General features: G+C 42.9%; 1 protein-coding gene across 1 annotated transcript; it reads right to left on the bottom strand.

Annotated features, from left to right (window-relative positions):
- Positions 1 to 13,145: 13,145 nt before the first annotated feature.
- Positions 13,146 to 98,792, bottom strand: LOC126424621 (luciferin sulfotransferase-like). The gene is made up of 7 exons (XM_050087358.1): positions 98,764 to 98,792; positions 87,120 to 87,340; positions 73,109 to 73,208; positions 52,624 to 52,765; positions 42,450 to 42,570; positions 27,041 to 27,135; positions 13,146 to 13,457 (listed from the first exon to the last, which is right to left on the bottom strand). The coding sequence occupies exons 1-7, from the start codon at positions 98,790 to 98,792 to the stop codon at positions 13,146 to 13,148; spliced, it is 1,020 nt and encodes a 339-aa protein (XP_049943315.1).
- Between the last annotated feature and the right edge of the window lie 18,722 nt (positions 98,793 to 117,514).

Genomic DNA, 117,514 nt, shown 5'->3' with positions numbered 1-117,514 from the left:
AGCCAACGGTGGCCACATTGAACATTTATATCATTTACCACATTTCTAATTATAAAAACTAATTAATAAAAAATTATTACAAATTATTAAATTTATTTAATTGATATCAAACATTATGAAAAAAAACTCTGAAATTTCCTCTTTTCATTGGTATAAAGCTTGTTCATTTTGGATTTGTACTTGAATAAATACAAAGTTTTGAAAATGGGTCCGTAATTTAGAATAACCCTGTATTACAGATTTAAACACACGGTGTTGTATTCTCGCTAGCCGCTTTTATGTCGTCTCGCTGCCTCTGTAGAGCTGTACCATGAGAAGCAAGGAGAGGGTGTTGGTTGGTGGCCGGTATCCTCGTTCTATAACATTAACTGCACACAGTTAATAACTAGGTTATTTATTCATAAACAAAGAGCTACTTAACTTAAGTTTCCATGTACGAGCTCTCTTCTGTATGCTCCATGTAGCCTCAATTCTGTTGAAGTAGAAGTCCGCTATGTTCACTATAAAGTTGCTATGTGCTGCCTGTCTCTGTGACACGCCAGAACTCCACGGCTTACAGACTCGAACTACTGGCGTAATAGGCTCGAACAAACTGGCTAAACGTGCTCTCCAATCCGCGGCGGCGATCCTAAACACTGGTGCCTGAGAGGGCGTTGGCGGCGTGTTTCCAGCGAGTCTTGTCGTTGACCTCTATCGATACTATCCTAACCTCTATGCTGCATGGTGTGCTGGCGCCAGCGTACGCCTGCACACGTAGGATAAATTGAATTGTCTTATATTTCTGGTCACTCACTGCAATTAATGTTTAAAAAAAAACTAAAATCTAATGATTTTGCTAAACGTATCAAAAAATCTAGTGGTTTCTGATGGTTTCGTACAAGCTTTTTGGTGGAAAATCCCGTTGCACAGTGGTAACACAGATTAAAGCATCATAAGACCAATCTAGGCTTACAGATCTGGATTTTTCTGATGGCATCGTTACTCTGACAGAAACACTGCAAAGTTTAAAACTGACGACTACCAAGCTGGATTGTGCGTCCAGTTCTGAAGGGCTACAATTGAATGGTGTTGATAAAGACACAATGTGCATTGAAAGTGGAAATGTGTCTCCTCAAACTGTAGTGCAACAGATGGAACGACAAGATGTTGGTAGATTTCCATATCTCGGCAGTGTTAACTGTAATGAGGGGGACATAGATGCAGATATTAGCAGCAGAATTGGGACAGCTTGTGCAGCCTTCCAACAAATGTGATCCAGCTTCTTCGATGTGCAGATTGAACAGTAAGGGCGAAAGACTGTGTTACACCCTTTATAACACGAGCACTTCGTTCTTGTTCTTCCACTCTTATTATTCCCTCTTGGCTCTTGTACATATTGTATATCACCCACCTCTCACTAAAACTTACTCCTATTTTTCTCAGAATTTCGAATTAAATCGAGTTGTTTATCATTGTAATCTAATTAAATTACTTGCTTTTAAATTAAATACACTGCACTGCATTACACGTAATATTGGAGTTCATTTAGTTTTTGTTTAGCCACTACATACTCTTTATGTTGTATACCTAAATATAGCTTCAGATTAGTATTCAAATAAACATTGTTTGGATTCGGGCTCAGCTCAATTACTCCGAACTGTGTTTGAAACTCGCCAGTAGCCGCTGATAAAATCATCCTTTATCTACACTGGTAACTTTTCAGAACCATAAAATTGTTTACAACAGCCTTTATGGCAGCGTAGATCAGAAGAGAGAAATCGACATTAAATAAAGATTTATTCATCGACAGGTGTTAGCGGTTGTGAAATATGACTTTTTCTCAAATACTTACGAGACGGGGGCACCATATGAACAAAACATACAGCGAAGAAGAGATGTACGTTTATGTCATTTTGATATGCGCCGAGTACAGCACACGTTGGAATTACACAAATTTCGTTTTTGTAGCTTCCGATAACTTTTTAGCCAATCTCACTTACACACTTCGTATTTAGTATTGGTTTATAGTGAGTTGTCTCCCAGGAAGCGCTATTTTATTAACACCTAATAACAATCCCACAGGCGAGGGTATTCAAATCCTAGTGATCAACTGCAGAAGCTTCCGCAATGAAGTACCAGTGGTGCAGTGGTGCTCAATTAATACTAGACACAGAAAGCTAGTGAAAACCGAAAAGTCAAAGCAATGACATTTTTTGGAAAAATTTAAGTGTATTTGGAAAGGACACAAATGGAAATGGAGGCCGTTAGTTCGTCGCAGAAAACGGGAAACTCCAGTTCACTGAGATAGTAACTGAAGCTGCATGAGAGATTGTTTGGCAAAGACTCACCCTGTATGTGCGATGTCGCAAAAGGCCACTGATGATTACGGCACTCGATGTCCCACATATTTTCTATTGAACGCTAATGGCACCAGGGTTTCGACTGGAGGTGTCCAATGGTGAACGCGGCATGAGGCTACGGAGCGTAGTTGAACTGTTAATGCCGGTCGCAGTAGCCGAGCTGTTCTAGGCGCTTCAGTCTGGAACCACGCGACTGCTACGGTCGCAGGTTCGAATCCTGCCTTGGGCATGGATGTGCCTGATGTCCTTAGGTTAGTTAGGTCTAAGTAGTTCTAGGGGACTGATGACCTCCGATGTTAAGTCCCATAGTGCTCAGAGCCATTTTTTTTAACGGCTAATCACCGAGTAACTCACAACAGTGCTACAGTGATACAAGGCAGAGGAAAGGAAACGATAAACAAAGCAAACATTGCATTGTATCTACAAGAACAATTGACGAATCTGAAATTTCGTCAGAAAGGAACTCAAGAAATTTTGTAGAGTGAGAAATAAGTGGCAGGTGCAATATTAGCGTTTCTGCAAGGTGGAACGTATGATGTCGCATATGCTCGACTGCGCGGGCAAAGCACATGAGGAGTACAGTGATGCCGATACGTGCTTAACAAGTGAAAGTGATATTGAAGTAGGTGTCGAGCCATGTAGTTCTTCATTCCTGTTGGACAGGGGGTCACAAATCCCGTCCCCAGTGAAGCACAGTAAAGCACAATCGTTGCCCAAGGAGCGGATACTAAACACAGCTACGTAGGTGACAGATCCTCCGTAGCACAGTAAAAAAAAAAAAAAAAAAACAATTATGAACAGATTTCGAATAAGTCCGCAGAAAAATGATGGTGTAAAGCGTAAGAAAGGCTACGAATATTAAAGGGACGACAAGGCGCACTTATTACAAAAACTGGTGTTTGCGCTGTTCAAGGATGCTCGATACAATTTACGGGACTTTCGTGGTAGTGACCTGCTACGCTATGCACTTCAAATTGTGCACGACGTAGATTACAGTGATTTCAAGGGAAGCAGTCGATTGGGGCATAACTTCAAACAGTGCTACAGGATTGGAAGACGTAAGGTAACGAAATTTCAAACAAAACGTCAACTTGACGATGCATAGCAAACTTCGGAATCGGCCCGAAAATGTTTAGATGAGATAAACAAACTACCGTATCGTTCAGTAAGCAATTTGTTTTCAGCTCCGACCAATTGGGATTTGAAGAGGAAATGCTTATGAAAGGAACCCTGGAAATTAGGGGTACCAAGAGAGTTGTATCGAGAGCAACTAACACCAATGCCTTAATGGGGGAAACCACATTAGGAGAGTCAAAAAGCCGATTATTATTGCATAAATCGTTAGCTTAACTATCCAAGAATATGCTGTCAAAATTTCAATGCGAAATTCGCATTCGTTTAGATTTTATGAGCGTAGACGTACAGAAGGAAATTCTTCCAACATCTGGAGATTTATCAAGGGGGAATTACTGGAGAGATGTTTAGGTGGCCACACACAAAATCTGAATGAAAGTTTTAATTCCACTATCTGGCGATTAGCTCCTAAACACTTGCATTCCGTGCTAGGAGTCGTTGAATTGCCATCGTATTTAGCAGCGGGCTTATTCAATGAGGGAAATTCATCCCTTCTGATGGTCATGAACGAGGGAGCAATCGTAGTGGGCACGCAAAGCTTCAATTATGCCGAACAAATGGATAACCAGCGCGTGAGCCGGCAGAATCGACGTACTTCACTGGAATCGAAGGAAGGTCGGAAACCTCGGGAAGCGCAAAACGAAGCTAATGAGGAAGAAGAAGGATTACTGTGTGCTGGAAATGCAGATTAATCGGTAAGCATTTTATAATATTGTTAACTTCCTTGACCGAAGATTTGTCTGATGTGATAGAAGAAGAAACAGGAGTCGATTTAGAAGAGATAGGGGATCCAGTATTAGAATCGGAATTTAAAAGAGCATTGGAGGACTTACGGTCAAATAAGGCAGAAGGGATAGATAACATTCCATCAGAATTTCTAAAATCATTGGGGGAAGTGGCAACAAAACGACTACTCACGTTGGTGTGTAGAATATGTGAGTCTGGCGACATACCATCTGACTTTCGAAAAAGCATCATGCACACAATTCCGAAGACGGCAAGAGCTGACAAGTGCGAGAATTATCGCACAATCAGCTTCACAGCTCATGCATCGAAGCTGCTTACAAGAATAATATACAGAAGAATGGAAAAGAAAATTGAGATTGCGCTAGGTGACGATCAGTTTGGATTTAGGAAAAGTAAAGGGGCGAGAGAGGCTATTTTGACGTTACGGCTAATAATGGAAGCAAGGCTAAAGAAAAATCAAGACACTTTCATAGGATTTGTCGACCTGGAAAAAGCGTTCGACAATATAAAATGGTTCAAGCTGTTCGAGATTCTGAAAAAGGTAGGGGTAAGCTATAGGGAGAGACGGATCATATACAATATGTACAACAACCAAGAGGGAATAATAAGAGTGGACGATCAAGAACGAAGTGCTCGTATTAAGATGGGTGTAAGACAACGCTGTAGCCTTTCGCCCCTACTCTTCAATCTGTACATCGAGGAAGCAATGATGGAAATAAAAGAAAGGTTCTGGAGTGGAATTAAAATACAAGGTGAAAGGATATCAATGATACGATTCGCTGATGACATTGCTATCCTGAATGAAAGTGAAGAAGAATTAAATGATCTGCTGAACGGAATGAACAGTCTAATGAGTACACAGTATGGTCTGAGAGTAAATCGGAGAGACGAAGGTAATGAGAAGTAGTAGAAATGAGAACAGCGAGAAACTTAACATCATGATTGATGGTCACGAAGTCAATGAAGGAATGCTGCTACCTGGGCAGTAAAATAACCAATGACGGACGGAGCAAGGAGGACATCAAAAGCAGACTCGCTATGGCAAAAAAGGCATTTCTGGCCAAGAGAAGTCTACTAATATCAAATACCGGCCTTAATTTGAGGAATAAATTTCTGAGGATGTACGTCTGGAGTACAGCATTGTATGTTAGTGAAACATGGACTGTGGGAAAACCGGAACAGAAGAGAATCGAAGCATTTGAGATGTGGTGCTATAGACGAATGTTGAAAATTAGGTGGACTGATAAGGTAAGGAATGAGGAGGTTCTACGCAGAATCGGAGAGGAAAGGAATATGAGGAAAACACTGATAAGGAGAAGGGACAGGATGGTAGGACATCTGCTAAGACATGAGGGAATGACTTCCATGGTACTAGAGGGAGCTGTAGAGGGCAAAAACTGTAGTGGAAGACAGAGATTGGAATGCGTCAAGCAAATAATTGAGGACGTAGGTGGCAAATGCTACTCTAAGATGAAGAGGTTAGCACAGGAAAGGAATTCGTGGCGGGTCGCATCAAACCAGTCAGTAGACTGATGACAAAAAAAAAAAAAAAAAAAAACACATTTGGTTATGTCTAATTCAGAAAGTATAGAAGCGATCATTGTGAAAATTGATAGTATGATTCTTTATAAAATTATGAATTATATGAACCAACTTGTGAGATGATATCATGATTTTAATGGTATTTTTCTTTACATGATTAGACAAAAAATATCGTGAAAATCGAAGTCAATTGTTCCAACACCTGCAAAATGTTTAATTTTCATTATTTTCACCTGCATTGAGGTCCATATTCTTAGAAAATACATTATTACTCAAAACCTTTTTTATATCAGAAGACAATCGGAATGGCGACACTGTACGCAATTGGAAAACTACACTTGCAACCTTCAGCGGACATCATAACGTAACTTTGTTATTTGGGGCTGAAATTATTCAAAACAATTCACAAAAACTGTTAGAAACATGAATGTAATGATGCCGACATTTGATTAAATTCTAATTAATTCTTCCCACCCGAAAAAAATCCCAAAAAATCAGTATCAAACAGCCTCCTAATGTGGTTTCCCCCTTAACGCATTCGTATAAAATTATGCCGACTGTTAATCCGGATGGTAAATTGGCTGGAAAGTCATTTATTGTGTTGCGAGAAGGTGAAGGTGCTCTGCCTCCTACGATTATTTATCGTGTACGTGATCTTGCAAGAGCATTAGTGACTATTTAAGTCACAGCAAGCAAGAGTGGGGAAACGGGTTTAAGAGAACTACAGCTACGGTATGAGCACTGGTTTTGGCCAGTAGCTGGTCCAAATAACGTGCGTTTGCTTGATTCCTGGTCTGCGTATAAAAATCATTCTTCAGAATCTTAAACATGGCTGCGAATCAGCAACTGTGTAAATCCAAGAAAAAAAAAATCAGCCACCCAGCTGCATAACAAAGGTTTATTAGCCCTTGATCGAGCTAATCTAATGCACCATCATGTGATGTAACAAGGCACACTCCTTCTGAAGATAATATTTTTAGAACTACCGAAACCTAGGTCAAGGGCTAATAAACCTTTGTTATGGAACGGGTTGGCTGATTTTTTACTCTTACAAATCACACTCCTTTAGAGCAAAATATCTCTCCTTAAAAGTGTGTAACATTACAATTCATACCACCTGGAACCATTGGACAAGTACAGCCTTTGGATGTTTGTTTTATACGTGCCTATTAAACATTTTATCGCACTGTCTGCACCTACGTCTTGAAGGATAGCCAGATTCACGATAAGCTCCAAGACAAAGAGTTTCGCATGCGATCACATTCCATCAGTTCTGATCACCCCGTTACACCAAAAGGATTCTATTTACATTCCTTAAGGATAGAGACCTAGCATGGTTTTTAGCTCCCAAGGAGTTTGATCGTGCGAATCTTTGTGATTGCCATAGCGTGCCATTTTTCATTCGTTGTTCATGGTGCAAGTTAATAGCTTGTTTTGAACTTTTCTTGAATGTCGACAGTGTCCATTTTGTGAAGTGTAATATGTCCATCCCACAGAAGGTCGACCTCTCAACTCCCGCAGATGCTCATTTCCTGCCTCCCTCCTGGTGCACACGGTGAGTCATCAACAGCTAATATTTTTCCTCTCATAACTGTCAACGCAACACTTTCAAATGAGCCTTACTAACGCTTGAACTTGCGACCTCGCACTCAAGGGGTTCCTTGTCAGCATCAAGCATGGGCATTAACTTGTAACTGGAGCTCTTCGTCAGCCAACAAATTTATGTGCTTCTGTTAGTCCGTTGCGTTTCCTTCTACTGACACTGGTTGTTGAAAGGCTCAACGCAACTGCTTGCGTTTGTGGTCTATTGAGAAACACATAGAATTTTTGGAAGATCATCGTGAACCTACTTACTTGAGTGAAAATAGAATTATATATCAATACCTTCAGTTGCTGACGGGGACAGGTGAAAATGTGCGCCCCGACCGGGACTCGAACCCGGGATCTCCTGCTTACATGGCAGACGCTCCATCCATCTGAGCCACCGCGGGCACAGAGGATAGAGTGACTGCAGGGACTATCTCGCGCACGCCTCCCGCGAGACCCACAACCTCACCTTATATGTCCACACACTACATTCGTAGTGTCCCTACCCAACACACTCGTTACTCGTGGAAGACATTCTTTTAAAGTGTGTTGAAATCTTATGGGACTTAACTGCTAAGGTCATCAGACTCTAAGCTTACACACTAATTAACCTAAATTATCACAGGGACAAACACACACACCCATGCCCGAGGGAGGACTCGAACCTCCGCCGGGACCAGCCTGCACAGTCCATGACTGCAGCTCCGTAGACCGCTCGGCTAATCCCGCGCGGCGAAGACATTCTTACCAAGTCCCGTAAGAGTTCGGGTAATATGTGTACATCCGCACAGAAGAGGAAGGTCATGGCCGGTATTGCCAAAACTATATACTTATATGGATATGGTGTCTGTTCTTTCGGACATGTCCAAAAGAACAGGCACCATATCCATATAAGTGTATCCTTACTTGAGGTCCGTCAATTCCATCGTTTACAAAAGCAGAATGAACCGAAATGACTGTCTACTGTTCCTCGCAAATAGGAACAACCTGGAAACACCAGGCAAGTGTTCAAATACAGGCGGCCTCTGTGGCCAAGTGGATCTAGACGCTTCAGTCCGGAACTGTGCGACTGCTACGGTCGCAGGTTCGAATCCTGCCTCGGGCATGGATGTGTGTGATGTCCTTAGGTTAGTTAGGTTTACGTAGTTCTACGTTCTATGGGACTGATGACCTCAGATGTTAAGTCCTATAGTGCTCAGAGCCATTTGAACCATTTGTTCAAATACAAACTTCACATACTGTTGCTTTCATATACACTGATGAGCCGAAACGTTACGATAACCTTCTTAATAGCGTATTGGTCCGCCTTTGGAAATCAATACAGCAGCGATTCTTGATGACATAGACTCGGCAAGTGTTTAGTAGGTTCCCAGAGATATTGTAGAAGCAGATGTATACTCACAGATCATAAAATTCCGATAAACTACGTGTTGAGCTGGAGACGTATAGCGTCGCAGAGGTGTTCCATATGCTTCAGGTCAAGAGAATTTGTTGGCCAACACGACGACGCGAATTCAGTATCGTTCTCGTCAAATCACAGCAGTGCGATCGTGGTCTTGTGACATAGACAGCTATCCTGCTGAAAGATGACATGGCCATGAGGAAAGACAAGTGTGAAGCGATTCACAGGCTCGTAGTAATGATTATGTAGCACCTGTCATGCTGCCTTTGGTTATCACCACAGGTCGCACATAAAAAGAGGTGAATGTCCCTCATAGTACAGGGTAGGTCAAAAAGGACTTTACAATTTTGGTATAATACAGCAATTTTTTGAGATAGCTTACAGAATCGGCAAATGTGTCATTTTGTAGCAAACAGTCTCAAGTTTGATTCACGTAGTGCATCAGTACTGCATTGCACCGCCAGGAGCGCCAGCGCAGTGCACGGTTAAAATGGCTACTTTCACTGGAGCGGAGTGTGCTCACTGTGTGTTTTGGTTTCATGAAACGAACTGTACAATAACTATTTGGCGTAAGTTTCGCACCGAATACACTAAAGGAACTCCAAGCAGGCCTAGAATTTACTCTTGGCACAAGAACTTTGTTGAGATGTTTTCACTGCAGCATGGTAAATCACCACATTGCCCACAAGTTGGTGATTAGGTCGAACACCTCGCTCCCTAGCCTTTCCTCTGGGGTTTCATAACAGACCGTGTATATGTTCCTGTCCTACCAAACAACGTAGTCGACTTGAAAAACTGAATCTACGCTGTCGTTGCACAAGTTACGCCAGATTTGGTGCCACGAATGTGGAAAGAAATTGACTACCAGTAGGGTGTTTGCTGCATCACAAATGATAGTCACATCGTATGAAAATGACACCTGACGCTTTATGCTTGACGTTGTTTGCTGCAAAACGACACACATACCGATTCTATAAGTTGTTCGAGTAAATTACTATATCATTTCTAAGTTGTAAGTCCTATTCAGCTCACACCATATACTACTGTCCTACCAGACTGCATCCATGGTGGGGAGGGGGGTTCATGTTTCGACTGGTCTAGATGAAGGTCATCACACACATCCATGCCTGAGGCAGGATTCGAACCTGCGACCACAGCAGCTGCGTGGTTCCTGACTGAAGTGCCTAGAACCACTCGGTCACAAAGGCCGGCCACTGCTCTTCAGCTGAGAGACATAGCAAGTAGACAGGAAGACATTTTAAACAATATAAAGAAGAAAACATGGCGGAATATGGAAACCAAAAAAGACAGAACATAAGAAAAGAAAGCATACAAAGCAGTGACTGTGACAGAGAGGTAAAAATAAAAAAAAAAGTATTTTACACAAACACAAACTGGGTTAAAAGGCACCAGGTAAAGTATGGCCAGAACATAAAAAGTTGCAGAATGATTAAGACAGCCGTGTGATTGGAACAATCATGGAAGATAAACAGGTCAAGCACACAATTAAAACCACATCACTAGCTGACACTGTATAACGGCGCTGAAACACAACACTAACACAGCAGACTTGATAATGAATAAAAACCTGGGAGGATCTGCCAAAGGTGGGGGGGACAGAGAGAAGGGAAAAGGAGGGGATAAGGAGGGGAGAGAAAGGGGGATGAGGTGGGAGCACACCAAAGGAGGGCTGGGGAGGAAAGGGACGGGCGAGGAAAACAACTGAGGATTGGGTGCAGGGACTCAGGGGGAAGGATGGAAATCCGCTCTGGGAGAAGGAGAGAGGAAAAGGAGGGGCCCTGGGGAGGGGGGAACACGGCCAGGTTACAGTTAGAAGGAAGGGTAGATGTCACAGCAAAGTTCAACATGTGGGAGGGGGAGGTGCTGGAAATTGTCCTGATGGAGGAGATGGAGGGTGTGGAGGTGGAGAGAGGGAGGGATACAGCGATAGAGGCTCGGCAACGGGCGGGGGGTGGAGAGGAAAGAGGAAACTAGGGGGTGGGGGGATCAAAACTGCGGACAGTGTAAAGGAAGTGGAGATGTCAGATAAAAAGAAGGTGGTGTGGGAAAGGGATAAGGTCATACAGGAGTTGTGTGGGGGAAGGAAGACGGATGCAGAAGGCAAGGCAGAGCACGTGGCGTATCTTCAGGTGTAGTTGGTATGTCCTTGTGGACAGCACCTTTCAGCTCTCCACAGAGAAGAAAGTCTACAGGCGTCAAATCCTGGGAATGGGCCAGGCCAAGTTCCGCAATATTTCCAGTGTAAGTTTTAGATGGTTCAACCTGTATATATACAGGGGAACATTAATAAAACCGACGATCTCCAGGGATGGATTGCTGACTGGAAGTGGAGGGAAAAAGATTCTACAAACATGTGTCTGGAAATGCATCTATGTTACGGCAGACGGCATTGACGAATGGCAGTCCCTCTGACCACGTGCCGCGTGTGTCTTGTGTGTTGCAGACTGTGTGACTGACGCAGTAGAATGGTCTGGTATTCATGTCAGGAACAAGTAGAGGTGGTGTCTGTGAACGGTCAAGCAGATGCAAACGGTCAATAGGCAGCACAACTGCACCAAAACAAGTACTGACACTGACACCGACCAAATCACACAACATTTAAAGCACTGGTTTGGCGCTTGTGCGATCATGGATTCTTTCAGACTGATGAACGTGCAGGGAGGCGGCGGACTGTGCATACACCAAATCTGGAGGACCGGGTTCCACAGGATATTGAAACGAGGCATAGTACAAGTTCCAGGCAAGTGGCCCGCCAACATGGTGTAAGCCAAAGCACGATTAAGTGTATCCTGCATGACACCCGCTACTGTCCCTATCACCTGCAATCCCATGGAGGCCACTTTGAACATCTGTTGTGACGTGGACGCGATGTAACTCAGTACTGTGGTCATAGTCGAATTGTTCGGAGCCTCGTTCTCTAAATTAACTTCCCATCTGTCAACTTTCTGCTTAAATACCTTTCTGTCCAAAATATCTGAATAATTTATCTGAGTTTTTATGCAGGTCCTATTTGACCGCTTCTACCCAGGGTATAGTTTTAAGTCCTTCTATGTATTTGAGAATTTTTTGCGTGAGCCCTGTTTTGGGAAGCCTAGAGACGTCCCCATAAAATTTTAATCGCCGTTTTCTAATGTCTGGTGCAAAGTTGGACAAGTTATATAAATACAGAGTGCAGCAATCAGTCGTCCTTTTTAGTTCTTATTACGCAAATCCAGATTTAGGCTAGTAGCTAGCTATTCTCAATGCACTATTTGCTATTGTCAATGCTTGTAAGTCCCTATTGCATGAGATGCATTGACAATAGCAAATAACACATTGAGAAGGCTAGCTACTAGCCGAAATCTGGATTTGCTTGATAAAATCTAAAAAGGACGACTGATTGTTACACTTTATATTTGTAAGTCACATAACAGTCGCTGAGTGCACCCACTTTCCGAATGGAAGGTAACCTGATGAATTTCTCAGTTGCTTGATTAGATTGTAGTCTACAACCCTCTTCTGTTTTCTTTGGACTGTCAGGGTTTCACTGGCATACAGGGCTTCAGGTTTTAATACTGTATTATAGTGCCTAATTTTAGTTTTTTTTTGGGCAAGCATTTTTATCGTACACCTTTTAGTTTCTTGCATAGGCTCTCTTTAGTTTTTTGAGGGGAATGTTGTTTGGTATTTTGTCTTGCCCCGCAGCTTCAGCCGGCCGGAGTGGCCGAGCGGTTCTAGGCGCTACAGTCTGGATGTGTGATGTCCTTAGGTTAGTTTGGTTTAAGTAGTTCTAACTTCTAGGGGACTGATGACCTCAGATGTTAAGTCCCATAGTGCTCAGAGCCATTTGAACCGTAGCTTCAAGGACTTCACGAAAGCATTTAAAATATGGGACTCTATTGATATGACCATATTTTGTAGTCAAGTTTTGGGTGTCAGTTTTTGTGGCGATGGACTCAGATTTTAGGAAAACTAGAGTTCATTAACCGTGGCAGCAGTCTAAAGAATTAATTGATTGCGTCGTAAAATGAGATAGAGCAGAAGGATGTAGCAGAAGCGCAGCTTAAACCTCAGAGAATTTTATTTGGCTCGTTGAAATACATTTTCATTTACTTCATTGTAAAATATGCAGTACTTTGATCATACTGCTTCTTTACTGATGTTTGGTTTTACTTTATTAGAAGTTTTGTGCGTATGTGCGTGGGTGCGCGCGCGCGCGCGCGCGTGTGTGTGTGTGTGTGTGTGTGTGTGTGTGTGTGTGTGTGCGTGTGTGTGTGTGTGTGTGTGTGTGTGTGTGCGTGTGTCTTTAATAGAGAGATTTCGCCAGAACAGCACTCGCGTTGAACTCGACAGCTTCTCTCTGGTAGCCAGGTGTGCACGCCTGCTCCTCCCAATCATCTGAGCCCATCGAAGTCGGACCCGGCGAGGCAGGCGTCGGTCCAGGCGTCGACCTTCAGGAGAACTTCTTCAGAGAGTCGCTGCTGGCCGTCGCCCACAGCGCCGCTACGCATGAACCTGAGGCCTTCAGAGACAGCGGGTCGGAGGCCCATGTCCTGGCGGGCGTTCTCCACCTTCTCCTCGAAGTTGACGGCCTTGTTGGAGCGCATCTTCTGGAAGCTGAGGTGCTCCAGCAGCGCCGGCAGCTGGTCCTCCGGCAAGGGTCTCCCCAGGTGGGCGGCCACTCTGTGCACCACCGAAGACAGGTCCTGCCAACAGACCACAGACGTTCTACGACAGCAGCTACTATCAGCATTGGGGGCCTCATGTGGCCACAGCAAGTGGAAGCTCCAGCTCCAGCGACACTGCGGACCTAGGGCGTCAAATCCTCTCAATAAATCACAGATTGATTGTAAGAGCAATCACACCTAGGACCAGGGTCCTCCAGTGGTCTCAGCTGCACCAGGCAATGGGGCGGCGCTCATCTCCCCTGCTGGGCATCCACTCTGGGGCCAAGAAATCATGGTATGTGAAGAAAACTCAGATGTTCCGTAGCAGCAATTATAAGTATCAACCAGCTGTTATACGAGGGCGTGCGGGAAAGTAATGCCTTCGAATCTTCAATATGAAAACTCTTGTAGCTTTTTAAATATAAAAAAGGAGTTTTTCATTTTTATTTTTCATGTCTACATGTTTATTTCTGAATACAGTCAGCCTGGCGATGAACACATTTCGCCGGCCGGAGTGGCCGAGCGGATCTAGGCGCTTCAGTCTGGAACCGCGCGACCGCTACAGTCGTAGGTTCGAATCGTGCCTCGGGCATGGATGTGTGTGATGTCCTTAGGTTAGTTAGGTTTAAGTAGTTCTAAGTTCTAGGGGACTGATGATCTCAGATGTTAAGTCCCATAGTGCTCAGAGCCATTTGAACCATTTTTGAACACATTTCTCCCAACGAGAGCAGTCACAGTCGAATGTTGACGGAGCCACGACCTCACCTCTGCTTGTACCGCGTCATCACTATCAAACTAAAATCCTCGAAGCTGTTCTTTAAGTATTGGAAACAGATGAAAATCTGACAGGGCCAAGTCGGGCCCGTATGGAGGATGATCCATAACGGTGAACTCATGGTGTTGTATTGTTGTCGGCCGGAGTGGCCGAGCGGTTCTAGGCGCTACAGTCTGGAACCGCGAGGCAGCTACGGTCGCAGGTTCAGTGTGTGATGTACTCAGGTTAGTTAGGTTTAAGTAGTTCTACGTTCTAGGGGCTGAAGACCTCAGAAGTTAAGGCCCATAGTACTCAGAGCCATTTGAACCATTTTTGTTGTATTGTTGCAGATGTTACATCGCTCGTGTATGGACTGGCATTGTCATGCTGAAGGGTGCTTCATGCGTGGACAAAGTTTTCTGCTGTTAGAAACTCTATTACAGCACGCTGTTTCTCACGCACCGCCATGGTACACACTACAATTCGGAACCCTCTAACGGCAGAAGGTTGCAACTTGCACCAGAGAAGCGGGAAAATCAACCGAGTAACGCGCGTGACGTGTAATATGAGTATCTCAACCGATATTGAGAACAGAATAAAAAATTCTGAGGCGTTACTTTCCAGCACCCTCTCGTACATGTTCTAATCTCAAAATGCACCTAAAAGTTGAAAAGAGTTTCACAATAAAATAAACTTATTTCACACATTTAGCATAATTTCATTCTAATCACCTGAAAGAATAAAGTTTAAGGAAATCATTTGTGTTTTGCTTTTCTTTGTTCTTTGAATCATAAATCCAGGCAGTAACTTTATTAAGTGAACTGATAGTTTACAATCTAGTTATTTAAAAAAATAAAAACAGCCTGTTATTTTGTAACGCAGAGAAAATTTGAGATGCGCCTCTAAAAAAAAAAAACTCTTGTATTAATTCTGAAATACCGTTTTAAACATAGATATCTCTCAGCAACCTTGCATAAGTTCAGCATAGGAGCCGGCCTAGTGGCCGTGCGGTTCTAGGCGCTACAGTCTGGAGCCGCGAGACCGTTACGGTCGCAGGTTCGAATCCTACCTCGGGCATGGATGTGTGTGATGTCCCTAGGTTAGTTAGCTTTAAGCAGTACTAAGTTCTAGGAGACTGATGACCTCAGAAGTTGAGTCCCATAGTGCTCAGAGCCATTTGAACCATTTCAGCATAGGAATCACACCGCCAACCGTTTATAAATAGCCGTTTGGTACACTGACCTAAGTTTCGACACCTCTAAGGTCTCCTTCAGAGTGAAATTTTAAGAAACCCTACGAAATAGTACATCAAGTTTGTCGCCAGAACAAACTGCCATGTTCGGAAAAGGGCTTAAATACAATGCAATACCTAAGCTGACAGACAAAAAGTTATAGAAAATATGATTGTAGATCTAAAAATTGGCCCTGTTAGGATTAAATTAGACGCTTCTAGTCAAACGAGGGTAGCTCATGATGGGTGCCGTATTTTGAGAAACATGCTGTTAAAAACTCCGTCAATAGCATTTTGATAAAAAAATTTTAAAAATATGTCGGGCTAAGAAAACAATGCCCTTATAATGCAGTCTGACAAAGGGAATGCTTTAAACGTTGCTACTCAGAATGAATGTGTGTCTGAAGCATCACAATTTTTTGAAGAGAATAATGCTTCGGAGCGACCCCCCAAGATACAAAAAGAAATTAGACTTGCCATTAATGGCGCTTTTGCTTTTTTTTTTTTTTTTCTTTGCCATCGGTCTACTGACTGGTTTGATGTGGCCCGCCACGAATTCCTTTCCTGTGCTAACCTCATCTCAGAGTAGCACTTGCAACCTACGTCCTCAATTATTTGCTTGACGTATTCCAATCTCTGTCTTCCTCTACAGTTTTTGTCCTCTACAGCTCCCTCTAGTACCATGGAAGTCATTCCCTCATGTCTTAGCAGATGTCCTATCATCCTGTCCCTTCTCCTTATCAGTGTTTTCCACACATTCCTTTCCTCTCCGATTCTGCGTAGAACCTCCTCATTCCTTACCTTATCAGTCCACCTAATTTTCAACATTCGTCTATAGCACCACATCTCAAATGCTTCGATTCTCTTCTGTTCCGGTTTTCCCACAGTCCATGTTTCACTACCACACAATGCTGTACTCCAGACGTACATCCTCAGAAATTTCTTCCTCAAATTAAGGCCGGTATTTGATATTAGTAGACTTATCTTGGCCAGAAATGCCTTTTTTGCCATAGCGAGTCTGCTTTTGATGTCCTCCTTGCTCCGTCCGTCATTGGTTATTTTACTGCCTAGGTAGCAGAATTCCTTAACTTCATTGACTTCGTGACCATCAATGCTGATGTTAAGTTTCTCGCTGTTCTCATTTCTACTACTTCTGATTACCTTCGTCTTTCTCCGATTTACTCTCAAACCATACTGTGTACTCATTAGACTGTTCATTCCGTTCAGCAAATCATTTAATTCTTCTTCACTTTCACTCAGTATAGCAATGTCATCAGCGAATCGTATCATTAATATCCTTTCACCTTGTATTTTAATTCCACTCCTGACCCTTTCCTTTATTTCCATCATTCGCTTCCTCGATGTACAGATTGAAGAGTAGGGGCGAAAGGCAACAGCCTTGTCTTACACCCTTCTTAATACGAGCACTTCGTTCTTGATCGTCCACTCTTATTATTCCCTCTTGGTTGTACATATTGTATATGACCCGTCTCTCCCTATAGCTTATCCCTACTTTTTTCAGAATCTCGAACAGCTTGCACCATTTTATATTGTCGAACGCTTTTTCCAGGTCGACAAATCCTATGGAAGTGTCTTGATTTTTCTTTAGCCTTGCTTCCATTATTAGCTGTTACGTCAGAATTGCCTCTCTCGTCCCTTTACTTTTCCTAAAGCCTAGTGCATTCTCAATTTTCTTTTCCATTCTTCTGTATATTATTCTTGTAAGCAGCTTCGATGCATGAGCTGTTAAGCTGATTGTGCGATAATTCTCGCACTTGTCAGCTCTTGCCGTCTTCGGAATTGTGTGGATGATGCTTTTCCGAAATTCAGATGGTATGTCGCCAGACTCATATATTCTACACACCAACGTGAATAGTCGTTTTGTTGCCACTTCCCCCAGTGATTTTAGAAATTCTGATGGAATGTTATCTATCCCTTCTGCCTTATTTGAGCTATTTGCTTAAACCGTTTCTTAAAAAACATCTTATTAATACGAGTCCACAGGTTCCAAAAATGCGTTCTCAGTTTAAAGCACATAAAATTCGCCATCCGACATGTCCGGTTGTAAACAGTATGAACAGTGCTTTTCATGACTTAGCAAGATTTCTTTACGAAAAAAATAAAAAAGTCCTTTGTTTTTCGAAATTATTGTTCTGTCGTCAATAGTCAAAACTGAGTCAATAAAATCAAAGATTTGCGATGTGATCAAGATACTAAATTGTTTCCAGTAGATATTAGGAACCTGCATACTAATGTACCTGTTCAAACAACTGTTGACATAGTTGAAATAAACTTACGTACTTTAAAAAAAGGTGTTTCTGATGAGCAAGTCACTGACTTAATTCGTCTGCTAAGAATGGTAGTAAAATACAACTATTTTGTTTTCAATGACGGTCTGGCAATGTGTAACCCACTGGCAAGCATCTTGGCCGATATTTCATAAATTCGCTGGAAGAAAAATTCTTCAATAATTTATCAGTTGCTGATCTGAGTATTCTGTCGTATTCTCGGTACGTAGACGACATTTTGATCATATTCAGCGGTTCCCTGGAAGAAATTGAAACCTATTTTAATAGTCTTCATTAAAAAATCAACTCACAGTAACAATCGTCAGCTTCATTACTTGGACCTTAGTGTTGCTATTGACAATGACAGACTTTCCTTCGGTATTTTTCGAGAAACCACTAACACAGATCAGATTGTGCCTGCTAGTTCAGTGCATCCTCATTCCTATAAAGATGCAATTCCCCATTCAGCCATTCATCGTGCAGCTTCTATACCTTTGTCATCTGACAAGCCTAATGAAAAGATGAATTTAATAAAAACTATTGAAATTAATAACGGCTATGATCCCTCGTAAAGACTTCAAAGTTACAACCAGCGCTAAAGTGATTACTTTAGGCATCAGCGCTGTTTCTGACAATAACGAGTACAAAAACATTTTTCCATTCCATTTTTACGTTCTATTTCCTGTAAAATTCGTCGTCTTCTAGTTAAAAAATATGGATGCAAAGTTACTTTTCCACTAACAATAACTTGAAAAAAAAATCTTGTGCATAATCTCAAGTCCACAGTTGCTGCTATACACAGTTTAAGGAGTTCATAAAACCACTTGTGATATATGTCCAGTTTATTATATAGGACACACTGGAAGATCTTTCAGTGTCAGGTACATCATCATCATCATCAATTTTCTACTATATTAGCATGTCCTTTGCCTCTCCATTATCTATGATCCATTGTTTCTTTCTTAAGGCTGCTGTATGTTGTACCGTCCATCACGTCATCCGGTAACTGAAATCTCTTCCTTCCTCGCTTCCTTTTCCCTTCTACATAACCTTCTAAAACTGTTTTTATCAGTCCTTCTTAATATACGCCCAATCTAATTTCTTTTTCTTCTTTTTATTACATCTAGTAACTGTCTTCTCTCTCCCACCCTTCACAGTACCTCTTCATTTTTTACCCTGTCCATCCAACTTATTCGTTCCATCCTCCGCCATGTCGACATCTCAAAAGCCTCCAGCCTTTCTCTGTCTTTCTTCCTCAAAGTCCATGTTTCAGCGCCATACGGAAGAACACTCCATAAAAACATTTTATGAGTATTTTCCTCAGTTATCTGTCCAGACTGCTGTAGACAATTCTCCTTTTCTTATAAAATACCTCTTTTCCCATTGCTATCCTTGTTTTAATTTCTGTGCTGCACTTCCAGTCGGTGTCTATCCTGCTTCCAAGTTACTTAAAATTTTGCACCTGTTCTAATATTTTTCCATTCAGCATAATTTTTTTCTTTATTTCCTCCTAGTGCCAATATTTTTGTTTTCTTTGTGTTAATTTTCATTCCATAATTTTTCCGTTAGCTTCAGTGGTGTCCACTAAATCTTGTAATTGTAATCATAATTTAATTCTAAATCCTGTAACCTGACACTGTAAAAGAATTACAGTGTCAGATACAAGGAACATTTATTTGGAAAAAGAGGCACCAATGTGCACTGAAGAGCCAAAGAAACTGGCACACCTGCCTAATATCATGTAGGGCCCCCGCGAGCACGCAGAACTGCAGCAGCTTGACTTGGCATGGATTCGGCTAAAGTCTGAAGTAGTGCTGGAGGGAACTGACAACATGAATCCCGCAGGGCTGTCCGTAAATCCGTAAGAATACCAAGGGTGGAGATCTCTTCTGAACATCACATTGCAAGGAATCCCAGATATGCTCAATAACGTTCATGTCTGGGGAATTTGGTGGACAGCGGAAGTGTTTAAACTATGATGAATGTTCCTGGAGCCATTCTGTAGCTATTATAGACGCGCGAGGTGTCACATTGTCCTACTGGAATTGCTCAAGTCCGTCGGAATGCACAATGGACATGAATGGAAACAGGTGATCAGACAGATGCTGACGTACGTACCACGCGTCACAGTCATATCTACACGGATCAGAGGTCCCATATAACTGCACACCTCCCCCCTCTCTCCCCCCCACACACACACTATTACAGAGCCTCCACCAGCTTGAATAGTCCCCTGCTGACATGCAGTATCCATGGATTCATGAGGTTGTCCCTATACCCGTACAAATCCATCCGCTCGATACAATTTGAAACGAGACTCATCTGACCAAGCAGCATGTTTCCAGTCATCAACAGTCCAATCTCGGTGTTGACGGGTCCAGACGAGGTGTAAAGCTTTGTGTCGTGCAGTCATCAAGGGTAGATGAGTAGGCCTTCGGGTACGAAAGCCCATATTGATGATGTTTCATTGAATTTTAGCCCCCACACATCCCTCCAATAATAAATTTACGATTCCTTGATGTCGCAGAATGTGTCCTACCAACCAATCCCTTCTTCCAGTCAGGTTGTGACACAAATTTCTTTGGTCCTCAATTCTATTCAGTATTCCCTCATTAATTACGTGAACTACGCATCTAATCTTCTGTAGCACCACATTTCAAAAATTTCTATTCTCTTCTTGTCCAAACTCTTCATCGTCCGAAGAAAAGACTTCCTGACACTTAAATTTATACTTGACGTTAACAAATTTCTCTTCTTCAGAAACGCTTTTGTTGCTATTGCACGTCTACTTTTCATATCATCTCTACTTCAGCCATCATGAGATATTTTGCTGCCCAAAAAGCAAAACTCATCTACTACTTTAAGTGTCTCATTGCCTAATCTGAGGTAATACTCATCGTAAATCAGGCTCGCAGTATTTTTCTCGGTGTCTTGAACACGTTATAAACGCTATATTTTTACAATTACAGGTACGTTTTAAAGTTGCTATAGAAAAACAAACTTGGTTTACAGTCATCAAAGTTTCTCTCACATTGCATAGTCTGCACCTAAGCAAGCGTAACGCTGATCGAAGGGCAAAAACAAAATAATAGAATACGAAGTCCCGTAGGCTTTAACTACGATCCCTTCTTGGTAAGATATTTTCAGAATCCTGTTGGATGCAACAGGTACAATCCCTTCGTGGAAATTTGTTTGCTATCCCTAAATGTCCTTTGTCTTTCTTTTTCATGCCTTTTAAGAAAATATTAAAAATACAACACATTGTGCATTTCGGTTTATTTGCAGTGTAAGTGATACGAAATTTTAAAATAAATCAGTTGCCAGCAAAGGGCCTCCCCACGACCCTCGGATTACCACTTCGCTTCTCCAACCGCTGACATACACTTCTGGCCATTAAAATTGCTACACCAAAAAGAAATGCAGATGATAAACGGGTATTCATTTGACAGATAGATTATACTAGACCTGACATGTGATTACATTTTCACGCAATTTGGGTGCATAGGTCCTGAAATCATTACCCAGAACAACCACGTCTGGCCGTAATAACGGCCTTGATGCGCCTGGACATTGAGTCAAACAGAGCTTGGATGGCGTGTACAGGTACAGCTGCCCATGCAGCTTCAACACGGTACCATAGTTCATCAAGAGTAGTGACTGGCGTATTGTGACGAGCCAGTTGCTCGGCCACCATTGACCAGACGTTTACAATTGGTGAGAGATCTGGAGAATGTGCTGGCCAGGGCAGCAGTCCAACATTTTCTGTATCCAGAAAGGCGCGTAGAGGACCTGCAACATGCGGTCATGCATTATCCTGCTCAAATGTAGGGTTTCACAGGAATCGAATGAAGGGTAGAGTCACGGGTCGTAACAAATCTGAAATGTAACATCCACTGTTCAAAGTGCCGTCAATGCGAACAAGAGACGTGACACCAATGGCACCCCATACCATCACGCAGGGTGATACGCCAGTATGGCGATGACGAATACACGCTTCCAATGTGCGTTCACCGTGATGTCGCCAAACACGGATGTGACCATCATGATGCTGTAGACGGAACATGGATTCATCCGAAAAAATGACGTTTTGCGTGAACCCAGGTTCGTCGTTGAGTACACCATCGCAGGCGCTCCTGTGTGTGATTCAGCGTCAAGAGTAACCGCAGCCATGGTCTCCGAGCTGATAGTCCATGCTGCTGCAAACGTCGTCAACTGTTCGTGCAGATGGTTGTTGTCCTACAAACGTCCCCATCTGTTGACTCAGGGATCGAGACGTGGCTGCACGATCCGTTACAGCCATGCGGATAAGATGCCTGTCATCTCGACTGCTAGTGATACGAGGGCGTTGGGATCCAGCACGGCGTTTCGTATTACCCTCCTGAACCCAGCGATTCCATATTCTGCTAACAGTCATTGGATCTCGACCATCGCGAGCATCAATGTTGCGATACGATAAACCGCAATCGCGGTAGGCTATAATCCGACCTTTATTAACCCTAGGATGCATATACAGGGCCTCCGAGGCCCTTGTATGTCTTCATTTTTTTAAAAATTCTGTAATTTTTTGTTTGATTTCAAACTGCTTTCCAGTACTCTTTCACTAACACTGTGACATTCCTCCTGTCACGTCTGAACGAGATAACTTTTTAAGTTTTTTGTATAATTCAATACGTTTACCCATACACCGTGAATGCATAAGCAGGGCTTCAGAAGCCCTCACACATTTATAAATGTTCTTTAGCCTATATTGTCTTCAACATTTGTTTGGGAGGAGTTATTAATCCAACAAAAACTATAGTGGTATTTCCAGCAACCGGAGTGCCAACAGCAGGAGTAGCTGTATAGTAATAGTATAACTAAAAAATAATACACATTACTTTCACACATCGGCAATGTCGGTGTACTATTGATCTTTTTGCTATCAAATGTTTTATTATTGCATGGTATTGTTATCCTGTGCTGCTCTTGTCAGCCTCATTGTTACTGTAGTTTGTTTGTTGCTGCAAGACCCATACTGTTACGAGTATGACTCGTTTAGTGCTGCACATGTGGTGTCACCGCCAGACACCACACTTGCTAGGTGGTAGCACTTTAAATCGGCCGCGGTCCATTAGTATACGTCGGACCCGCGTGTCGCCACTGTCAGTGATAGCAGACCGAGCGCCACCACACGGCAGGTCTAGAGAGACGTCCTGGCACTCGCCCCAGTTGTACAGCCGACGTTGCTAGCCATGGTTCACTGACAATTACTCTCTCATTTGCCGAGACTATAGTTAGCATAGCCTTCAGCTACGTCAATTGCTACGACCTAGCAAGGCGCCAATTATCTTTTGCTGGTTATCTTATAAAGTCTGTACCGTCAGACCTATGTTCTCCAATTATGAATTAAAGTTAAGTATTCCAGAAGCTATGTACTATTTTTGGCTACTATAATTCCTTGTCATTTTCCAGACCTCACGCCAGCCTGAGTGAGCTTAAACGCGTGCCTTTCGGCTACCCGTCCTAGTGGATTGGCTGTCTGGTCAGTCCACTACAGCACAAGCTACTGTTCGAGGGACACGCCTTTTGCTATGGCTTCGACACGCAAAGCAAGAGAGTCAGTACGTGCAAATGCAGCTAATTTTGAAAGTTTGGTGGCTCAGTGGTTTGAAGAAGATGATTCTTGCGAGGAAGGAAATATTTTTGAAGATGCAAGTAGTGAAGAATCAGCCAATGAACCTGCAGCTGTGAATATTGAGGCAGATGACAGTCCTTCCGATAATATTACTTCATCAGAGTCAGAAAATGAAGAACCACCGCAAAAAGGTATAGAAGACCATACATGCATTAGTCGGAATGGAACGTTTTGGACATTAGATCCTTCTGCAACTTTTCGTACGCCTGTCCATAATATCGTAAAGACGGCACCTGGTCCAGCCCGTGGTTTGAAAACCTGTAAACTTAAGGATGCCTGTGGACTATTTCATCTCCAAGGAAATACTAGAGGAAATCATCAACAGCACAAATATTGAAGGCAGAAGAGTGGCTGCTTTACGTGGTAAAACGTGGAAAAATGTTTCGCTTGCTGAAATGGAGGGTTTTCTTGGTCTATTACTGCTTTCTGGTGTTGAGAAGAGTTGGGATGTCCCTACTGGAGAATTATTCTTGGATGAAAAGGCAAATCCTACATATAAGGCCACCATGTCAGTAAACAGATTCGAGGATATAAGGAGAATGATTAGATTTGATGACAGGCGTACCCGTGAAGCTTGATCTACAGATGAGAAAACTTGCTGTTCGCTATGTATGGGAACTATTTCTTGACAAGTGTAGAAATAGAATGAATCGCAATGGCTCGTTCACAGTTGACGAACAGCTAGTCCCATTCCGTGGAAGATGCAGCTTCACCCAGTGTATGCCCTCTAAACCTGCCAAGTATGGCACAAAAATATTTTGGTTATGTGATGCTACATCTGCACATGCTTTAGACGGAATTGTTTACACTGGAAGCCCCATGAACCTATTCGGAAAAATCTTGGATTGAATGTTGTGAAAGATCTTGCTAAAAGCATTGAAGGATCATCAAAAAATATTACTGTTGACAGTTTCTTCACTAGTGTGCACCTGGCAGAAGAGATGCTTCAGAAGCAAATTACAGTGGTGGGAACTGTGTTGTCACCGCCAGACACCACACTTGCTACGTGGTAGCCTTTAAATCGGCCGCGGTCCGTTAGTATACGTCGGACCCGCGTGTCGCCACTATCAGTGATTGCAGACCGAGCGCCGCCACACGGTAGGTCTAGAGAGACTTCCTAGCACTCGCACCAGTTGTACAGCCGACTTTGCTAGCGATGGTTCACTGACAAATTACGCTCTCATTTGCCGAGACGACAGTTTAACATAGCCTTCAGCTACGTCATTTGCTACGACCTAGCAAGGCGCCATTATCATTTGCTATTAATATTGTGATGCATGTACCGTCAGACCGACGTTCACCAATTACGGATTAAAGTTAAGTATTCCACCAGCTACGTCCGTTTTTCTAAATTCTAATTTCCTTGTCCTGTTCCAGACCTCACGCCAGCCTGCGTGAGCTAAAACGCGTGCCTTTCGGCTTCCTCTATTAACACGGTGTTGGCTCTCCTGCCAACCCACAACAGGAACAATCAAACAAAATAAACCAGAAATTCCTAATAAGATGAAACCATCTTCCTCAAGAGCGATTCATTCCTCTTTGTTTGCATTTAGAGGTGACATTACAATGGTGAGTTATGTTCCCAAAAAGAAAAAAAGTCTGTAGTTCTCATTAGCAGAATGCACCACGACAGAAACATTGATGAAACTCATGCAAAAAAGAAACCAGATATAATAAAGTTCTATAACTCTACGAAGGGTGGAGTAGATCAAATGGACCAGAAAATTCGTTATTACAGTTGCAAGAGACAAACAAGAAGATGGCCATTTGCATTATGGATGAATATGATGGACGTCGCAGCAATGAACAGTGAAATTTTATTTTCCGCCCAACATCTGACATACTATAGTGGAAGAAGTGATAAAAGGCGTTTGTTCCTAAGAGATTTAGCAGAGGAAATGGTAAGACCACTAATGGAACTTCGTATTCAGATCCCTAATCTTCCAAAGAAAACCGTTGATGCCATGCAAAGATGTGGTGTTCAAAAAGATATTGCCGAACCAATTACATGTTTCAGGAAAAAGAAGAAGATGCAATTATTGTCCATATAATAAACACAGGAGAAGTGCTATGACATGCATTGAGTGTAAAACCAACATTTGTGAGGAACATAGTGGCGTTCTTTGTGCTTCTTGTTTGTCACATTTGAAAACTAAGAAAAATGCAATTTTATATGATCAATGAATAATAACTTTTTGTCGAAATATGGCCTATATACACAATATTGTGAAAAATGAGTATGTTTTGATTGAAGAAATTGGTTCTAATAAATGTTATAAAATGTAAACTGCAACTTATATGTGAATTAATAAAATTATTTGTATGTGTTGTGTGTAAATGGATGTAACTAATAAATATTCACTCTTAGAGTTTTTTAAATTAATAAAATGTTAATCAGGCCCACCAGATCCTGTTACTGTATCTTAGGAATCTTTCAATATGATAATTAATTTGTCAGAAATAAATTTAACTCAAAAGAATGATTACATGAAAAGAGGAAAATTTTTAATAAGGGCAGGGCCTTGGAGGCCCTGCATATGCATTCATGTGTGTTTTCGGCACCGTGCATCCTAGGGTTAAAGTCGGAAACGTGATGGTACGCATTTCTCCTCCACACACGAGGCATCACAACAACGTTTTACCAGGCAACGCCGGTTAACTGCTGTTTGTGTATGAGAAATCGGTTGGAAACTTTCCTTATGTCAGCACGTTTTAGGTGTCGCCACCGGCGCCAACCTTGTGTGAATGCTTTGAAAAGCTAATCATTTGCATGTCACAGCATCTTCTTCCTGTCGGGTAAATTTCGCGTCTGTAGCAATTTTAATGGCCAGTAGTGTAAATAGAACATACCTCGCACGACCCGCAGAAAAAATGCTACTTTCTTCTAATCGCTGGGTCATCTGGAGCTACGACTTCCGTCGTAGGCCGTGCCCTGCCCTTTCCTAATTAAAAATTTTCCTCTTTTCATATAATCATTCTTTTGAGTTAAATTTATTTCTGACAAATTAATTATCATATTGAAAGATTCCTAAGATACAGTAACAGGATCTGGGTGGCCTGATTAACATTTTATTAATTAAAAAAAACTCTAAGAGTGAATATTTATTAGTTACATCCATTTACATACAGCATATACAAATAATTTTATTAATTTCCGTCACCCTGTTTCTGGCCAAGCCGTGCACTTACCATTGATTCGGAGGATACCGGGTATAATGAGTAGGTGTGGTCCGCTTATTAGTGCTACGCGGAGAAGACACAAGGAAATGCGCCGAACTTTTACGTTCCTACGAGAGCACCAGCACACAGCTTGGCAGTGTGACGCAATGATGACGTATATCGACCAATCTCCCATAGACTCGTGGACTGTAAATGGTCAAACAACAGCAGCAACGACATTCATTTTTTTCCTTACGAGGGCAATGGACGGTTTTGTCGAAAACCAGACTTGGTGCGACAAATAAACCAAAGTTGTTTTATGTAAGGATGTCGTCACGAGAAACTTCGATTTTATGTTAATAATGAACTGTCAAAAAAAAGCTTTTGTCGCAGTCTTTTTAACCTGCGTCATATCTAAGAGCGACACGGGTCCCAAAAGCAGCCGACATCTGTGAAACACATTGATGCTCATGTCTTACCTTGACTAATCTTATGTTCAATATAAGAAATACTTACCGCCTTCATCTCCTCAAAGCTGCAGACGAGTACGTTCGGTTCATTCCTCAACTTCCAGAAAGCGAGGACGTGGTCCCAGAATGGGGTGTACTTTGCTGCAAATAAATAAATATATAAATAAAATAAGATTTTTCCCGTTTGGTTGTTAAAAAACAGCGTTTCTAGCATAATTAGCTGCATTGGGTTGAAACGAATTTCTTTATATCTTTCCTTGTTACTAAATTACTAACAATGCTTCTGACACTCAAAAATTAGAGCAGCTGTGACAAGTGGTGAGAGAATTATAGAATACTTATTTCAAGTTACATGACGATGACGATGAAAATGATGCTGTTGCGTGCATGACATCATGGTCTGAAGGTCTTTGAGACGAGTATGGTTATTAGACATCTGTAACATCCCTTTCCCCCTTCTCCCTCCCCCTCCGCCCTTCCCCCCCCCCCCCCCCAAACCGAGCGGGGTGGCGCGGTGGTAACACACTGGACTCGCATTCGGGAGGACGACGGTTCAATCCCGTCTCCAGCCATCCTGATTTAGGTTTTCCGTGATTTCCCTAAATCGTTTCAGGCAAATGCTGGGATGGTTCCATTGAAAGGGCACGGCCGATTTCCTTCCCAATCCTTCCCTAACCCGAGCTTGCGCTCCATCTCTAATGACCTCGTTGTCGACGGGACGTTAAACACTAACCTAACCTTCCCCCTTCTCCCCCTTCCCCCTCGCACCCCCCAACCCCTCTCTCCCCATCGCCTCTCTCCCCTCCCTCTCTCCCTTCCCCTCTCTGTCTCTTTCCCTCTCCCCCCCCTCTCTCTCTCACATACACACACACACACACATACACACACACACGCACACATACACGCTCAAATCAGTACAATCGTCAAGTCTGAAATAATGAATTAAAAGAGAAAAAAAACACAATGAAAGACATAAAAAGGCACAGAATCGTGGGTGCCTGATCGCTAGACTAATAAAGGATGAATGAGCCAGCCACTGTGGAACACTCCAATCTAAGAGCTTAGGGTGAAGGTTGGAAAATTCGCAAAACTGAGAAATACGGACCACACAGACCCCGTCAACTGTTAAAATGGATGGCAAATCCCCACCTAAATCTGCTGCTGCCCACTCGTGTGAATTCAAAACACACTGTATTGAAAGATGACTCTCCATAATGCGTACGCCACAAGTGCCATAAATAGATGGGTCTTCCGAAGCGAGCAAAAGGTGTAGGGAGACGACCGAGTATGACTTAGTCCCGCACGCACTTGAATTTATCCATCTTATATGGATGTTATTTACTAGCTGCGACTCTATTGTAAGATTTTTATGAAATAATGTATACTACAACAGTCACTTCTTACTAATATTTTATTAGCATGACGCGTTTCGGCAGCATAATGCCATCGTCAGATGAATTTGCAGTTACTTTTACAAATTAATTACAATGTGATAATAACTGTAATTGCACCTGACAATCTCAGCATGTTGCTGAAAGACCGTGTGCTAATAAAATATTTGTAAGAAGTAAGTATTGCAGACCATCATGATGCTGTAAACAGAACCTGGATTTATCCGAAAACATGTTTTGCCATTCGTGCACCTAGGTTCGTCGTTGAGTACACCATCGCAGGCGCTCCTATCTGTGATGCAGCGTCAAGGGTAACCGCAGCCATCGTCTCCGAGCTGATAGTCCATGCTGCAGCAAACGTCGTCAAACTGTTCGTGCAGATGGTTGTTGTCTTGCAAACGTCCCCATCTGTTGACTCAGGGATCGAGACGTGGCTGCACGATCCGGTACAGCCATGCGGATAAGATGCCTGTCATCTCGACTGCTAACGATACGAGGCCGTTGGGATCCAGCACGGCGTTCCGTATTACCCTCCTGAACCCACCGACTCCATATTCTGCTAACAGACATTGGATCCCGACCAACGCGAGCAGCAATGTCGCGATACGATAAACCGCAATCGCGATAGGCTATGATCTGACCTTTATCACAGTCGGAAACGTGATGGTACGCATTTCTTCTCCTTACACGGGGCATCACAACAACGTTTCACCTGGCAACGCCGGTCAACTGCTGTTTGTGTATGAGAAATCGGTTGGAAACTTTCCTCATGTCAGCACGTTGTAGGTGTCGCCATTGGAGCCAACCTTGTGTGAATCCTCTGAAAAGCTAATCATTTGCATACCACAGCATCTTCTTCCTGTCGGTTAAATTTCGCGTCTGTAGGAGGTCATCTTCGTGGTGCACCAATTTTAATGGCCTGTAGTGTACAAAACCATCATGCAAACGGAGGCTCTCCGCTACTAAAGCATGAGTGGACTGTCAAAGACTGGCTCAGACTATGGAAGACTGCGACAGACTGGGCCGTGTAGCTGCCGCCGGCCATCCTATATCGCGGCGCCACAGGCCGCTCATGGTAGGAGCTGCCGAAGGTGGGGCTCAGTGGGCATGCATCATTGGATCCACTGCGTCACCGCATGCCCACCGTTGACATCTGTCAGAATTGTGCGTTTCCATTGCCAATTGTGAGACACTGGCATGGGAGGTATCGATTTATGATACCGCATTCATTTCCAAAAGATGACTCTTTGCTCTCATCCTAAATGACCTTATTACTCATTGATGACTATTTAAAAGCTATAAGTTTGTGGCACAAGCTTGTGACCAGGCTGTTGGCCTGACTGCATGTATGGCACTGCCTTTCTTCGCCACAGCACTAGGGTAGCCACCTTTCACTCCTGGGAGAGACCCCCAGTACTCATCTGATAGCAGGCTGAATGATTTTGGAGTCGTCCAATAGGGAGTGGAACGAGGAAATGTGCCCGCGCCTATCGGAGATTAAACCAGCGACGTTCAGTTCTGGAGCCAAGTCGTCTACCCACTACATCACCATCAATTATGCAAGTGGGTTCATTGCTCTAAGACGCACAGATACTGCAATACGCTACAGCTGCACTACGTCATGGCAGCTGCTGCGTGCCACTGCCTACCTGTCAGTCACTGGCCTGCTGGTTACTGAAACCAGGGGCATTTCAGCACACGGCATACATGATATCTACGGCAGCAAGACCACAACTAACCTGTTCTGGTACGTATAAATACTTGTCATCCGCTCAGGCAGGTCAGTGAATCAGTAAATCACTGAGTCGTCGCCCGTCACAGCGTCGTCTTCTGCCACGAGGTCAGTACAGCTCCACCATCATACACTCAGGGCCACCTGGCAGTGGGGTCCAGACACGGCCTTGCTGCACCAAGCGTCGAACTGAGACCCTCCTAGACATCGAGCCACTCGCCATCCGGGAGCACCAGTCGTCACCACCCAGACGCTGAACTGCAATTTCCTCTCTGGATATCTATGGTCCCTTCACTTGCCACAGCTGTGGCCTACCTCAGAATCAGCTTTGCAATGCTACTTTGCCACGGAAGTCCTTGAAGTAGCTCGGCCACCAACCAACGATGTTTATGACGCTAGGGCGCGCCATGCCTGCACTGTGGAATTGCCGCCGAGGTTCATTGGTCAGTCCCCGCCTTCCAGCACCTGTCAGTGGAACTGAGCTACTAATTTGAACTGTCGGAAAGTAAGCTTGTACTGTCACAGAGTGGCTTTCGACTCTCGCTCAGACTCACTATTCACCACCACCCCTACAGCAGACACAAAATGTCATAAACCACAAAAAAAAAAAAAAAAAAAAAAAAAACAGTTTGCACCACCAACGTCACTTGCGTAGTTTGTTGTTTCTTTAACGTAAACGTCCTTTGGAATACTTCACTGAGCACAGGAACCCGCTAGGTACAGCCACCTATGGAACGGGAATCAAAGTGAATTTTATGGGATTGCAGTATGTCCCCAGTCGTGATTGGGACAAAGTGGCTTCTGCACACTGGTAACCCTGTCAGGATGTTTGGGTAGCCATCTCAAGTTTAGATCGCGCTCGTACTGTCACGTTATGGCAAGAATGGCTGCCATAACTGGGAGTAGCCAGCTGAATTGACCGATGCTGCCTTGCTTAATGACGCAGGTGAGTAACCGCTGTCCTTGGCCACTTATATGTGATGCGTCCATTATCACTGGCACACAGGCTGGGAATATGCAGTGTGTGCATGCGCAGTGGGCTTCCTTTACCACTATACCTTCCACTTTCTTCCTCTTTACGGTCAGCGCAATTAAGATTATTTTCTGTAACGAGTGATACTATTTCATTTGCTCGATTTATTCACGAGAGTCTACCATGTAGCTGGATTGAAGTTTTTTTGTTAGTTGTAAGCCAAGCTGACAATTATAATCAGCCGACACGTTCCTCAACTTAAATCTTTTCCATTTGTTCTGTCCAAAGTAAGTGTCAATGTCAGCGATATTTTAATTGCAGACTGAACGCGAGTGTTACTTCACTACAGTTCAATCGCTGAGTGGAACACCTTCAGTAACATTTGTTATTCGATTGTCACTTTAACTTGCGTTGTATGCAGTCATATTCAGTCAGTTTGGTAACAGTTCGTGAATCTCAGGTATATAGCATTGAAAACATGGAAAATCGACAGCCAAAACGAAATTCAATTCTGTTTGCATTCCAAAGCTTGCCGGGCCCAGTAAGTGCCACTTTGTTTTGACGAAGCTGTGTAGAGCCCATCTTTCCTTAGGCATGTGGCAGTGGCAATCATCTGTTGCCCCGCATGCAGCAAGTGTGCGCTCTCAAGAAGTAGAGGGCAAAGCGGGTGCAGAGCTCTGCTCTAAACATCCATTACGAACAACAGTACAAACGCCTCAACAATGGTGCGTGACGAAGATGGGCAAAGTAGCAACTGGAGTGGAACCTGTACTGAGCGAGGTGGTGCAGTGGTTAGCACACAGGACTGGCATTCGGGAGGACGACGGCTCAAACCCACAGTCCGGCCATCCTGATTTGTGTTTTCCGTAACTTCCCTAAATCACTCTAGGCAAATTCTGGGATGGTTCTTTTGGAAGGGCACGACTATTTCCTTCCCCATCCCTGAAACAATCAGGACCTCGACCTCGACCTCGACAGTACGTTAAGCCCTAACCCTCATTCCTTGGAATTTTTTTTTTTTTTTTTTTTTTTTTTTTTTTTTTTTTTTTTTTTTTTGGTCATCAGTCTACTGATTGGTTTGATGCGGCCCGCCACGAATTCCTTTCCTGTGCTAACCTCTTCATCTCAGAGTAGCACTTGCAACCTACGTTCTCAATTATTTGCTTGACATATTCCAATCTCTGTCTTCCTCTGCAGTTTCTGCAGTTTTTGCCCTCTACAGCTCCCTCTAGTACCATGGAAGTCATTCCCTCATGTCTTAGCAGATGTCCTATCATCCTATCCCTTCTCCTTATCAGTGATTTCCACATATTCCTTTCCTCTCCGATTCTGCGTAGCACCTCCTCATTTCTTACTTTATCAGTCCACCTAATTTTCAACATTCGTCTATAGCACCACATCTCAAATCCTTCGATTCTCTTCTGTTCCGGTTTTCCCACAGTCCATGTTTCACTACCATACAATGCTGTACTCCAGACGTACATCCCCAGAAATTTCTTCCTCAAATTAAGGCCGGTATTTGATATTAGTAGACTTCTCTTGGCCAGAAATGCCTTCTTCGCCATAGCGAGTCTGCTTTTGATGTCCTCCTTGCTCCGTCCGTCATTGGTTATTTTACTGCCTAGGTAGCAGAATTCCTTAACTTCACTCCTGATGTTATGTTTCTCGCTGCTCTCATTTCTACTACTTCTCATTACCTTCGTCTTTCTCCGATTTACTCTCAAGCCATACTGTGTACTCATTAGACTGTTCATTCCGTTCAGCAGATCATTTAATTCTTCTTCACTTTCACTCAGGATAGCAATGTCGTCAGCGAATCGTATCATTGATATCCTTTCACCTTGTATTTTAATTCCACTCCTGAACCTTTCTTTTATTTCCATCATTGCTTCCTCGATGTACAGATTGAAGAGTAGGGGCGAAAGGCTACAGCCTTGTCTTACACCCTTCTTAATACGAGCACTTCGTTCTTGATCGTCCACTCTTATTATTCCCTCTTGGTTGTTGTACATATTGTATACTGTATAGGACCTGAATGAAAGGCATCAGATTACTGGCTAATGCAGGTTCCTCGGACACTCAGTCATCAAGGTTGAAGACTATGGAGGCAGAGCACGTGTCGGGCATGCAGTCCCCACTGGTTCATCAGCGAAGGGTGAGGGACTGTTACAATGCGTGGGTGCGAGGCATCTCTAATCGCTATCTAAGGAGATTTGAAGGATGAGCAGTAGTGAGACAGAATCCTCCAACCTGTTGTCCAGCCCTGCAGTCAACATTTCGGCGATGGGTTCATCTTTTAAGATGGTAACGCACCTCCTAAACACTAAGGCGTGAACGAGATGGGGTGCCCTGTATATCGGCTGACATGAACCTGACTGAGCAAGTGTAGGACCAGATGAAGCTTGCAGAGCGTCGTCACAGAAACCCTCACACACTGGATGGCCTCATGACGGTGAATGTAGGCAACCAGTCTGTGACGCCGGCCGGTGTGGCCGTGCGGTTCTAAGCGCGTCAGTTTGGAACCGCGTGACCGCTACGGTCGCAGGTTCGAATCCTGCCTCGGGCATGGATGTGTGTGATGTCCTTAGGTTAGTTAGGTTTAAGAAGTTCTAAGTTCTAGGGTACTGATGACCTCAGTAGTTAAGTCCCATAGTGCTCAGAGCCATTTAGGTTTAAGAAGTTCTAAGTTCTAGGGGACTGATGACCTCAGTAGTTAAGTCCCATAGTGCTCAGAGCCATTTGAACCATTTTGAACCAGCCTGTGACAGAATGTCAAGCGATCCTGATATGTTGCTGCAGACGGTGTGGGGCAACACGGTTTTGTGTATTACCCTACTACAGAGTTTGATGACAAAAAATTAACAAAGATGTGCTCTTTCGAACTAACTGCCGTAATTTCAATTACTTTTCACAGCAGAGTGTCATTAAGAGGGCTATTCAAAAAATAAGGTCACTTTTCAAATTGCGCAGGCAGCGTACATTCGAATATTGGTTTTTTTGTTATGGTGGTACACATGTCCCAAACATATGTTCACAGTTTTAAGTGTGCACCATACTTGTTTTTGACAGATAGTAAGGTTAGACTTGTTTTAGTGTGCTCGGCTATTTTCGATGATTATAAAAAATGGAATAAAGAATTTGCCTCAAATTTTGTGTGAAGAATGGAATCAAGTGCTCTACAACACTTGAAATGTTGACAATGGCATACGGTGAGTCTTCACTAAGTTAAAAAAAAAAAAAGTTTGCAAGTGGTACAAGATCTTTCAAGATGGCCGAGAAGTTGCCAATGACGAACCTCACTCTGGACGTCCCAGCATATCAACAACAGAGGATAACGTCGAAGCTGTGAAGCAAACTGTTTTGGAAAGTTACTGTAAGAGAAGTTGCTGACAATGTTGGCATATCGGTCGGCTTGTGTCATGCAATTTTTTCGAATATTTTGGGCGTGAGACGTGTTTCAGCTAAGTTTGTTCCAAAACTTCTTTGATCAGAAGAACCGTCGCATGAGCATCGCTCAGGAGCTCTTGAATGACGTCAGTGATGATCTTGATTTGCTCAAAAGGGTCATAACTGGTGACGGGACATAGTTTTACGGTTCTGACGTTGAAACCAAAGCCCAATTGTCCCAAAGGAAGCATCCCGGAGAGCCAAGACCGAAAAAAGCTCGCCAAGTTTTACTTTTTTCAGTTACCGTGGCGTAGTGCATCATGAATTTTTGCCTCAAGCTTGCACGGTCAGTAGGGAGTATTACCTTGATTTTATGCTCCGCTTGCGAGAGGCAATACGCAAAAAACGTTTGGAGTTGTGCAAAAACAATTCATGGCTTTTGCATCACGAAAATGCACCTGCTCATTAATTGTCGCTTGTGAGAGAATTTTTGGCCAAAAACAACAGGACAATCATGCCTCAGCCAACGTATTCACCGGATTTGGCCCCCAGCAACTTTTTCCTGTTCCCAAAACTGAAGAGACCTATGCAAGGAGAAATATTTTCAATGACTGGGGAAATAAGAACTGCATCTCTGGAAAAACTCAAGGCTGTACCAAAAAGTGCTTATGAGAAGTGCTTCGAGGATTGGAAGAAACGTTGTATCTGAGGATTAGTGTGAATATTGATGAATAAATAAATATTTTTTTTCATAGAAATATAGAGTCGCCTTACTTTTTGAACACACTTCATATTTCATTCGACGATCCCCTTGAATCTAACAAGGAAAAATCACAAACTTGACCTCATATTTTAAGGGAAAAAAACCGAAGTAGCCAAATCTGCCAACCGGCCAGAGTGGCCGAGCGGTTCTAGGCGCTACAGTCTGGAACCGCGCTACCGCTACGGTAGCAGGTTCGAATCCTGCCTCGGGCATAGACGTGTGTGATGTCCTTAGGTTAGTTAGGTTTAAGTAGTTCTAAGTTATAGGGAACTGATGACCTCAGCAATTAAGTCCCATAGTGCTCAGAGCCATTTGAACCAATTTAAACCAAATCTCCGACCCAGTGAACAACCCTGAGTGAAAATTTGAGAGGAGGCAGCAATAACTTTCTGAATTTTCAGCTTTTGAACATTCGCGCGTACTGGTTGTTTGTCACCCGCCCCACCTCAACGCAGCCGCCAATTGTTGAAGTGCGAAGTGCTGTACCGTGGCGTGAGTAAGAGATTACTGAAATACTATTCTGACTTCGGTAAAATGCTTTCTCCATTTTGTCAAAGTGCGCGGTTTCTAACCTGCAGCTGCTGTCAGAAATTCCCTTGCTTTGAACATTTTTATACTGCGATTCACAAATGCTGTGTTGATGAAAGGAATCGACTGAGGATGCCATTAAGGAAGTAGCGTCGCGTTGTTTAATTATTAACATCGCTGTCATGCGGTGTGATTTTCAAGCTCCTACTCTTAAAGTGAAGCACATTTATAGCAGATGTGCTATTCTTCAGAGTGGTCGGCATCATTAAGTACTAAATCCAAAATCATATATTTCATTTCATAATTATTCTTCAGTTGGTTGGATATATTCATTTCGATTTTGTGGCGTATTTATAGCTGCAGAATGTCAATACGAGAATACTGTTAAAGTAATATTGAACGTATATGTGCGTAAGGTTGATATACAACCTCTGACAAAGTTCGGTGAGTAGTCTTGTAAAGTTAACGTAGATGAACTATGAACTACAGTTACCTTACTGTCCTTCGAAATAGTCACCTCTCATAACTATGCACCGCTGAGCTCTGCGGCACGTGTCCTGAAATTTGCACGAAATCTTCCTTTTGGATGGCGTCAAAAGCCGCGTCACGTTTCGTTGGATGTCAGGAATATCGTCAAATTAAACCGAGTCTAAGTCGAGGGAATATGAAGAAGTCTGGAGGATTGAGATCCGGCGAGTATGGTGGATGTTCAAGTTGCACCACAGCCTTTTTTGCCAGGAACTGTTTGACGATATTAGCTGGACGTGGGCGAGGGTTGTCGTGAAAAAAAAAAAAAAAACGGAACTTTGTTGTGCGTACTGGGGCCGTATCCTCCATAGATATTGCATGAAACAGGTCACATTTCAATGTACCGTGCGGCGTTCAACGTCGTTCCCTCAGGTAGAAATTCCTTGTGGATAATGCCTTGACTATCTAAAAAGGTGATGAGCATCGTTTTGATGCGTGATTTTTCGGCTCTGGCCTTTTTCTGACGCTGTGGTGTCGGAGATCGCCATTCCATGCTTTGCCATTTCGACTCAGGTTCGTACTGGAGACACCAGGTTTCATCTTCAGTGACAATATGGTCCAAGAAATTGGGTGTCGCATCCACTGTTTCGACAAATTCCTGTGAAGCCTATAAACGTGCCTGCTTCTGATCGTCAGTCAAGTGATATGACACAAGACGACAAAAAGTTTTCCACTTACCTAATTCCTGGGTAAGGATTTGTCGCACGGATTCACGGTTCATCTGCAGTTCATCCGCTATCATGCGCACAGTTTATCAATGGTCGTTCGTGATTAATGTCCTCACTTTCTCAATGTTTTCGTCACTGACGACGGTCGCCGGTGGTCCGCTACGGGGATTGTCAGAAACACTTTCCAGGCCTCCTCGAAAACGGGAGAACCACTAGCACACACACTTCATGGGCAGTGCTTGATCTCCATAAACACGCACCAGCATTGCGTGCGTTTCTTTCGGTGTCTTACCAAACTTAAACCAAAACTTTAAATTGATCCTTTGCTCATTCATTGTCCTGTCCACAGTTCAGAACCAATGCACTAAACAAGGTCTAACAGGTCAACACGGAACACACTCGATGCTCGACTGAACTACTGTGGGGGCAGGCTGTCAACACCGGCCGCTACGCAGGTGCAACGTTGTGAGTCGCCAGTGTTGCCTAATCGACCGTTCTGACTTGATTCACCGAACTTTATTGTCAGAGGTTGTATTATGTTCTCATATAACTTCCTGTTTTTCGCGTAGGATAACACTGGTCTCGAACAAGATTTTAAAACATTTTGGACATATGTATCCATCTTCCACCTCCTCTTTCCTGACCTTCATCACCCCACGAATAGGAAAGCTATGGTCGTTGCTCATCCGTTCAGTACTTCGTGCTTGGGCATTAGGTGGCTGCAGGGGGGCGGACCGAATGGCAAACCATCTGAGTGTCGGAACTTCCTGCCCGAAACCACTATTTTATCACTTTTTTTAACGTACCATTGCATTTAGCATGAAACCACCAATGCCACTGCAAGACAGAGACATCTGGTGGTACACTGAGGTACTTCTACAAATGTACTGCATTGCAGCAGTCACTTACAGTGTTCGCAGCAAGTCGCCGCGGCAATTGTGCTATGCAGTTGTAGAAGATTCGGACAGTTTTTTTACAGAGGCCATGTTGAGGGGATCACTGACTGTGAAACTAAGTATATCTGAAGTTACTGTAATGTGAATTTGAGTTTGTACCTCCGCTATTGTGAGTAGTATCGAAATGAAAGCACTGGGGCAGTATGTAGTTTTGATACAAAATTTATGAAATTTTAGGCCTCTTCTTGCTTGTTGTATAGGACTATACTTCATTTTAGGCATTATGAATTCACGGAATTTTCAAGATATGCGAATTTCTTTTCAAATGTATTACATGAAAAGATGGTGATTGAAAACTGTATATCCTAGTGGCTCCAAAGTGAAACCATCTCCTTAAAACAACTGATTGTTTACCGTTTACCAATTTCTTCTTCTATTCGTTGATTTATGAGAGAATGATTTTTAATTTTGTGAAATTTAGTAACATTGTACTCCAAAGTACAACCACCTTCTTAAAACAACCGACCGCTCCCTTTTTCCTGATTTCTTCTTCTATGATTGTGAAGGTCGATTTTGTGAAAAATTTTAAAATTATTTTTTTTCATATTGTTGGGATTCAAAGAAAAACATAACTGCAATTTTTTCTCCTTAACATATGAGGTCAAATTGGTGATGTTTCCTTGTAAGCCCACACGCATTGAGAGGTACAGGGTGTTTCAAAAATGACCGGTATATTTGAAACGGTAATAAAAACTAAACGAGCAGCGATAGAAATACACCGTCTGTTGCAATATGCTTGGGACAACAGTACATTTTCAGGCAGAAAAACTTTCGAAATTACAGTAGTTACAATAGTCAACAACAGATGGCGCTGCGGTCTGGGAAACTCTATAGTACGATATTTTCCACATATCCACCATGCGTAGCAATAATATGGCGTAGTCTCTGAATGAAATTACCCGAAACCTTTGACAACGTGTCTGGCGGAATGGCTTCACCTGCAGATGAGATGTACTGCTTCAGCTGTTCAATTGTTTCTGGATTCTGGCGGTACACCTGGTCTTTCAAGTGTCCCCACAGAAAGAAGTCACAGGGGTTCATGTCTGGCGAATAGAGAGGCCAATCCATGCCGCCTCCTGTATGTTTCGGATAGCCCAAGGCAATCACACGATCATCGAAATATTCATTCGGGAAATTAAAGACGTCGGCCGTGCGATGTGGCCGGGCACCATCTTGCATAAACCACGAGGTGTTCGCAGTGTCGTCTAAGACAGTTTGTACCGCCACAAATTCACGAAGAATGTCCAGATAGCGTGATGCAGTAATCGTTTCGGATCTGAAAAATGGGCCAATGATTCCTTTGGAGGAAATGGCGGCCCAGACCAGTACTTTTTGAGGATGCAGGGACGATGGGACTGCAACATGGGGCTTTCCGGTTCCCCATATGCGCCAGTTCTGTTTATCGACGAAGCCGTCCAGGTAAAAATAAGCTTCGTCAGTAAACCAAATGCTGCCCACATGCATATCGCCGTCATCAATCCTGTGCACTATATCGTTAGCGAATGTCTCTCGTGCAGCAATGGTAGCGGCACTGAGGGGTTGCCGCGTTTGAATTTTGTATGGATAGAGGTGTAAACTCTGGCGCATGAGACGATACGTGGACGTTGGCGTCATTTGGACCGCAGCTGCAACACGGCGAACGGAAACCCGAGGCCGCTGTTGAATCACCTGCTGCACTAGCTGCACGTTGCCCTCTGTGGTTGCCGTACGCATTCGCCCTACCTTTCCAGCACGTTCATCCGTCACGTTCCCAGTCCGTTGAAATTTTTCAAACAGATCCTTTATTGTATCGCTTTTCGGTCCTTTGGTTACATTAAACCTCCGTTGAAAACTTCGTCTTGTTGCAACAACACTGTGTTCTAGGCGGTGGAATTCCAACACCAGAAAAATCCTCTGTTCTAAGGAATAAACCATGTTGTCTACAGCACACTTGCACGTTGTGAACAGCACACGCTTACAGCAGAAAGACGACGTACAGAATGGCGCACCCACAGACTGCGTTGTCTTCTATATCTTTCACATCACTTGCAGCGCCATCTGTTGTTGAAATTTGTAACTACTGTAATTTCGAAAGTTTGTCCGCCTGAAAATGTACTGTTGTCCCAAGCATATTGCAACAAAACGGTTTATTTCTATCGCTGCTCGTTTAGTTTTTATTGCCGTTTCAAATATACTGGTCATTTTTGAAACACCCTGTATGTAGACGATTCATTGCTTTCAAAGCATTTCACGACTCTCCCATGGTGTTGTCACGCTCACTGCACTCTATTAATATTTTCATCTGTACACACCCACCCATGCGACATCCCTGCTAAACAGTGGTAAACAGTATTATCTTTGCCTGTGCCAACAGTTTCTTCAAGTACTGCTCACCTGTCTTACGAAATGGCAGACCCTGCTCATGGTCAATGGCGCACGGTTCCAGCTGCAAATTGCCTAACAGTTTCCAAGGGCAACAAATTTCAAATTTTTCCATATTTCATATAATTATTGACCAAATTTATAACTTTGTCATACTCTACTCATTACGAGGTATAATGGTATGTTAACAGTTTAATACAATTAGGCAATTATTAAACTTAGAAACTGTGTACGTCTCTTGAGGCAGGGTAACTAACTCATGGCGCGGAAATTACCCAGACTGTATGTTCATCCAGTGTTTCAGGATGAGCGAACTCAGCGAGTTCCAACAAACTTCAAACGTAATTTCAAACTTTTTCTTGCTTACATGCTTAACCCTTTCAGACCTAAATTTTTTCTGGAGAAAAGAAAATTTTCCTTTATGTGGTAATGGTTCTGGGTGATTTTTTAAAATGATTTTAGATTTAAGGTTAATAAAAAGATGTTTACCCGTTTTCAAAACATACTTTGTACACTAAATTTCATTTTTATGGACTAAAATAACTAATTACAAAATGTACTCTATTGTAGCAAACAGTAAAATGATCGCTCAATAATTACCATGAAAAATAACGGTAACAGTATTCAGTTATGCAGTAGAATATAGGAAACCAAGCAAGTCCGTGTAATCTGGTGGTCACGCGCCCGCTGGGCACTGCTGATATTTTCATAGTGACGTCCAACAGCTGGCAGCAATTGCGAATGATGCAAATGGTGGACATTCACAAATGTGTGCCTCAGTTTTCGAACGGGAAAAATACTCCTTTTGCTGCTAAGCCACAGTCAAAGTTAATGTACACAGCTGTAGCAATACGTTCTGAAAGGGTTAACTTTAAATATTTAACACTTCAATTCATTTGTGATTAGACATTTGAAGCTCTTTCGTGGATGGGAGTTCGACTTTTTAAATGATGAGGGATTCACTGACGTACAGCGAAAACATCACTTAGGTACAATTTATGGTCAATTGCTAATTTTCGCATCATACAGATATCTTTTCTGAATCTTTTTGCAATTTGTTTTGATCTTATGATTACTTTATTAGTCGATAAATGACAGCGTCACCTGCTAACAAACTAAGAGAGCTGCTCATATTGTCTCCCAAATTGTTTATATAGATAAGGAACAGCAAAGGGCCTGTAACACTACCTTGAGAAACGCCAGAAATCACTTCTGTTTTCGACATTGATGATATGGGCGTGTAATTTAGCGGATTACTGATACTACCTTTCTTGAATATTGGTGTGATCTGCGCAAGTTTCCATTCTTTGGGCACGGATCTTTCGTCGAGGGAACGGTTGTATATGAGTGTTAAGTATGGAGCTATTGCATCAGCATACTCCGAAAGGAACCTAATAGGTATACAGTCTGGACCAGAAGACTTATTAAGTGATTCAAGTTGCTTCACTGCTCCGAGGATATTTACTTCTACGTTACTCATGTTAGCAGCTGTTTTTGATTCGAATTCTAGAATATTTACATCGTCTTCATTTGTGAAGGCATTTTGGAAGGCCAAGTTTATAAATTTGTCATACTCTACTCATTAAGAGGTATAATATTATGTTAAAGGTTTAATATAATAACACAGTTATTAAAAATGGCTCTGAGCCCTATGGGACTTCTAAGGTCATCAGTCCCCTAGAACTTACAACTACTTAAACCTAAGTAACCTAAGGACGTCACACACATCCATGCCCGAGACAGGATTCGAACCTGATACCGTAGCGGTCGCGCGGTTCCAGACTGTAGCGCCTAGAACCGCTCGGCGACTCCGACTGGCAACACAATTATTAAAATTAGGACCTGTCTATATCTCTTGAGGCAGCGCAACTCATGGCGCGGAAATTACCCACAGTGTAGGTTCATCCAGTATTTGAGGATGAACGAAGTCAGCGACTTCCAACAAACTTTAAACGTAATTTCAAACTTTTCGTTGCTTACATGGCTAACTTCAAATATTTAACACGTTAATGTACACAGTTGTAGCCAGACGTTCTGAAAGGGTTAACCTTAAATATTTAACACTTCAATTCATTTGTGATTAGACATTTGAAGCTCTTTCATGGATGGGAGTTAGACTTTTTAAAGGATGAGGGATTCACTGACGAACAACGAAAACATTCACTTACGTATGTTTTCCATGAAGCACTCTGCAAATTCATCAGCCGTGAGAGAGCAGCCGACCCACAGCTGGTGGTGGTTGAGGTAGGACACGATCACATCCTTCACGTTTCGAGTCACGTATATGATCTGGAACATTCCAAAACACGACCGTGGCAATACATTTCTAATGGAGAAACGACTAACCTGAAATGATCAATGCTCATTTTTAACACACGATGTTCTAATAATGGTACTGTATAAACCACCAATTTTTCATCATTTGTTCTTCACTGAATACGTTAAATATTTGTTGAACCACCCACGTAACGTTCAGCGGGATACATTAGTTAACTAAGGAAGATGTACTGTTTCGAAATGGGGAGAAAATAAAAGTATGGTACAACTTGAGTAAAAGAGACGATCCGTTGATAGAACATCCTGAGGCAGCAAAGAATAGTCAGTTATATAGAGGTGTGTGTATGTGTGTGTGTGTGTGTGTGTGTGTGTGTGTGTGTGTGAGAGAGAGAGAGAGAGAGAGAGAGAGAGAGAGAGAGAGAGAGAGAGAATGTGTGCGTGGGTGTGAATGTGTGTGGGGTGGGGGGGAGGGAGAGGAGGTAAAGATTGTAGGTTGCACTAGTTATGCAGAGATTGAAGAGACTTGCACAGGACACACTAGCGTAGAGAGAGCTGCATCAAATCAATCTTCTTCTTCTTCTCAGGTCTTCGGTCCTCAGGTTCGTTAGCAGCAGTTCGTCATCATTTCTGTCTTCAGCCGTCCTGTTGAGAGCGGTATAGGTGTAGGCGGTGCATCTGGTATCCTCTATGATTCGTTTGATGTATTCTACCCTCAGCCTGCCTTTTGTGTTCTTCCTTTCTACTGTCCCTTCAATAATACTTTTAATGAAGCCATCAAGTCTCAGTGTACCTGCTGTGCCTGATGGGCTTCATGAGAGAAGGCTTCTCTTCCTCTACTCTCTGGAGCGCCTCATCGTTTCGTACCTTCCCTATCCAGGAAACCTTGAGCATTACGCGGTGGCGCCACATCTCTAAGGCTATTATTTTATGTTTTTCTGTTTCTGCGAGTGTCCACGCTTCACTTCCGTACAGCCGCAGACTCCAAACAAACGTCTTTATGTGGTCTTTCCTTAGATATTTGTCTGTACAACAAGACGTGAAAAGGTTTCTTCTCTAGTTAAAATCAGCTTTTGTCTGATGGATTCAGGTTGCAATATGCCCTTTTGATTTACCATCCGATGTAATTTTACTCCCTAGTTAGGCAAAGGATTCGACGTTTTCCAGTCGTTCATTTTTCAGTGATCATTTGTTTTACGTTTATTAATTTTCGCATTATAGGAAGTGCTGAGAGTGGTTTAGCATCTGGACAACGTCGCTTCTAATTCTTTTGCACATTAACTAAACTAATTAACATACTGTATTTTACTGTAATATTTTAAGCTATGTTGTAACATTTTACTTATTTTCATCAATTTTTACATTTCTAAATACTCTATAATCTTTCATTATCGTATTTCATACTTTATTATAACATTTATATGCCGCGCGGGATTAGCCGAGCGGTCTACGGAGCTGCGGTCATGGACTGTGCAGCTGGTCCCGGCGGAGGTTCGAGTCCTCCCTCGGGCATGGGTGTGTGTGTTTGTCCTTAGGATAATTTAGGTTAAGTGGTGAGTAAGCTTAGGGACTGATGACCTTAGCAGTTAAGTCCCATAAGATTTCACACACATTTGAACATTTGAAAATTTATATTTTTACTGTTGTAATAAAAATTATGTACTCTGATATTTCAATACCTGTAAATTTTGTTCATTATTTTCTCACCTTCTTTATATATTCTTACAAAGGCTAGATACTGCAATATAGCATAGTAATGTATTGCGTGTTACCACAATAGCTCCTACAAAGGTACTATTTGAATTTTATTTTTTCGGTTATATAATCTTGATAATTTTTACATTTGCATATGGTAGACTATAAAGGTAAAATATATGTATAATTTTCGGTAACTTATCATCAGTTTAACTACCCACTGAAGATATGATAAGAGATAATGGATAGTTTATTACATAAACTATTGAAAACAAAACCATTATGAAGATGACGAAAGATAAACTTAAGTTGGATAGACATTAGATTTCAAAATTAAAATAACTTACGACTCGAAAAATAACTACAGTATAAAGCAGGGGAAAAATCATACAAACGTTCAATAATTTCTTTAAATCAGAAATGTGGGTAATTCATAACAGAAAAATGACATTCCAGAAGTAATGTAGGATGGCGTGTATGGAGCCATTCCAGAAATGAAGAATGGAGAGGAGAATAGAGATATTGGTGTTTGAACAGAAAGAAATTAATCTCGGTGCAAAGTAGCACACGTGGAAATTCCAGAGCTGTGTACAGACAGACAACTCTACCAAAGGCGTGCCTGAAATTATGAAATGGAGTAATGAGTAAAAAGTTATCAGTCAAGTTAAATATTCTGTGAAAGCTTCTGAGTCTGTTTCAGCCAAATTTTTACGTAACGTCCTTCGAAACGTGACTTTTATTCAGCTCATGTTAATACAATGAAGGGCTGTATAGATCAATATTACAGCTCCACTTTCGGTAGATTTAACCAGTTTAGAAGGGAATTCAGAATAGAAATCACAAAAACTATTCTTAGTAAAAGAAATATATTCAGAAGAGTTGGATGCGTATTCATAATGTTGTGATCATCATTTCGGAAAAATAAAGCTGCATGATTAATTATCTATTTGTTTGCAGGTACACATCTACAGTCGTGGTGCACATCGAAACTCGGCGTCACAGTAACGCACAACGCCGCTAGAGCACCCAAAACAAATGGAACAGGCCACTGAAAGAAGTGAGTGTTCAGGGGCAATTCGTTTTCGGCAGCAGCAGATATGTTTCAACTGTCTGACTAACCGAGACCCCTAAAGAAGTCGTCCAGTCTGGCCTGAAACAGCTGCAGCACAGCACTGAATCCCAGTCGGATGACGAAAATTTTCAATGTGCCTTTAATTCCAACCTTCACCTGTCAGTGATGTAAAAAATTACCAGGAACAACGCATCGTTCGGATTCCACACTAAACCTAGGTCCTCTTTCCCTCGTTGGGTAACTGGGATAGATAAGAGACCCACAAGTAGCCGAAGTAATGTGTAATCTAAAGAGTTGCACCTGTCCGTTAACATACATGAAATTATTATTACCTAAATATTTAATTTTTTTCTTCTTCTTTCTAGTCTTTCCCGCAGTGGTGAAGCCCCGGGGAGTACGTGTAGCTATGTTTTCCCCTGTCCTTCTTTATCCTCTTCTTTATCCTCCTATGGAACAGCAACCGATTCACGCAACCCTCTCCAGCATACTTTTTTATGAGAGACCTGCTTGCTCACTTGCCTCTTCCAACATAAACTGAATGACATTGCATATAACCACACATGCCAGCTTGTGAGAATGTTCTCTGCACCTACAATGGACAAAGACTCTGACGGCGTTCTGCGTAATAATGACAGAACAACGGGAACACCCAAGGTGTACAGGTCGACAGGCGGGAACCAGCTGAGGCGCCCGCCCTCTCGGAACAGAGGGCTGGATACAAGACGAGAACGTGATACCGCGCAGTGGTCCCACGTTATTTTGCGTGAGTTCTTCGCCATTTGTTTTGGCTCCCCTAGCGGTGCACGTGCCAAGATTTCACACCTTTACTTGCAATCAACAGACAAATAAATGCATAACTTTATTTTTCTGAGATGATAATTAAAACTTTATAATTGCTCCTCATAAAAGTCGAAGTTTACATTTACTGTACATTAGCAGTATTGACTTGCGGTTGTGAGACAAGGACTGTTAATGCGAAACCTATGCAGAAAGTGATAGTTGTTCAGCAAGTAATGGAGGAAGAGAAATGACCCGGTACCAATGTGGTGATTTCTAACTGCGCAGTTATTGGTTATAAACAGCTGCTCTCCGAATCCCTGTAGTTCCCTTGCATACTGTCGCATCAGTAGTCTACACAGAAGTTTATTTGACCGTGTAACAAGTCAAGCTTACGCAGATGTAGCCTTTCACCTCTGCTGTTTAGTCTATACATCTAAGAATCAATGACGGAAAAAAAAGGAAAGTCTCCAGTTTGGGGTTAAAATTCTTCTTGAAAGCATTGAGGCGTGGCGCCATATATCGCTCCTCTCTAGAGGCCGTATGTCAGGAGAATGACTCATGCGTGCACAGTGACAGATGGTCTGAAGCCGGTTCAGTCGACTACGTAGTTCTAACTTTCATCCACCAGAGGCTAGGAGTGCACAGAGACATTCAGGAAACAGGCCAAGAAAATGTTTTTGTGAATTGTTCTGTTTATTTCTTGAAGGCTTTTTTTCTTATTTACGTTTGCACAGTTTTGTATATGTTTTTAGTAGTGTGAGTGTGGTCTGAAGTAAATATGTAGCTCATTGTTCTATTGATGAACGCTGTACGAAGTAGTGTGAGAAAGTTTTAACACAGTGCGAATGCAGACGACGGGAAATTTTGTGTCATATGTTAACTAATTTTGGCTGCCGCTGTGGCCGAGCGCTTCAGTCGGGAACCGCGCTGCTACTACGGTCTCAGGTTCGATTCCTGCCTCGGGCATGGATGTGTGTGATGTCCTTAGGTTAGTTAGGTTTACGTAGTTCTAAGTCTAGGGGACTGATGGCCTCAGATGTTAAGTCCCATAGTGGTTAGAGCCATTTGAACCATTTGAAATCATTGTTCACTTTGTTAAGCATAGTACCGTTTAGACCAATGTTACACTACTGGCCGTTAAAATTGCTACACCACGAAGATGACGTGCTACAGACGCGAAATTTAACCGACAGGAAGAACATCCTGTGATATGCAAATGATTAATTTTTCAGAGCAGTCACACGAGGTTGGCGCTGGTGGCGACACCTACAACGTGCTGACTTGGGGAAAGTTTCCAACAGATTTCTTATACACAAACAGCAGTTGACCGGCATTGCCTGGTGAAACGTTGTTGTGATGTCTCGTGTAAGGAGGAGAAATGCGTACCATCACGTTTCCGATTTTGATAAACGTCGGATTGTAGCCTATCGCGATTGCGGTTTATCGTATCGCGACATTGCTGCTCGCGTTGGTCGAGATCCAATGACTGTTAGCAGAATGTGAAATCGGTGGGTTCAGGAGCGTAATACGGAACGCCGTGCTGCATCCCAACGGCGTCGTATCACTAGCAGTCGAAATGACAGGCATCTTATCCGCATGGCTGTAACGAATCGTGCAGCCACGTGTCGATCCGTGAGTCAACAGATGGGGACGTTTGCAAGCCAACAACCATCTGTACGAAGAGTTCGAGGATGTTTGCAGTAGCATGGACTATCAGCTCGGAGACCATGGCTGCGGTTACCCTTGACGCTGCATCACAGACAAACGACGAAGCTGGGTGCACGAATGGCAAAACGTCATTTTTTCGGATGAATCCAGGTTCTGTTTACAGCATCATGATGGTCGCATCCGTCTTTGGCGACATCGCGGTGCACGCACATTGGAAGCGCGTATTCGTCATCGCCATACTGGCGTGCCACCCGGCGTGATGGTATGGGGTGCCATTGGTTACACGTCTCGGTCACCTCTTGTTCGCGTTGACGGCACTTTGAAGAGTGGGCGTTACATTTCAGATGTGTTACGACTCGTGACTCTACCCTTCATTCGATCCCTGCGAAACCCTACATTTCAGCAGGATAATGCACGACCGCATGTTGCAGGTCCTCTACGGGCCTTCCTGGATACAGAAAATGTTCGACTGCTGTCCTGGCTAGCACATTCTCGAGATCTCTGACCAATTGAAAACGTCTGGTCAATGGTGGCCGAGCAACTGGCTCGTCGCAATACGCCAGTCACTACTCTTGATGAACTGTGGTATCGTATTGCTGCATAGGCAGCTGTACCTGTACATCCCACCCAAGCTCTGTTTGACTCAATGCCCAGGCGCATCAAGGCTGTTATTACGGCCAGAGGTGGTTGTTCTGGGTACTGATTTCTCAGAATCTATGCACGCAAATTGCGTGAAAATGTAATCACACTTCAGTTCTAGTATAATATGTTTGTCCAATGAATACCGTTTATCATCTTCATTTCTTCTTGGTGTAGCAATTTTAATGGCCAGTAGTGTAAGATCATGTGAAGTTTTACTCTGTCTTTTTGAATACTGTATATACATCATTCTAAAACCGTCGTCTTGGAATATCGTTTTATAGAAATAGTTACTCTCGCCACCCCACTTTATCATTACGCATTACTACACATGGTATACAACAGTTGGAATTTTTAATTAGAAATAGAAATCTAGCTTATCCGCTGCCTGCTTGCTGTCTGCTGTTGGGCTTTCGAGAAATCTGCAAGAATGTTGTCAAGACGCGAGGTAAGTGGAAATTTTGATTAGGGCAAGATAATTATTTTACTCAGTTGGGCATTTAAATGGCTCTGAGCACTATGGGACTTAACATCTCAGGTCATCGGTCCCCTAGAACTTAGAACTACTTAAACCTAAAGAACCTAAGGACATCACACACATCCATGCCCGACGCAGGATTCGAACCTACGACCGTAGTGGTCGCGTTGTTCCAGACTGAAGCGCCTAGAACCGCTCGGCCACCAGCGGCCGGCAGTTGGGCATTTAATATAAGGACAAGTTGTATTGAGATCAGTTACAATTCAGTTCAAATTAGGTTATGTATATTCCAAGATTAGCATATGAGTTTAAGTTGGGTAACAGCTTGTGGGAAATAGTTTTGGTAATACATAAACTTTTATAGAGTGGGAGGGAAAGCTGGGCTAAATTTCATACAGAAGCGAAATTCTAGTGGGGAGGTTACAGTTATGACTGCAATGAATAAGAAATGGAGGTAGGCAGTACACTCAAACAATCAAATGGAAGGCCGATAGATTCGAAGAGATAAGAAAATACCCAAACAACCACTTATGTGATAACAGCAAATGAAAAATCCATCTCTCTTGGGGTACTGCTGCAGTCAGCGCTGGCCGTAGTTGTCGTTATGCCATATGTGATGGGCATATCCAGGGTTGTCTGAAGCTGCATTAACCTGGTGATCTGAGCCAGGGCTGTGATGACCGTGAGCTGCGTGAGATGGGTACCTCTGATTTAACTTAGGAGTTGGCAGCAGTATGTGTGCCTCGACTTATACCCTCAGAGAACAGCTATGTCTGCGTTTCACCAACGGTACAGACACGAAAACCACAGACAAAAAGTCAGCTTTATTGGCGAAATCTTGCCGTTCTGCAGTGTGCCAGAAGACCTGGGAGTAACATTAGGCAGAACTCTAACTTACAAACAGCGTCTTTCAGACATAGCTGCTAAACTCCAAACGAAAAATAACAGTCTTTAAAAACTTGCTAATACCTCATGGAGGGCTAATGTCCATCTTTTAAGATCGGCAACCTGTCTTACTCTGCTGTTGACTACTGCTGTTAGACATGAAGAGCCGGCCGCTGTGGCCGAGCGGTTCTAGGGGCTTCAGTCCGGAACCGCGCGACTGCTACGGTCGCAGGTTCGAATCCTGCCTCGGGAATGGATGCGTGTGATGTCCTCAGGTTAGTTAGGTTTAAGTAATTCTAAGTTCTAGGGGACTGATGACCTCAGAGGTTAAGTCCCATAATGCTCAGAGCCACTTGAACCATTTAGATGTGCAACTCATCGGCAATGCGAATAATTAGAAAAAATGGTTCAAATGGCTCTGAGCACTATGGGTTCAACTTATAAGGTCATCAGTCCCCTAGAACTTAGAACTACTTAAACCTAACTGACCTGAGGACATCATACACATCTATATCCGAGGCAGGTTCAAAAGTGGCTCTGAGCACTATGTGGGACTTAACTTCTGAGGTCATCAGTCTCCTAGAACTTAGAACTACTTAAACCTAACTAACCTGAGGACATCACACACATCCATGCCCGAAGCAGGATTCGAGCCTGCGACCGTAGCGGTTGCGCGGTTCCAGACTGAAGCACCTAGAACCGCTCGGCCACATCGGCCGGCCCCGAGGCAGGATTCGAACCTGTGACCATATCGGTCGCGCGGTTCCAGACTGTAGCGCCTAGGCCGGAGAATAGTTACAGGATGTATTCGGAGTACGAACACTCTACGACTTCCTGTTCTCAGCAACATCTCTTCTCCAGTTCTGAGAATACCATAAGTTCTCCTGAAGATCTGTGTAACTTGAGAACAGTACTCAGCTACCCTTTTATGGAGACACTGCATAAGCAGGACACCAACGCTTGAAATTAAAGAAACGTTCGTGACGTACAGTAGACAATCTTGTTTGGTCCCCTTTCAATGTCAACCGTTCTCGGAAACCCCAATGGGAGGAGTCATCAGTAGTCAAGAAACATATACTTGAGAACCTTTCCGTGCAAGATACAAAGATTTAGAGATGGGCAAAGTCGGTCACCCTTGGGAACTAGTTCACTGGTGATCGCTCGTTTTGGGAACCGTTCATTTTTATGTTCATCGCTCATGTTCTTGGTATATGGTTGTTATGAAAAACTGAAAATTAGTAGCATAGGTGACTGAACATAGAAGTCGCCAAGAGAGGGCACTTGCCTCCCTCCTGGAGTACAGAGTTTTTATTCGTAACAGAATTCACACACACCTGTAATTTTCGTGATTCTGCAAAACATCACGTTTACCCAACTGTAGCGTTAGGTGTCTGATCGCAGTGAAGTAATACAAGGTGGCGCACGAAAAAACGGCCCAGAGTACAAATTGCTCGCCAATTACGCACGATTTGTTTACCACTACGAGCAGAATAGGTAAACATGTTTAATTGCGCAGTGAAGAAATAACAAATAAGCTAATGCAAACAACTTCGAAACAATAGATGACGATTGGTAAGCGACAGTGAGCAGTCTAGTACTCGGGGCCGATTTTTCGTGCGCCACCCTTTACCACTGAAAATAATATTGTAGGAGTTATCATATTCTCTTTACAAAATAAGACACCATACACTCGATTACGAAGCGGGGGCTTCATTTGGTTGTATGTCGGTCTGCCTTCCATAACAATGGATATGCTGTTTTACCTTGGATAAAAAAAAAAAAAATGGAAAATGGCCACTCGTGTGTGCCGTGCCGACGTCCTTTGCATGTGTAATAACAAAATAATCTTGTCTTTTTACAAGTATTTCTTCTGCTGTTTATCGAAATAGTGAAGTAAGCTGATACTCCGTTTTGTTACCTGAAAAGATGTATGTATTACATACCACGTAATTTTTATGTATTTTACGTTATTATAAAATACATTTTAATTACCGGCCGTGAACGCTGAATAGAATACGAAAAGAACCAGAAGTTCAGAGTTCAAAATAGGTTTGAAACAAATCTAGAATGGACGTGTGAAGTGAACGAAACAAACAACAAAAACTCGATACTGAACTATGAGCACTCAGCAGTGGAACTGCGACGAGTGGCCACCCGAAGAAGGACGAGTCCGGCCGAGCGAGACCGAGACCGAGACAGGCTGGAACGAGACCGGCCGTTGCGGGCACGAGACCGACCGTTTCCCATTCCCATGAGCTAGAAGTAGAAAGCCGCGACCGAAGTGAAACTATGAAAGACCGCTCCTTAGAATTCATTCATCGCTCGTTCATCTTGGTGAACCGTTCCTTTGGAGCCGTTAGTTCGCGAATGACCCATCTCTACAAAGATTCGATCTCCCCAAACGTTAATGGAGGATCATGAACTGGGTATGGTTACCTAATGCACAAGCGGGGATAGGTTAGTCGTGCAACTGTGGCTGTGAGGCCTCCTTACAGACAATGCGCCATACTGTTACTGACTGTCTTCTTCCAGCGTAGAAAAGAAGGATAATGGACAGTCACCATGTATCAGATGAAACCATCGAATAGATCAGGGAACTAGATCTGGAGATTTAGCGTTGTATGAGCTTGTGTTTGAGAATATTTGTCACGAATGTTGTATATATGTATTTGTTTTCATCACACAATAAATAAACAGCTACCATCACCCTACCGACAAGTAAAGTACACAGGGTATGGTTGTAGACATTACCTTAAATCGGCTACAATGAGACTGGATGTGGCCAGTCGCTACGATAGAACATTGCTTTGCAGCCTGGCTGTGTGAATTTTACGAGAGGCAGGAGACATACCTTGGGTTTGACGGTCCAGAGCTGCCTGGGCAGAAGTTCTACCGGCAGGTGGCTCTTGATCAGCCTCGGCGATTTGGAGTTCTTCACGATGTCGATGAAGTGCGTAGGCGGCTTCTTGCGGCCCGTGGCGAGCGACGACAATCTGGAAAACATACGATGCGTCCTAAGACTGTCGTTGAGCATGGCTTCCGTATCTGGAGGGAGGTCAAGAGTTGATGGAAAATAAAAGCAGCGTATGTCCCCGTATGGGAATGTATGCTTTCTCAGGGAATTTCACTGATGAACTCGTCTCAGCGTATGCACCTGTTGCATCACCCCGATACGTCGTCCAGGTATGTTGCTACTCTGATCGTTCCTGTACCTTTGGGATGGTCACCCCTGATGTTGTTTGAACACACAGTTACCACGAGCGCTACGTATGGGTAGCACGCCGAACTTGAATGGATTGCAGCATTTTGGTTGAAAGTAAAACACCAGTAGAGCGAGCATCCGTCATGCTGCGAAGGACAGTCCCGACTAGTGATCGGATATGCAACATCACATCACGCACAGAAGTCTTGGCGACCATGACTGTTGCTCAACGTGTGCATCGGGGACAAAGTGATGTGGTGTGGACATGGAATCGGTCCCAGTCGACAGGTAGTGTTCAGGACTTACACAGCAAAGGCCGTCCATGACCGACAGGTGCACAGAATGGTCGACAGCAACGACCTTCCAGTGAAGGGAATCGTGGGATGAGTGACCCAAAAGTGAATATGGCGTTCGAAGAGCCTACCAGACGTCATGTACCGAATCGAACTACTTTGTGACGATAGCATGATGCGAACCTCCATTCTCGACGAACATGGGAAGCACCATGTCCTACACAACAACACCATGGACTCCGTTACAGATGGGCAAGAGATTATGCACAATGGATGCCCCAGGATTGGCGTAAGGTGTTGTTCACAGAAGAAACTCGGCTCTGTTTTTAACCTTGTAACACTATTACCGATATTATCTACGAGGGTAAGTCAATTATTATCCGCAAAGTAGTTACCAAATTTTATTGTAATCAAATAGGAAACTTAGCAGAACATCATTTTTCGACATAGTCTCCTTGCGTTTCAACGCACTTCGTTCATTGTTGTACAAGCTTCCTGATGTCCTCATAAAAGAAGGTTCTCCGTTGAGCTGCGAGCCAGGAATGCACCGCTTCTTTCACTGCTTCGCCCGAGGCAAATCGACGGCCCCTTAATGCCTGTTTGAGTGGAACAAACAAATGATAGTTAGAAGGGGCAAGATCGGGACTATATGGAGGATGATCCAGTACTTCAAATTTGAGTTTCTGGAGCGTTTCAGCAGTGTGGGCAGCAGTATGCGGACGGGCACTATCGTGCAACAACACAATACCTTTTGACAGCAATCCTCGGCGTTTGCTTCGAATTGCAGGCTTTATCCTGGCAGTAAGCATCTCACTGTAACGTATAGTGTTTACTGTTTGCCCCTTTCCCCATAATGTTCCAGTACTGGACCTTGTGCGTCCCAAGAAACCCGTAAGCATGTTTTCCTGCCAACGGTTGGGTCTTGAACTTTTTCTTGCACGGCGATTTGGATGTTTGCATACTCTGCCGTTGACTCTCCGGCTCGTAATAATGGATCCATGTTTCGTCACCAATAATGAGCCTATCTAAGAAGTTGTCCCCCTCGTTACCAAGGCGATCCAAATATTTTTTGCAGATGTCCAAGCGCATTTCTTTATGCAACTGTGTGAGTTGTTTTGGTACCCATCTTGCACAAACTTTATGAAACCCAATTCTGTTGTGGATGATTTCGTATGAAGAACCGTGACTAATTTTCAGACGATGTGCCACTTCGTCAACAGTTAATCGTGTGTCCAAAAGAATCATTTCACGTGAACGCTCAATGGTTTCTTCATTTGTGGCGGTAAACGGTCGTCCGGCTCCTTCATCGTGCGTATACCACTTGTGCGACCATTTCGAAAATTTACAATCCATTCGTAGACACTCCGTTGTAGCAAAACACTGTTCCCGTACTGAACCGAAGGTCTTCGATGAATTTCGGCCCCTGATACGCCTATCGACCACAAAAAACGGATCACTGAACGTTGATCTTCTTTCGTTCAAGTAAACAGTGGAGCAGCCGTGATTAACAGCACGGCAGCGATAACGGAACTAACCTAGCAGCTTGAACATTGCAAAGATATAACAAGAAATAAACAAAGCAGGCGCCATCAACGTAAAACGATTGTACTACCAAAATATAACTAAATTGCGGATAATAATTATCAAACATCTTTGTTTGTTTTTACTTAATGTAACTTCTGCATAATCATGCTCTTCGATGTAACATGTAAATGTTTTATTCATTGTTTATAATAATTTATGTATCTGTAACTAATGTAGGCATGTAATGTCAAAAGCAATGTGCTGTAAAATAAATGAATATGTTATATTTTACTGGTTCATGCGTAGGGAAAGTAGGATTGTATTCACGAAATCTTGGAGGGAAGTCCCTCCACAACGGAACAGGCTAAGCAGGAATAGAAAAGGTTGATCTGGCGGTCGTAATGCGAGGTTGTGTGGTATGAGTCAGTCGATAGCTAGCACGCAAAGAATGTACATCTTGTGAACTGAAAGAAGCGAGAAGAACTGCCAGATTATATAATACAGCCTCGGATACGGAAGTAATACGGCTTATTATTCGTGACATACTTAGGTTAGCTATGTACTATGAAAATCCGACGCTAAGGAGAGAAATTTCGGAGCTTGTTGCACAGGAAGTGCCATGAATACTTTTTCCGCCATTTGTTGAATAGATCGACGCTGCCACCACATTCAGATCAAATTATCAGTTGAGTAATGTATCATTGCATGGATCAATTATATGGCTTCGTTTTCAATAATAATTTGTCGTTGTGTAAACTTTGTGTTGAGCCACCGTGTTTTATTCTTAAGTCATTCACCTAGGTAGGGTCCTATCCCAACTGTTACGATAAGCCCGAGTATCCCAATTTATTGAAATGAAAAGCAATTGTCTTCCTTAAAAACTGATGAACTTTGTGCTGTTGTAAAGTATATAATTATTTACTGAGCATAAGTTTTGAAATACCTCAAGCAGATTGAATTAATGAAGATTTAAAGTTTCATCAAAGTACAATTACTAAGAGAAGATTTAAAGTATTTATTTCTAAGATATTTTTTAAATTAAATAATAGTGTTTACAATTTCATGTGTTATGTAATTGCAGTGTTTCTCATTTTGTGTTGTGACTAAAATGTTCAGCCTCTATCTGAGGCTACTGGTAGATTAGTTTCTGGGTTCTTCTGCTAATGGTTTTGCCAGATTTAAATTCCATATTACAATAACATCAATCAAGAATAAGTAACTGGCCACAAATATTCAGACTATACTACATCCAAGATCACATGTTTCACTTGAGCTAAATAATATCAGGAAATGAATGTTTCTTGAGAACGCAAAAATAATCAGTACAAGAGACACAACTGCTTCATAACTGTTTCAAAAGTAGTAAATTCCTATAATTAAACTAACAAAAGAACCTCTTGCCCAAGTCACTGGTGCTCCACCATCAGTAAGCATTTTACCTACAACTGTAATCAACTTCCTACTGTAATGTGTATATAGTAAGAGTTATTGAGAACCAGTTGTCGCCTAAGCATGTTGACATTCCTTCTGTGTAGTTCAGGTCAATTCACTGGTACATTACTTGGTAAACTGCGCTACAGTCTTGTAACTTGTCAGAAAAACAGAAGTTTAATATCAAGTAACGTCACCCCACACAGTTAACTTCCTCTGTGAATATGCTAGTACTGGGTACAACTTTGCCTAATTAGGCTGGCGACTGTTTCTTTTTACATAATTATAGTTTGCTCGATTGCACACAGCACCTTGGGTCGATTCTCGTTTATCTTGCTACTGCTTCCTTTCAATAGAAATCTTTAGGGAACAACATTAGTCCAATACCTTACCATTACACATCGTCACTGTTACAAAATTAAAAATCCTCTCATAGGTGTAACATTATGAGCATATTGCCAGCCCGGGTCGCCGTCCGGTCTAACGCACTGCTTTCCGGGCAGGAAGGCGTGCCGGTCCCCGGCACGAATCCCCCCAGCGGATTAGTGTCGAGGTCCGGTGTGCCGGCCAGCCTGTGGATGGTTGTTAAGGCGGTTTTTCTGCCTCGGCGAATGGGGGCTGGATCCCCTTATTCCGTCTCAGATACACTATGTCGGCTGTTGCTGCTCCAACACTGTCTCCACGTACACGTACACCATAAATGCTCTACTACGCAAGTATTGGGGTTACGCTTGTCTGATGTGAGACATTCCTGGGGGGGTCCACTGGGCGCCCAACTGCACAGTAACCCTGGGTTTGGCGTGGGGCGGCGGTGGGGTGGGTGGACTGCTGTAGCCTGTTGTGGGGTTGTGTACCACTGCGGGCTACGGGGGGGACGAAGCCTCTCCGTCGTTTCTAGGTCCCCAGTTCCACACAGTACAATACTATACAATGGGCATTTTACTGTTTTAACAGTAACTGATAGTGTTACAGTGCATGCAGAATACCGTGGCGGCTAGATGTGCAGAGGGCAGAACATGCGTCGGGAGAGCGGTAGTGGAGGCGGTTATGGGCAGGCGTTGTAGGGAATATGCCGTGCACTTAATATTTACATTTCCTGTAAATATTATGTGGGGGAACCTGCAAGTCCACACTTGCATGGTGACCATTCAAAAAAATCTACTGTCACCTGTGCTTTCGTTAGTACCTAAAAAGAATTTCGTCGAAAATGGAGCGATTTATTTTCGCCTGGATTGGTAACCATTTGTAACTGTCAGAGAAGCATCATGAGTGACGTATTTCGACTAAAACCTACACATTTCTCTGGTTTTCATGTTGAAATTTGCTTCTTTTGCCAAAACACAGTGGAGTTCACACAATCTCACCTCACTAACATGTTGTGCAGATGCAGTTGCAAAAGAATTTTGAAAAAGTGATTTATTGAGTTTATTAACTGGGGAACTGAGGAAAAGTAAGGTCAGTGGCGTATGAAAAAGCACATTCTCGGCGGAACATAGACCTGTAATATCCTCAATTATGTTGTTCGAAAACATTTATTTATCGTTTCACCACCTACTGATGATCCTTAAAATTGCATTCTCTCATCGAAGAAGTCTAGTATATGGAATAACACTGCAGATAATGCAGTTTTGCATAATAATCGTTCAGCAAAATACTTTCCTCTTTGCATGCTATCATTTGCAAAAATCTCATTTTGATATGTCAAACCGTTTATGAAATGTGAGGAATGTTTTGAATAATTCCTTCTGGTTTTATCGCTGGCGCTGTGCGATCGCTAATAATGTGCTACGTCAGATCAATTGGCTCCAGATTGGTGGCGGACAGAGACCTCCAACCAAGTCTGTAGAGACCTCCAACAAAATCTAAAGAAAAATTCGATATGTTAGCTAAATTTCATACGCCGCAACATATTATGTAATATGCACCAAACGTGAAATCGTAGTGACCTCTATTTTTCATTACAAACTTTTTCGAATTTCACGCAGCGTCTTACGTCTACGTAAATATCACAATAATTGAGGAGCAACCAATCAAAACGTATATTGTCCATCTGTGGACATAATTGAGTTTGATATAGTTTCCGGTGGTATTTTACGTGCTCCACATGACCCACCAATCAGATTGCGCCGATCTGTATTTTGCAACACCGAAAAAGTATCTCGAAAATGAGCGGTTAAAACAAATCGTATATATTGCACATGATTGAACGAATGAGAAATTATAACGCCCACCATTTACGTTTCAGTTTGTTTTTGTTTCATCTACTTTGGAAGTACTGTGAAGTTTAACTTTTGTCAATGCTTGCGGCTGTTCAAAGCTTTAGTCGGCATTGTTGCCTTCTGGTATTGTGTAACAGCGTTTTAGCAAAATCGTTATTGTTAGCAGTGCATAGCAGCAGTATTCTGTTGTGTTTTGCCTGTGCTGCGTCCTATGGATTTAGAAGAGGGAAGTGTGGCTGCAGAGGAAGAGTGTTAAAAATCATTGAACAAGAAAAATAATGAAGAAGAAATCAAAAAGAGAAGTGGAATTTGAAATCAGGTAAATCTTCTGTTTGTACCTTCTGATTAGAAAAATAGAATTTGTTTCTGTAACATTCATCAGTTAATAATGCCACGATAAATAGCACTTTCTTATTCTTTTTGTGCTTGATATCGTGATAAAGATCTTCATTTCATCAATTTTGATTCCAACTGCCAACATAGAGAGGGTCATTTTAATTGCTGCTCTATCCCAGTAAAGGTTCGGTGTTTTCTGTACCAAATAAAAACCACGAAACTCAAAAATGTCGAATCCTCTGGATATAGACAGTCCAAAGCGTCGGCGCATTCGCGGAGAAAGCGCCAAAGTAAAACCAACAGCTGTCACAGTGAAATATCACTGGGGATTTAATACAGATTCGCACTATTTTTTATTTTAATTTTTCTTCTTAATGAAGTGTAGCTTTGTACCGATATTAAACAAGAAATGATGTAGTAGACTCTGGAACACTTGCAGTTAATGTTCCAACGTGCCAGACTAAACAAAGAGCATTATTATTTCACAAAGTTAAGAAGTAACATTGTCACACTGACAAGGGTTTTTGTATACTGCAGGAGAAATCAGAGGGTGAGAAATTCATGTATGTGCTGAATTTTTTCGGAAACTCTTTGGTACTGGACAAACAAGATTAAATACCAACGCGAAAGGAGTTGCATCTGGGGAGGACTAACAGATAAAAAAGGGGGGTGATCATAAGACTGCAAAATATGAAACTAAAAAAAATCACATGGTAGGATTCTTATCAAAATTGAAAGCCACCAAAGTCATTATAATAGGAACAAAGGGCAAAGATTGTATCTCTCGTGTGAATTAAATATAAACAAGGTTTTAAAATTATACAACAACTGAACAGCAACAGATCTCAAAGTTAAAAAAAAATCATTCTTCACCAGAATTTTCAACTCCAAATTCAATTTGGGTTTTGGTTCAGTTACCAGCGATAGATGCAGTTATTGCCTTAGTGTGGTGCTTTTGCTTGAAATGGAAAATCCGCATTACTGTCTTGTTCTACAAGCTCTGGAGTCTCTTTACGGCATTACTCCAGGCAACGCTTGCGTAGTCCATCATTTGTCGAATATACATACCGTACAAAGCGAATCCGTAGGTAATGCAAAGCTCAGACTTTTAATTAACGAGTGGGTACAGGGCTTCGAACCTCTCGGAGGTCTTGCTTCGCACATTTGCACCTGTTATTGCCACATGAGGGTTCGATCGACTTTCACTCCGGGACACTTCATGGCTGTAGTGCATTGAATGGGTTCACCAAATGGGATGATTTCTAGGGTGTCTGGCTTATGGCGCTTAGTGATAATTATCTACTGGCTATTTGTGGCTTTGGAAACCAACACGGCATACCGATGACCTGTGTTCCAATGAATGGCAGACAAGCTGCAGTCACCAGTGTAGAGCTTGTGGCTACCTGCTTCTGGTGACTATAGCGGTGTTCTCTGCGTAGACAGCTGGTATTATTCTAAACTGACTTAAGTACTGTGCCGGTCCTTGAGGCGCCACATCTCTGATGACTCACAGTCAAATCTTATCAAGATCTCACTGAATATTTGAGCAGCTGTTTTTAAAAACAGTATTTCATTATTTGTAACTGCATCATCTGTGAAACGTTTGAGGTTACTGTTAATATCATCTGCAAGTTCATTAATATACAACATCAATAAAAAGGTCTCATCACACTTCTCCGGGATGCATCTGAAATTACTCTCCATCCAACATAAAGTGCTTGGTCCTAGCTACCAAGAAATCCTCAATCCAGCCACAGATTTCGCTTGGTATTGCATACAATACTACTTTCGACAATAACGTACGTTGTACTCAAATATTTTCCGGAAGTCAAGAAACACTGCATCTACAGGGTGTTTCGAAAATGACCGGTATATTTGAAACGGCAATAAAAACTAAACGAGCAGCGATAGAAATACACCGTTTTGTTGCAATATGCTTGGGACAACAGTACATTTTCCGGCAGACAAACTTTAGAAATTACAGTAGTTACAAATTTCAACAACAGATGGCGCTGCAAGTGATGTGAAAGATACAGAAGACAACGCAGTCTGTGGGTGCGCCATTCTGTACGTCGTCTTTCTGCTGTAAGCGTGTGCTGTTCACAACATGCAAGTGTGCTGTAGACAACATGGTTTATTCCTTAGAACAGAGGATTTTTCTGGTGTTGGAATTCCACCGCCTAGAACACACTGTTGTTGCAACAAGACGAAGTTTTCAACGGAGGTTTAATGTAACCAAAGAACCGAAAAGCGATACAATAAAGGATCTGTTTGAAAAATTTCAACGGACTGGGAACGTGACGGATGAACGTGCTGGAAAGGTAGGGCGACCGCGTACGGCAACCACAGAGGGCAACACACAGCTAGTGCAGCAGGTGATCCAACAGCGGCCTCGGGTTTCCGTTCGCCGTGTTGCAGCTGCGGTCCAAATGACGCCAACGTCCACGTATCGTCTCATGCGCCAGAGTTTACACCTCTATCCATACAAAAGACAAACGCGGCAACCCCTCAGCGCTGCTACCATTGCTGCACGAGAGACATTCGCTAACGATATAGTGCACAGGATTGATGACGGAGATATGCATGTGGGCAGCATTTGGTTTACTGACGAAGCTTATTTTTACCTGGACGGCTTCGTCAATAAACAGAACTGGCGCATAGGGGGAACCGGAAAGCCCCATGTTGCAGTCCCATCGTCCCTGCATTCTCAAAAAGTACTGGTCTGGGCCGCCATTTCTTCCAAAGGAATCATTGGCCCATTTTTCAGATCCGAAACGATTACTGCATCACGCTATCTGGACATTCCTCGTGAATTTGTGGCGGTACAAACTGCCTTAGACGACACTGCGAACACCTCGTGGTTTATGCAAGATGGTGCCCGGCCACATCGCACGGCCGACGTCTTTAATTTCCTGAATGAATATTTCGATGATCGTGTGATTGCTTTGGGATATCCGAAACATACAGGAGGCGGCGTGGATTGGCCTCCCTATTCGCCAGACATGAACCCCTGTGACTTCTTTCTGTGGGGACACTTGAAAGGCCAGGTGTACCGCCAGAATCCAGAAACAATTGAACAGCTGAAGCAGTACATCTCATCTGCATGTGAAGCCATTCCGCCAGACACGTTGTCAAAGGTTTCGGGTAATTTCATTCAGAGACTACGCCATATTATTGCTAGCATGGTGGATATGTGGAAAATATCGTACTATAGAGTTTCCCAGACCGCAGCGCCATCTGTTGTTGAAAATTGTAACTACTGTAATTTCGAAAGTTTGTCTGCCTGAAAATGTACTGTTGTCCCAAGCATATTGCAACAAACGGTGTATTTCTATCGCTGCTCGTTTAGGTTTTATTGCCGTTTCAAATATACCGGTCATTTTTGAAACACCCTGTATGTATGTGACTGTCTTCCTCCATGCTATGTTGATAAAGGCTTTTTTGCAGTATCAGTATCAATAAAGCGTGTTTTACAGTATCAATCAGCGCGTATGGCAAGTGTCCACCTGAAATTATTCATATTAAGTATAGTAACACAGACAATGTTTGTATATATTACGTTAATTTCTGTTTTGAAACCTACAAATACGTGTGTTTGTTCTTTCTTATGTTTCATGAGCGGCGCAGCAGTTAAGCAGCAGCGGAAGAAATCTTCCACTTGGGCTTCAATGATGAAGTCGCCGGGCGCAGACTACGGTTCAAACCCGTGTCCAGCCACCCTGATTTAGGTTATCCATGATTTTCCTAAATCGCGTGAGGTAAATGCTGGGATGGTTTTGAAAGGGCACGGCCAACTTCCTTCCCCATTCTCCACTAATCCGATGGGACCGATGACCTCGCTGTTTGGCCCCCTCCCCCAAATCAACGAACGAACGAAGGAAGGAACCAACAGACCCAGACGTCAGAGAGCCGACAGCCAAGCGCAGCAAGAAGATGCTGGAAACTTCCCTTAGATGCTGTAGCCTATATTTAAAAAAATGAAATTACGTTTCATAAACGAAGATGTAACGTTGTAGCTTGAGTCCTGTGTCAGAGTTCGGTGTTAGGTGTTCTCAAAGAGCCACAATTGATACAATGAAATACTTACGTAGTAGTCATCTGTCTATGGTGTTACAAAATAAAACGTTTTGTGTCTTCTAAAAAGAAAGGTGTCAAAGAATTAATGATTTTGGAAATTGATGACTCCAGTTTATTTATACTGAGATGTATGTGTAGATCAGGGAGAGCGGTGATTTTTACTGAACGACAATTTATATACCATACGACGCTCAAAGAAAGTGGTGTTTAATCTCTGACTTGTCGAGCATACGAGAGGTGATACGAACTGCGAATCTAGGAATGATTTTCAAAGCATAATGATCTGATTGAATATGACGGATATATTTTCGTCGTGTAGAGCTACCCGTACTTAATAAATTTCAAACACGCACTGAGAATATACTTAACCGGTTTATTACTTGGTATTACAGAAAAAGACGCACAGTTGCTATAGGTAACTTGTAAACAGCAAAAACAGTACCCAGGGAACAGAATAAACATAAAAAGAAAAGTTATAACTCCAAGGAGTAGGCAACAACGTTATTATGCGCTTCAAGCGACGGATTCAAACTTGGCGGTTTACGCCATTCATTTTGTTGCCATGCAGTCACTGAATTCGCGACACAACTGTATCTATGGAAGGCGTAAACGTAACTAACGTGTGCGGACACAGCAGTCGATGTGAGTAGCGGTCGCTACAAGTATATCAATGAAGCGCTATCAATTTACTCAAGTAGAGCCTAAATTGCACACAAATTACATAATTAAAAATTTCCTGCATTTTAGAATTTTAATAAGCTTACCACAGATAACTGTGGTTACGGATCTTGCTGTTAACAGTCATCCTTGGTTCTAGTAGTAGCGGATAAACTAATAGAAGAAGATCTTTGGTTTCAACTTACGTAATTACGCCAAAACGTAATTTTTCTGAAGTCTTTAACTATTCGGTGCCCACAATTCGACCGCTAGAACGGAATGAACCTTTCTAAATAATAACTTTACTGATCTTCGGATATATAGAGGTGTCTGCAACATCCAAATTACAATTCAAACGTTCAAAATAACTATTTACAACATTTACAGGCTAAAAGGCGGAATAATTACATATATCACGAAATCTTTAAATCGTGTTACAAAAAATTAATGAATAGTTCTTCTAACATTATTTATGATACAAATTGTCTTTCTGAATCAGATTAAGTCTCCAGTTTAAACGAATATTCTCTGTTGTTGTTGTTGTGGTCTTCAGTCCTGAGACTGGTTTGATGCAGCTCTTCATGCTACTCTATCCTGTGCAAGCTTCTTCATCTCCCAGTACATACTGCATCCTACATTCTTCTGAATCTGCTTAGTGTATTCATCTCTTTGTCTCTCTCTCCGATTTTTACCCTCCACGCTGCCCTCCAGCACTAAATTGGTGATCCCTTCATGCCTCAAAACATGTCCTACCAACCTATCGCTTCATCTAGTCGTTGTGCCACAAACTCCTTTTCTCCCCAATTCTATTCAATACCTCCTCATTAGTTATGTGATCTACCCATCTGATCTTCAGCATTCTTCTGTAGCACCACATTTCGAAAGCTTCTATTCTCTTCTTGTCTAAGCTATTTATCGTCCACGTTTCATTTCCACACATGGCTACACTCCATACAAATACTTTCAGAAACGACTTTCTGACACTTAAATCTATACTCGATGTTAACAAATTTCTCTTCTTCAGAAACGCTTTCCTTGCCATTGCCAGTCTACATTTTATATCCTCTCTACTCCGACCATCATCAGTTATTTTGCTCCCCAAATAGCAAAACTCCTTTACTACTTTAAGTGTCTCATTTCCTAATCTAATTCCCTCAGCATCACCCGACTTAATTCGACTACATTCCATTATCCTCGGTTTGCTTTTGTTGATGTTCATCTTATACCCTCCTTTCAAGACACAGTTCATTCCGTTCAACTGCTCTTCCAAGTCTTTTCTGTCTCTGACAGAATTACAATGTCATCGGCGAACCTCAAAGTTTTTATTTCTTCTCCATGGATTTTAATACCCACTCCGAACTTTTCTTTTGTTTCCTTTACTGCTTGCTCAGTATACAGATTGAATAACATCGGGGAGAGGCTACAACCCTGTCTCACTCCCTTCCCAACTACTACTTCCCTTTCATGTCCCTCGACTCTTATAACTGCCATCTGCTTTCTGTACAAATTGTAAATACTCTTTCGCTTCCTGTATTTTACCCCTGCCGTCTTCAGAATTTGAAAGAGAGTATTCCGGTCAACATTGTCAAAAGCTTTCTCTAAGTCTACAAATGCCTTTCCTTAATCTTCCTTCTAAGATAAGTCGTAGGGTCAGTATTGCCTCACGTGTCCCACCATTTCTACAGAATCGAAACTGATCTTCCCAGAGGTCGGCTGCTACCACTTTTTCCATTCGTCTGTAAAGAATTCGCGTTAGTATTTTGCAGCTGTGACTTATTAAACTGATAGGTCGGTAATTTTCACATCTGTCAACACCTGCTTTCTTTGGGATTGGAATTATTATATTCTTCTTTAAATCTGAGGGTATTTCGGCTGTCTCATACATCTTGCTCACCAGATGGTAGAGTTTTGTCAGGACTGGCTCTCCCAAGGCTGTCAGTAGTTCTAATGGAATGTTGTCTAATCCCGGGGCCTTGTTTCGATTTAGGTCTTTCAGTGCTCTGTCAAACTCTTCACGCAGTATCATATCTCCTATTTCATCTTCATCTACATTCCATTTCTATAATATTGTCCTCAGGAACATCGCCCTTGTGTAGACCCTCTATATACTCCTTCCATCTTTCTGCTTTCCCTTCTTTTCGTAGAACAGGGTTTCCATCTGAGGTTTTGATATTCATGCAAGTGGTTCTCTTTTCTCCGAAGGTCTCTTTAATTTTCCTGTAGGCAGTATCTATCTTACCCCTAAGATAAGCCTCTCCATCTCTACATTTGTCCTCTAGTCATCCCTGCTTAGCCATTTTGCACTTCCTGTCGATCTCATTTTTGACACTTTTGTATTCCTTTTTGCCTGCTTCACTTACTGCATTTTGTATTTTCTCCATTCATCAATTAAATTCTGTATCTCTTCTGTTACCCAAGAATTTCTACTAGCCCTCGTCTTTTTTACCTACTTGATGCTCTGCTGCCTTCACTATTTCATTCATCAAAGCTACACATTCTTCTTCTACTGTATTTCTTTCCCCCATTCCTGTCAATTGTTCCCTTATGCTCTCCCTGAAACTCTGTACAACCTCTGGTTTAGTTAGTTTATCCAGATCCCATCTCCTTAAATTCCCACCTTTCTGCAGTTTCTCTTTTAATCTACAGTTCATAACCAATAAATTGTGGTCAGAGTCCACATCTGCCCCTGGAAATGTCTTACAATTTAGAATCTGGTTCCTAAATCTCTGTCTTACCATTATATAATCTATCTGGTACGTTTTAGTACCGAGCGAGGTGGCGCAGTGGTTAGACACTGGACTCGCATTCGGAAGGACGACGGTTCAATCCCGCGTCCGGCCATCCTGATTTAGGTTTTCCGTGATTTCCCTAAATCACTCCCGGCAAATGCCGGGATGGTTCCTCTGAAAGGGCACGGCCGACATCCTTCCCTATTCCGATGAGACCGATGACCACGCTGTCTGGTCTCCTTCCCCAAACCAACCAACCAACCAACGTTTTAGTAGCTCCAGGGTTCTTCCATGTATACAACCTTCTTTCATGATTCTTGAACCAAGTGTTAGCTATGATTAAGTTATGCTCTGTGCAAAATTCTACCAGACGGCTTTCTCTTTCATTTCTTAGCCCCAATCCATATTCACTTACTACGTTTCCTTCTCTTCCTTTTCCTACTGTCGAATTCCAGTCACCCATGCCAACTAGCTCCGCAGATGATGAAGAGATTGATGAAATGTATGATGAGATAAAAGAAATTATTCGGGTAGGGAAGGGAGACGAAAATTTAATAAAGTTGTACTACTGTGGTAGGCGTGGGCTTCGTATTTATCTTGGCCACAATAATGCGTTCCCTATGCTGTTTGTAGTAGCTTACCCGCACTCCTATTTTTTTATTCATTATTAAACCTACTCCTGCATTACCCCTATTTGATTTTGTATTTATAACTCTGTATTCCCCTGACCAAAAGTCTTGCTCCTCCTGCCACCGAACTTCACTAATTCCCACTGTATCTAAGTTTAACCTATCCATTTCCCTTTTTAAATTTTCTAATCTACTTGCCCGATTATGGGATCTGACATTCCATGCTCCGATCCGTAGAACGCCAGTTTTCTTTCTGCTGATAACGACATCCTCTTGAGTAGTCCCCGCCCGGAGATCCGAATGGGGGACTATTTTACCTCCGGAATATTTTACCCACGAGGACGCCATCATCATTTAATCATACAGTAAAGCTGCATGCCCTCGGGAAAAATTACGGCTGTAGTTTCGCCTTGCTTTCAGCCGTTCGCAGTACCACAACAGCAAGGCCGTTTTGGTTAGTGTTACAGGGCCAGATCAGTCAATTATCCAGACTGTTGCCCCTGCAACTACTGAAAAGGCTGCTGCCCCTCTTCAGGAACCACACGTTTGTCTGGCCTCTCAGCAGATACCCCTCCGTTGTGGTTGCACCTATATATTCTGTAGTTTTTGTAATATGTGGACATTTCACTGAATTTCTCTACAGAATGTTCCAGAAACATTTATTACGAGTTTAATTACAGACTTTTAGTTGGTGATTTCCGTAAGAATATGTTGTCCTGACTTGCAAATGTACATAATTCACAAGCGTTTCCAAAAATAGTGGTTTACACAGTTAATTTGCGTTATGGTAAACAATGAATTTTACTAATTGAGTTTTAATCACAAAATTGAATGAAAGAGATTATTAACATTTATACACTATTAATGTTGATTCCAGAACTTGCTCTTTCTCTTCAGAACATCCCGAAATTCATATCAAAGTAATAATCATTTATCCTAACCGCACATTATGTTACCTGATTAAGAACATGCATTAATTAGTCTGTGACACAGTTAAACATTTTCGTTAGAACTATTTCACACAATTGCACTAAGTGACCTTATTCACTAAGTGTTCTTATGCAGTACACACACCTGTTTTAGCGTGTCGCATACTACGAAACCTTCTGTATCGGGTACTCCACATGATCCAATACAGCCCGCTTCGTTTTTTTTTTTTTTTTTTTTTTTTTTTGTCCTCAGTCTACTGACTGGTTTGATGCGGCCCGCCACGAATTCCTTTCCTGTGCTAACCTCTTCATCTCAGAGTAGCACTTGCAACCTACGTCCTCAATTATTTGCTTGACGTATTCCAATCTCTGTCTTCCTCTACAATTTTTGCCCTCTACAGCTCCCTCTAGTACCATGGAAGTCATTCCCTCATGTCTTAGCAGATGTCCTATCATCCTGTCCTTTCTACTTATCAGTGTTTTCCACATATTCCTTTCCTCTCCGATTCTGCGTAGAACCTCCTCATTCCTTACCTTATCAGTCCACCTAATTTTCAACATTCGTCTATAGCACCACATCTCAAATGCTTCGATTCTCTTCTGTTCCGGTTTTCCTACAGTCCATGTTTCACTACCATACAATGCTGTACTCCAGACGTACATCCTCAGAAATTTCTTCCTCAAATTAAGGCCGCTATTTGATATTAGTAGACTTCTTTTGGCCAGAAATGCCTTTCTTGCCATAGCGAGTCTGCTTTTGATGTCCTCCTTGCTCCGTCCGTCATTGGTTATTTTACTGCCTAGGAAGCAGAATTCCTTAACTTCATTGACTTCGTGACCATCAATGCTGATGTTAAGTTTCTCGCTGTTCTCATTTCTACTACTTCTCGTAACCTTCGTCTTTCTCCGATTTACTCTCAAACCATACTGTGTACTCATTAGACTGTTCATTCCGTTCAGCAGATCATTTAATTCTTCTTCACTTTCACTCAGGATAGCAATGTCATCAGCGAATCGTATCATTGATATCCTTTCACCTTGTATTTTTATTCCACTCCTGAACCTTTCTTTTATTTCCATCATTGCTTCCTCGATGTACAGATTGAAGAATAGAGGCGAAAGGCTACAGCCTTGTCTTACACCCTTCTTAATACGAGCACTTCGTTCTTGATCGTCCACTCTTATTATTCCCTCTTGGTTGTTGTACATATTGTATATGACCCGTCTCTCCCTATAGCTTACCCCCACTTTTTTCAGAATCTCGAACAGCTTGCACCATTTTATATTGTCGAACGCTTTTTCCAGGTCGACAATTCCTATGAAAGTGTCTTGATTTTTCTTTAGCCTTGCTTCCATTATTAGCCGTAATGTCAGAATTGCCTCTCTCGTCCCTTTACTTTTCCTAAAGCCAAACTGATCGTCACCTAGCGCATTCTCAATTTTCTTTTCCATTCTTCTGTATATTATTCTTGTAAGCAGCTTCGATGCATGAGCTGTTAAGCTGATTGTGCGATAATTCTCGCACTTGTCAGCTCTTGCCGTCTTCGGAATTGTGTGGATGATGCTTTTCCGAAAGTCAGATGGTATGTCGCCAGACTCATATATTTTACACACCAACGTGAATAGTCGTTTTGTTGCCACTTCCCCCAATGATTTTAGAAATTCTGATGGAATGTTATCTATCCCTTCTGCCTTATTTGACCGTAAGTCCTCCAAAGCTCTTTTAAATTCCGATTCTAATACTGGATCTCCTATCTCTTCTAAATCGACTCCTGTTTCTTCTTCTATGACATCAGACAAATCTTCACCATCATAGAGGCTTTCAATGTATTCTTTCCACCTATCTGCTCTCTCCTCTGCATTTAACAGTGGAATTCCCGTTGCACTCTTAATGTTACCGCCGTTGCTTTTAATGTCACCAAAGGTTGTTTTGACTTTCCTGTATGCTGAGTCTGTCCTTCCGACAATCATATCTTTTTCGATGTCTTCACATTTTTCCTGCAGCCATTTCGTCCTAGCTTCCCTGCACTTCCTATTTATTTCATTCCTCAGCGATTTGTATTTCTGTATTCCTGATTTTCCCGGAACATGTTTTACTTCCTCCTTTCATCAATCAACTGAAGTATTTCTTCTGTTACCCGTGGTTTCTTCGCAGCTACCTTCTTTGTACCTATGTTTTCCTTCCCAACTTCTGTGATGGCCCTTTTTAGAGATGTCCATTCCTCTTCAACTGTACTGCCTACTGCGCTATTCCTTATTGCTGTATCTATAGCGTTAGAGAACTTCAAACGTATCTCATCATTCCTTAGTACTTCCGTAACCCACTTCTTTGCGTATTGATTCTTCCTGACTAATGTCTTGAACTTCAGCCTACTCTTCATCACTACTATATTGTGATCTGAGCCTATATCTGCTCCTGGGTACGCCTTACAATCCAGTATCTGGTTTCTGAATCTCTGTCTGACCATGATGTAATCTAATTGAGATCTTCCCGTATCACCCGGCCTTTTCCAAGTATACCTCCTCCTCTTGTGATTCTTGAACAGTGTATTCGATATTACTAGCTGAAACTTGTTACAGAACTCAATTAGTCTTTCTCCTCTTTCATTCCTTGTCCCAAGCCCATATTTTCCTGTAACCTTTTTTTCTGCTCCTTCCCCTACAACTGCATTCCAGTCGCCCATGACTATTAGATTTTCGTCCCCCTTTACATACTACATTACCCTTTCAATATCCTCATACACTTTCTCTATCTGTTCATTTTCAGCTTGCGACGTCGGCATGTATACCTGAACTATCGTTGTCGGTGTTGGTCTGCTGTCGATTCTGATTAGAACAACCCGGTCACTGAACTGTTCACAGTAACACACCCTCTGCCCTACCTTCCTATTCATAACGAATCCTACACCTGTTATACCATTTTCTGCTGCTGTTGATATTACCCGATACTCATCTGACCAGAAATCCTTGTCTTCTTTCCACTTCACTTCACTGACCTCTACTATATCTACATTGAGCCTTTGCATTTCCCTTTTCAGGTTTTCTGGTTTCCCTACCACGTTCAAGCTTCTGACATTCCACGCCCCGACTCGTGGAACGTTATCCTTTCGTTGATTATTCAATCTCTTTCTCATGGTAACCTCCCCCTTGGCAGTCCCCTCCCGGAGGTCCGAATGGGGGACTATTCCGGAATCTTTTGCCAATGGAGAGATCATCATGACACTTCTTCAATTACAGGCCACATGTCCTGTGGATACGTGTCTTTAATGCAGTGGTTTCCATTGCCTTCAGCATCCTCATGTCGTTGATCATTGCTGATTCTTCCGCCTTTAGGGGCAATTTCCCACCCCTAGGACAAGAGAGTGACCTGAACCTCTATCCGCTCCTCCGCCCTCTTTGACAAGGCCGTTGGCAGAATGAGGCTGACTCCTTATGCCGGAAGTTACAACGGTAAATTTTCGCCGATGTCTTGGGCCCGAAATTCGTCGGGTCTGAACCTGATGGAACACATCTGGATCGGTTTCGGTCACCAGATCCGCGCTCACGAAGAGCCGTCCCGTTATTTTTGGGAATCACCTGACCTGTGCGCAGACATCTGGTACTACGTACGAGGGAGAGTCAAATGAAAACCTTAAATTTGTAATAACAAATCGAAATTTCGCGCCGTTATCCTGTAAGTTGGTTAGCGTGCTACAAACAGCTTGCAGAATAGCCTGTATGTGGCAGCATAGTGCAGATGCACACTTACCGTCGCAGTATCAGTGGTCGCCCCACTTGCGACTTGCACCAGGGAAGAACAGCATTCTGTTATTCGGTTTTTGCTTAGTGAAGGTGTCAAACCTATTGCAATTCATCTACGAATGTAGGTTCAGTATGGCGATGCATGTTCGTCACAGCAGCAAGTCTACAAATGGAGTAGGAAGTAGGCAAATGGTGTGACTTCAGTGGAAGACGCTCCTCGTCCAGGTCAGGCACAACGAGTTGTGACTCCACAGAACATTGCAGCAGTTGAAGCCATAGTGAAGGAAAACCGTCGAGTGACACTCAATGACATTGCAGCATGTTTACAGATTAGACATGAGTCAGCACACCACATTGTGCATATTGTGCTCCAGTTTCACAAAGTGTCTGTGGGTGCTACAGCAGCTGACTCCCGAAATGAGAGAACGACGTGTTGATGCTTGTGAAGAACTTCTTCGGCACTTTGAACGAGAAACTTATGGCTTCCTTGCAAGAATCGTTACTGGGGACGAAACCTGGGTTCACTTCCACCAACTGGAAATGAACAGAGCGAGCAAGGAATGGCACCATTCCTCATCACCAAAACTAAAGAAGTTTCGAACAGAACCATCAGCAGGGAAGGTTATGCTGACTCTCTTTTCGGACGAAATGGCGTCATTTTGGAGCATTACATGCCTAGAGGGACCACTGTAACCAGTGCATCATACACAGATCTCCTAAAATATCATCTGCGGTCTGCAATCAGATCAAAGCGACGTGGATTGCTGTCAGCAGGTGTCCTTTGCAACATGACAATGCAAGGCCCCACACCGCCCGTACAACAGTTGCAACAATCACAGACCTGCATTTTAAGTGTCTTCCTCATCCAACATATTCACCAGACCTTGCCCCAAGTGATTTCCATATGTCTGGACCACTCAAAGACGCAATGGGAGGAAAGAAGTTCCGCTCTGATGAAGAGGTACGCCACGCAGTGTATGAGTGGTTGCGCGGACTACCAAAAGAATTTTTTTCTAAATGAATTTATGCACTTTGTTAGCGCTGGAGGACTTGCATTGAGCATGGGGAAGATTATGTTGAAAAATGATACAGCTCGTACCACCTCTGCACAATAAATAATATTTTAAAAAAATGTTTAAGGTTTCATTTGACCCACCCTCGTATCTCTTGTAACCTACCAAGAACTTGTCGAATCCATTGCAGGCAGAATCAATATCGTACTGCGTTCGAACAGTGAACCAAGACGCTATTAGTCAGGGGGCCACAGAGTTTTGTTTTATCAGTGTGTCAGCTGTACTGCAGAAGACAGGCAAGCAAATTAACGTGAACGCACTAATCATCGTCAACACCACAATGTTTGAGTGAAGAGGGGAATACGAGGATTTGTGTTTTACACAAAGCAGAATCCCCAAAAATGTGGATATTTTACAAACATCCGCAGACCGATTGCAAACGTTTAGTATTGCTTTAATTGAGATCTCGTCTTTCTGTAACGAATGTAGCAGTGTTCTTCCATTGTAAATAATAAATGTCTGCAATATGCTGGCGTCGCTCTGTCGTTATACTCACTCGAGGAATGGAAATCTGTCTGTCAGATGAGTCCGCTTGGCCAGGTCAAAGTTCAGGTCGTTCATGAGCAGCCATACCAACTCCTGTGTCCATGTCGTTCCTGAAAACAGAACACGATAATTAATTATTTTCGACTGCTGCGCTCTGTTTATTAATATTTACACTTGGTCCACACGTACATAACGAAATTGATCGTTTTTTTCTCGCCTTACATTTTTTAAACTAGTTGTACAAAAAAGATATAAATGTTTAAATTTACTTCATAACGTGCCTGGTATACAGGGTGGTCCATTGATAGTGACCGGGCCAAATATCTCACGAAATAAGCATCAAACGAAAAAATCACAAAGAACGAAACTCGTTTAGCTTGAAGGGGGAAACCAGATGGCACTATGGTTGGCCCGCTAGATGGCGCTGCCATAGGTCAAACGGATATCAACTGCGTTTTTTTAAAAATAGGAACCCCCCTTTTTTATCACATATTCGTGTAGTACGTAAAGAAATATGAATGTTTTAATTGGACCACTTTTTTCGCTTTGTGATAGATGGCACTGTAATAGTCACAAACGTGGTATCACGTAACGTTCCGCCAGTGCGGACGGTATTTGCTTCGTGATACATTACCCGTGTTAAAATGGACTGTTCACCAATTGCGGAAAAGGTCGATATCGTGTTGATGTATGGCTATTGTGATCAAAATGCCCAACGGGCGTGTGCTATGTATGCTGCTCGGTATCCTCGACCACATCATCCAAGTGTCCGGACCGTTCGCCGAATAGTTACGTTATTTAAGGAAACAGGAAGCGTTCAGCCACACGTGTAATGTCAACCACGACCTGCGTCAAATCATGATGCCCAAGTAGATGTTTTAGCTGCTGTCGCGGCTAATCGGCACATCAGTAGCAGACAAATTGCGCGAGAATCGGGCATCTCAAAAACGTCGGTGTTGAGAATGCTACATCAACATCGATTGCACCAGCACCATATTTCTATTCACCAGGAATTGCATGGCGACGACTTTGAGCGTCGTATACAGTTCTGCCACTGGGCACAAGAGAAATTACGGGACAATGAAAGATTTTTTGCATGCGTTCTATTTAGCAACGAAGCGTCATTCGCCAACAGCGGTAACGTAAACCGGCATAATATGCATTATTAGGCAACGGAAAATCCACGATGGATGCGACAAGTGGAACATCAGCGACCTCGGCGGGTTAATGTATGGTGCGGCAATGTGGGAGGAAGGATAACTGGCTCCCATTTTATCGATGGCAATCTAAATGGTGCAATGTATGCTGATTTCCTACGTAATGTTCTACCTATGTTACTGCAAGATGTTTCACTGCATGACAGAATGGCGATGTACTTCCAACATGATGGATGTCCGGCACATAGCTCGCGTGCGTTTGAAGCGGTATTGAATAGCATATTTCATGACAGGTGGATTGGTCGTCGAAGCACCGTACCATGGTCCGCACGTTCACCGGATCTGACGTCCCCGGATTTCTTTCTGTGGGGAAAGTTGAAGGATATTTGCTATCGTGATCCACCGACAACGCCTGACAACATGCGTCAGCGCATTGTCGATGCATGTGCGAACGTTACGAAAGGCGAACTACTCGCTGTTGAGGGGAATGTCGTTATACGTATTGCCAAATGTATTGAGATTGACGGACATCATTTTGAGCATTTATTGCATTAATGTGGTATTTAGAGGTAATCACACTGTAACAGCATGCGTTCTCAGAAATGATAAGTTCACAAAGGTACATGTATCACATTGGAACAACCGAAATAAAACGTACCTACGTTCTGTATTTTAATTTAAAAAACCTACCTTTCACCAACTGTTCGTCTAAAATTGTGAATCATATGTTTGCGACTATTACAGCGCCATCTATCACAAAGCGAAAAAAGTGGTCCAATTAAAACATTCATATTTCTTTACGTACTATACGAATATGTAATAAAAATGGGGTTCCTATTTAAAAAAAACGCAGTTGCTACCCGTTTGACCTATTGCAGCGCCATCTAGTGGGCCAACCATAGCGCCATCTGGTTTCCCCCTTCAAGCTAGACAAGTTTCGTTCTTTGTAGTTTTTTCGTTTGACGCTTATTTCGTGAGATATTTGGCCCGGTCACGATCAATGGACCACCCTGTATACATATGACCTGATTACCAGCCGACACCCCTATGTGTAGCTCTGCCCTTGTTTGCGTTAGGAACTAGCTGTGAACTGTTACCAATTTATTCATCAAAAAGTACGAGTTACAACTGTTCTCCACATAATGTTAGAAAACAGTCTAAAATATGATAATAAGATAAAACTATAAGAATAAAAAGTGAGACAGAGACGAAATGGAAAGAAGAATAGAAAGGTAATAGAATACAGGTCCTCACGGGTGTAAGTGCAGATATTTCTATATGAGGTACCTTAATATGTACACACATCATTGTATTTATTGATTTTGCTCTGTGTCAAACCTTACGATCTGATGTTTTCGACATGACCGTAATCGGACCGCGAAGTGAATGACGCCTAGCAGTATAGACTAACTGTTCTGCGTCCACGCATCCACACTTCATCACCTGAGCATCTGCCCACGGGAAAATTATCGTTAATGGGTTGCTCTCGCCATATGTACTTGGAGGTGCTACTCAAACTAAAAATGGCTATAGTTATTAGTCTGCAAATGACATAAATACCAAAGTAATTTTGTTCAGTATTTGAACCTACCAAACAGCAGACTGAAGAGAAACGCTCAGCAGAGTCTGGCAATTTGGTTTCAGGGACAAAGTCTAGCGTTTAGAAGATGGTGATGATGAATAACAACAGTCCACTTATTTAAATTTTAGCACTGAACACGTTTCGGACATAGACCATCATCGGGACATCAAATAAAAGTAGTTAATATGGCATATCGTGTCACACAATTGCAGACTGATCCTAGGTGCTGAACTAATGTTTAGACCGAAATCACGTGACGCGATGCGCCATATTAAGTACTTTAATTCGATGTTCCGATGTCGGACCATGCCCGAAACGCGTACACATATAATGTTTTAACAAGTGGTCTGTCATTATCAACGGCAAAAAAAGCAGTGAAAAAGACGTACTTAGCAGACAGAAATTTGTCAGTATCACAAATGATGTGCAAAGGAGACCACAAGTACTGTAAAAAAGCAGTGAAAAAGACGTGCTTAGTAGATGGAAATTTGTCAGTATTACAAAAAATATGCAAAGGGGGCCATATGTACTGCTATATTTTTTTTTTTTTTTTTTTTTTTTTTTTTGAGTGAGGTAATGTAATCTCATTGGCTGAGGTAATCAGGTGTGCTTCCAGGGTCAGGCTCTCTGCGGAGAGTCAAAGTTTGTTACCGTTTGTCGCTGACCATCCATCCTGGCCCCCAATAATAACTCGCCCTCACTCCCACTTTTAAGGTACCACAGAAGCCTATGATTTTAATACGAGGTCGATTCCGAAGTGAACGGCCGCCGTTTTAGCGTGGCACGGAGAGACCCCATTGTCTCATCTACATGTTCTCTGATTTAGTTAGCTTCCAGCTGTTAAAGTATGAACATTGTTCCTTCGCGCATTCGTTTGTTACAATCTCAAAACATGGATACAGTAATTTAAAAAAAGTGAAATACGAAGTGCGATCAGTAATACTATTTCTTTCGGTGCAAAACGTTTCAATGGCAGACATGTATCGTCAGTTGTGTATTGTATACTGTCCAAATGTTACAAATGAAGGTGTAATTGGCAATGGGTCCGATTTAAAAAAAAAATGGTGAAACAAACATTTACGATGAAGAGAGGAGTGTGGGCCTTCTGTTGCGAGTAATGATCTTGTCAAGAAAACTGACGAAACAGTTCGTGAAAATAGATTTATCATCTCCGAAATTTGTCAAGAATTCCCGCAAATTTCTGGAACGATTTTGTATGATGCTGTCACCGAAAAGTTAAGCTACCAAAAGTGCTCGGTGAGTATGGAAGTTACTCACAGAGGTTCACAGAACCAAACGAATGGTCTCTGCCTCAAACTTCCTTTCACGCTACAACGCGGCAGGAAACTTGGGTCGCATACGTAAACGCCGAAACGACATAACAGTCGATGGCTTGGGGCCATACCAATTCTTCATGTAAGCCGAAGAAAGCCCGCCAAACTTTACCATCGAGGAGGCTACGGTTTTTTACGATGCCGGGGGAGTTATGCCCATTAAAGTGGTAGAGCATGAAACGACTATCACTTCAGATGTCCACCGTGAAATTCTGAAGAAACATAAGCGAGCCATTCAAAACAAACGTCACGGTACGCTGACATCCATTGTCGTGTATCTCCATGACAACGCTCGCCTTCACAATGCCCGAAAACTCTTAAGAGATTTTGAAGCAATTCAGATGGGACGTTTTTGATCATCCCCTATTCAGCGCAGACTTGGCAACCAAGCAATTCTCGTCTCTTCGTTCACATACGTCGCAGCACTACGATGACCAACTTCAAAATGCCGTGAAAGGCTGTCTATGCCCCAGACGGCAGAATTTTATGAAGAAGGAATTTGTAATCAGTGAAACGCTATGACAGATCTTTAAATTGAAATAGTGACTGTGTTGCAAAACGACAAAATAAGGCAAAAAGCCATGTAACCAGAGCAGACCCTCACATACAAGCGAATGGAAAGTGTGCTACGTAAACGTAGCTTGCAGTTTTCTACAATAACTCGCCTTAGCTTTCATGCTACCTTACCCTCCAAGCGTTCGCTGAGAAATTTGGAAATTGATACTGAAAGGTGCTTGTTGTCGGCTCTTTCATATTCTCACCACCTATTTTTCTTTCCCGCGATCTATAACAATTATTTTTATAATTATCTCCGAAATATGTAACTAGCTACCCTCAATATACAGACTGGCGCACATAAAACCGGCCCGAACCGGACTGTGAACGCGCGTGAGTAGCATTACTAGCTCGTCAGTTTCTTTGCCATCTTCCAACAGCAGTAGCGTGTGAGTAGCTCATACGGAAAGTAGTTGTTATAAACCGTGTGCTTCATTGTAATGCCTTACTCCATTGAATAACGTGTGTTCCTTGTTGAAGAATACGTGCGGTCTGAATCCTTTAAAGTTGTTCGTGACACTTTTCATGAAAATTAATATTCCTGCAAAATCAACGATTCAGGATCTAGTGAGAAGAGGCGTTCGATACACAGTGGTGTTAATTCAAAGGGAAATAAGGCATCGACTGTACGTACACCTGATGTTGTGGTAAACGTGACGGCACACATTGGAAGAAGTCCCCAAAAGTCAAAACGACGATTATCACAGCTACGTGGAATATCTCGCAGGTCATGTCAACGCATCCTTCATGGCTTAAAAATGAAACCTTACCGTGTGAGTTTTGTTCAGCAAATAAAAGAAGTGGACAAGGGTAAGCGTACACATTACTGTAATTTGTTGCTGGAAAATGTCGCTGGGGGACATCCTGAGCCGTTCCTCCTTTTTTCGACGGATGCAGCTTGGCTTCATCAGTCGGGTTACGTTAATTCACAAAATACGAGACACTGGGCTGCAGAGAATCCCCATGGCATACTGCAAAAGCCGTTACACGATTTAATAATTGGTGTATGGTGCGCTGTATCTGGTAACAGAACAATCGGGCCATTGTTCTTCAGCGAAATTGTCAACAGGCATGTTTACTTGCAATTCTGCAATGAATTTTCGGCTCTGTTAACTCCAAACGAAAAATGTTGTACATATTTCCAGCAAGATGGGGCCACATTGTCCTTAGCTCTAATACATACTGATTTTTCAGAAGAGAGGACCATTAGTAAGGGCTTGTGGCCACCCCGCTCTCCCGACTTGTCACCATGTGTCTTTTACCTGTGGGGATTTCTAAAGACTAGAGTCTACCGCAGAAATCCAAGAACATACGTGAAGAAATTTCGAACATTCCTCAAAGAGTACTGAAAAGTGTTTTCCCTAACACGCTTCGACGTGCACAACTTTGCTTGGATGTTGGCGGAGAACATTTTGAAAACAGACTTTAAATTCCTTTCTAAAATGTGCTTATTAAACTAATAAATTGACTGGAATACTCTCTTTCAAATTCTGAAAGTGGCAGGGGTAAAATACAGGGAGCGAAAGGCTATTTACATATTGTACAGAAACCAGAAGGCAGCTATAAGAGTCGAGGGACATGAAAGGGAAGCAGTGGTTGGGAAGGGAGTGAGACAGGGTTGTAGCCTCTCCCCGATGCTATTCAATCTGTATATTGAGCAAGCAGTCAAGGAAACAAAAGAAAAGTTCGGAGTAGGTATTAAAATCCATCGAGAAGAAATAAAAACTTTGAGGTTCGCCGATGACATTGTAATTCTGTCAGAGACAACAAAGGACTTGGAAGAGCAGTTGAACGGAATGGACAGTGTCTTGAAAGGAGGATATAAGATGAACATCAACAAAAGCAAAACGAGGATAATGGAATGTGGTCGAATTAAGTCGGGTGATGCTGAGGGAATTAGATTAGGAAATGAGACACTTAAAGCAGTAAAGGAGTTTTGCTATTTGGGGAGCAAAATAACTGATGATGGTCGAAGTAGAGAGGATATAAAATGTAGACTGGCAATGGCAAGGAAAGCGTTTCTGAAGAAGAGAAATCTGCTAACTTCGAGTATAGATTTAAGTGTCAGGAAGTCGTTTCTGAAAGAATTTGTATGGAGTGTAGCCATGTATGGAAGTGAAATGTGGACAATAACTACTTTGGACAAGAAGAGAATAGAAGCTTTCGAAATGTGGTGCTACAGAAGAATGCTGAAGATTAGATGGGTAGATCACATAACTAATGAGGAGGTATTGAATAGAATTGGGGAGAAGAGGAGTTTGTGGCACAACTTGACCAGAAGAAGGGATCGGTTGGTAGGATATGTTCTGAGGCATCAAGGGATCACCAATTTAGTACTGGAGGGCAGCGTGGAGGGTAAAAATCGTAGAGGGATACCAAGAGATGAATACACTAAGCAGTTTCAGAAGGATGTAGGCTGCAGTAGGTACTGGAAGATGAAGAAGCTTGCACAGGATAGAGTAGCATGGAGAGCTGCATCAAACCAGTCTCAGGACTGAATACCACAACAACAACAACAACAAACTAATAAAAGTAAATCTGTTACTTAAACTGTTAATTACGTAGTTAGCAACAAAACTGTACAACAAAAATGTAGGAAAGCGATGATGTACATTGATTTTCGTCATTCATATTCCTTCCAGCTCAAGGGCCGGTTTTATGTCCGCCACTGTGTGTATCCACCCTGGTATGTTTGCAATGTCTTTGCACAACCACTGAATCGGAAAGCTTGTTTTAGGTGACTCGTTGGCTGTCAGCAAATTACAGGCCTTGACAGGAGAGTGCTTTTCGTTTTCAAGAGGAAGTCAGACGTCAGATTATCTCGTGGGCTTCAGTGAACAGTGCATGGAGTGAGAAGACCTGTTTTGTACCGGAACCATATTTGGAGCAACCGCGTGTTTCGATTAATCATTTTCGTCCGACGGAGAATCATGATTTGCAATAACTTGTACGATCACAAGATTAACCTTCCAAGCGCCAAAGAAACTGGTATGCATATTCAAATATGGAGATATGTAAACAGGCAGAATATGGCGCTGCCGTGGGCGACGCCAATATAATACAAGTGTCTGGCGCAGTTGTTAGACCGGTTACCGCTGCTGCTATGGAAGGTTATCAAGATTTAAGTGAGTTTGAACTTAGTGTTATAGTTGGTACACGAGCGATGGGACACAGCATCACCGAGGTAACGTTGAAGAGGAGATTTTCCCGTACGACAATTTCACGAGTGTACCGTGAATATCAGGAATCCGGTAAAACATCAAATCTACGACATCGCTGCGGTCAGAAAAAGGTCCTGCAAGAACGGGACCAACAACAACTAAAGAGAATCGTTCATAGTGACAGAAGTACAACTCTTCCGCAGATTACTGCAGTTTTCAGTGCTGGGCCATCAACAAGTGTCAGCGTGCGAACCATTCAACGAAACATCATCGATATTGTAAGTAGGCTTTTTAGGTTTTTTTATTGGTAACGCCACGTAGCGCTCTATATGAAAATCACTGACTGTGCTGTGTGCAGTCTGAGGCTGGTCGGCATTGTTGCAATAATCGCTATTGTAGTGTTGGCAGTTGGCTGTTAACAGCGCGTAGCGTTGCGCAGTTGGAGGTGAGCCGCCAGCACTGGTGGATGTGGGGAGAGAGATGGCGGAATTTTGCGAGCGGACGATCTGGACGTGTATCCATCAGAAAGAGTAAATTTGTAATATTGGACTGATATATATATTATGACTTTTGAACACTATTAAGGTAAATACATTGTTTGTTCTCTATCAAAATCTTTCTTTTGCTAACTATGCCTATCAGTAGTTAGTGCCTTCAGTAGTTTGAATCTTTTATTTAGCTGGAAATAGTGGCGCTCGCTGTATTGAGTAGTTCGAGTAACGAAGATTTTTGTGAGGTAAGTGATTTGTGAAACGTATAGGTTAATTTAGTCAGGGCCATTCTCTTGTAAGGATTATTGAAATATTGAAAGTCAGATTGGGTTGCGCTAAAAAATATTGTGTGTCAGTTTAAGCACAGTCATGTATAATTTTTTTAAGGGGACGTTTCAATATGGGCTGTCGGATCCGTTGGCTACCCTGATAACTGCACAACAGAAACCTTTATACCTCGCCCTGGCCCGTCAACACAGACATTGGACTGTTGATTATTGGAAACATATTATCTGGTCGGATGAGCCTAGTTTCAAATCGTATTGAGCGGATGGACGTGGAGACAATCTCAAGTATCCATGGACCCTGCATGTCAGCAGGGGACTGTTCAAGTTGGTGGAGGCTCTGTAATGTTGTGAGGCATGTGCAGTTTTAGTTATATGGGACCCCTGATAGGTCTAGATAAGACTTCGACAGGCGACACATACCTAAGCATCCTGTCTGATTACCTGCATTCATTCATGTACCGGGTGATCAAACAGTCAGTATAAATTTGAAAACTGAGTAAATCACGGAATAATGTAGATAGAGAGTTACAAATTGACACACATGCTTGGAATGACATGGGGTTTTATTAGAACCAAAAAAATACAGACATTCAAAAAATGTCCGACAGATGGCGCTTCATCTGATCAGAAGAGCAATAATTAGCATAACAAAGTAAGACAACGCAAAGATGATGTTCTTTACAGGAAATGCTCAATATGTCCACCATCATTCCTCAACAATAGCTGTAGTCGAGGAATAATGTTGTGAACAGCACTGTAAAGCATGTTCGGAGTTATGGTGAGGCATTGGCGTCGGATGTTGTCTTTCAGCATCCCTAGAGGTGTCGGTCGATCACGATACACTTGCGACTTCAGGTAACCCCAAAGCCAATAATCGCACGGACTGAGGTCGGGGACCTAGGGGGCCAAGCATGACGAAAGTGGCGGCTGAGCACACGATCATCACCAAACGACTTTCACGCGTCTTGGTGTCATTTCTCTCCAGCACTACTTCAGACATTGGTTCAAATGGCTCTGAGAACTATGGGACTTAACATCTGAGGTCATCAGTCCTCTAGAACTTAGAACTACTTAAACCCAACTAACCTAAGGACATCACACACATCCATGCCCGAGGCAGGATTCGAACATGCGACCGCAGCAGCCGCGTGTTTCCGGACTGAAGCGCCTAGAACCGCTCGACAACAGCGGCCGGCACTTCAGACATTAGTCGACTCCATGCCACGTCATGCGGCGACTTCTGCGTGCTCGTGGGGGACCTTTCTTTGGCTGTTCAATGTATTTTGTTGTGCTGAATTCTATAGAACCGTTCGCTGTGAATTATGTCGTGATTTTGTTTTCGTCTACGTGACGATATATTTATTCGAGTTCATATGGTTTACCCTAAGCTTAGAGAAGGAGGGAATCGTTATGTCTTGAGAGGCTCGTTAGCGCGTTATTTGTCGGTTTAATACGTTCTGTCTTGTATTTTGTTCTTCCATGCTGAGTTTTATCAGAAAGAGGTCAGTTTGGAAATCAATTTATGCTTCCGATGTTGTAAGCGAGTTTGTAAAGGTGAATAGGTATACAATTTTCACTGTAAATTTCTACTTTGCGTTGCATACATTTTTAACTGCAAGTGTTTAACAGTCATTTCCAGCCGTGTGAATGTTTGCTCAAATATGGTGCACACTGGGCGCAGCTATCTCGTTGAGCTAAGGTCGCGTGTGTGATAGGCGAACAGGAAGTTTTCTTATTCCACCATGTTTCGGGAGTGCGTCCACAAAATTATTGATCTTGTACCGATATTTCAGCTGACAGCCTTTCAGCCATTTTCAAGGTGAGTCGCTTGCAAGGTATTTGTGGAACTTTACACTGTGAAGTACACGCACGTTCGTCAGAGATAACATTGTTTGTAACGAGAGCGTCAGTCAACCTTACGCCCCTAATATTAAGACAAAGGAAATGTAGAATCAGCGAATCCGCATTGCTTACGAAGTACTTGGTTAATCATTATCGATGGCATATGCTGGAATGCCAGGCGCTGAAGACCTGGAACAATATTTATTTTTAGAGCGCAGTCATGAAGTGAGGGATTTCCGTGATTTGTCGACCTGGTAGCCCTCGTCTCGGTTGAGAAGGCTGTCTGCTAATCATATTTTCACGGCTTCCTTGACCACTGAATCCGAGTTGGATGAGGCTGTCTCTAGGTCTTAAATTTCTCATAATATAGTATATTATTCTGCGCTTCACTGCCTGGCATTCCAACATACGGAAACTATAATAATGAACCAAATACATCGTAAACATTATGGATTCGCTGATTATGCGCTTGCTTTTTATTTTTACTCTTAGAGGTGTAGAATTTTATCTATGATTGACTTTCTCGTCAGCAAAAGTGTTACCTCAGACGTATACGTGTTTGCTCCACAGGGTAAAGTGCCTAAAAAATCTTGCAAGCGGCTCACCTTGAGAATAGCTGAAGAGCTGTCAGCCGAAATATCGGTACAAGAGTTAATAATATCCCAAATGCACTCCCGAAAATTATTGTAATATTCGATCCACCGGGAAAACTTCGCAGGCCGCTGTGGGCGAGCGGTTCTAGGCGCTACAGTCTGGAACCGCGCTGCTGCTACGGTCGCAGGTTCTAATCCTGCCTCGGGCAAGGACGTGTGTGATGTCCTTAGGTTAGTTAGGTTTAATTAGTTCTAAGTTCTAGGGGACTGATGACCTCAGAAGTTAAGTTCCATAGTGCTCAGAGCCATTTGAGCCATACTTCAGACATTAGTCGAGTCCTAGCCACGTCGTGTTGCGGCAATTCTACGTGCTCGCGGGGGCGCAAGACGATATTAGGCAGGTGTACCAGTTTCTTTGGCTTTTCAGTGTATACTTCTAGATAAGCTCAAGTACTGTGGCATGAATGGGACAGCGCTCAAATGGTTTAAATCATACCTAACTGGAAGAGTGCATAAAATTGAAATAAGCAGTTCACATAATATACAAAAAACCGGTGACCTCTCAAACTGGAGAACAATCAAGAATGGGGTGCCGCAATGTTCGGTCTTCGGTCCTCTGCTGTTACTAATATATATATATATATCTCAATGACTTGCCATTCTATATTCACGAAGATGCAAAGCTGGTACTTTTTACCGATGATACAAGTATAGCTATCACACCCAACAGACAAGAATTAACTGGTGAAATTGTAAACGATGTTTTTCAGAAAATCATTAAGTGGTTCTCAGCAAATGGGCTCTCGTTAAACTTTGACAAAACACAGTACATACAGTTCTACACAGTAAATGGAATGACACCATTAATAATGTAGACTTCGATCAGAAATCGGTAGCTAAGGTAGAATATTCAAAATTTCTAGGTGTATGCATTGATGAGGGGTTGAACTGGAAAAACACATTGAAGATCTGGTAAAATGTGTTATTAACAGCCCAAAAGAATTCAAAAGTAATAGCAGTGTACATGCGTACAACACTAGGTGAAAGGATGATCTCCATTACTCAAGGTTAAATCTAACTTTGGCTCAGAAGGGGGTAAATTATGCTGCCACAAAAGTCTTTGGTCACTTACCTAATAGTATCAAAGTCTGAGAGATAGCCATATAGTATTTAAAAGGAAATTAAAAGAATTTCTTAATGGCAACTGCTTCTACTCATTAGATGAATTTTTGGATATAGTAAGTGGGTAATTTCCCCAACCCCCCAAAAAAATTAAAAATATTAAGTGTCATGTAATATTGTGTGTAATGTACGAGGGCAGTTCAATAAGTAATGCAACACATTTTTTTTCTCGGCCAATTTTGGTTGAAAAAACCGGGAATTTCTTGTGGAATATTTTCAAACATTCCCGCTTCGTCTCGTATAGTTTCATTGACTTCCGACAGGTGGCAGCGCTGTACGGAGCTGTTAAAATGGCGTCTGTAACGGATGTGCGTTGCAAACAACGGGCAGTGATCGAGTTTCTTTTGGCGGAAAACCAGGGCATCTCAGATATTCATAGGCACTTGCAGAATGTCTACGGTGATCTGGCAGTGGACAAAAGCACGGTGAGTCGTTGGGCAAAGCGTGTGTCATCATCGCCGCAAAGTCAAGCAAGACTGTCTGATCTCCCGCGTGCGGGCCGGCCGTGCACAGCTGTGACTCCTGCAATGGCGGAGCGTGCGAACATACTCGTTCGAGATGATCGACGGATCACCATCAAACAACTCAGTGCTCAAGTTGACATCTCTGTTGGTGGTGCTGTCACAATTGTTCACCAGTTGGGATATTCAAAGGTTTGTTCCCGCTGGGTCCCTCGTTGTCTAACCGAACACCATAAAGAGCAAAGGAGAACCATCTGTGCGGAATTGCTTGCTCGTCATGTGGCTGAGGGTGACAATTTCTTGTCAAAGATTGTTACAGGCGATGAAACATGGGTTCATCACTTCGAACCTGAAACAAAACGGCAATCAATGGAGTGGCGCCACACCCACTCCCCTACCAAGAAAAAGTTTAAAGCCATACCCTCAGCCGGTAAAGTCATGGTTACAGTCTTTTGGGATGCTGAAGGGGTTATTCTGTTCGATGTCCTTCCCCATGGTCAAACGAACAACTCTGAGTGTATTGTGCTACTCTTCAGAAATTGAAGAAACGACTTCAGCGTGTTCGTAGGCACAAAAATCTGAACGAACTTCTCCTTCTTCATGACAACGCAAGACCTCACACAAGTCTTCGCACCCGAGAGGAGCTCACAAAACTTCAGTGGACTGTTCTTCCTCATGCACCCTACAGCCCCGATCTCGCACCGTCGGATTTCCATATGTTTGGCCCAATGAAGGACGCAATCCGTGGGAGGCACTACGCGGATGATGAAGAAGTTACTGATGCAGTACGACGTTGGCTCCGACATCGACCAGTGGAATGGTACCGTGCAGGCATACAGGCCCTCATTTCAAGGTGGCGTAAGGCCGTAGCATTGAATGGAGGTTACGTTGAAAAATAGTGTTGTGTAGCTAAAAGATTGGGGAATAACCTGGTGTATTTCAATGCTGAATAAAACAACCCCTGTTTCAGAAAAAAAAATGTGTTGCATTACTTATTGAACTGCCCTCGTAATATCATGTTTAGACAGCTTTTATTAACCTGACACGGTCCACATCATTACGAAGTGTCGTATTCATGATCTATGGAGCAAGTACTAATCTAATCTAATCTGTAGTGGCCATATCACGAGCTCGTGTTTTACAAAAAAAATGTAATTGTAAATTGATTTGCCTGTTGATCAAAACCAAAGAAAGATGTGTTATTAAAAATATAGTTATTTGTAACAACCAGCTTCAGATTTTTTCTTGTTCTTAAAAATGTATCTTAAGTGCTCGAAACAGTTTCGAATAGGTGTAATTGATATCCTCTCTGAAGGTCTGTGAACCACAGACGTAGTAAGCTAGAAGTAACGTAACACTCTGACAGATCCGCTCACCGCTTTTTGGAAACGTAACCACCCACACGTCGTCTGGTTTCACCTCTAGGTTTAGGATCGTCTGCGCGTCCTCCATGAATTCCACGGGCAACGTACAGTTGGAGGGCGTGATTTTCACCAGGCCTTTATCGTAGACGTTATTCACGTTCTGGTTGAAGCTCCTCATGCGCGGCGAAGACAGGAACTCCGCGGTGGGTGCCATGGCTGCCTTGCGGGTAGATCTGTGGAAAGTCAACGCAAATAGCAAGTTGATTACATTAAAGCATGGCGGTTAGACTCCCAGTCCTCGCGTGTGATAAACACTACACAGTTACATGGATTAACGACGGTCACAGATTCTGTTGTAGAGTTGAAGGAACCGTTAATAGCCCAGTGACTAGAAACTGAGTATATGTTTGAGAATCCACTAACAGGTTTAAGCTGGTCACACACGAGCGGATTTAGGCGACAGTGACGGCGGGCCACCGACATTTCCTGCAGACTCTGGAACACCTGCACACCTGCAGTCCCCCAGCTGTAGGTCAGTGGAGAATCGACCCTCAGGCAGTCAGTTGCAGTTCCCGGAACAGCTCAAATGTTCAAATTTGTGTGAAATCTTATGGGACTTAACTGCTAAAGTCATCAGTCCCTAAGCTTACACACTACGTAACCTAAAGTATCCTAAGGATAAACACACACACCCATGCCCGAGGGAGGACTCGAACCTCCGCCGGGACCAATCGCACAGTCCACGACTGCAGCGCCTTAGACCGCTCGGCTCCGGAACAGCCGATCCGTCCTCATTATCTGGGCACACAAGTGCCTGTTTCTGCGGTGGACCACGTCTAGGACCAGTTTTCCTATGGTTTTCATGTGACAGCGAACTCTAGTTGCTTCCAGCATGACGAAGGAGTGGACCAATGTCTACATCGGAAAACTTTTCCAACTGTGCGGCGAAAATGACCCACGAAAATCACACGAATAATAATATAAAATGCTGGGCGTACAAACAGATTTCTGAAACATTTGTGGAAGATAATCCAACTATGGGCCAAAGCGTAGTAAAACTTAAGCAACAGACTTTGAAATCAAGCGTTACAAAAGAGCTGAAAGACATGGAGGCCTCTGAAAGATGCGGAAAAATAGGATGGATTGAATAAACGAAAAAAAGTTCCCTGTCCAAGGTCCAGAAATAGAACCTCCCTCATTTTCATAGGCTGTCACAGAAATTAAATATGATAGAGAAAAATTACTTTTATTTATAAATAACACATACTTTGCCATTTTAGATTAATTGCTTTTACAAATTATACCTGTTAAATGCCGTCCTCCAGGGTCCAGAAATAAAACCTCCCTCATTTTCATAGGCTGTCACAGAAACTAAATATGATAGAGAAAAATTACTTTTATTTATAAATAACACATACTTTACCATTTTGGATTATTTGCTTTTACAAATTATACCTGTTAAATGCCGTCCTCCACTGCTGACACATAGACGAAGTCTATCCCGGAAGTTCTCCATACATCTACGTGTCATTTCTCTTGGAACGGCTGCCACTTCTTGGGCAATGGCCTCTTTAAGTGCTTGAAATGTTGTGGAACGATGTTTGTACACTAGAGCCTTTAAGTGTCTCCAAAGAAAAGTATCACAAGGCGATAAATCAGGCGACCTTGATGATCACGCGATGTCTCCTGGCAAAAAGACAAGATGACCAGGAACCAACGTTTTCATAGAACGCCGAGAGATGTGGGATGTTGCACCGCCTTGCAGGAACCACACTACTCGACCTTCATGATCTGCAATAAATTGGTTTAGCCTAGGTTGGAGGAAGATTACTAGCATTCGACAATAATGGTTTGAATTATCCTTTATCATGTGACCACCTGCTTCAAAAATATACGGTTCACACACAAAATATTCAGCAACGCCGCACCAAACTGTCACATGAGGGCTGTGTGGTGGTCTCTGATGAATTTCACGAGAGCTTTCTGCAGCCCAGTGCCGAAAATTCTATTTGCTTACTGTTCCTGATAAGTGGGAATGGGCCTCACCCGAAGAGACAAAGCGCCAGGAGGAATGTTTTGAAGAATTTCCTCACATGAGCTCTGCGAGTTTCAAAATTTCTTTCACTTAATTCCTGGATAACCATCATTCTGAAGGGGTGCATATGAAGTTCTCCTCGAAGAATTCTTCTTAGACTCCTATCAGCTAGTCCCAGGGCAGCTGCATACTAAAGTGCTAAACGCATTGGTGGTTGTTGCAGACACTTCCACACGCGCCACATTTTCCGGCGTTGTTGCAGTCCGAGAACGGCCAGTAGGTTTTCTTTCCACTGCTGAACCTGTCTCTCTCAAGTTTGATGCCCACAGCTGTATAACTTTTCCATCCGGGAAAAGATCATGTCGGCCAAGTTCGAATCGTCTCCGAAACGCACGCTGAGTACTAACCACAGAACCACCGTTACGAATAAATTCCTCCACAAGAAACGCACGATGCTCAGCAAGCCACGCCACGGCGCACATTGAAAATGACACGGAGACCGCTTGCAAACAAAACACACTCCACATCAGTATCCGCACAACAACTCGCACGCCGGCTACGTCACGTGCAGGAGGTTTTATTGCCGCCCACTGTACTTAACTGTAGAACGCGTCAATGTGTTACATCTAGTACTTAACAAGAATTACGAGTTTCTTTTTGTTGTGGATGTGGTAACTGAAAGCTACTGTTAATTGAGCCCAGTGGTCCACAGAAGAACAAAAGTGTTTCCCTGCTATGTTGTTGTTGTGGTCTTCAGTCCAGAAACTGGTTTGATGCAGCTCTCCATGCTAGTCTATCCTATCCAAGCTTCATCTCCCAGTACCTACTGCAAACTACATCCTTCTGAATCTGCTTAGTGTATTCATCTCTTGGTCTTCCTCTTCGATTTTTACCCTCGACGCTGCCCTCCAATACCAAATTGGTGATCCCTCGATGTCTCAGAACATGTCCTACCAACCAACCGATCCCTTCTTCAAGTTGTGCCACAAGCTCCTCTTCTCCCCAATGCTATTCAATACCTCCTCATTAGTTATGTGATCTACCCATCTAATCTTCAGCATTCTTCTGTAGCACCACTTTTCGAAAGCTTCTATTCTCTTCTTGTCTAAACTATTTATCGTCCACGTTTCACTTCGATACATGGCAACACTCCACACAAATACTTTCAGAAACGACTTCCTGACATTTAAATCTATACTCGATGTTAACAAATTTGTCTTCTTTAGAAACGCTTTCCTTGCCATTGACAGTCTACATTTTACATCCTCTCTACTTCGACCATCATCAGCTATTTTGCTCCCCAAATAGCAAAACTCTTTTACTACTTTAAGTGTCTCATTTCCTAATCTAATTCCCTCAGCATCACCCGACTTAGTTCGATTATATTCCATTATCCTAGTTTTGCTTTTGTTGATGTTCATCTTATATCCTCCTTTCAAGACTGTCCATTCCATTCAACTGCTCTTCCAGGTCCTTTGCTGTCTTTGACAGAATTACAATGTCATCGGCAAACCTCAAAGTTTTTATTTCTTCTCCATGGATTTTAATTCCTGTCCCGAATTTTTCTTTTGTTTCGTTTACTGCTTGCTCAATATGCAGATTGAATAACATCGGGGAGAGGCTACAACCCTGTCTTACTCCCTTCCCAACCACTGCTTCTCTTTCATGCCCCTCGACTCTTATAACTGCCATCTGATTTCTGTACAAATTGTAAATAGCCTTTCGCTCCCTGTATTTTACCCCTGCCACCTTGAGAATTCGAAAGAGAATATTCCAGTCAACATTACCAAAAGCTTTCTCTAAGTCTACAAATGCTAGAAACGTAGGTTTGCCTTTCCTTAATCTATCTTCTAAGATACATCTAAATCTACATCTACATCTACATGATTACTCTGCAATTCACATTTAAGTGCTTGGCAGAGGGTTCATCGAACCACAATCATACTATCTCCCTACCATTCCACTCCCGAACAGCGCGCGGGAAAAACGAACACCTAAACCTTTCTGTTCGAGCTCTGATTTCTCTTGTTTTATTTTGATGATCATTCCTACCTATGTAGGCTGCGCTCAACAAAATAATTTCGCATTCGGAAGAGAAAGTTGGTGACTGAAATTTCGTAAATAGATCTCGCCGCGATGAAAAACGTCTTTGCTTTAGTGACTTCCATCCCAACTCGCGTATCATATGTGCCACACTCTCTCCCCTATTACGTGATAATACAAAACGAGCTGCCCTTTTTTTGCACCCTTTCGATGTCCTCCGTCAATCCCACTTGGTAAGGATCCCATACCGCGCAGCAATATTCTAACAGAGGACGAACGAGTGTAGTGTAAGCTGTCTCTTTAGTGGACTTGTTGCATCTTCTAAGTTCCCTGCCAATGAAACGCAACCTTTGGCTCGCCTTCCCCACAATATTATCTATGTGGTCTTTCCAACTGAAGTTGTTCGTAATTTTTACACCCTGGTACTTAGTTGAATCGACAGCCTTGAGAACTGTATTACTTATCGAGTAATCGAACTCCAACGGATTTCTTTTGGAACTCGTGTGGATCACCTCACACTTTTCGTTATTTAGCGTCAACTGCCACCTGCCACACCATACAGCAATCTTTTCTAAATCGCTTTGCAACTGATACTGGCCTTCGGATGACCTTACTAGACGGTAAATTACAGCATCATCTGCGAACAACCTAAGAGAACTGCTCAAATTGTCACCCAGGTCATTTATATAGCTCAGGAACAGCAGAGGTCCCAGGAAGCTTCCCTGGGGAACACCTGATATCACTTCAGTTTTACTCGATAATTTGCCGTCTATTACTACGAAATGCGACCTTCCTGACAGGAAATCACGAATCCAGTCGCACAACTGAGACGATACCCCATAGGACCGCAGCTTGATTAGAAGTCGCTTGTGAGGAACGGTGTCAAAAGCTTTCCGGAAATCTAGAAATACGGAATCAACTTGAGATCCCCTGTCGATAGCGGCCATTACTTCGTGCGAATAAAGAGCTAGCTGCGTTGCACAAGAACGATGTCTTCTGAAACCATGCTGATTACGTATCAATAGATCGTTCCCTTCGAGGTGATTCATAATGTTTGAATACAGTATATGCTCCAAAACCCTAATGCAAACCGACGTCAATGATATAGGTCTGTAGTTCGATGGATTACTCCTACTACCCTTCTTAAACACTGGTGCGACCTGCGCAATTTTCCAATCTGTAGGTACAGATCTATCGGTGAGCGAGCGGTTGTATATGATTGCTAAGTAGGGTGCTATTGTATCAGCGTAATCTGAAAGGGACCTAATCGGTATACGATCTGGACCTGAAGACTTGCCCGTATCAAGCGATTTGAGTTGCTTCGCAACCTCTAAGATATCTACTTCTAAGAAACTCATGCTAGCAGCTGTTCGTGTTTCAAATTCTGGAATAATCCATTCGTCTTCCCTGGTGAAGGAATTGTCGGAAAATTGCGTTCAATAACTCCGCTTTAGCGGCACAGCCGTCGGTAACAGTACCATCGGTATTGCGCAGCGAAGGTATTTACTGCGTCTTGCCGCTTGTGTACTTTACATACGACCAGAATTTCTTCGGATTTCCTACCAAATTTCGAGACAATGTTTCGTTGTGGAACCTATTAAAGGCATCTCGCATTGAAGTCCGTGCCAAATTTCGCGCGTCTGTAAATTTTAGCCAATCTTCGGGATTTCGCGTTCTTCTGAACTTCGCATGCTTTTTCCGTTGCCTCTGCAACAGCGTTCGGACCTGTTTTGTGTATCATGGGGGATCAGTTCCATCTCTTACCAATTTATGAGGTATGAATCTCTCAATTGCTGTTGCTACTATATCTCTAAATTTGAGCCACATCTCGTTTACATTTGCATAGTCAGTTCGGAAGGAATGGAGATTGTCTGTTAGGAAGGCTTCTAGTGACACTTTATCCGCTTTTTTAAATAAAATTATTTTGCGTTTGTTTCTGGTGGATTTGGAAGAAATTGTAGTTGAATTAAATCAGGCGATGCTGAGAGGATTAGACTAGGAAATAGGGTACTGCACGCATTAAATACAAGTGGTGAGCAAAACAGCTGATGATCGCTGAACTAGAGACGATATAAAGCGCACCACTGGCAACAGCTAGAAAATTCTTTTCTAGAGGTATTTATCTGGAGTGCAGCCTTGTACGGAAGTGAATGACAAACATTTCAGACAAGAAGAGAATAGGAGATTTTGAAATGTGGTGATATAGAAATATGCTGAAGATTAGACGAGTACACCCAGAAACTAATGAGGGGGTGCTGAATGGGGTGTAAAGAAATCTACGGCACAAATGGACTAAAATAAGGGATCGTGCGATATGACACACCCTAAGACGTCAAAAAAAAAGGTTCAAATGGCTCTGAGCAATATGGTACTCAACTTCTGAGGTCATCAGTCCCCTAGAACTTAGAACTACTTAAACTTAACTAACCCAAGGACATCACACACATCCATGCCCGAGGCAGGATTCGAACCTGCGACCGTAGCGATCGCGCGGTTCCAGACTGTAGCGCCTAGAACCGGTCGGCCACCCCGGCCGGCTCCTCAGACGTCAAGGGATTGTCAGTTTGGCAACGGAGGGAAATGTTTGTGTGGAGAGGGTAAAATTGTAAAGGGAGACCACGGGATGGCTACGGCAAGCAGGTGTAAATGGATGGAGGCTGCAGTGGCTATGCGAGGATGAAGAGGCCTGGACGGAATAGAGTAACGTGGAAAGCTGCATCTGAACCGCTAAAGACGAGCGCGAGTGCAACTCAAAATGAAGACAATGAACGTGCAATGACGGGAAACGATATCCTTAAAGTAGTACTGAGAAATAGTGAACTCTACATGTACATCTACATGCATACGGTGTACGGTGGAGTGTACTTTGTGCCACTACCGATCATTGCCGTTCCTGTATTCCACTCGCAAATGGAGAGAGCGAGGAACGACCCTTTATACACTCCTGGAAATGGAAAAAAGAACACATTGACACCGATGTGTCAGACCCACCATACTTGCTCCGGACACTGCGAGAGGGCTGTACAAGCAATGATCACACGCACGGCACAGCGGACACACCAGGAACTGCGGTGTTGGCCGTCGAATGGCGCTAGCTGCGCAGCATTTGTGCACCGCCGCCGTCAGTGTCAGCCAGTTTGCCGTGGCATACGGAGCTCCATCGCAGTCTTTAACACTGGTAGCATGCCGCGACAGCGTGGACGTGAACCGTATGTGCAGTTGACGGACTTTGAGCGAGGGCGTATAGTGGGCATGCGGGAGGCCGGGTGGACGTACCGCCGAATTGCTCAACACGTGGGGCGTGAGGTCTCCACAGTACATCGATGTTGTCGCCAGTGGTCGGCGGAAGGTGCACGTGCCCGTCGACCTGGGACTGGACCGCAGCGACGCACGGATGCACGCCAAGACCGTAGGATCCTACGCAGTGCCGTAGGGGACCGCACCGCCACTTCCCAGCAAATTAGGGACACTGTTGCTCCTGGGGTATCGGCGAGGACCATTCGCAACCGTCTCCATGAAGCTGGGCTACGGTCCCACACACCGTTAGGCCGTCTTCCGCTCACGCCCCAACATCGTGCAGCCCGCCTCCAGTGGTGTCGCGACAGGCGTGAATGGAGGGACGAATGGAGATGTGTCGTCTTCAGCGATGAGAGTCGCTTCTGCCTTGGTGCCAATGATGGTCGTATGCGTGTTTGGCGCCGTGCAGGTGAGCGCCACAATCAGGACTGCATACGACCGAGGCACACAGGGTCAACACCCGGCATCATGGTGTGGGGAACGATCTCCTACACTGGCCGTACACCACTGGTGATCGTCGAGGGGACACTGAATAGTGCACGATACATCCAAACCGTCATCGAACCCATCGTTGTACCATTCCTAGATCGGCAAGGGAACTTGCTGTTCCAACAGGACAATGCACGTCCGCATGTATCCCGTGCCACCCAACGTGCTCTAGAAGGTGTAAGTCAACTACCCTGGCCAGCAAGATCTCCGGATCTGTCCCCCATTGAGCATGTTTGGGACTGGATGAAGCGTCGTCTCACGCGGTCTGCACGTCCAGCACGAACGCTGGTCCAACTGAGGCGCCAGGTGGAAATGGCATGGCAAGCCGTTCCACAGGACTACATCCAGCATCTCTACGATCGTCTCCAAGGGAGAATAGCAGCCTGCATTGCTGCGAAAGGTGGATATACACTGTACTAGTGCCGACATTGTGCATGCTCTGTTGCCTATGTCTATGTGCCTGTGGTTCTGTCAGTGTGATCATGTGATGTATCTGACCCCAGGAATGTGTCAATAAAGTTTCCCCTTCCTAGGACAATGAATTCACGGTGTTCTTATTTCAATTTCCAGGAGTGTATGTCTCTGTACGATCCTTAATTTTCCTTATCTTGTCTTTGGGGTTCTTGCGTGAAATGTATGTTGGCTGCGGTAAAATCGTTTTTCAGTCGGCCTCACATGCCACTTACCTAAATTTCCTCAACAGTGTTTCGCGAAAAAAAAAACATCGCCTTTCCTCCAGGGATTTTCATTTGTGTACACAGTCTAACAGCCCGCCTATGAATTGCTTCGTTGTCTCCCTTCAATCAGACCAGGCTGGGATTCCAAACACAAGAGCAATGCTCAAGAGTGGGTCGCATTAGTCTTCTACTTCGGCTTTCTGTCTAGATGACCTACACTTTCATAAAAATTCTCCCAATAAATTGAAGTCGACCACTCGCCTCGCCTACTACTGTCCTTACGTGCTCGTTCCATTTCGAATCGCTTTGCAGCGTTACGCCTAGATATCTGTGACTGTGTCAAGGAGCACACCACTAATACGGTTATCGGAACGTTGCCGGATTGTTTTTCTTACTAGTATGCATTAACTTACATTTTCCTACTTTTAGAGCAGGCCATTCATCACGCCAAACAGAAATTATGTCTAACTCATCCTGCATCTTCCTACAGTCACTCAAAAACGAGACATTCCCGTACGCCACAGTGCCATCAGCAAACAGCCACAGACTGCTGATTTTTTATGTACAGAGAACAAGAAAGATCCTGTCATACTTCCCTGGGACACTTCTGATGAGACTCTTGTCACTGATGAACACCCCCCTCCCCTCCTCCTCCTCGGTGAATTCAATGTCATGAGTATGTCACTGTTAATGCTGTTAATGAAAATATTAATTAGTTAAGTCAAATGGTTCAAATGGCTCTGAGCACTATGGGACTTAACATCTATGGTCATCAGTCCCCTAGAACTTAGAACTACTTAAACCTAACTAACCTAAGGACAGCACACAACACCCAGCCATCACGAGGCAGAGAAAATCCCTGACCCCGCCGGGAATCGAACCCGGGAACCCGGGCGTGGGAAGCGAGAACGCTACCGCACGACCACGAGATGCGGGCAATTAGTTAAGTAGTTGTAAGTTCTAGAGGACTGATGACCTCAGAAGTTAAGTCCTACAGTGCTCAGAGCCATTTGAACCATTTTTGATCATCAGTTCCCTATACTTAGAACTACTTAAACCTAACTAGCCTAGGGTCATCACACACATCCATGCCCGAAGCAGGATTCGAACCTGCGACCGCAGCAGCAGCGCGGTTCCGGACTGAAGCGCCTACAACCGCTCGGCCACAGTGGCCGGCTATTGATTAATAATTTTCGTATTCATCAATAATAATAGAAATTTCGTAAATAGATCTCGCCGCGACGAAAAACGTCTTTGCCTTAGTGACTTCCATCCCAACTCGCGTATCATATGTGCCACACTCTCTTCCCTATTCATTGTATTGGAATTTCTGTGGATTTCTTCAATAATGTTTCATGTCAGTGGGTTTTCATCGATTTCATCCATGTCATCTGCACATTCATTTATTGTCAGAACGAAATACAGTTCTTTCAACAGCTGTCTTTATTTCACTCTGCTAGTGCAACACGCAAATATGTTTTTCTTTTCTGTGATACACCTGCAGAGAACTCCACAGCTTGTTTATCAACACTGTGGGTGGCTCGCACCGGTAGCTTTGGTCAGTTATGGTTGTACCCGTGTTACCTGTATGTTACCTGTACGTTGAGTGTGTTGCGTATCTGTCGGTCATTAGCTCATAACGATCGCTTTCTTTACATTTGAGACCAGTGTCTTGCCTAATTCCCCTAAAAACCGGAAGCGGTGAGCCGCCTAGAAACTTAGTGAGGATACTTAAAGCACTGGGTAGCCTACGAACATTTTTGTTCTACATAGTTATCTGCCTGTCTGTTACTTACGAAAGAAAAATAGGTATTTATAGCCAAACTGAAATTGACAACGTTTAATTCGGGTTTTGTTCGAGAATTGTTGATCCGTAGCGAGAAGCATAGGGATACTGCTGTAAAAATAAAGAAAGTACTACAAATTTATAATATAATACTAGAAAACGAAATTTCCTCAATAAAAAGGTAAAATTAAAAAACGAAAAACAAAAATATATCAAACATCGCTTCAGTACTAAGTCGAACTTACATAAAACGTGTTTCTGTACGTGTTTCTGTTCTTCATTAAAAAAAATGGTTCAAATAGCTCTGAACACTATGGGACTTAGCATCTGAGGTCATCAGTCCCACCGGCCACGGTGGCCGAGCGATTCTAGGCGTTATAGTCTGGAACCGCGCGACCGCTACGGTCGCAGGTTCGAATCCTGCCTCGGGCATGGATGTGTGTAATGTCTTTAGGTTAGTTAAGTAGTTGTAAGTTCTAGGGGACTGATGACCTCAGAAGTTAAGTCCTACAGTGCTCAGAGCCATTTGAACCATTTTTCATCATCAGTCCCCTATACTTAGAACTACTTAAACCTAACTAGCCTAGGGACATCACACACATCCATGCCCGAAGCAGGATTCGAACCTGCGACCGCAGCAGCAGCGCGGTTCCGGACTGAAGCGCCTACAACCGCTCGGCCACAGTGGCCGGCTATTGATTAATAATTTTCGTATTCATCAATAATAATAGAAATTCTTACGTTTGGTCATAAGGAAGAACATTCTATAAAGTACCAAGTAACAACAATAATAAATGTATTTGTTTGCCAATGTAAACTGTACTGCCGGCCGGAGTGGCCGAGCGGTTCTAGGCGCTACAGTGTGGAACCGCGCGACCGTTACGGTCGCAGGTTCGAATCCTGCCTCGGGCTTGGATGTGTGTGATGTCCTTAGGTTAGTTAGGTGTAAGTGGTTCTAAGGTCTAGGGGACTGATGACCTCAGATGTTAAGCCCCGTAGTGCTCAGATCCATAAACTGTACTTGCATCAAAAGAATTGCAGAATTTACACAATCAACTTATATTTATTACTTATAAAATGCAATTTATATTGTGGAAAGATAAGAAATACACAACGGACTAACGCTGAACGATGCACAGTTCTAATTATGTGCAAAACAAAGAAACAAAGGAAAAGGAAGAGAACTCCTAGACTCGTAGTTTCTGTCAAATATATTCATTTATGTTTCTTTCTGTACCAGTGCTGCCAATGCTACCGGGAATCCTACCAGTGAATGCGTCATTTGTGTAATGTACCAAAACTACCGAACCGTGCAACTGTATCACTCACCGTTTGGAGGCGACGTCTCGATGGTACATGGTAAGTCGTACACTAGAAGCCAGCAACTGTTTATACGAGTCTAAAGCGATCCCGAACCGTGTAGTTGATGTCCCCTTATCTCGGCAGGGGAGTTGACTTTGGTTCCTTGTAAACACAGCGGGACCACTCGGGAACACGGGTTGCGTAAAGCCAGCGTCCGCCTGCCCCTACAACACCCCAATATAAGCCATTGTTCTGTGGAAAGGAGAGGAAATTTATAGGACGGACCTAACATAGGACTCGATGCTACTGTAAAACTTGAATACCGTAGCAATTTTTCGGCGCGAATACCACGGAGGCTCGGATGAGAGAGCGTGGAGCGTCCGCAGACCTTTATTTTCATTTGTGCACCAAAAAGTTTACAGTAGTTCATCTGTCACTGCCTTGTCTGATTTTATTATTTTTTATTGACGTCTAGAAAGTTCACTAATGGATTTCGTTCTGGTAATTGGACTACTGCCATCAGGGGCTGTTTCGACAAATAGTCGCTCATACCGAGCAGTGAAGAAGAGAAAAGACATACAGTAAACACTTGCTGATCCGGTTATCATTAATATTCGGAATTCGCGATTGTTCGGACTTGTTTTTTTTTTTTTTTACCGCGAAGTAAATCGCCGCCTTACTGTATCGGACATCATTATCGCCAAGTTCGTCACTTGCCGAAGCCCACACGGCGAGTTGTGTTAAATTCCATTTCTGTGATCGCTGAAAAGTGCATCAAAGCGCCGTAAGACTTACGTATCTGGAGTTTTCTAATGACATCATTCTCCTGGCGATCAAACTGATTCAATGACCACTTCTCTAGGGCTTAAAACAAATGGTGATAAGACAAGGTAAATGCACAGAAAAGTATAAATATATCTACTCAAATTATAGTGGAACCGAATGTTGGTCTATTTCCATTCTTCGGCTAACTTGTCTGTAATAATGGTGACGTAGATGCAGAGAGCAGGAGCAGAATTGGGAAGGCTTATGCAGTCTTCCAACGTATACGATTTGTATGACAGTTAAACTGTACCTGTACACCTCCGATTCTTTAAAGAATCGAACTCCGATCTACAAAATAAGCTCCAAAATTGTGATTACTTTATCGGTGAGTTAATGCATTAAATATCTGACGTTTAGCTCGTAAGCGACTCAAAGATTAGAAAAGGTTTGGAAGACACTAGGTGCTGTTATTGTCAAATACGAGATGTATTAGGCAAAAACTATTTTCATGCGTATCTCAATGTTTATGATGTCATACCTGCAGAACTATGTGCCGTAGAATGATATAATTTTGTAGGTACGTTGTACAGTATACAGGATGATTCACGAAGATATGCAAATATTTTAATATGTTATTCTACAAGTAAAACTAAATAAAGAAGTTCATATAATGTTTAGTTACGGAATTATGGCTAATAAAAAATTGTACCTGAAATTTAGCAACTTCGCTAATATGAAGCCATGATGTTTGTGTATGGGGATGGATGAAAGACATAGGTTATGAGTACAAAGCCAATACATGTGAGGCATTACTTGCTCACGTTGTGAATGCAATAGACGAAATTAAGAACAACCCTGTGAAGCTGAAATGAGCAACAAAATCTGTTCATACAGATGCAGCTAAATGCTTTGAACACGGTGGAGACATTGTTGAACATATATTGTGAATGTATTGTGAAATTGTATGTACACTGTACAACTTGCTAAACACTGAGCTTTAATTTTCACGGTTTAACATGAATTCACGTGTGCTATCGTATTAACAAAAGCAGATCATCTGACATATTCATACAGTTTGCGTTAATGTTATTACCATCATATTTCCAAAAATTAAATTCTCTACAACATCTGTTGAAAACTTTGTGCAATAGTCTGGAATTTAAACAACAAATTGGTTCAAGTAGTTAATAAATGAAAAATTACGTCTTTGCTCGTCTGGATGTTCTGGAAAGCTACTGTAGATACACCTCTGGGACATGTTTTATTAGATTCACCAGATCAATAAGAACAAATTACATGGAAAGCGTGCTTTACTTTAACATCGTACAGTTTTGTGATGCCTTCATATTACCAAAGTTGCTAAATTTCAGGCAAAATCTTTTATTAGGAGTAACTTCGTAACTAAAAATTTGCGGACCTATGTTTATATTAACTTTTTTCTTTAGTTTTACTTGTAGAGTAACGTATTAAAATATTTGCATAACTTCGTGAATAATCTTGTATGTGGAAACTGCCTGCAATATTTCTTGAGAACAATATTAAGGATAGAGAAGTAATAAATTAAAATATCATGCCCGATGTTGAAGTTTAACCATGTGAACAGTAAAAATGTAGTAAGCGATAAACTTTTTTTCCTTTCATCATTTTGTGGTGGACGTCCCAACGCAGAATGTTGACGACGATCGGAGCTTACTGATTGGGTTCCCTGATAAGTGAGTGGCTGAGACAAGGGTATCACCAGGACGCTGCAGGGGCGTTCTTATTTTCTGTATACATAAATAATCTGAAGGGCAGGGTGAACACCAATCTGCGGCTGATTGTTGATGAAGTTGTGATGTACAGGAAGGTGTCATCGTTGTGTGACTATAGGAGATGACTTAAAATTTCTAGCTGCTGTAATGAATAGCAGCTTCCTCTAAATGTAGAAAAATGTTACGTAATGCGGATGAGTACGAAAAACATTTCTGTAACGTCCTAATACAGCATTAGTAGTCTGCTGCTTGACTCAGTCACACCGATTAAATATCTAGGCGTAACACTGTAAGGCGATAAGGAGCCGAACGATCACGCCGTGTTGGTAGTAGGGACGGCGAATGATCGACTTGGTTTTATTGGAAGAATTTTGGGAAACTGTAGTTCATCTACAAAGGAGACAAGTGAGTGCAATGCTAGTGCGACCCCTTCTTGAGGGCAGCTCGAGTGTTTGGGACCCCACCAGGTCTAACTGAAGAAACACATCAGACGAATTTTTGGGACCTCACCAGGTCTAACTGAATGAAGAAATGTGACGAGAGTTTGGCACCCTACCAGGCCTAACTAAATGGAGACATCAGACGAGCGTTTGGGACCCCACCAGGTCTAACTGAATGAAGACATTGGACGAACGTTAGCGTCCCCACCAGGTCTAACTGAACAAACACATCAGACGGGTGTTTGGGACCCCTCCAGGCAGCGCCGGCTTTAGGGTGGGGCGACTCGGGCGGTCGCCCAGGGCGCCGGGGCCCAAGGGGCGCTACGTATTAAACGCATGTAAAAAAAAATTACAATTTACAATCACCCATTTCGCGAAACTAAAATATTATTCAGTCTCATTCAACATACGTCGCTAATCTCATGAATGCGCGATGAATTCGGGGTAGCAGAAGAGAAATCATGCTGAATGCAATCTTCGTATTGTCTGCAACCATCCGTGTTTGACGCGGGCTAGCACGGGCTCTACCAAAGCGCCTCTCTTATTTGTTTCAAGAACTGCAACAAGGAAGAGCCCATGCAGCCGCACCATCTCTCGTTTACAACAGAAACTACCGGTCGCTCCAAATAAAAGAAAATACAGACTGTGAAATATACATTACATTATGATTTAATTAATACGAATGTATTTATATCGAATATTTGTGACTTAATGACTCATGTACATTAATTAATAGATCATGCAATGCGTGCACTGCATTCATAGAGAATTCTCCCCTAACTTACTGAAATAATACAGCGCCACACAATGTTTGTTAGACTGCATATGTTGGCAGCGCTACGATTTGCACCCGCATGTCAGTAATTGTCAGTAAGAGTCGGAGGCAGCGGTCATGTTTTCATGGCTGAATAATTGTGAGTGAAACGAGTGTCGTGACTGTGTCAACATTTTAATTTTCTGGTAGGTGCGAAAAACATTTTTATCTTTCAGTTCAGGTTTTTTTCTAGTTACGTCTACTGATAGGTGAATTTCTTTATTTGTTATAGATCGAATATTGTGGTCGCGAAATAGAGCAGTGTCCAAGCAATAATTTGTCAAATTATTAAATCATGCCAGAAGAGAAGGAAATGATTAAAAAAAAGCTTTCTGGTTCAGAAAATCGGAAAAGAAAAGCTGAAAAAGAAAAAGTTATTGAAGAAACTAAAAAGCACATGAATATTTATAAGTACCTTAAAGGAAATTCTAAGGCAAATACTTCAGATATTGAATCAAAAGTCCATGTATCAGCAAATATTTCTTCAGACTGTGAACAATTATACACAAAAAATATACAATCACCTATTGAAGGTGATCAAATTGACCAGCGCAGTACATCTTTGCATGAATCCTCTGGTATTTCTCCAAGTCAAAATCAACACATGACATCTGTGGTCGATGAAAGTATCAACGTTCTTGCAATAAAAGAATACAATGTTTCTGATGTAGATACGTGGCCAAAAGTACTTAATGCTAGAGATATAGATCGCATTATAATATGTGGACCCTCACAAGTATGTCTAAATAACTTTCCAAAAGATGAAAATGGACGTCATTTCTCTTCAACTCATTACACAAGAAAACTATCAAACGAAGAAACTATCAGACGACGGTGGCTAGTTTATTCTGTATCAAACGACAGTGTCTTTTGCTTTTGTTGTCGACTGTTTGATTTAAAGTCAACTACTAATTTGTCTACCACTGTGGGTTTCAGAAATTGGAAACATTTAAGTGAAGCTCTGAAACTGCATGAAAATAGTCCTAACCACAAAAAAGCATTTACTCAATGGACTGAAGCTGAAATCAGGTTTAAAGCTGGATTAACTATTGACAAGGAAGAACAAAAGCTAATTTCTAAAGAAAGTTTACGATGGAGCAATGTGCTTCAAAGATTGATGCACATTACTTTGTATTTGGCTGAAAATAATATGGCATTCAGAGGGTTATCAGATAAATTATTTACCCCAAATAATGGAAAATTCTTAGGTCTTGTACAGTTATTGGCAAAGTTTGATCCAATCATGGAAGAGCACGTCAGACTGGCATTGAATGGTGATTTGGCTGACCATTATTGCGGCAAAAATATACAAAATGAATGAATAGAACTCATGGCATCACACGTTATGTCTACAATCGTATCCCGCATAAAGGGTTCAAAGTGTTATGCAATCATGGCTGACTGTACTCCAGATATAAGCCACAAAGAACAACTTTCGATAATTTTAAGATGCGCCGACATAACAGAGGATGGCGTAAGTGTAAAAGAACATTTCATCTCATTTCTGCAAATAGATGATACAACCGGTGAAGGCCTCACAGAAAGCATTTTAAAAACATTGAGTGATCTTGACCTTAACATTAATGACTGCAGAGGACAGGGCTACGATAACGGCGCGAACATGAAGGGGAAAAATAAAGGCGTCCAGAACAGAATTAAGAAGTTAAATCCACTAGCTTTTTTTGTGCCATGTGGATGCCATAGTTATAATTTGGTATTGTGTGATGCGGCAAAATCATCAGTAAAATCCGTGACACTGTTCGGAATGTTACAAAAAATGTTTAATCTATTTGCTGGATCGGTAAATAGATGGAAAATTTTGACCGACCATTTGGAGATATACACCCTGAAAAATGTAAGTGTCACACGCTGGGAAGCTCGAATTGATAGCGTCAAAGCGGTTCGTTATCAATTATGCAAAATGCATGACGCTTTGGTTTCCTTGGCCGATGCTACTGAACAAAGCGATGCTGCGGTGTCACACGAAGCGACAACACTAGGAGGACAATTAAAAGACTTCAGCTTCATTGTTTCTCTCGTGACATGGTATGGTGTTCTGTTTCAAATTAACGTTGTGAGTAAAGCAAGTCAGTCACCCACAATCAACTTTGTCGAGTTTATGGGAATCCTTGACAAATGTTGCTCTTATTTGGAAACATATAGACAAACAGGTTTCGAACAAGCTATTGTAACAGCAACTGAACTGGCTTCCGATCTTGATACGCAGCCATTATTTAAACCACAAATGCGATTAAGACGTATTAAATGCAGGCCGGGTGAAGAGGCTGTTGATGATCAAATAACTGACCCAAAAAAGAAGTTTAAAGTAGAGTTTTTCAATGCACTGTTGGACACCGTCCACATATCCATGAAAGAAAGATTTGAACAGATGCAAGAATTTTCTGTGATGTGGAGTTTCTTGTTTGACATTTAAAAAAATCAAAATAAAGAAGAACTAATATAATGCTGTTCTAAATTACAAGAAAAGTTAACTGTCAACATGAAGTCAGATATTGATGGAAATTTGCTGTGCGACGAAATTTTAGGCCTGCAACACTATCTCGAAGACAGCCAGGCAACGCCTATTGAAGCCTTAAACTTCATAAAAAAGCATAATCTTCAAGAGTTATATCCCAACATCTGGATAACGTTACGTATTTTGCTAACAATACCAGTGACTGTCGCAAGCGGCGAACGCAGTTTTTCCAAACTCAAGTTGATAAAAACGTACTTGCGGTCTACAATGTCTCAAACAAGACTAACCAGTTTGGCCTCACTGTCCATTGAAAATGAAGTTGCAGAAAACCTGGACTTTGCTAATCTGATCAGAGACTTTGCCGACAGAAAAGCGAGAAAAGTAAAATTTTAGTCGTTTATAATTGTTTTTCATTAGGCGTAATATGTTTTGTGTTCAGATGACTGACAGAAAATATAGGTTTATGGCTTATAGTTATATTAAATTCAATAAAAATATGGTACCCAATTCAAAATTAGTGTTTTTTCGTTATACATATTACCTCCTATATATAAAAATCAATTGTTGTGTGTTAGTCTCACCAAAACAAAGAAATGGCTTGATCAATTTGAATAATTTTTGTTTTGTTTTGTTCGCTTTAGTACAGGGGTGCTTCAGAAAAGAAAAGAAATATTTGGGATATACAAGCCTGTTTCAACCACATTTTACGCATCTTTTCTTTGTGTGGAACACGCAAAAACAATTTTCTGGAGTTGTTGTAGATGTACAGTGCAGTACTACGCAATATTTTTAGACAATTTCCCAAAACGTGAATGCCCAAACAATATATCACTGCTATACTGACTGTTACGGCAGCGACAGCAGCATGCTGGACTGATGTCACAGGCTACACAAGACTCACATGGAGCGTCTTAGCGGGCTTTCAGATTATTTGGATTTCATTTCCATTTAAAAAAATAAAATACTCAAATTTACGATGGAAAAAACCATGTTATGATCATAAGATGACGCCATTAACCACTTAAGACGATTTCTAGAAAACAGTCAAATACCGTGTTGCAAAGCACTGCCAGGTTCGCTATTTATACAATAAAGGGCGCCAACTGGACGACTCGCCCGGGGCACCTGGATGGCTAAGGCCGGCCCTGCCTCCAGGTCTAACTGAATGAAGACATTGGACGTGTATTTGGGACCCTCCCAGGTCTACGTGAATGAAGACATCAGACGAGCGTTTGCGACCCCACCAGGTCTAACTGAATGAACACATCGGACGAATTTTTAGGACCCCACCAAGTCTAACTGAATGAAGATATCAGAGGACCCTACCAGGTCAACTAAATGGAGACATTGGACGAGCGTTTGGGACCCTACCAGGTCTAACTAAATGGAAACATCAGATGAGCTTTTGGGACCCCACTAGGTCTAACTGAATGAAGACATTGGGTGGGCGTTTGGGACCCCACAAGATCTGACTGGATGAAGACATCGGATGAGCGTTTGGGGTCCCATCAAGTCTAACTAAATGGAGACATCAGATGAGTGTTTGGGACCCCACCAGGTCTAACTGAATGACGAGCGTTTGGCACCCTACCAGGTCTAACCAAATGGAGACATTGGACGAGCGTTTGGGACCCCAACACGTGTAACTGAATGAAGACAGCAGACGAGCATTTGGGACCCCACCAGGTCTAACTGAATGAAGACATCAGATGAGCGTTTGGGACCACAACAGGTCTAACTGAATGAAGACATTGGACGTGTATTTGGGACCCTCCCAGGTCTAAGTGAATGAAGACATCAGACGAGCATTTGGGACCCCACCAGGTCAAACTGAATGAAGACATTGGATGAAGGTTTGGGACCTCACCAGGTATGACTGGATGAAGACATCGAATTAATTCAGAAGCAGTCTGCTAGATTTGTTACCGTCAGGTTCGATTAGCATGTAGATATCACGGAGATGCTTTGTGAACTGTAATGGAAATCCCTTGAGTGGAGAAGAGTCCTTTTAGCGATGCACTATAGTGGGAAGTTTAGAGATCCACTATTGAGGCCGACTGCAGAATGATTCTAATGGCCACGTACGTACATGTCGCGCAATGATCACGTAGATTAGATGAGAAAAATTAAGACTTGTACGGATTCTTATAGTCAGTCTTTTCTTTCGCGCTCTATTTGCAAGTGGAACAGGAAGGACCAGTAGTGGTGCAAGGAATCCTCTGCGATACACCGTACGATTGCTTGCGGAGTATGTATGTAGATGTATCACCAAGGAAGAGTTTTGAAAATGTTTGAAATTGTGTGTAAAGTTTGTTGGATGTCGCCAACTGTTTTCATTCTCTAATACTGGATGAATATAGTCTAGGTCATTTGCAGGCCGTGATTAACAGTACATCAAGAGACGTATACCATTTCTAACACTAATAAATGATTTATTGTGTTAAACCTACGCCTCTTACTGAGTACATGATAGATGTGAAAATTACCAGACTATCAGTTAAATAAGTTATGGTTCCAAAATACCAACACGATTTCTTTATAGAAGAATGGAAAATCTGGTAGAAACTGACCTCAAGGGAGATCAGTTTGGATTCCGTAGAAATGTTGGAACACGTGAGGCAATACTGACCCTACGACTTATCTTAGAGTAAGGAAAGACAAACCTACGTTTCTAGAGTTTGTAGACTTAGAGAAAGAGATCTTCAATCATTTCTGAGAAAAAAGATACAAGATTATTTTTTGAAAATAAGATTTTTAAATTTCATGAAAAAAGTTAAATAAGTGTAATCCAAGGAAATTAACCGTAAATGTGTTAATTTAATGTAAAACATCATACAAAATTTAACTGCCTTCTCTTCAGAATAATGGATTTGGTGGATCTGTTTCTAATGGATGCCACCCTTAATTGTTATATTTATTGTTGTTGGAGTGTTTGTACTGTCCTGAACACAAAAGGTTCAATAGATTTTCTTTCTTCTTCCACACACATGGGAGCGTACTACTGCACAATTGATACGGCAGAATATGATTTCCTGCTACGGATTAGGAAATGAAAGTAGCCTGCAACCCTGTGCCCTATACGCGGAAAAATACCCACGTCGCAGACCACCACCCGATAACCTGTTCGGCCAACTTTTCCAGCGTCTGAAGGACACATGTTCTGTAGCACCCCACAAGGTAAGCGGTGGAAGACAGTCCTCAGACGCCAGATGCAGGAACATGAGCTACATTTAGTGGGCGAAGGATCTGGAGCTACTTGGGGCGGCTGTCAGCAGCAGAAAGGCGTGAGTCATTCACTTGTTTGGACGGTACTGCGTCAAAAGTTACTGTATCCATACTACAGGGTGTTTCAAAAATGACCGGTATATTTGAAACGGCAATAAAAACTAAACGAGCAGCGATAGAAATACACCGTTTGTTGCAATATGCTTGGGACAACAGTACATTTTCAGGCAGACAAACTTTCGAAATTACAGTAGTTACAATTTTCAACAACAGATGGCGCTGCGGTCTGGGAAACACTATAGTACGATATTTTCCACATATCCACCATGCGTAGCAATAATATGGCGTAGTCTCTGAATGAAATTACCCGAAACCTTTGACAACGTGTCTGGCGGAATGGCTTCACATGCAGATGAGATGTACTGCTCCAGCTGTTCAATGGTTTCTGGATTCTGGCGGTACACCTGGTCTTTCAAGTGTCCCCACAGAAAGAAGTCACAGGGGTTCATGTCTGGCGAATAGGGAGGCCAATCCACGCCGCCTCCTGTATGTTTCGGATAGCCCAAAGCAATCACACAATCATCGAAATATTCATTCAGGAAATTAAAGACGTCAGCCGTGCGATGTGGCCGGGCACCATCTTGCATAAACCACGAGGTGTTCGCAGTGTCGTCTAAGGCAGTTTGTACCGCCACAAATTCACGAAGAATGTCCAGATAGCGTGATGCAGTAATCGTTTCGGATCTGAAAAATGGGCCAATGATTCCTTTGGAAGAAATGGCGGCCCAGACCAGTACTTTTTGAGGATGCAGGGACGGTGGGACTGCAACATGGGGCTTTTCGGTTCCCCATATGCGCCATTTCTGTTTATTGACGAAGCCGTCCAGGTAAAAATAAGCTTCGTCAGTAAACCGAATGCTGCCCACATGCATATCGCCGTCATCAATCCTGTGCACTATATCGTTAGCGAATGTCTCTCGTGCAGCAATGGTAGCAGCGCTGAGGGGTTGCCGCGTTTGAATTTTGTATGGATAGAGGTGTAAACTCTGGCGCATGAGACGATACGTGGACGTTGGCGTCATTTGGACCGCAGCTGCAACACGGCGAACGGAAACCCGAGGCCGCTGTTGGATCACCTGCTGCACTAGCTGCGCGTTGCCCTCTGTGGTTGCCGTACGCGGTCGCCCTACCTTTCCAGCATGTTCATCTGTCACGTTCCCAGTCCGTTGAAATTTTTCAAACAGATCCTTTATTGTATCGCTTTTCGGTCCTTTGGTTACATTAAACCTCCGTTGAAAACTTCGTCTTGTTGCAACAACACTGTGTTCTAGGCGGTGGAATTCCAACACCAGAAAAATCCTCTGTTCTAAGGAATAAACCATGTTGTCCACAGCACACTTGCACGTTGTGAACAGCACACGCTTACAGCAGAAAGACGACGTACAGAATGGCGCACCCACAGACTGCGTTGTCTTCTATATCTTTCACATCACTTGCAGCGCCATCTGTTGTTGAAAATTGTAACTACTGTAATTTCGAAAGTTTGTCTGCCTGAAAATGTACTGTTGTCCCAAGCATATTGCAACAAACGGTGTATTTCTATCGCTGCTCGTTTAGTTTTTATTGCCGTTTCAAATATACTGGTCATTTTTGAAACACCCTGTATTTTCAGTGTGTCCAGGCACTCAGGCCTGCAGATTACTATAGCGGATTGCAGTTCTGTCAATAGCTGTTTCAGAAATGAGCTATAGATTCCCTTTTTTCGTCGAAGATTTTATTTACCGACGAGGCAGGGTTCACAGCATGCGTAAGCTGATGAAAATCTATATCACGAACCCCTTGCCCAACGTAAAGTTCCGAGCGACTGGAAAAAAGCGCAGGTGACGCCTGTATATAAGAAGGGTAGAAGGACGGACACTCAAAATTACAGACCAATATCCTTACATCGGTTTGTTGCAGTATTCTCGAACATATTCTCAGTTCGAATATAATGAATTTCCTTGAGACAGAGAAGTTGCTGTCCATGCATCAGCACGGCTTTAGAAAGCATCGCTTCTGCGAAACGCAACTCGCCCTTTTTTCACATGATGTCTTGCGAACCATGGATGAAGGGTATCAGACGGACGCCATATTCCTTGACTTCCGGAAAGCGTTTGACTCGGTGCCCCACTGCAGACTCCTAACTAAGGTACGAGCATATGGGATTAGTTCCCAAATATGTGAGTGGCTCGAAGACTTCTTAAGTAATAGAACCCAGTAAGTTGTCCTCGATGGCGAGTGTTCATCGGAGGTGAGGGTATCATCTGGAGTGCCCCAGGGAAGTGTGGTAGGTCCGCTGTTGTTTTCTATCTACATAAATGATCTTTTGGATAGGGTGGATAGCAATGTGCGGCTGTTTGCTGATGATGCTATGGTATACGGTAAGGTGTCGTCGTTGAGTGACTGTAGGAGGATACAAGACGACTTGGAGAGGATTTGTGATTGGTGTAAAGAATGGCAGCTAGCTCTAAATATAGATAAATGTAAATTAATGCAGATGAATAGGAAAAAGAATCCCGTAATGTTTGAATACTACATTAGTAGTGTAGCGCTTGACACAGTCACGTCGATTAAATATTTGGAAGTAACATTGCAGAGCGATATGAAGTGGGACAAGCATGTAATGGCATTGTGGGGAAGGTGGATAGTCGTCTTCGGTTCATTGGTAGAATTTTGGGAAGACGTGGTTCATCTGTAAAGGAGACCGCTTATAAAACACTAATACGACCTATTCTTGAGTACTGCTCGAGCGTTTGGTATCCCTATCAGGTCGGATTGGGGGAGGACATAGAAGCAATTCAGAGGCGGGCTGCTAGATTTGTTACTGGTAGGTTTGATCATCACGCGAGTGTTACGGAAATGCTTCAGGAACTCGGGTGGGAGTCTCTGGAGGAAAGGAGGCGTTCTTTTCGTGAATCGCTACTGAGGAAATTTAGAGAACCAGCATTTGAGGCTGACTGCAGTACAATTTTACTGCCGCCAATTTATATTTCGCGGAAAGACCACAAAGATAAGAGAGATTAGGGCTCATACGGAGGCATATAGGCTGTCATTTTTCCCTCGTTCTCTTTGGGAGTGGAACAGGCAGAGAAGATGCTAGTTGTGGTACGAGGTACCCTCGGCCACGCACCGTATGGTGGATTGCGGAGTATGTATGTCGATGTAGATGTAGACATATGCAGCTGCAGAAAGAGGACATCAGCATCGTTTCTCCATCAACGTATGGGCCGGCGTTCTTGATGATAAATTACAAGGGCCATACATCCTCCCACTAACATGAAATGGGCTTCTTCATCCTCAGTTTTTTGTTAACATAGTGCCTACTTCGTTGGAGGATGTGTAATGTCTACAAAGACTGGAGCTGTGGTTTATGCACGATAAAGGACTACAACTCTTCCTCACAATGTTCGTGAAAAAGTGACGCTGACATTTCATGATCGGTGGATTGGTCGGGAAGACCGCGAAACTTGGCCCCCCCGTACCCCAGACTTGAATCCCCTAAATCGGTTCAGGTAAATGCTTGAATGGTTACATTAAAAGGGCACGGCCGACTTTCTTCCCCATCCTTCGGTAATCCGATGAGACCGATGATCTCACTGTTTTGTCTCTTCCACCAAATCAACCACCCTAATTGAATCCCCTAGATTATTGATTATGGGCACACTTCAAGACATTAGTCTACGCTACACTGCAGGATCGCGTTTTCGGCGTATGTCAGCACTTCCAACAACAACCGGGTATATTTGGTTGAATGTGTGATTTATTACGCCGAAGAGCATAGGGGACCATTGCCATTGACGGACGGTCATGCTGAGCGCCTTCTACACAAGTGTCACGAGTGGACGTCACACACAACCTCTCCTTTGGTCATGTACAATGTGTACATGTCGCAGAAAGTATGCGTTTCCGGATTCATGTGTAGAGGTCTTCTTTTGATTTTGTGATGTGTACTATCACCTCTCATAATACTGGACACTTTTGATTTCGCTAGCGCGGACAAGTGTACAGATCTCAGACTATGCGTTTCCAGACTCGTGTGTATTGGACTTGTTTTCTTCTTTCGGTGGGTACTATCACCTTTCATAATATTTGACACTTTTTTTTTAACACCGTGAATGTGCAGTATACAAGTTGCTTTGAAACTATTCATTGAAATTAGTACAAGCAGTAGAGACTATCAAATCAAATATATTTCGATAAGGGGCGTATGACTTCTGACGGTAACTTGTAATGTTAGGGGACATCTCGTTAGTGGTGCTGCCGTAAGATGTCCATAGTTCGTGTGTTTGGGCACATGTGAATCCACCAGGTACTCGACCTCGTGCTCATCAACAGCGATTCGGTGTTGCCGGGATTCTCGGTGATAGGTTGACTGGAACATACTTTCATCCATTACGCTTCAACGGCGGGGAATATGGCATCTTCATGGAACTTGTGTTGCTAGAACTGTCGGAGGATGTAACTCTGGACGTTAGACTGGACTTCCAGCACAACCCATTTCGGCATTGCTGTCAGGCATCATCTGACAGCCACCTTCGGGAATCGACGGATCGGCCGAGGTGGACCTGTGGCCTGGGCTCCCAGGTCACGTTACCCCACACTGCCGGATTTCTTCCTTTGTGTACATGTGAAGCAGCTGTTGTATGAAACCGTTGTGGAAACGGAAGAAGCTTCCGTCGCTAGAATTGCTGCCGTTGCCGGTACCACTGTGGACATGCGACGACTCTTTGAACGGGTACAACAATCAATGGTCTGATGATGTTCGGCGTGCATACATGCTAATAATCGCATATTCCAGCAGGTCCTCTGAATGCCACTACCGTAATTAGCATGCTAAACAACCTTTTGTGTTCATCGTCCCTAGCATCAGAAACTGCCGTCGGCGACCATATGTACCACAACTAATTATATTTCTTCTGATGTTCTCTACACCGTGTATTAAATGGAACGAATGCTTTCGGAACATCCTGTGTATCAAGTTCCTTTAACGTAATCTTAGAATATGTCTTGTTACTTTAATTTATTTAATCCTGATATTCATTATTTTGATATAATTATAGCATCGGAAAAATGATGCTGTAGGAGCACAAAAATGCGAATATTTTCCTGTTTATTTGTAAGACTCTGACGAGAAAGTGACATACCTTTAAACATTTCCCAAAAATTTTGCGATACCAACATATTCGCGCTTTTTTATTCCGACAGTGTTTTATTTTATGTATATTACAGAAGTGGAAATCAGTACAAATGCAGGACTCCCACAAAGCAGTAATGCAATGTCTGAAACATACATGTATAAAATTCACTATAGGTACATATAAGACATAAGGAATCGTGACACATTTAGACGGTTTCGTTTATAACACGAGTAACAAAATAAGATGTTTGCATTTCTTGCAGGGAAATTGATATAGAGGCACAGACTGTCCTGTTGTGTTGTACCACTAGTGGTACTTTGTTCAACCTCTGTTCTTCCTAATTTCTTCAAAAATTCTCTTCGGCATTGATTCTATTAGGGTTTGTAGTTCTTGCAGTGAAATTGTCACCCACTCTTTCTCGTATCGCTCTTTTTAGCTGATATATGGCCTCGAATTACCTTCCCCAGCGTTAAACACGTGTCGTTATTTTTGTCCAAAGGTTTTCCACGGGGTTCAAATCCGGACTACCTGCAAGCCATGGTAAGACATCGATATCTTTACCTTTAGACCATTTTTTGGTTGTCGCAGAAACATGAACAGGTGCATTATGTTGTTGAAACATTAAACTTTTGTTCCCTACGTCCTCACACACTCTAATCAGTACTCTCCCTAGTATCTCAGTGTAGAATTGATTCGAGTGCTCAGCCAAGCAGTGAGTGACTTACCTTTAGCACAGAAGGCTGCCCGAGTCATAACACTTCCATTATCAAAACTTCTGCTCATTCTTATCTGCTGCTCTGTTCTCAGACCATGCCAGTTATACTGCAGTCCATCCTACCCATCTAGCTTAAACTTCGTCTCATCACTGAAGATCACTGTATCCCACACGTTTTTCGGTAAACTCCGATATGACCTGTTTATGTTTGGGTGTTAGAGAGGATTTCTGCTTTGTTTCTTGAATGTAATATTTTTGTTAGGAGACAAAATCTGTCGCACCCGTCTGGCAGTTACTGACAATAGCAAATCAACAACAAGTTGAAGAGAATAACGGTTTGTGGACCTTGCTTTGGGGAAAAGTAATCCTTTCTACAGCTCAGATAACTTTCTACTCTGCCTATATTTTGCATTCTGTGCATGTCGTGCGCCCAGTTTACGGAAATTATCAATCACTGTACTTGAACGGTTCAACTTCTTGGCCGTTTCTAGCGACTTCGTTTTCAACGGGACGTTAAACACCAACTCCTCCTCCCTCAAATTCTTGGCAGTTTGACATTTATGTAGTTCCACTTCCTTGTACTCATCGATTTTTGCTTTTCATCTCATGTTAACCGTTTTCGGCGAGGCACTGTCACAATCGTGGTCTATGCACGCGACATGCACTGTCACTATTGGTGTCTGTTTCCTACTTGCAGTAAAAGGACGTATGCACACTCTATCATCGCATAGTTCCGACTGGCTTTATACCGAGTCCAACCCTCTGCCACCCGGATCGTATATGTCTTGTTGTATACTGTACTACTGACATAAGATGCAATACCATTTGACTGCATCTGTCGGTACACTGAATTTCATACTACTGCTTATACACTGAGCACGACTAATCCAGCCGAGAAAGTTTATTTTCCTGCAAATATCCATCCATGCCTTTATATTGTTTTCCACCATTGTACCAAATGGGAAAGGGTTTGTTTTGCACCCATGTGCGATAACGTGCATCGAATGCTCGTCTTCACAATAGCGTTTTCATGCAACGAGGTTTAAAATTTTAATTCTTTACTAATCCAAGTCCTTTGAGAAATGTGTTTGTCTACGTTGTTATTATTCCTCACTGATTTATCTACCATATTAAAACTCCTATTCATATCAATTTCCAGACGGAAAAACACAGAAATGAAAAAAATTGCACTTGGGACTCGAACACAGGTTCTCTGCTCCCCAATCAGATGTCCTGGTCGCGACGCCAGCGGCGCGTTCGTGGCATAGCGTGTACCTTACAAACATACTCGTATACGCGGCAGTAAAAAGAATTTCTTCTCTCGATTTAGAGAACCCATGATGACGAAAAATGCTCATTTCTGAACTATATGCCGATCTCGTTAATATGCGAGTATATAGGGTGACAAGTATTGAACTACACTCCTGGAAATGGAAAAAAGAACACATTGACACCGGTGTGTCAGACCCACCATACTTGCTCCGGACACTGCGAGAGGGCTGTACAAGCAATGATCACACGCACGGCACAGCGGACACACCAGGAACCGCGGTGTTGGCCGTCGAATGGCGCTAGCTGCGCAGCATTTGTGCACCGCCGCCGTCAGTGTCAGCCAGTTTGCCGTGGCATACGGAGCTCCATCGCAGTCTTTAACACTGGTAGCATGCCGCGACAGCGTGGACGTGAACCGTATGTGCAGTTGACGGACTTTGAGCGAGGGCGTATAGTGGGCATGCGGGAGGCCGGGTGGACGTACCGCCGAATTGCTCAACACGTGGGGCGTGAGGTCTCCACAGTACATCGATGTTGTCGCCAGTGGTCGGCGGAAGGTGCACGTGCCCGTCGACCTGGGACCGGACCGCAGCGACGCACGGATGCACGCCAAGACCGTAGGATCCTACGCAGTGCCGTAGGGGACCGCACCGCCACTTCCCAGCAAATTAGGGACACTGTTGCTCCTGGGGTATCGGCGAGGACCATTCGCAACCGTCTCCATGAAGCTGGGCTACGGTCCCGCACACCGTTAGGCCGTCTTCCGCTCACGCCCCAACATCGTGCAGCCCGCCTCCAGTGGTGTCGCGACAGGCGTGAATGGAGGGACGAATGCAGACGTGTCGTCTTCAGCGATGAGAGTCGCTTCTGCCTTGGTGCCAATGATGGTCGTATGCGTGTTTGGCGCCGCGCAGGTGAGCGCCACAATCAGGACTGCATACGACCGAGGCACACAGGGCCAACACCCGGCATCATGGTGTGGGGAGCAATCTCCTACACTGGCCGTACACCACTGGTGATCGTCGAGGGGACACTGAATAGTGCACGGTACATCCAAACCGTCATCGAACCCATCGTTCTACCATTCCTAGACCGGCAAGGGAACTTGCTGTTCCAACAGGACAATGCACGTCCGCATGTATCCCGTGCCACCCAACGTGCTCTAGAAGGTGTAAGTCAACTACCCTGGCCAGCAAGATCTCCGGATCTGTCCCCCATTGAGCATGTTTGGGACTGGATGAAGCGTCGTCTCACGCGGTCTGCACGTCCAGCACGAACACTGGTCCAACTGAGATGCCAGGTGGAAATGGCATGGCAAGCCGTTCCACAGGACTACATCCAGCATCTCTACGATCGTCTCCACGGGAGAATAGCAGCCTGCATTGCTGCGAAAGGTGGATATACACTGTACTAGTGCCGACATTGTGCATGCTCTGTTGCCTGTGTTTATGTGCCTGTGGTTCTGTCAGTGTGATCATGTGATGTATCTGACCCCAGGAATGTGTCAATAAAGTTTCCCCTTCCTGGGACAATGAATTCACGGTGTTCTTATTTCAATTTCCGGGAGTGTATATTAAACAGAGTCGTCATAATTTCTGAACGGTTTGCGTCAGGACGTTGAAACTGCACGGTTCGCCGCGGGGCCTGATGGGAATTGTAATGTCAATATCATTTGATTTTACGCCGAAGCCCACTTTCATCTGGATGGGTTCGTCAATAAGCAAAATTGGCGCTTTTGGAGGACTGAAAATCCGTATTTCGCGATCGAGACGTCTCTTTACCCTTAACAGGCGACTGTGTGGTGTGCGATGTCCAGTCACGCAATGATCGGTACGATATTCCCTGCTGGCACGGTGACTACTGAACGGTACATGAAGGTTTTGGAAGATGATTTCATTCCCATTATCCAAAATGATCCTGATTTCGACAGTAAGTTGTTCATGCAAGATAGAGCTCGGGTCCATCGAAACAGCAGTGTGTTTGGTGTCCTGAAGGAGGACATTGCGGACCAGATTCTAGCTCTGAGATATATAGGGGCCACTGGCATGGGCTCCATTGCCTACCATATTCTCCGGATCTGAATACATACTTTTGTTGGGCAAAATTAAAGACAAGGTGTACAGCAATAACCTCCAAACCCTTG

This window comes from Schistocerca serialis, chromosome 10, assembly GCF_023864345.2.
Source record: "Schistocerca serialis cubense isolate TAMUIC-IGC-003099 chromosome 10, iqSchSeri2.2, whole genome shotgun sequence".
In the NCBI taxonomy this organism is placed as follows: Eukaryota; Metazoa; Arthropoda; class Insecta; order Orthoptera; family Acrididae; genus Schistocerca; species Schistocerca serialis.
The sequence above is the reverse complement of the archived record's forward strand: the minus strand, read 5'-3'. Positions and strand labels throughout refer to the sequence as shown.

What these genes read in the sequence shown, in the direction of transcription:
- LOC126424621 (XM_050087358.1), bottom strand. Translation starts at nt 98,792, where the DNA reads ATGTACCATCGAGACGTCGCCTCCAAACG. An exon ending in GACAGATTTCCATTCCTCGA is followed by an intron (nt 52,766 to 73,108) that starts GTGAGTATAACG and finishes TATGTTTTCCAG; the next exon opens with ATTGTCGTCGCTCGCCACGG. An exon ending in GTGCTTCATGGAAAACATAC is followed by an intron (nt 27,136 to 42,449) that starts GTAAGTGAATGT and finishes ATTTATTTGCAG; the next exon opens with CAAAGTACACCCCATTCTGG.